Source organism: Typopeltis vanoorti, chromosome 17 (genome assembly GCF_054136105.1).
Source record: "Typopeltis vanoorti isolate ZY-2024b chromosome 17, IOZ_Tvanoo_1.0, whole genome shotgun sequence".
NCBI lineage: Eukaryota > Metazoa > Arthropoda > Arachnida > Uropygi > Thelyphonidae > Typopeltis > Typopeltis vanoorti.
In genome coordinates, this window is record NC_143565.1 from 93,917,768 (window position 1) to 94,057,311 (window position 139,544).

General features: G+C 36.0%; 1 protein-coding gene across 1 annotated transcript; it reads right to left on the reverse strand.

The window, feature by feature from the left end:
- Positions 1-13,589: 13,589 nt before the first annotated feature.
- Positions 13,590-84,289, reverse strand: Naa30A (N(alpha)-acetyltransferase 30 A). Its single transcript, XM_090406844.1, has 4 exons — positions 83,269-84,289; positions 50,651-50,774; positions 44,706-44,761; positions 13,590-16,273 (listed from the first exon to the last, which is right to left on the reverse strand). Exons 1-4 carry the CDS (start codon positions 84,088-84,090, stop codon positions 16,136-16,138), a joined length of 1,140 nt encoding a protein of 379 aa, XP_090262970.1. The 5' UTR covers positions 84,091-84,289; the 3' UTR covers positions 13,590-16,135.
- Between the last annotated feature and the right edge of the window lie 55,255 nt (positions 84,290-139,544).

Here is a 139,544-nt window from a genome sequence, read left to right on the forward strand (position 1 = left end):
CCATAGTATTCAACACAAAATACGAGGCTAATCTTCTTGAATGACAGGCAGTCTCAAGTAGAGTAATGTGAGCAAATATGAGAATTGGGAACTGGACAATGGGCCTTATTTGTGCCTATGGTCCCACAGAAGGTTCTACTAAGGTAGAAGTGGAGGAATTTTTTGAGGCTTTAGAAAAAGCAACTGACACAATGAAAAAGGAAAAGTTGGTGCTGGTGATCTAAATAGCAGAGTAGGAAATGATTGTCAGACATACAAAAATATTTTGGAAAAATTTGAAGAAAAGAGCAAAGCTAATAATAATGGCAAATATCTCTTGGATTTCTGCTCAGGACATGGACTGGCTATTACTAACACCATATTCCAACATAAAAATGTGCACAAATTCACATGGAGAGAATAGGCAAGGAATAAGAAAAGTCTCATTGACTATGTTAATTGTTGATAGTGATGTTTCCTCCCTGGTGCAGGACACCAGAGTGTGCAGAGGAAATGAAATTGGAAGTGATCACTATTTAGTCTTGAGCAGGATAAAAGTGAATTTCATATTGAAAAGAAGAACATGTAAGAAAGTTTTAAAGCGAATAAAAGTTGAGCAGCTCTCAGATGTGAACTGTAGACTAAAATACACAGATTATTGAAGGAAAATGAAAGAGTTTGAGAATAGGAACCAAACCTTGGAGATTCAGTGGCAAGCGTTGAAGAAAAACCTGATTGATTCAGCTAGAGAGGCATGTGATGAAGTTATCTTCAAGGATAGAAAAATTAGAACTCCACGTGGACACATGAAGTTAAAGAGGCAGTGAAGGAAAAGAAGAAAGCATATCAAAAGTTCAAATCAATCAAATAAATCAGCTTTTGCTCTAAGAGAATATAGAGACAAATGTAGGAAAGCTAAACATTGTGTAAAACTAGCTAAACAAAAGTCATGGGAGGACTTTGGCAAGAACATAGAAAATAAATATCAAGAAGGTGGCAAAATATTCTGGAGGTCATTGAAGAAGCTTAGGAATGGAGGAAAGAGTGCAGTAAAAGGAGTTAGAGATGATAAAGGTGACATAAAAACGGGAGAAAAAGATATCCTTGAAATATGAGGGGAAAGCGTGGTGGTGGGGTACTGCTTATGATAAGTGATGACCTATGTCCTCTAAGAGTTGAGAATTTGGATGGAAGTGAGACAAATGATTTTGAGAGCATATCGTGTGAGGTAGAGGTAGGCAAGACAGGATATTTAGTGGGGTGTTGCTACAGACCCAGGAGCACAGAGGATGGGGACCAGGAGATGTTTAGACAGCTAAGTTTGGCAAGATAAAAAGAAGAATGATTGTTATGGGAGATTTTAACTTCAGTAGTATAAATTGGAGAGAGGAAGATGCATGTAGCAATAGGGGAATGGAATTTCTAGAATTCTTGAGGGACAAATGTCTTAGGCAACATGTAACAGAGGGAACAAGAGGTTCAAAAGTTTTGAATTTGGTTATAGCATCAGAAGAGTTGATAATAACTGGGTTGATGTCTCTCCCACCAGTTGGAGAGAGTGACCATATGGTGTTGACTTGGAAAATGAATAGACATGCAGGAGTATCAAAGAGACGAGAACTTTTGTGGAATTATAAGGCAGGTGATTATAATAGTCTTAGACGTCAACTTCGGGAAGTTTCATGGAGGCAGGAATTGGAAGGCCGGAATATCACTAGTGCGTGGGAAATTGTGAAAGAATATTTGTTATCAGCAATGGTAAGTTGTATACCACGAGTGAAGAAGAGGACGAAATTTGGAGTAAAGTGGATGACAAACAATATTAAACAGGAATTGCATGCGAAAAAGACGCTATGGAAGAGATATAAGGAAACAGGTGAAGAGATGCATGAGGAATATAAGACACAGGCCAGAAGAGTGACTAGTGTGGTAAGGAAAGCGAAACTGGAATATGATAGGAGATTGGCCCTAAGATCCAAAGAAAATCCTAGGGAATTTTTTAGCTATGTGGCCAGTAGGAGGAAAAATTACTGTGGAAGAATGATATTGTGGGATAAAAACGGGAATAGAGTGACTGATGCAGAGGACGTAGTGGAATTGTTCAATGAACACTTTATTGGAGTATTTCATCCTAGAGGAGTCAGTTTTAATGCTAGAGGGATAGGACTGGTTCGAGGTCTGGAGGTACAGGAGGAGAGTGTGTTTCAGATACTGAGTACTCTGGATGTCAGTAAAGCTGTGGGACTGGATGGTATTTCACCACGAGTTTTGAGAGAATGTGCTAGGGAATTGACAGTGCCTTTAACGTGGCTTTTCAATGAAAGTCTGGCTTTGGCAAAGGTGCCCAGGGAATGGAAGGAAGGTAAGATGGTATAATAATGGTAACAGACTGGAAGTGTCTAATTATAGGCCAGTCTGTTTGTCATCAGTAGTTGTTAAGATCTTGGAGAAAGTAGTGAAGGGATCGTATACAGCATTGGGCAAATGAGGGTAATGTTATCTGTGAGAATCAACATGGATTTGTGAAAGGATGCTCTTGTTTTAGCAATATGCTAGCCTTTTATAATAAAGTTTCAAGAACATTAGATGAGGGAAAGGCATATACTGCAATTTTCTTAGACTTGGCGAAGGCATTTGACAGGGTGCCACATGATAAGCTGATATTTAAGCTGCAGCACATGGGTCTGAATGTCAGATTGGTCAACTGGATTCAGGATTGGCTGTCTGATAGGTATCAGAGAGTGGTATATGGTGGAGCAGTTTCCAGGAGGCAGAGGGTTACAAGTGGGGTCCCACAGGGCTCAGTACTAGGACCTGTATTGTTTAACCTTTATATCAATGACATAGCCAGTGGATTGCAGGGGGATATTCAGTTGTTTGCGGATGATGCTAAGCTGGGAAGGATTATTAGTAATAGTGCAGATGTGGTAGCCCTGCAAGAAGATTTAAATAAGCTAGATAGATGGGCAAATGAATGGGGGTGTCAGTTTAATGCAGCAAAATGAAAGGTCTTGAAGTTTGGGAAACAGCGATGGGATGCTGCATACTCTATGGGAGGAGTTATACTGGAGGAAGTAGGGGAGACAAGAGATCTGGGGTTGATGATTGATAGAAACCTGAAGTTTAGGGGACATATTGCAAAGGTGGTGAAGGTAACACAGAGGATTGCTGCTATTATGAGAAGGACACTGACCTGCAGAGATAAAAGGGTCATTCCGTTGTATAAGTCTCTGATCAGACCACACTTGGACTAATGTTCTCAGATTTGGTCCCCAGGATTTGAAGGGGATAAATTAACTGTGGAAAGGATACAAAAAACGGATCACAAAGATGGTTTCAGGACTGTACAAGGATAGTTATGAGGATCGGCTGAGAGAATGTGGACTGCAGAGTTTGGTGGATAGAAGAAGGAGAGGTGATATGATTGAGACTTTTAAACTGTTGGGAGGTGGTTACAGGGTTGACACTGGGGAGTTCTTTCGCTTGGTTGAACAGCGGAAAGGAGTGATGACAAGAGGCCATCCCTGGAAGTTACGAAAGGAAACTGTGAGCAAGAGGGTAAGGAGTGGTTTCTTTGTGTGGAGGGTGGTTGAGCCATGGAATGCATTGCCTGATGGAATGGTGGGAGCAAGAACGCTCAGTGAGTTTAAAGAGTGGTATGATAGACTTTGTGTTTCTCAGGGGGGGGGACCTACCCTTGATGAGTCTTGACAGACTTTATGTCTTAGGAAGGACCTCCCTCGATGAGTCTTTTGACTCCTTGGAGGCCTGAATAATAATAATAATAATAATATGGAGTAATTACTCTGAACAACTGCTAAATGAAACAATCAGTGATGACAGCACAGTGGTAAAAAACACTGACCAGGCATGCAGTCAGGAATACATATTCATACTTGAGGTAGAAAAAGCCATCAAAGGCTTGAAATGTGGAAAGGCAGCAGGAGTAGATCATATTCGACCAGAAATGCTGAAGTATAGTGGAATAAAAATCTTACAGTGGCTGCACTGCATAGTACAGAATGCCTGGAAAGAGGGATGAATTCCCGATGATTGGAGTAGAGCTCTCATAGTACCCATATATAAAAAGGGAAATATAACTGAATGTGAGAATTACAGAGGTATTTCCCTACTGAGTGTTCCTGGCAAGATCTATGCAAGTATACTTGAGAAACGGTTGAGAAAAATTGTGGAAGAAAAGCTTGGTGAAGAACAAGCTGGATTCAGGTCAAATAGAGGCTGTCGGGATCAGATCTTCACTTTACGACAAATAGTGGAGAAATCATGGGAATATAACAAAGAATTGTATTTAAGTTTTGTCTATTTGGAAAAGGCATATGACAAGGTGTTGAGAGAGAGAAGCTATTCAATACGCGACAGTTATATGGTGTCAATGGGGCATTATATCAAGCAATACTTAGTCTTTATTTGAGTTGTAAGTCAGCAGTTAGAATTGAAGGAAGTACAGGAAGATGGTTTAATGTTAAATCTGGTGTGAGACAAGGATGTACATTATCCCCTCTGTTATTCATTATTTATATGGATCACATTATGAAGGAAAGTAGTATTAAACATGATATCAAAATTGGAGATGTTAATGTTCAGCTTTTTGCTTTATGCGGATGATGTTATACTTGTAAATAAATCTGCTACAAGCCTGCAAGATTCCCTGACTAAATTGAATAACTGTTGTGATAGATATGGTATGAAGGTCAGCAATAAAAAGACAAAGACAATGAAAACAGGCAGAATCATTGAAAATGTCAATTGTGTTATGAACGGAACAATTGAACCTGTGGAACAAATAAAACGTTTCTGCTACTTAGGCATGATTTTTAGTGAAGATGTTAAATTAAATATAGAAATAGACAACAGAATCAACAAAGCTGGTATGGTAGGAAGTCAATTGAATAAATTCATATGGAATAAGAGAGAAATTAGTCAGAACACTAAATTAGCTGAATACAAGACAGCGTTCAAACCAGTTTTAACTTATGGATCCGAGAGCTGGGTCAGAAGTAAAACACTTGACCAAAGACTAGAGACCACAGATATGAGAGTCCTGAGAAAGATTAGATGCATCAATGGCAATATCATATTAAAAACGAGAATATTAGGAAAGAACTTGGCATTGTCAGCATCCAGGAATGCGTTAGCAGAACTAATCTCAGGTGGTATCGTAAACAGAATGGGCGAGGAAAGATTAGCAAAACAAGTGTTCTCTGCAGGTTGGCAGGAAAACGACCCAGAGGAAGACCAAGATATAGGTTGATTGATATGGCACAAAGTGCCTTAGACGATAGAAATATAAGATCTGATTATGTTGGAGTCTTGACAAGTAACAGACTAATTTGGAGGAAAATTGTAGATAGGAAGTTAGTAATGATGTAAATTTTTCATGTAGTACTATTATATCCTGTACACACACACACACACACCCTTGAGGGTACATGGCAGGAATTTGATGATGATGAGAAACTGAGTTATAAATTTTGTACAAATTAAATTGCAATACATTTTTGACAAAAGTTACAAATTTCCTAAAGACATAGTTAAGGAATTAATGCACAGTGCTTACATAAAACTATGTGGAGAAACATTTCAGTATGGAATATGTCAGCCACAAACTGCAATGCAGCTCTCACAATATTGTACCACGCTCAGCACCAAGTGATTCAGGAATTCCTGAAGCAAACTAGCCCACTCCTCCTTCAGAGCAAGGTAAGGTCTTTTATGTTTTCTGGAGGGAATTTTGAGCAGTAATGTGTCTCCCTATTGCATCCTGAATGTGTTCTATGAGGTTGAATTCTGGGAAGCATGCTGGCCACTCAATTCGATTAATATCCTTGGTCTCCTATCTCCACTTCTCATGTACGACATGGTGTAGCACTGTCATCCATAAAAATGAATTCTTTGTCTGCAGCACCATGAAACAATTGAACACGACATTTAAGAACTTCATTTCAATATCATCCACCAGTCATAGTCCCTTTATCCAGGACTTGTAGCTCTGTGCGTCCATTAAACTTAATGCCTGCCCACACTATCACCCCAGCACTGCGGTATCTATCCCTTTCAAGAACATTCTCACGATGATAAGCAGTACCATTTTGACACCAGATCAAGTGTTGTCTAGAATCGGAAGAAAGACTATTATGACTCTCATCTGTAAAGAGTACATTAGCCTTGTCCAATTTTATGGATACAACACCACTGAAAACATGCTGTACAATGAGATGTGGATAAAGGGATGCAGACTATAGGCTTTCGGACATATAGATCTACTTGTCGCAGACATCTTGCCACAGTTTGTTGAGATATCTCCATACCTGTGCTTGAATGGAGCCAACTAGCAAGCTGAACTGCCATAGTATATTGATTATGTTTTTTGTTATAACCAAAAATCTGTCTTCATGCTCTATGGAAGTGAGCACATCCTCTCAGCAAATGTCTGGAGCACACATTCCACTGGTTTGAAATGCTGTCCAGAGCCTGGATACAACGCTATATGAGATTCCTAACTTTCTAACAATATCGGTAATTTTGCAGTCTTCTTCATACTTTCCAATAATTCTTCCCCATGTGAAATCATCTAGATAATGTCTTCGAGATAATACAAGACATTGAAGTTTGCAACTTTATTCCTTCACGAAAAGAGCTTCGTTCAAACACAATCACTTAGTGCAGCCTTTTGCCATTTATCCATATTAGTGCTACCACATGACCCCTTCGCATGCAATTTGAAAATATGAATGCGTACTTGCTTTCTACTCGAAATTGTCAGTTATACAAATTGCCATAAGCTGATTTGTCTGAATTTGTTGTAATCTTCAGAAATAGTGTTCATCTTTAAGTTATGGACACCAGTATACTATAGGTTTACAATCTGTTGTGGGTGGAGTTCACATAAAAAATAAATAAATAATAATAAATGAGACTGAGAAAATTGCATTTATTAATGATAGTAGTTTGTAGTTGTGAATTAGCTGAATTATGATACTATTACCTGCTGGTGATTGCTCAATTATTTTCACGCACAATATATATATATATGAAGAATCAAAACTTGCTAGAGGTTTATTTGATTAGACAGCTATGTTGACTATGAGATCAACAGAAACCGCTATTTTTCATCTTCTATGCTTTATGTGAATTTACAAATTTATTTAAATCTGCTAACATGTTTATGGGGAAAGCAGTAGCGAAAAAATTGGTTTAGATTTTTTTTTCTTAGCAACCACACAAATTAGGTCACACACACACACACACGTGCGCACATGTGTGTGTGTGTTAGTGGGAATGGTCATTTACCATTACCACTAACTCTGTCAGTGATGAAGCAAGCTGAAAGCTAAGCTGTATTTCATCGTAGCAGTCGAATATAGATGGTATGGCAACATGATATGAACTCAGTGACTTCAAGAGAGGCGTCATTGTGGGCTATCACATTGGTGGCATCCACACATGCAACTGCCACTCAGCTGGAGCATCCAAAATCAATGAGGCGGCCACTGAAAACGGCTGACAGGGACAGGAGAATCTTAAAACAGGTGGCATGCAAAAATTGGCTACAATCAGCACAGACCATCCATGATAAGTTCCAGAATGACAGCAATACCATGGTGAGCACTAATACTGTACGAAAAGAAATCCATTTACTGGGTTTCCAGAGTACTATCAAGACAACAATACCCCATGCCACAAAGCTGCAGCTATTATGGAATGGTATGAAGAGATGGGTGCTAAATTTCAGGACTATGTGCCCTGGCCTGCACAGAGTCCTGAACTCAATCCCATCAAACACCTGTGAGACAAATTGGAGTGCCGATTGAGAGCCAGAGCAGCACATCCTCGAACTGATATCAGCGGTACATTGGTGGAAAGCTCACTCAAAGGGTGCAGGAGATGATCAAAGCCAAAGGTGGACATACCCAATATTAGGGTTTGCCTGCTGGTATCAATTGTAAATTGTTAAAGTCTCCAGACAATTATCGGTAGATACTGTATTTATCATCTTGGACCTTAAACTCTAACACTTCAACATTCACAAATGCATTCTGGTAATGTGTTTCATTCATCTATAACTCCATGTAAAAAAAAAAAAATCTACTCCTCACACCCTTTTACCTAATCACTTTCAGCTCGTTTTATAATCTCTACTGTATTAATCTGATAAGATCCCATCACTAACTTAGATCTCTATCATATCATTTCTTTTCCATCTTTCCACCAAACTCTGTAATTTACATTTCTTTAATCTCCCTTCATAACCAACATTCCAGAGTTCATGATCACTTATTTCTGGACCTCAAATATTTCCACATCAAAATGAAAACTAGGTGGACTTCTTGCAATGAGTTTTGTGACTCCATGGAAGTCTGAAATAACAACAATACTGTAGTCCTCCCTATATATGGGTTTGCTATCCATGGTTTTAGTTATCCGCAGTCAACCCCGGTCCAAAAATATTAAATGGAAAATTCCAGATATAAACAATTCATAATTACATAGGCAAAGTGGATATCACATCCAACATTATTTCAAAGCCGAACGTTTGTAGAAACTATAAATATTTCATCAGTTGACCTGAGAGCTTATGAGAATACAATCTTCGGTATCACTGAGTTGCCTTGGCTACTTAAATCAAGAAGGAAGTGAAAGTAAGGCAACTTGCACTCCCTTCTTGCAAGAATATAAGCTTTCAAGAATATAATCCATGGATTATATTCTTGTATGCTCTCAGGTCAACTTAAGAAACATTTATAATTTCTACATACGTTGGGCTTTGAAATAATGTTGGATCTAATATCCACTTTGCTTATGTAATTTTACATCACTGAAATGAAGCCGCATTGCTCTTTCTTTTAGTAATAGACAATTTGGCTGATCCCAGAGTCAGTCCAACACCAGGCTCATTGCAAAGGTGAAGAAAGCTACATGCACCTTGCAGCCTTTCAGAAATCAGGAACCGCGCACCATTCTTAGTTTTCAGATCAAATGTTGCAGACCGCAGTGCTTGTGTTCAAGTAACCCTTATTTTACTTTATAATGGTCCCAAAGCACAAGAATAGTGATGCTGGCAATTCAGATATGCTAAAGAGAAGGCTTTATGAAGTCAAGAAAGTTCTTGACTTCATAAAATAATAAATAAATAAATAATAATAATAATAAAATGTATGCTGAGGTTGCTGAGATTCCATTCACATTCAGATAACTTTTATTACAGTATGTTGTTATAATTGTTCTACTTTATTATTAGTTATTGTTGTTCACCTCTTATTATGCCTAATGTATAAAATGATCATAGGTATGTATGTATAGGAAAAAAACACAATATATTTAGGATTATTACTATTCATTGTTTCAGGTATCCACGGGGTGTATTGGAATGTATCTCATGTGGATATGGGGGGGGGGGGACTACTGTAATAATAAAAATCTAAACAGATCATCCATATGTGGTCTGAACAATGCTTGATACAGTGGCACAACTATCTTGTTATCCCTAATTGTCAATAAACTTTATCATAGCAACAACGTGAGGAGCAGTTTTGCAACACTTGCAATGTATCCTCTAAATATCACTCTGCTACTAATCATCAGCCCTCACAGATCTTAAATGTCATTCACTTCCTGATGCACAATTCCACTAATACATTACTCAGCCTTATTTTAACCATCTGCACTTAATAAAACTATAACTCTACTCATTTCTCCATGCTAAAAGTCAATTCAAATCTTCCTGAAAGGAATTAACATCAGCATTGTTGCTTATAAATTCTTCCCAACTTTGAATCACCAGTAAACAAGTCCCCACCCCCAGTCAGTCCACGTGAAATATTCATTGATCGGCTAAATGGTTAGTGTATCGGCTCAGCCAAAAGGCAGCAGGTTCAAATCCCGCAACGGGCATGGATGTCTGTGAAAAAATACTAGTGGTGGTGGGCAGTAGATGAAATTGGTGTAGATCAGGGATTGGCAAACATTTTAGACCACTGACCCTTTCATGGAACCCTTGATCTCTAATCAAACCCTCATCATGTTAAATAAATGAATAAATGTTATCAATAATAAATTTCTCAATTTAAAAATAATAATTCCTCCATCCTCTTACTTCATTACTGCTTCTCGATAAGATATATTTAAAGAAATTTAGAGAAAATACTTTAAGAAATTTATAAAGAACATTAAAAATTTACTTACATTTTATTGATTTACTTCGAGTGGGTAATGAGAAGAATGTATTTGATGAATAGTAGCCATTGCATCAATATTTGGTTGGATATTGGCAAGTTTTAGCCTTAAGTCACCATGCTCTTCCAGGTTCATTCTGTTCTTCTCCTTTGTTAAAAGTGAATTTGCATGGCTAAAAAAACCTGCTTCAACAATGTATGAACTTGGAAATGCAAGTAAAAAGGGTTCAAATACTGCATTAAGCTTAGGGTATTTATTATTAGTATAGTATTATTACTAGGGTATTTATTATTAGTACAGTACAGAAATTAGTGAGGGACCGTATACAGCATTGGGCAGATGAGGGTAATGTTATCTGTGAAAGTCAACATGGATTTGTGAAGGGGCGCTCTTGTTTTAGTAATACGCTAGCCTTTTATAATAAAGTTACAAGAGCAGTAGATGAGGGAAAGGCATATACTGCCATTTTCTTGGATTTAGCGAAGGCATTTGACAGGGTGCCACATGATAAGCTGATATTTAAGTTGCAGCACATGGGTCTGGATGTCAGGTTGGTCAACTGGATTCAGGATTGGCTCTCAGGATAGGTATCAGAGAGTTGTGTATGGTGGGGCAGTTTCAAGGAGGCAGAGGATTACAAGTGGGGACCCACAGGGCTCAGTACTGGGACCTATATTGTTTAACCTTTATATCAATGGCACTGTCAGTGGATTGCAAGGGGATAGTCAGTTGTTTGCGGATGATGTGAAGCTGGGAAGGGTTATTAGTAATAGTGCAGATGTGGCAGCCCTGCAAGAGGATTTGAATAAGTCAGACAGATGGGCAAATGAATGGGAGTGTCAGTTTAATGCAGCAAAATGGAAGGTCTCCCCCCCCCCCCCCCACCCCCCCCCCCCCCCACCCCCCCCCCCCCCCACCCCCCCCCCCCCCCACCCCCCCCCCCCCCCACCCCCCCCCCCCCCCACCCCCCCCCCCCCCCACCCCCCCCCCCCCCCACCCCCCCCCCCCCCCACCCCCCCCCCCCCCCACCCCCCCCCCCCCCCACCCCCCCCCCCCCCCACCCCCCCCCCCCCCCACCCCCCCCCCCCCCCACCCCCCCCCCCCCCCACCCCCCCCCCCCCCCACCCCCCCCCCCCCCCACCCCCCCCCCCCCCCACCCCCCCCCCCCCCCACCCCCCCCCCCCCCCACCCCCCCCCCCCCCCACCCCCCCCCCCCCCCACCCCCCCCCCCCCCCACCCCCCCCCCCCCCCACCCCCCCCCCCCCCCACCCCCCCCCCCCCCCACCCCCCCCCCCCCCCACCCCCCCCCCCCCCCACCCCCCCCCCCCCCCACCCCCCCCCCCCCCCACCCCCCCCCCCCCCCACCCAATAAGTATTCCTTGATATAAAGATGGGTATTTAAAACCATGCCCTATTCATTTTCACATGATTGATACATACCTTGATTCAATGCTACAAAAGGGAAATTAAGCAACAATAATTGAAATTGTTAATATTATTATATTAAAAGTTTAATGTTAATACAGTAATATTAACGGTTAATACTATTGAATAATTAATGTTAATACAAGTGTTCCTCATGTCAAAGTTTCTGAAACAGAAATGAAACATGTTAATACAAGCATGTCCTGTCAAATGACATGTTAGGTTCCAGACCACCACGGAATAACGAATTACTGCCTTTCTCTCCCACTTATAGATGCATGTAATGGTTTAATAATGCTTTTAAGTGTCACATATGTGTAAATGACGTGAATAAAGCATTTACTTACGTCAGATACACAAAAAATTTAGAATAAGTTTTGCAAATGAAAAATTTATTCTTAAAAACCTAGTTTAAGGAAACATGCCAAGCCAACCAGATAAATTATCAGTCTATACCATTAAAAGTTTTTAAATTTCACCAATATTGTCACTTTTTAAATTTAGTTTAATCCTTTATCCAAGTATAAGCAAAACAAAGTTTGCACCTGAAGTATCTTCAGGACTGAGGAAAATCGTGGTAAAGGTGGACCAAGCTCTCATCACTCCTTGTCTTAGTATCTCCCATAATGCAAAGCACATCTTCCTGCAGATATGTATAATGCTATGCATTAAGTGTAAAATTCTTTATCCAAGTGTAAGCAAACAAAGTTTGCACCTGAAGTATCTTCAGGTGCAAACTTTGTTTGCTTACACTTGGATAAAGAATTAAACTAAATTTAATATAGCCTAACCAAGTGGAAAAAAACTTTCAAATTGTCACTTTTACAGATAACTGTAGTATTAGCTAGTGTAGCACTTTTCTTCACTTAGAACTTTGTTTTTAACAGCAGTAATGCAAGGTAAGTATAGCCTGGGCCTATCTCAGTGTTCAATACACTATCATCAGTATATTTAATAATTTTAATCTTAGCACATAATGTAATAGCACCCTTACTTTGAATTTTATCTGGCATTATTAACAACAATAAAATAATAGCAGGCATAGACTTCTGTGGTTAATTGGTTCAAAAGACATATTTCGGTGATTACACATTTTTTTTAATATTCAGTTATACAATATACTGAAATAGTAGTTCCCGACAAGTTTCGTAAATCGTAGGATTTACATCTTCAGGGGTAAATAGTATAACTTAGTTTAAACAAGAGAAATTAATAAATACAAATCATAACCGTCTGGCTATTCATAAACTCAATAATGTTTTATATCTGCATTCTGTTATGTGAGTTTATGAATAGCCAGACGGTTATGATTTGTATTTATTAATTTCTCTTGTTTAAACTTTAAATTATACTATTTATCCCTGAAGATGTAAATCCTACGATTTACGAAACTTGTCGGGAACTACTATTTCAGTATATTGTATAACTGAATAATAAAAAATGCGGTAATCACCGAAATATGTCTTTTGAATAAAATAATAGTTATAAACAATTTATAATTCACCACATAACACCAAAAACACAGATGTAGCAAGCAACAACTTCATAAGTAAATTTAGTTCACAAATGCTGCACATCAGTTGATTCATGGCAGCGACATGTTGCTAAAACCATTATATGAACAAATGTGGCATCATTTAAATGGGCATTCATCATATGAGTGGATTGTTGTAAAGTGAAGTATTACTGTACTACCGACTAATTCATGAGAAAATACTACAAAAACCTCTAATAAATGCATACTGCTGTGTAAAACAAAACATGTTTTTTTTTTTTTTTTTTTTTTTTTTTTTAAGATTGCAGGTTTGGATTTACCTCCTCACAAGACTTTAGGGTTACTTACATTGTTACAAACGAGTTACTTTATTAACCAGTTGTTAACTGATAAATGTTAATCTGCATAAGGAATCTTTGTAATAACAAAATTATTATATTTAAAAAAACAAAAAAAAATTGAGGGTGATATAAGGGGAAAATTAAAATGGCCCAAATAACATGGCTCCATAAATTTTATTCAGATATCAGGGCAAATACAGCATTATTTAAATGTGTAGGCTATTTAAATGGTGAAGAGAAAAGGCCACCCTTGAAATGTCCTCAAGATAACTGTGTCACTATAATAATAATAATAATAAAAAGAAATAACAAACTAAGCTTTTTCTTCTTTAACATTTTTATAAGATTATGCAATTTTTGGTAATACAGTATAACCTTGATTATCTGATCTCAATGAACTCTGAATATGCTTATATAGAAAAATAAAACTATTAGCCACAGGCTTTTCTTTTTCAGACATTTGTTAAACTGAAGAGAATACAACTGAAATTTTGAGAAAGATTTAAATAGTTCATGGAACAGAAAATTTACATACAGACCGACTGATATAACATTTGAAGTTTCTCTTCAATTTTTGATGACAAAATGGGTAGATATTGAAGCTAGATGAAAAGGAAATGGGCTATGCTGACAATGATGGAAAATAATTGAAAAGCTGCAAAAAGATGAAAGCTTAAATAAACCTGCTACTGAGTCCAATAATGGGATAAAGCATGTTGTGAAGTTTTCATAATGACATTTGTTGTCATATGCTTAGGAACACAAGGTTCAACTTTGTAATACATTTCCTCTGAAATCAATGAATCCAGTTAGCCTCACATCGTAAAATTATTACATTATTATTAATAAAGTTGAACATTATTACAATGTTCAACTTTTTAAAGTTGAACATTGAAATCTCATGGATTTTCTAAAAAGTAAGTGTTAATTGATTTGCACCTCAGTGACAGCATGGCAAAAATTCCATAGCACATCCTTCAACAAACTGACACTTTTGCACACTATGGATTAACAGTAGCTAGTGTAAGTGAAATGCAAGTAAATGCTCTATTCAAATTTTATAAGAATATCAGAAACTGAAGTTCTTATAAATGAAGGTGGTATCTCTTTTCTGAAATCAGCTTCGATCAATTGAAAAAAAAAACTGTAATATGAGAAAAGTAATGAATTTACTGGTTTTAAGGGGTGGGAGGGTTTGCCAATAAAGAAGATGATGACTTTTGCCAATAAAGAAGATGAATGATGACTTGCATTTCATCAAAACCAAACAATATCAGGCAAAAAGTTTATTCTTTTTCAGCTACAGACTGACAATATGGCTCAAAAAAAAAAAAAAAAAAGCCACAATTGGTGTTGCTTTTAGAAGAGAATAAAATTCATGCAGGAAATGAGCAAGGGAAAAATCTCACTTGAAGATTTAAATAGCACAGAAACATTGCTGATATTTTTAGAACAAGATGCCAAATTTCAGGAACAGTTAATGTTATTCCCTTGGCAATACCAAGTTCTAGTAGTTTATCACAGGTATTTAAAACTCTCCAGGGACAGAGTTTACAAAAAAAGTTCCTTTACTGTAAATATATATGTATGCATGAGTAGAACTTGATCTTCAGAAGCTAAATGTGTTTTTTTATAAACATATTTCTGTCTTTTAATTATGCTTGATGACACAGTAATTGTATGGTACACATGTAAGTACTTTCCTGATTATCTATGAATTACAGTTCACAGGTAATCAGAGGGAGAATGCCAGTTCTCCCTAACATCAGAACAGATAATTGAGGTTCTACCATTGTTTTAATAAAACAAGATTAATTCATTTCTATAGATGCTTCATTATGCTGATAATGTTTATTTTTTTTTAATATAATTAAAAATGTGCAAAATCTTCTGTCCAGTTTTATCGATGTATTTTAAATGCTAAATAATTTTGTAATTGTGTAATTAACAATCACAAATGTTAGGTTGTGACAAGATGTTAATTATCATATTACAAAGCAATTTTGGTAAAAATTAAAAATAGAGGCCACCCCCTCCCAACTCAAAGGATTCAGAATTAAAATTATTTTTTCTTATGCAGACTAGTGCCGAACTTTCAGTTCGAATTGGAAAAAAAATCAGTATTTGATGCTTTTGAAAGCACAACAAAATAGCATATGTTATATACATCAGATTATATATCTATATATATTAAATTGTCTGCAGCAATTTCAATTTTTTTCTTTTCTTTCTTTCTTTTCTTTTTTTTTTTAATTTTATTTATGTTTTGAAGGTGATAGCATAATGTCACAACAAACATTCTTGTACAATATTTTACAAGTTTTTGATTTTCACACAAACTGTACATTAAAATTTCTTCTCTCTCACCAAATGAGAGGGGACAAAAAAAATAATAAAAAAAATAATAATCACAAAAAATTATATTATCTGCAATTTTCAAAATAACATAACTATATCAATTCATCCACTTTGCTTGAAGCTTGTTGTTTTTCGGTCTTGCAGCATTCAATTTACAGCTTGGCTTGAGGCATCATGATGAAAAGGCTGTACAGTTCCCTAAATGACAACATGTTTTAAGTATCACTAATCTTTTTAAACACACATTCAACAGTCCCATGTAATGCACAGGATATTTTTTTTTCTATTTAATATGAAAGTTCAGAAATAAAAGGGAGTGCAATGAGGACATAAGCCAATCCTTTCATCTTAACCACAACTTTAGTCGAAGTGCATCTACACCATTCAAATAATATCGGAAAAGACGTTTATCTCGAACAAAACCTAGATTTTCATACAGTCTTAATGCTGGTTTATTTGTTATTTCGGTCTCCAGAACCACCTGCAGGTCAAAAATAAAATATATATATAACATTCATTCATCTATAATGCTAGCATGATTAATATATAGTTGGTTCTCACTATAGTAAACTAAAGGAATAGTTTGTTATAGAAGAAGATTCTGTCATAGTCAATTTTCTCTAACACAGCACTGATGCTATAGGATTTTAGTTGGGAGCACTGCATTTGTTATAGCAAAAATTCAATCTAATTGTGTTTGCTATAGTGAGAGGTGACTGTAATACAAATAAAACATTTTAAAAACATTTCATATTTATCTTTTGGTTCTGAAAAGTAGAGTGCTTCAGTTTTCAGGCTACTTTGAAGTCATCTGCTATAACTATATAAGGAAGATAAGCAAGGGAAAGGAACTTCGCACTGTGGTGATGCACAATGTGAAGTGTGAAGTGTGCAGAAACAGGGTACAGTATTTATATTGTGTCAAATATTCAAGACCTCCTGAATCTCTTCGGAGGTTGAATACTGTAGCTATAATGTGTGTCAATAGAAACACAGTTAACTGTTTCTGCTCATCTTCCTTTCTAATTATTTCAGATCTTTTGTAAATATCAATATACATATAAATCACTGTGTGGTGCAAAAAAAAAAAGGAATTTTCTTTAATATTGACAAATTTGACTGCTTAGTACTAATACTAAGGCTACAAAACAAGAGCTTTGTCACATGCATGAGAACTCATGACAGTTTACAGAGAAAAATAAAATTTCTCAGGAGAATATGTGCATCCAAAGAGCATGCTGCTCTTTCAAATATACAAAAGAGATAACTTTCTTGTAGTAAGAAGATTAACTTACTATATCCTCCCTAGATAGGATGGAGATGATACTTTATGGAATCATATGCTACATTTAACATTTCAGCTAGAGAGTTAGTTATGGCTATGAAACATATTCTTATCTAGTTGGTGGACATGAATTAATTATTTAAATTGAGTTTTTAATTTAAGGATTGAATTAATTCAATATAAGAGCTTAAGGATTATTAATTTATGTGTGGGGGGAAGGAAGAAGGAGAAGGAAGGCAAGAGTTATCTAAACAAAGTATCCAAATAAAAAGAATGTCATTTGCACATAGGAGCTAATTTCTATGCGGAACAGTTTAAATAATCCAACAGTTCTGCATAGAAATTAGCTAATGGAAGAGAAATGGGAAAGGGAAATTATGACTAGACCTTTAATTTGTTATACAACTTATTCAAGTATTTCAAATTGGGTAGCAAGTTGAACTTCTCCTAGACAGGCTTATACGTTGGTTATGCATTACTAAATCATTAATATTAAGGAATTGACAACGTAGATACAAATATAAATTAAATTACACTTTAATAAATATTTCTGATATTTCGGCAATGTCACGTTGCCATCTTCAAAAGGAACTTATAAAAAAAGGCACATGCATGTGGGCACTACAACACAATAACTGAGAATGAAGTGATGAAGCTATTGTTCTCCTAAAAGTCCTGATGGTGCCCTCTAGTGGGATAAGTAGGTGTTCTTGGCTGTTGGGCTGAAGGTCTGCTGATGTAAGCCTCCCAAATCTGGGGCAGTCTCATACAACCAAATCTGTTGAGGTTTGGAGAGTTTCTTAGGGCTGAGGCTGATTCCATAAATAGTCTTTCGAATTTGTATTTGCTACAGTGTATTACTGTAGCGTTCTTCCACCGTATTCTGTGGCGTGTATCCAGAGCAAGACCAGAATGGCTGTACTTGTGAAAACGGATGTAGTCCTTGTGTTCCGAAATTCTGATATTCGCTGTCCTGCCTGTTTGGCCAAAGTAAGACAGTTTACAGCTGCAAGGGACCTGGTATACACCAGGTAGGTCTAGGGAAAGTGGTTGGTCTTTAGTGGAGCAGATAAGGGATGCCAATTTTCTGTATGGTCTGTAACAGAAGGTCAAGTCATGTTTTTTTAAGATTCTGATAATTTTTTCCAAAGGGGCCTTGGATGTAGGGAATGGTGATGGATTTAGAGTAATCCTTATTGTGGAGGGGAGTTGTGGTTTGTAGGTTTCAATATTTTTTGGATTTTTTTGGGTGGGTAGCCATTGGCTGAGAAAGTGTTGAGGATGATTTAGTTCAGTGTTTAGGGCCATGTCGTTAGAACAGATTAGTTTAGCCCTTGTATAGTGTTTTCACCACTCCATATTGTTGTGGGGGGGGGGGGGGTTGGTGAATGTACCTGCCTGTATGGGTGGGTTTTCTATAAACTGAGAAAACCAAGGTTCCATCAGGCTGGCAGGTGACTAGTGTGTCTAGGAAAGGGAGGCTGTTGTTTTCCTCTTTTTCTAGGGAGAACTTGATTCTGGGGTGTTGGTTGTTTAAGTGTGTTAAGGAGAGGAGTGTATCAGTCATGTGGCTAAATAGCGAACACATCATCAATGTAGCGAAGCCGTATGGTTGGTTTTTGTGGGGCAGAGGCTAAGGCTAAGGCTTTTTCTTCAAAGGTCTCCATAAAGAAATTGGCCAAGGGTGGGGAGAGTGGTGAATCCATGGCTGTTCCCTCTACTTGTTTGTAGAATTTTTCCTGCCAAACGAAATAGTCTGAGTTCATTGTGAACTGAAAGGGCTGAGATATCGGGAGAAAATTTAGCTTGGATTAGCTCTAAATTTCCTTGAGTGGGACATTTGTGAATAAGGAGGAGACGTCAAAGCTGACCATTATGTCAGTATGTTGTAGTGTAAGGTTTTCTATGCTGGCTTTGAAGTGGGCTGAGTTTTTTTGTGTGTGTGATGGTGTGTAGCCAGTATAGTGTGTGAGCGCTTTGGCCAAATGTTTAGCTAATTTGTATGTGGGGGAATCGATGCCATCCACTATTGGACGTAATGGCACATTTTCTTTATGTATTTTTGGGAGTCTATAAATACAGGAGCGGGGGGGGGGGGGGGTATAGAGTTAAAGCTTTAATCTGTTGGTAACTTATACAGGCCAAGAAGTGACTTTCTTAAGGAGCCTGTGAAGTTTTCTGATTTGCGAGTTGGTGGGATTGTATTCGATAGGGAGGTAAGTAGCCTGATCTAATAGAACAGCATTAAACTTACCTGTGTAGCCCTTTTGGTTAAGTACTACAGTTGCATTTCCCTTATCCACTTTGGTGATAACTATTTCTTTATTATTCTTCTTTCCTGCAGAGCTTTATATTCCTTGTTGGATATGTTGGATTTGGTGGTCTTGCTTTGGAGAGGACACAAGTTACATCTAGTCTTACACTGTTGGCGATTTGATTTGGAAGGTGGCGGATTCCGCCTTCGATCTGGATCATAATATCCTCACTAGGTATTTTTCTGGGAGCAAAGGCGAAGTTGTGGCCATGTGATAGTGCGTTGAGTGCTTCAGGGTTCAGGGTGACTGAAGAAAGGTTGATTACGGTGCTGGTAGGAAGTTTTTGATTGATGGTAGAGTTCGTTTTAATTTTTCGAATTTTTTCATCTGTCGACCTCATATTTTTTCCAATTCTTTGTCTGCAGCGGTACATGAAACGTCATGTAAAATTGACCAAAGCTCGTGATTTAAAGTGCACGAAAGCTCTTCTTCAAAAGCACAAATAGCTTTGTTAATATTCGCTAAGAAAAACCACATAGCGGCGATTTGTTCCCGCAGCAAAGCATAGCTGGCGTGGTTACATATAAGGACAGTTTTTTGCAAAACAAAGCGGTGCTTGAATTTTACACAATTCGGGATTACCTGATTATCCCAGCAGCGTTTTAGGAAAGTTAGATGATTTAATTGTCTAGACAACTTCAGCTTCATTTTACCGTATTGCCAGGCTTCCATGCGATCGCATCTCCGTGGATGATGGTAATTCTCGTAGACAGACTTATATGTTGGTTATGCATTACTAAATCACTTAAGGAATTGACAACATAGATACAAATATAAATTAAATTACAATTTAATAAATATTTCCGATATTTCGGCAACGTCATGTTGCCATCTTCAAAAGGAACTTATAAAAAAAGGCACTACAACACAGTAACTGAGAATGAAGTGATGAAGCTATTGTTCTCCTAAAAGACCTGATGGTGCCCTCTAGCAGGTTAAGTAGGTGTTCTTGGCTGTTGGGCTGAAGGTCTGCTGTGTTAAGCCTCCCAAATCTGGGGCAGTCTTTTGTGAAAACGGATGTAGTCCTTGTGTTCTGAAATTCTGATATTCGCTGTCCTGCCTGTTTGGCCAAAGTAAGACAGTTTACAGCTGCAATATACTGCATACCAGGTTCCTTGCAGCTGTAAACTGTCTTACTTTGGCCAAACAGGCAGGACAGCGAATATCAGAATTTCGGAACACAAGGACTACATCCGTTTTTACAAGTACAGCCGTTCTGGTCTTGCAGACCATGCTCTGGATACACGCCACAGAATACGGTGGAAGAAAGCTACAGTAATACACTGTAGCAAATACAAATTCGAAAGACTATTTATGGAATCAGCCTCAGCCCTAAGAAACTTTCCAAACCTCAACAAATTTGGTTGTATGAGACTGCCCCAGATTTAGGAGGCTTACATCAGCAGACCTTCAGCCCAACGGCCAAGAACACCTACTTAGCCAGCTAGAGGGCACCATCAGGACTTTTAGGAGAACAATACCTTCATCACTTCATTCTCAGTTACTGTGTTGTAGTGCGTACGTGCATGTGCCTTTTTTTATAAGTTCCTTTTGAAGATGGCAATGTGAAGTTGCCGAAATATCAGAAATATTTATTAAAGTGTAGTTTAACTTATATTCGTAATCAAGTTGAACTGTTTCTCATATAATATTCACAGGAAAGGAAAGGGGGGGGGGAGTAATGAACATGGACTTTCAAACAGTGGAGTACCTTTCAGAATTTTCAATATTGTGTTAAAAGAAAAAAAAATGCTCAGTGTTCTCCAGATTCAGAGAAGCTCAATGCATTTGAATTGGCTTTAGAATTACTGATGAGGTATGTATTATGTAAGAAACTATGTGTGTGTAATCTCAAGCTAGCTTTTCAGGAACCCTCTACCCTCCTCAACGTACCTTGATCTTTATACACTTTATAAACTAAGTGCTGGGACTTTTATTCAATATTTATTTATTTTAATGATCCCACACATGAAAAGTCACAAGACCTATAACACAACAGTGCCATAATGTGTGGGGAAATTATTAAGGAGAAAGAAGTAGTGTATGTTTCTGAATACACAAAGAATTGTATTCAATTCAATTGGGGGAAAAAACAATATGGAGGAGGCTGTTCCAAAGAACAGAAGTTGACAGAATGAAGGAGGATGGAATTTGTATGGGTGTTGACCAGTGAATGCTCTAGTTTTATATGATTGGAAGAAAGTGGGAGAATGGTAGTGGCTATGCTAATGAAAACCTATAGAAAAGGGTATAATGCAAAAACAGAGCACCTATGACATAGTGACTGAAGAGAGCGTGATGTGAGAGAGGGATCAACTATTAAGTGGCTCACTCTCTTTTGTACATTATCAAGAATTCTTAGGGAGGTTTTGAAAACATCACCCAAAATATAAGAACAATATTTCAATGCCGGTCAGATCTGAGACTTATAATAAAGTGTTAGGAGAGTAATTCCTATTAAACTCTAGTTAAACACAACTTCAACATTTGCTGCTGAAAATGTTGGCATGTTAAACTGTCAAAAGGTATTTCAAGCTCTGAAACTTTTTTTTGGACTGAGGATAGCTTTTGAGCATTTCTTTGAGATTATAACATGAAAGAGGACATCAGTGGGGAGATTTCATTTCCTGGTTAGAAAGGAGGAGAGGAAGAAAAAGGGGTGAGAGAATATTATTATTATCACTTAGGAATTACATCTAAATGGCAGATGTAATTCCTAAGAATTACATCTGCCATCTAGATTTCTAGATATCGGGTTTTTAAGCAAGAAAGGTAAGGAATTAATTGTTAGATGCATAGTAGAATACCAATGAAATCCTTTCTAACATTTAATGCACCTATTGATTATTAACAATTAAAGGCAACACAAATACAATAAAGATAAAAGATTAGTTTTAAACTAATTTGTAGTATATATGGATGCACTCTCTCTATGTGCACTCGTGGATGCATGGGAAAGAAGCTCAGTTCTGACAGATTGCTTTTCCTTTAAAATACAGCACAAGTGCTGCAGTAAATTACTTTCTAAAGTTTGTTTCTACAGTTGTTGTCAGGTTCCTATCCAGGAAATTCTGAATTTGTTTTAATATACATACAGTAATCTAATATTTATCTGTCTTTCAAAACAGCAACCCTTCAATTAACCAACCCATGAATGGCTGACTTCTGGTATAGCACCATGTATTATGCTTCCATTATCAGAACAAACTGCCTTCCCAAGCCAGATATACTGGATGCACCTCAATGGAATATACAATATATACCAAAAAAAAAAAAAAGTGTAAATTATTCTTTTTGTGGGAATAAATATTATTATCTGAGACCTCCAAGGACTCATCAAGGGTAGCTATACATCACTCACACAAGCTGTCATATTGTCTCTTAAACTCATTCACATTAGATACACTCACCACTTCAACAGGCAAACTGTTCCACTCGCTGACTTCCTGTGAGGAAAAAAAACTAGCTCTTACACATGCCTCCAAGCTCTCTCTCCTCCCCACCTTCCATATAACAATAAATTTCACCCAATGATATCTATAAGACCCTTTCAGAAGTTCACACACCTCTATGATAGAACCCCCCCCTTCCCTCTTTCTTCTGTTTACCAGGGTCTGCAGTCCACATGAGGATAGATATTCCATAATCTTGATATAGCTTCTTTATCCCAGGAGACCAATCCATGCACAGTCTAGGTGTGTTCTTATCAAGGCCTTGTAAAGAATCAAACCAACTTCCTTATCCTTACATGCCAATGTTCATTTCTGCACTGCAATTATCCTCTGAGTTGTACCTGCAATTTTTGCTGTGTGATGTTTGAATTTCAAATTCCTATCCATCACAACACTAAGATCCCTAACTTCATCAGTTTCTTGAAGCATCATCCCTGCCAATATAATATGCCATTGGAAATCTCATCACATCAAAGTGCATAACTTTATACTTACTAACAATGACAACCATTATCATTGTTCCACATTTCCAGCCTATTCTAATCATTCTGAAAGTGCTAGACAGCAGAATCCCTGATTGCCCTGCATATCTTTGCATCATCAAACAATGGAATATCCCCTGTCAGATCCTTCCAATATCATGAATGCATAGTTTGAACAACAATGGTCAAAGAACTGTTTTCTTGATTATTTTCATAGTTTTGATATTTATAATGTTGATTTTCATTACTTAATTTGTCAAAGTAGTTATATAATTTCACTAAAGATCCCGTTTGCAAATAGCAAATGTGAGACTGAGTCCAAAACTTATGAATGGGTGTTACTGGTTGTTAAGCTTAAGAGCATCCCAGATTTAAAGTAGTTTTATTAATCCAAATTCGTTGCAATTTTGAAAGTTTTTAAGGCAGATTCAGAACAGTTTCATATTTATATTTGATATGGTGAAGTAGGGAGACTTTTTTCCTGCATATTTTGTAGTAGGTATCCAAAGCATGATGTCTAAAAGTGATAAGTAGCCATAGTGTTAATACCAGTAGTCTTTATGCTCAGAGATTCTGATGTTGGCTGTCCAGATTATTTGGCCATAATATGATAGTTTACAACTGCATGCCAATTGGCATGCAGTTGTAAACTATCATATTATGGCCAAATAATCGGGCCAGCCAACATCAGAATCTCTGAGCATAAAGACTACTGGTATTAACACCACCAAGCTGTGCCACAGATATATGGGATGGCAATAGATTTACTGTAATCTATGCTTGGATTATTTGATATTTTAGTCAGGACTGCAGCCAATGTCTAAAATGGAATACAGTGATCACTCAATTATCTGACCTTCAATTAACCAATTCTTAAATGAGTTAGTTCAAGTGACTTCTGGCACAGCACCAAGTAACTGTACCTTCAGTCATTCAACCAGCAACCTGTCTTCTCACTGTAGTTAGAATTAAGGGATTAGGGTATTGAATGTGTGGTTATGATCATGCTTAAAAAAAAAAAAAAAAAAAAATTGTTCTGTTGACCAAAATTTTTAATGATACCATACTGTTTGGAGAGGGTGGGCAAAATGTGATTGTTGGTGAATGTATCCATCACTGTGTGTGTGTGTGTGTGTGTGTGTTGGTTGGTTGGTTGACTGACTGATTGATTTAAATTTTACTGGAGCAAGGCAAAAAAAAAAAGGTTGCAGTAGTACATTGGTGTTAATAAACAGTCAGAGGGATAAATCAGTAAATAATATGTATGTACAAAAAATTAAGCAATGCAGTATCTACATAAACAGAATTTATAATCAAATATATTTATATAAATTAATTATTTTCTAAAAAGTTAAGAACATCATGCAGTTTGACACAGTTGGGGATCACTTTGGCCTACTTTGGCCAAACAGGCAGAACAACAAATATCAGGATTTCAGAACACCAAGACTACATCCGGTTTCACCAGTACAGCCGCTCTGGGCTGGCAGACCATGCCTTAGATACCCACCATAAAATTCGTTGGAAGAAAACAAAAATAATCCATCGCAGCAAGTTTAAATACGAAAGATTATTCAAAGAATCTTCAGCAGCTCTAAAAAATGTTCCTAACCTCAACAAATTTGGGTGCATGAAACTGCCCCAAATTTGGGAGACTTTCATTATGAGAACTTTAGCCCAACTGCCAAGACTACCAAATTAGCCCGCAAGAGGGCACCATTAGGACTTTAGGAACAAAATTAGTTTCTTACTTTCTTCCTCATTTGCTTTGTTAGTTCCTTAGTGCACATACCATATCTTTATGTTCCTGAAGATGGCAATGTGACATTGCCGAAATATAGAAGTGATTCATTAAAGTAATCTTTAATTAATATACTTTATATGCGTTGTTAATTCCGTAAATTAATTACCAGTTATGTCTAACCAACGTATAAGTCTTACTACTAGAATCATGATCATCCACGGAGATGCAATCGCACGAAAGGCCCGTCAATACGGCAAATTGAGGTTGAAGATATCGAGGCAAATAAATCGTCTGACGTTCCTAATCATGCAGTTTGTCCAAGCCTGATAACATGTGTCAGATTATATATGGCTCAGACAGATAAGTAAAATTTCATTCCTCTCTCATGTGAAGTGCTGACATCACAAAAACATGACAAATGGTAAGATGAGTGTAGTCTAACATGAACAACTTCCTCTCTTCTGTTTCTAGGTTGACTAGACTTCTTCTTCTTCTGCAGCTTCTCCCACTTAAGTGGGGTCACTGTTGATGATGAGTCTCCTCCACACCTTCCTGTCTTGGGCTGTCACCACATCCAAGTTCTTCATCTTCAAGTCCTCTTCTACCAGCTCCCTCCATCTCTTCTTTGGCTGCCCACGCTTCCGCCTTCCTTGCACATCCATCTGCATGACCCTTCTTCCCACATAATCGTCCTCCCTCCTCATCACATGACCAAACCATCTCAACCTTGCCTCCTGTATTTTCTCTCCTAAGTTTGTAACTTTCACTGTTCCCCTGACATAGTCATTTCTCAGATGATCCTTTCTGGTCACACCGCACATCCACCTAAGCATTCTCATCTCTGCTACTTCCATCCTGCTAATGTTATTTTTCCTCAGGGCCACAGTTTCTATAGCATATGTCATAGCTGGCCTCACTACTGTCCTATAAATTTTGCCTTTCAGATTGATCGGTACCCTCTTATCACATAACACTCCAGCCATCTCCCTCCAGTTCCTCCAACCTGCTTGTATCCTGCATCCCACTTCCTTCTCACCTCCTCCATCTTCTTCCACTGTCGAACCTAAGTATCTAAAGTCTCTCACCTTCCTGATGACATTTCCTTCCAGCTCCAGGTCTGTCTCCTGGCCACCGCCCACTGCGCAACACATATACTCTGTTTTACTTCTGCTCAGTCTCATACCTCTCTAGGTTGACTAGACTGCCAATGCTTAATATCATGCAATTTATTTATCAGCGCTTCCTTCCATGATGAGTGCCACTGGGCACTAATTAGCTTTGATCTTATAAAATAACTGTAGTCTGTACAGGAAAATATCAAACAGTACTTGGAAAAAGTACAAGCTGATCTAGCAGATGCAGCCGCAGTCTTGTTTCCTTAATTCCAATGTGGCTGGGAATTCAGCACAACCAAACATCAAAATTAAGGGTCTTTATTTTGTACAACGGTTGTGACACCTTACAAAGCACCGGATGTGGGTTATACATAGGAGAGGATATAGCCTGCAAAGAATCAAAGAATCTGTATAAATTTCACACTATTGCAAGTGGTTCTCTTTTGTATGCAGAAGTGCAAGCTGAATGGCATGCAACTCAGTTGCTGTATAATCACTGCAACTGAATGGGATCTGGTTAAAGATGGTAAATTCAGGAAATACAGCAGCACAGCCAACAGAGATTAAAACATCAGTATAAATCAGTGGTTCTTAACCTTTTCGAAGTCACGGAACACTTTTGATTATAAGAAAAATTTGGAGAACACCAAAAGCATTAGGGTCATAAAACTAACAATAAAAATATGCATGGACTTGCCTTTTATAAAAATGGAACTTATTTTAATGCGATACTTGAGCTTGTCGGCTTTTGCAGATTTCAGCAATATCAGGTCTAATATATGATATAGCTACCCTCATCTCTTTGTTTATATACATAAGTCTTTCATGCTTTTTAGTTTTTATATTGATTAATATTGAGAAACCAAGCTCACACAAATATGATGTTGAAAACTGTAACAAAATTTTCAGGGTCCTTGTGGAAAAAGCTGGGTATTCAGCCTGGACAAAAATCCCAAATTCCTCAAGAGTTATTTCAGAGAATTTCATTTTTAGAGTATGAACCATTAGCAAGGTAACTAATTGTTCTTCTTCTTGTAACAAAAATTCACAACTTGATGTATTAACTGAGCTAAATGGTTTTCGTATCCAGTCATAATTATGTGTATTTAAGGAAGGAAAGTAACTTAATGTTTTCTTCCAATGTTAAATGTTCTGTTATAACTGAAATAATTCCCTCGACATTTTTATTATGGAGCGAAAGAAACATATCTACTGTATTTTTTTTCTAATATGTGATTTTTCCAAAGAGATACTTTTTTTCTGAAAAGCTGACAATTTGTCAGTGGATATCAAAATATTTTCATTTTCCCCTTGGATACATGTAAGTAATTTAAAATATCGGCTAAATATGCCATTTTAGCACACCAAATATCATTCTGAAGACATTTTACAAAAGCATATGTACTTTCATTTTGAAAAAAGGCCAATAATTCATTCTTCAGTTCTAAAATTTGGAATAGCATTTTATATGGATAACCATCTTATTTCAATGTGCAAAAGCAAAGATTCATACTTAGCTTCCATAGATATGCAAAGTTTTTTTTTAAAAAAAGGCATGCTTTTAAAGATCTTGCCTTGATGTAATTTACCATATTTACAACTTGGTATAGTACAATTTTTAATATTGCTAGTAAAGTTTTTGAAACTAGAGATTCTCTGTGCAAAAAAACAATGCGTAGATATAATATTTGGGTTTATTTTCTTTGCAAGGGTAACAAATCCTTTAATAGAGCCTACCATTGATGGAGCAGCATCTGTACAAATTCCTACACACAGCTCCCATGAAATTTTAAAATTTTCTAAATATGATGTAATAGAGTCAAAAAACTTCACTAGCAGAACACTTGTAACCAGTTCGCAGAACACAAGTGTTCCGGGGAACACTGGTTAAGAATCACTGGTATAGATGGATAAGAAATTAGACTGAGTTGCTCTGTGTGCATTAAACAATTGAAGGTAGACAAATGGTGTATAAGACTTTTGTACTTGACAAAGCAGTAGGTTGCAAGATGGAGTGCAAGCCTGCCATAGAGGAATGCAGTTATGTTTAGTGCAGGTAATGTCAACATTCATGCCAATAGATTCCATAATCTCTTTAACATGCATACCAAAAAGATGTGTGGCAGTCTGACGTGTATGATATTGAGCCTCCCAACATAGAGAAAAGAGACTAGTTCATGTAGGATGCTCTGGGAAAGACTATTTTTAGGGCTTAGTAAAAAGACAATGGTTTCTGTCTAAGCGATAGAGCTGGTTCATTTGTTTCAACATAAAGGCTCTGAGTGAGCAATGTGTGAAAGGCAGCAGCAGCTATCTGTATACTCTGATGATGGATCTAACTATCACAGGTTACTCTACCTTGCTGACCCATAGACTTGAGACTCATAATGAGACATATAAGTGCACAATAAGGATGAAGCAATGAAGATCGATCAGCACCTCATTCAGTAGAGGATAGTGTACGAAAACTCTCTTGCCCTTCGATGACAAATGTGTGCAAAGGGTGACAGTAAACTGTGAATTCATTAACATAGATCATTGCATACAGTGGAAGGAAACTGTTTAATGATCCTAAATGTGACACTTTTGCTTTAATAGCAAAAGTGTCACATTTAGGACAGAACTTTGAGGAACACTCTGTTCCTGATGATATGGTCGAGATAGCATACTACCAACTCTGACTTGAAAAACAGCTAGATAGTTTTTAATAAATTATTATTATTATTACTTGATACCTCCAGGGAGTCCAAAGACTTGTCGAGGGAGGACATCTGCTCTACAACTCTCTATCTACGCCATCCACAATCCACCAACTACAATGAACCACAACTACACCAACGCTATCTACCACCCACCACTACTACCAGTTTTTTCACAGACATATCTGCTCTCCAGCCAAAAGGCTGCGGGTTCGAATCCCGCCATGGGCTTGGATGTTTGTGATTCGAACCCGCAGCCTTTTGGCTGGAAAGTGGATATGCTAACCATTCGAAAAACCAGGCCAGCAATATATTAGAAAATAAATACAGGAAGATGTCCTCTGAGACCTAGATTATAGAGGTCTTTTAATGTGCATTATCTCTAAGGCTGTGTCATAAGCTTTTTCCATTTCGAAGAATGCTGAAACCAGATGGTCTTGTTTTAGGAATAAGTCTCTTATACAAGTTCCTAAACATTGTATTAACTTTGTTAATGCAATGTTTGTCTGACTTTGGACCGAATGGTCCAAAGTCAAATGATGTCTCTACAAAAGCCACATTGTGTATCAGAGAGAAGATTGTTGCTTTGTAAATATAAGAGAAGTCTGGCATTAACCATTTTCTCTAATATCTTATAAAAGCAGCTGGTCAGAGCAAGCAAGCAACAGGTCAATAATTGCTTGCTTGTGTTGAATCCTTTCCTGGTTTTGATTTAGTGATGACAACCAACTTATACCAAGAATCCAGAAACCCTTCCTCTGTAAGTATTCTGTTATATATTACGAGAAGTAGATCCATAGAAGATGTTTTATCATTTTATATTGGATGTCATTAGGACCTACTGTGCTGGGACGAGACAAAAAAAGAATTCTTTTTAGTTCTTCCTTAACCTCCCTTCCGGCCAAGGTGGATGAAATAGTGAGATTAAATTGCACTTCTTATCCATGTTATTCAACGGGTGTTATGGAATCATATCCAGATTTAGCTGGACATCTATAGACGTCATGGCTGGTTGGGGGTTAACAAATGGCTCAAACACATTGGTAGAAAAATTTTGCTACTGTTTCTCTTGTTGCTGAGATGCTGACAAAATTTTCTTCCAAAGGCTTCTTCCTTTTTGCAATAGCTTTGAGATCAGCAACAACACAGCCATTATGGTCTAGGATAGACAGTGGGTTCTGTATCTACTTTTCATTTTCTGGGATTTTTTTCATACATTTTTGCACTCGTTATTTCAGTAATCAATGAGGTAAAATGGATCCAAGATAGTTTTTGACTCTGACGTCTCACATAACATGCTTTGGATTGAGCACATGCACAAGCTATTAAGTTGGATGTGGTGGGATATCTATGAAATATACCTATGCCTGTCTTGAGCTTTTTTTTTTTGGCTGCCTGGCACTGCGAGTTCCACCAAGGCTTTGGACAGAGTGGGAATCGAAATAATGCTTTTGAAATTGAGGTTGATGCTGCCTAGAAAATACAATCTGTTACATACCTTACTGCTTCACTGATTGTATCAGCATTAAATTTGGCAAGATAGTAAAAGACATTCCAGTCAGCCTAGTCCATTTTCCACATGGGGATCTACATGTAGGAGAACATAGTTCCTGTTAAGGCATTGTACAAAGAACAAGAAAATGATCACTTCCATATATGTTCTCTTCAACATCCATCTGAACAGCAAAAAAATAGCAGGGAAGCAGATTATAAGATCTGTTGCAGAATATGAGTAGGTAAGTACATGGAAGAAGAAGGTATTGAATTCATTATTCAAAAGAGAGAGATCATTATTGTCAAAGACTCACTCGATACAACTTTGTCCATTTGTGTTAGCACTACTTCACTACTTTGGAAGCAGTATTAAGCTGGACATGATGGAAAAGAGTATAATTGCCCACTAGGATAGCTACTTCACCAAGAGCAGGACTATCTCCAGTTCTGTGCTTGCATACAATAGTGAAATTTCTTAAGGTAGTGTCCTCACTAAATTTTAAATGTTTCCTGCAGGCAGAAACAGAAAAGCTTGTGTTTCTATAGCAAAATCTTAAAATCATCAATATTCTGCCAAAACCCATGACAGTTCCATTGAAAAAATTTTCATGTTGTTTTGGCTTCATAGACTTGTCTAATTTCTGGGAGGTTGAGGGCTACCTTTATTATATTTATATCTATCAACTGATTTTGGAAAGATGAATGGCCAGTGTTCATCTCTTTCTCTAGAAAAAAATTCAATACATCATCCGACATGTGTCAGATCAGGTTGGTTTTAATTTACTTTCAATGGATATCAAAGTATCCACTGATATCCACCTTCAGTGGGTGCTTTGATATCCAAAGTATCCATTTTTTAAGTGTAGGTATCTGGTCGTTTATCTTTAAGTCATATCCTTTCCATAATTTTTAATCTTTTGTATATATATTTTTTCATCTTTCCACTTCTGACATGCACAGGAATAAGTAGGATGATCTCCCTGACAGTTGACACATTTAGCTTTCTTTGCAGAGCAAGACTTATCATGTTCTTTACTATCACACTGGGAACTGGTGGTACATCCACAACCAGCAGTTTGGGCATGTCCATATTTTTGACATTCGAAGAATCTTAGTGGATTAGAGATGATATACAGTCTAACAGGACAGTTGAGATACCCAGCTTTTATAGATGATGAATTCTTAGACATATCAAAAGGATGACGTTCCTGGTTGGAACACTCTTCATCAGGAACATCAATGAGATCCCATTCTGAGATCACTCCTCTAGAACAGTTGAGTATTTTATGAGATGTTACTGTAAACTGGTATTCCACCCATTTATGTTGCTATGAGCAGTTTTTCAGATTTTCAGAATGTTGTTGACATGATGTTTCTACAAAGATATCACCAGAATGCAGTTTCTTAACAGTTTTGGGAGATCTCACTAGTCCTAAACTCTTTTGAATAAAGAAGGGTGACATTTTCCCTATTATCTTTTCACCCATTGCATGGATGATCAGAAAAACTGGTACATTTAAATTGGTATTATCACATCTTTTGTTTCTTACTTCTGTTATCAAATAATGTATCCTCAGTATCAGTACTTGGTTGAGAGCTTGTTAGGGCCCCTGAAACATTTGAGGATGAAGGATTCATGCTTAAGGATTTTTTTTGTTCAGCACTAGAGCTTAGAACTCCCATCTACCACAAAGCCACGCATGGATGCTCACTGACAGGTAAGCAATGACTGTGCTTGGGAGTGGAACATTGGGGCTACTCTGGACACTATACCAACAACATAGCAAGTTTAGGGTCCTGACCCCATATCATGGGATGAAAGATTTACAGCAACACCATTGCAGGCAAGCCCACTAGCCAACTGATCCTGGCTGGGCCATTCAGGACTGCTTGTCTTGCTGAAGCACAGGACAAAGTAGTGTAAGACTACCAGAGTACCCCCTTTCTTCACATGGCAAACACTGCGGCAGGGCATAGGATCCCAGACTGGAAGAAAGGATAGTAAAAGACTCAGGAGAAGTAGAGTGAAAAATACAGGAAGAAAAAGAGGAAGAATGAAAAGGGCAAGTACCATCATTGAGAGGTCCCCTCCACCACAAACAGGTGCCCACAAGGTAGAGAGAGAGAGAGAGTTGAGGGATTTCTGTAAAAAGAGAGAACACCTAAGATCCATTTGATGTATGAACATGATAACTAAGGAAAAGTTATTTCTCCCCCCCACACACACACCAAGTGAAATGGATCCTGGAATGTTGGTTATTATATGTATTAAAAGGTGTTGGGAGCTTCTGAACTGTGGCCAAATGAAAAACACATCTCATAATATAGCCATGTATCTCTATATCAGGCATAGTTTAAAGCTTTCTCTTCAAAGGTCTCCATAAAATAGTTAAGGAATAAAGTGGAGAGTCCCTCCCCATACTTGTTTGCATTTCCTTACCAAATAAAACAGCCAGAGTTCATGGCAAACTGAAACAATGCTGAGATAATAGGAGAAAATCCAGCTTAGATCAGGTCCAATGTGTCTTTCTTAAGTAAAATGTTGGCAAACAAGGAGCCATCAAAACACTCTGATGGTCAATGCCATACTGTTATGTCAGTGCATCATCCTCTGTTACACTGTTATGTCAGTGCAACAGAGGATGATGTTGTATACGGTTGTAAATTAAAACCATATAATTCCTTTGCATGGAATTATATGGTTTTAATTATGGTTTTGGTAACTTCTAGACCAAGAAGTGATATTTGTGAGGAGCCTGTGAAGAGTTTTGATCTGCATTTGCTATTATCAAAGATGGAAGGTAGGTCAATCCTAAAGCAGCGGTTGTAAGGATAATGTTGCTGTGAGTGATTTAGGACTACAGCAACATTATCTACTTTCATAACTTTTATTGCAAATAAAGGGGATGAAAGCATGCCATTCAACTACCAACCAATTGCCATCACCTCGATCCTCTCCAAAGTAATGGAAAGTTGTCAACAGTCAACTTTTCTACAAAGAGGCCCACCAGTATTGATTTCTGCCAATCTATATCTATGGTTGATGTCAGCCTACATCATCCACTGGACACATGCCATGGAAAGTTCAGAGAAACATGTATTGTCACTCTTGATACATTCAGAGCATTTGATCGTATCTGGAATTGAGGCCTACTTAGCAAATTGCCTTCCTGTGGTCTACCTGCCACCTTCTGTCACTGGATAGCCAGCTTTTGCTCTGGTTGTTTATTACATGTCATGATAGATGGCACCCTCTCTTCAAGTTTTGCCACCAATGCAGGAGTGCCTCAGAGCTCCATTCTATCACCTACCTTTCTCCTATACATAAATGACCTACTCTCAATCATCACTAATCCTATCCAGGTCTCTGCTGACAACAGCACACTCCATTCATCCTACTCCTTCAACAAACCTACTTGGTATCTCTTTTGGATCTGGCGACTACTGATGAAACCTCAATAAAAGTGAAAACTGGTCTGGATATGGACCCTTCCCATAATGCATGTCCAAAAGGAATTGTACTTTCCATTATGGGATACATAAATAAACTTTATATGGGGTGTACAGGATATGATAGTACTATATGAAAAACTTACATCATTACTAACTTTCTATCTACAATTTTCCTCCAAATCAATCTGTTACCTGTCAAGACTCCAACATTACCAGATCTTATATTTCTAAAGGATTAAACAATATAATTTCTTGGCAAGTTTAATTTAATGCAATTAATATTACTTCTTTTTTGGATGTGTTCTTTCAACTTGAGATTAAGCATGTTATATTGACTCATTAATGACAGATTTTTTTTCTGAATTTCTATACAAGTAACAATTAGCCCTTTTCTACAACTTTTCTCAAACATTTCTACATGTTTTGGATTAATTTCCTATTCCTGCTATTTAGATCTCCAACAGGAACAGAACCATTGCTGTCTTTGTCAGTTGTCCTTTTCAATGACTCAAAAAATTCCTCTACTTCTTCCCTACCATAATCTTTAGTGGGATTATATCCACAAATAAATCAATCTATTTTTGTCATTTTGAAAGTGCCTAATCATTCAGGAAGTTTATTTTGATGTTTATGGTTAATTACAATTGCTACTCTAGCCTTTTCCTCATCCCAGTGCCAGAATAAATTATATTGTACTTGTTCTTCACAAGCATCTCACCTAGTTTAATCTCAGTAACATCACATTTATGGTGGCATGGTTTTCTGCAATTCTTGTGTTGGCTCCATTTCTTTTTTTACTGATGCTCCTTACACTGATGGTACCAATCTTATTTCTTATGAAGCAACATTAAACCTGATATTAGAATCAGAGATATCAAACTTAGCTCTCTGATTTATATAGTTGATGTACTCCTAAACACATCCTGTGCAAGTCTCTCTAACTAAAACGAATAACAACAGTAACAAATTTTTGCATAAAAATTAGCAATAAAAAAAACCAAAACTAAGAAAATAGACAGAAACATAGAAAACTTCAGCTGTATTCTCAATGGTGAACCTATAGAACAAGTAAAATATTTCGGCTTTCAAGTTATGGATTTGAGAGTAGAATTAAAAATAAAGCTCTTGATCAAAGATATGAGAGTTCTGAGAAAGATTAGAAAAGTCAACAGATGCCATCAATGACAGAATCACATTGAAAATGAAGATATTAGGAAGGAACTTGACATTGTTAGCATTCAGGAATACATGAGCAGGGCTAATTTTAGGTGGTATGAGCATTTAAAAAGAATGGAAGAGAAAAGTTTAGCAAAACAGATGTTTGATGCAAAGATGCCAGGTAAAAGAACCAGAGGAACATCAAGATTTAGATGGATTGATTCAATCACAAATACCTTAGAAGATTGAAATGTTATAAACAACAATATTGGAGTGCTGACAAGAAATTGACTAATTTAGAGAAAACTGTTGATAGAAGATTAGTAATGATGTAAACTTATTATGGAGCTTACTGGAATAAATACACCAAAAATAAATAATTAATCACTCCTATATTTCACCTCGGTCAATGAGACATTGTCAGGAAAACAATATTAAAACTGCCAAAACACACACAAATTTGCACAAACACTAAGTGGAAAAGATTAGCCTGATGTATTTTTTCTGAAGTGCTCTGGATATAAGGAACAATGATAGCACTACTATAGTCAATATGCTGGGAGGGATGCAAGGAATAATTTGCTGACCTTTTTTGGCATTGTAGCCAATGGATAGGAAAGCCTGTAATTAAAGGTTCCTTATATCTAGGACACCTCAGAAAAAATAGCCAGAACTCTAAAAATGTACAATCTCTGCACAACATTCAAACCTTATCTAAAGCTGGCTACCCTCATCCACTCTCCTAAGGATCCTCTACCTCCTCTATCTGTTCCAGATGTTTACAAAGTTCCTTGTTCCTGCAATTTATCTTATTATGGTCAAACTGGGAGATCTGCTAACATCTGCCTAGAAGAACATAAAAAAATACATCTGTTGCCATAAGTATGGTCAATCAGGGCTTTCTGACCATGCCTTGGATACTTTGCACAGAATCAAATGGAAAAAAACTATTATGCTTCACCAAAAAAAAAAAAAAAAGTTGAAAGACTTTTTTTTTGAATCAGCAGCAGCAAAATTAAAAAGCTGACCTAATCTTAATAAATATGGTCGTATTAAACTTACCAAAATGTGGAAAACTTTAATTCTTAGGCTTCCCACCCAACACAGCTAAGGCCAACAGCACCAATAGAGGGCACCCCTCATAAGACATTATGCTTTCAGTCATCTTTTCCACTTAGTGTTTGTGCAAATTTGTATTTTTGCAATTCTAATGTTGCTCCCATTATTCCATTAAACTCCATAATGAGTTCAAACCGGGGCACGTAAATCTAAATAGTCAAATGTAAATTTAATCATGTAGTACTCTCATAGTAGTCTATACACCCCCCTTGATGGCACATCAGGAAATTGATGATGATTTATTAATGATAAATGATTTTTCAAGTTTTTGGTTTCACCTTTTATATTATTCCTCACTTTTATGGGAAAAAAGTCAAGGTCTTCTTTGACATTATAAATAAATAATGATGGGAAATAAATATAAAATTATAAAACCTCTGAATAAAATAAAACCCTTATGTCTACACATAACCAGTTGGCTCTGACATATTTGATGAACAGAGGGAATGATTGTTCTAAAAACTAAAACGTAAGAAGAAGAAGAATTCATCACAACATATTAATAACAATATCACATTAATTTAAATGTCTTTATTTGTAAAATTTTTAGTTAAGTTTCATTGCCATTGCCAATTGTCAATGTCAATAGGAAAAAAAAAAAAAAAAAAAAAAGAACAATTCAACTGAAAGTGCATGATGTTATGTGCACTATTGGCTGCAGGAGAATAGTTCCATCTGCATTAATATATATCCAAAATAAATTACAATAAAATAATTTAATTAATAAATTATTTTTAAATATAAAAATAAATTAATTACAATTTAAAGGACACATGAATGAAGAGTACTGGTCAGTAACACTTCATAAAAGTCAGAAAGTTTTAGGCAATTGTTTTTGTTCAGGTATGGTAAGGAAGATGGAGCTATTCTGCAGCATGCATATAATATCACATGCTTTCAACTAAATTGCTTTCTTTTTTTTGTGGGCTTTCCTATAATTGTACTGACAATGGCTATGAAACTTAGCCAAAAATTTTACCAACTGATTCTATTATTAATATGCTATGATGGAGGGTGAATGATGTCATACGATAGAGTGGCAACTAAGATAAATGAAAAACATTCTGGTTGTTTTTGGAATCAATATAAAGAAAGTTTATATTATTATTATTATTATGTGACACCTCCAGGGAGTTCAAAGACTCATCAAGGGAGAGTGTGCCAACAGCATCGAACAACCAACTCCTCCCAACTACTAACTGCGCTCAAACTTGCTTAACTTTTTGCGAGCCATTAGTAGCGGAGGCTCTACCAATCGATCAACCTTTGCCGGATTTTAGACATATAAACAAAACTCTGCAAGACTTCTTTCTCAATTTTCAATATCCACTATTAATGATTCACATTCTGCATATTATATCAAAGGGTACAAAATAAGCTAATTACCATTGTCTGCAGCAAATCCATATTAGGTTACTATGTCACAATAAGTTGGTTACTTTGCAATGCTTGAGTGCTCTCTAAAGATAAAATTATTGCAGACATATTATCTTCTTACTGGTCATATCCCATTACAATAAACTCAGTGATAATTGACAAAACAAGTGTCTGTAATGATTGGTATGATCTGACAGAAGCAATAAGTAAGGTAAAAATAGAAAACTATTCAAGATATAATACATGACACAGAATCAGTATTATAGCATGTGAATAAAACTGATAACTGAAAGTCTTGATTTTTTTTTTTTTACTTGTCAACTAAAAATTCTCACTCATCAGAGGCAAACAGATAAGTGCTTTTTTTTTCAAGCTGTTTATGATGATTCCCAAAACCGAACTGAAATATCAGAAGTAATTACAATAAAACTATGTTTGAATTTCCAAGTATATTATTAACCATCAGATGTTCATTCATACATTCCACATTCATACATTCCACTTAAATAAAGAATTAAATTATGCATCAGCTATGACTAATAATATACTCATGTTCATAGAAACTGCATCACCTATACAAAACTGCAAAACCATAAATATAGTTTTTAGTAGTTAAATGGTCATTTTCATTAGTTTATCATTAGATATTTCATTGTATTGCATCATCTGTCATTCCCATAGGTTTCTGTATAATGTAATAGTTGCTGCTATTGCATCAGAATTTTTTATGCTATAAATAGACAGCCAAAGCTAGTTTTTGCATTTTCATGCTGAGATCACTATGGCTAGTTACATGCAGTTAACACCTCACAGAAAAAGTGCCACTCAAGCTTTGAATAGAGAAGGCTATTCTTTTCATAAAATGGCTAAAAGGGTGTCCTGTAGTCAAACCGACTGTGGTACAGCTGCTGTTGAAAGTGAAGGAAACTGGATCACAGTCTACATCATGCCAAGATCTAAAGTGCCTCCACCTCAAAAATCAGTGTGTTGTCCAGAGAAATGAACAGGACTGGGAAGAGCATATGGTTATGGCAAGCTCTGTAACTGTCAGGAGAAGATTCATTCAAAAGGGACTGATAACAGGAGCCCTAAAAAAAAGCCCTTGTTAACCAAAAAAATGAGATTGGCTCAGTTAAATCGGTGCAAACAGCATACCAAATGGACTCCTGATCAGCAAAAAAAAAAAAAAAAAAAAGTAATTTTTTTCTGATGAGAAAAAGTTTAATCTGCAGGGTGTGAATGGCAGACAGACAGTTCGAAGATGATCAGGAAAAAAATTGAACCACGACTGTTTGGTGGCAACAGTCAAATGATCTGGGGCTGCATGACATATGTTGTTGGTCACATTTGGCAAATGGTTCAGTGAATGCACAAGTGTACCAGAAAATTTTAGATGAATTGCTGCCTACTATCAGAGACTACTTTATTGTAATGACAAACTGCATCTTTTAGGATGACTCTGCCCCTAGGGCAAGAAGTGTAAGCAATGCTATTATAACCCTAAAATGTACCATGCGAATTGAGTTTAGTAATTAAAAAAGGTTTAGTTTTTGTTGGAGGCTAATAAGTGGCTAAATGAGCACTCGATTCATTTGGAAACAGCCCAGATGTTAACCCCACTGACAATTTTTGCTACCAAATGGAGAGTAAAATACACGAGAAGAAGCAGAAAACACTTTGTGGAACTCCAAGAAGCCATTATAAGGGTATGGAACCATAAATCGACAGTTACATTCATAAGAAAATTGATTTTGTCAATGCCTGCCGATGCCAAGCTGTAATAAAGGAAAGAGGAGGACCCATGAAGTACTAAACAGCAAAAAGGGAATTTTTAGCTTTGAATGTTACTGAAACTGTGTAGTTGAACTAAATTTTGATATCAGTATTTGTTTTTCCAGTGAAAATATCACTGTCCATTCCATTTTGAAATATTTGCCAAGTTTTTTGTCATTTCCTAATTATGTCACATCTTGTACTAAAAAGAGCCAAATATTGATCAAAAATAAAGATGTTATATTACCTTCTTCATAATTTGTGACAATTATTATGTTACTATCCCTTTTTAAATAGGCATTCAAATTACCAAAAAACATGGTTACAGCAGGTGATGCAGTTTCTATACACATGAATGTATAATTTTATACATTAATAAGGTTTTGGGTTCAAGGTTATGGTCAGTGTAATTTAGCACTCGTAAAATTGGTGATTTTTTTATTTGTTTTATTGCGTTTTTTCATAGAAAATTAGAGTTTTATAGTATATTAGAGAATTAGAACATATCTCGGAATGGAAATATATATCAAGAGGAGTACAACAAGGATGTACCCTCTCACTTCTGCTCTTCCATATCTATATAAATAAAATTATAACAGTCTGGAAATAGTATAACCCATTTGGTATATAAATAACCTACAAATGAAGATAGATACACTACTATTTGCAGATGATCAAATATTATTAGCTATATCAGAAGATGATTTACAAAGATCATTAAAATAATTAAATGATATCTCAAAACAAAATAATATGACAATATCTAAAGAAAAAATAAAAATAATGGCATTCAAAGGAGAAAACCCAATAAGAATTAAAATAGTGATAGATAATAAAATATTAGAACACGTAAATACTTTCAGATACTTGGGATTTGATTTATCATATGAAGAAGAAAAAGACATAGACACCAAAATATCAAACTTTGTCAAAGTAAATAGCATAAGAAATAATATATTTAAGCCATCCCCTAGTACAAAAACACACTAGAATCAGAACTATATAATGTCTTGTCAAAACCAACTCTACTATATGGAAGCGAAACATGGACCATAAAAAGGAAATATGTAAAATGAATTCAAACAGCAGAAAATTTCTCAGAAAAACAACTTGGATATACCAAGTGGGACCATAAAACAAATGAAGAAATTTTACAATCCCTGAATATAAAACCAATTAATTACTGCATAAGACAGTATAAACAAAAATGGATAGAACATTTAAACCAAATGGACAACAGTAGACTATCGAAAATATTATACAAATATAAAATAAGTGGTACAAGAAGAATCGGAAGACCAAGAAAGAGATGGCATGAGACCGGAACAGGCCACCTGGTCTAAAATCCATGTTAGGAAGAAGAAGATGATAGTATATTAGAGTAGATTTGTGTTTTTAGAGTACTTAGTGTCTTTATAACATATTTTTATTGCAATATTTTAATATTAAATACAAGTGTAAAATGATGCCAAAAACGCAGAAGAAACGAAACACTAAAAAGAACAGCGAAAAGTAGTGAACAAGAAGGTTTTCTCCACTAAGGACAATATTAAAGAGGATATTGAAAATAAATTAAGCTCCTAAATTGCTAGGCTTAAGCCAATTCTTAGACAGACAAGGGAACTACAGAAAGTCCAGCAGCGTTTAAAGGAATACAGTGAGAATAAAAAAGTACCGCAGCAGCAAAATGGAAAACAAAGCACAGAATCAGGCAAGTTAGTGTGTAATAACAAAAATCTGGTAAGTAAAACTGATTATAAAAAGGATGTCATTGGGTATGGTAACTATCATAAAACATGGCACTGATGAGTGGGTCATAGCGTCAAGTTTTCCCAGTGCAAAAATTAAAAATATAACACAAGCAATTCAAAAACAGAATAGAAAATGGGATTGTAATTGTAGTAGAACACTAACAACTGAACTAGTGAAAAGTTCAGCGAAAGAAAAGTGAAAAAAGTAAGTATTTTACCTTGATATGATAAAAATGAATGACTAAGATGGCAAATGATTCAATGAATATGCTATGTAGAAGGAATGGATGCAAGTGTTTGGATGTATGGAGTCTGAGGGAAGATTGGATGGATGGCAACACTTAAATGCTTTGGCATCAGGAGTCTTGAAAAATTATTAATTGATATAAGACATAACACAGAGTCAGGGAAACTGAATTCTGATGAGAGGAATTGTGATAATATGTGTGCAAGAGCAACAATGTTAGGTAATTGATTTATTGATGGCAATGGTTATTATTATGGAAACGATTACGAAGAGAGAGAGAGAATGATTCTGTGTTCATCCGGTTTGGACCTATCAAGCATGTGTAATGATGTCTGCATAAGTAAGGAACTAGATAAGAACAGAGATCTGCAAGTTGTCGAACTGTGTTATGCAGACCACAGACAAGTGTATGCAAAAGAGCATGCAGGTAATTTATTACATCTGTACATGAATGCTAGGAGTATCAAAAACAAAAGAGTAGAGTTTGTTGCCTTGGTTAATATATTGCAACCTCATGTTGTAGGCATTAGTGAGACTTGGCTATAAGAAGTAGACATGCTAACTAGTATTGAAAGCAAAGAGTACACTATTTTTAAAAAAGATAGACAGGATAGGAGGGAAGGGGGGTGGTATGCTGCTAATGATATCAAATGTCTTGAATCCAGTTAGAGCTGAGACCTATTACTGCAATACTAGTAACAATTTTTCATGTGGCAGTGAGTTTCAAGCCATCTTGTGTGAAGTGGAGTCTAAACAAGATTAAATACACAGTAGGGTGTTGTTACAAACCTGGTGGATCCATTGCTAGTGACGAAGAAATGCATCAATAAATAAATACGATGGGTGCAAAAAGAGTTATCATAATGGGGGACTTTAACTTGACAGTGACTGGGTAGCTAAAATCACATGAGAAGAATGAAACTGAATTTATTGAGCTGTTGCAAGATAACTTCTTCAAGCAGCATGTGATAGAAGGAACTCAAGGTCAAAGACTGTTAGATCTGATTATAGTATCAGATTGGGGGGGGGGGGTAGCTAAAGATGTAACTATTCTGTCTCCCTTGGGAATGGCTAAGTTTATGGTTGTTCCATTCAGAAAAGATTACATGCTGAACTACAATGCAGGAAATTATGACCAAGTGAGGGGTATGCTGGGTTCTGTGCCTTGGTATCACTTAATGGATGGGAAGGATATCGACAGTGCATGGGACGTGTTTAAAAAAATACTTAAATAATGCAATATCAGAGTGTGTCCCTAGAGTTCAAAAAATAGAGTAGGGGTGAAATGGATGTGCAATCTAATTAAGCAAGAGATTCATAAGAAAAATATGATGTGAAAGGAATATCACATGCACAAGGATGATGTCAGTTATGATAAATATAAGCAGCAAGCCAGGAGAGTCACAAGTGTTGTACAGAAAGCTAAGTCCAAGTATGAAAAAGAAACAAAACTGGCTCTGTAAGTTAAAGACAACCCAAAAGAATTCTATTGTTATGCTGCAAGTAAAAGAAAGAATGAATATGAAAGAATAACTCTACAGAATGCAGATGACTGATGCAAAAGTGATTGTTCAACTAATGAACACACATTTCAATGTTTTTTCAATGTTGCATATACCAGGTTGATAGCATTTAGAACTCACTGCTACTTCTTCACTGTCTGAGGAAACTCATGTAGATGAGGAAGAAGTACTAGAGCTGTTGCACAAACTGAATAACAATTTTGCAACAGGGACTGATGGGATATCAGCACAGATGATAAAGAGGTTCAGCTGAACTGGCAATATAAATTTGAGTCTCAGAACATGGAAGATTCATCAGATTGGAAATAATGTATGGTAATCCCATTGCACAAGGGTGGTGCAAAGACCAATGTATTCAACTATCCACCAATCAGTATCTCAGGAGTGGCGGTGAAGATTTTAGAAAAGTTGGTTAGAGCTCGCATTCAGAAATGGATTGACAGTGAATCTCTACTTTGCAATGAAGAGCATGGGAGTAAACCCATGCTGTAGTAAACCAAGGGAAGGTCATGTTTTAGCAACTTGCTCACATTCTATAATAATGTTATCACTGAGTTAGACAAATGGAATGGATACACCATGATACTTTAGGATTCTACAGAATGCAACATGGAATACTGTTGCACAGATTGGAGAATATGGGATTGGATTATAAAGTACTGGCATGGATAAGAGGATGGCTGAATGACAGATAAAAAGTGGAATATTTGGAGGGGGGGATGAAACTGCAAGTTTCACAGTAACCATTGGTGTACCTCAATGATCAGTCCTTAGTCCATTGTTATTGAAGCAGCACATTAATGAGAAGGATTTGACATGTGATATACAGCTATTTGCTGATGATGCAAAGATAGGCTGTGTAATCAGGAGTGCTTACAGAATGATTTGAATAGACTGGAATTGTGGGCATGTTATTTATTTATTAGCATTGAAATGAAAATGGCTATCATTTCAATGCTAATAAATATAAAGTCATGCACTTTGGTGTGATTAGATATCCAATCGTATTATATTGGTGGGATTACTCTTGAAGAAATTGATGAGACTAGGGATCTTGGGAGTTTCAGTAGACAGAAAGTTGAAGTTCAAGGGTCATATAGCAAAAATTGTAAATACAACTCACAGAATAATGGCAATGATGAAATGAACCTTGACATGTAAAGATAAGGAAGTCATTTTGTCTCTTTACAAGGCCTTGATAAGACCTCACTTGGACTATTGCATGCTGGTCTGGTCTCTTGGTTTCCATGGTGATTCTGATACAGTGGAGAGTGAAAAGGAGAGTGTCAAAAATGATATCAGGATTGCAGAATATACATTATGAAGACAGATTGAGAATTTGTAGGTTGCAGACACTAGCAAACAGGAGAAAGAGGGTGATATGATTGAGACTTACAAACTTCTGAAAATGAAACATTCCATCTTCTTATACAGAATTTCAGAAGATGGAATGTTTCATTTTATGGAGAGTGGGGGAAAGGATGCAAGGGCATCCATGGAAGTTGAGAATGTCAAGAAGGGGGTTAGGGATAGATTTTTCTCTCAGAGTGGTGCATGATTGGAATGGATTGCTGTTGGATGTGTGTGTAAGTAGCATGGCCTCTCCTTCCTGACTCCCTGGAGGTCTCTCTAATAATAATAATAATAAAATACTCTCAAGTGCAATCAAGACATGGCATACTGTATATTTTGTATTTTCTTTTGGTCTCATAAAAAAAATCAATGGTATTATCAGCAACATGGATGTATATTTCTTAAATTACACAATCAGATACAACAGTTAAGCATTATACCAAGAAGAAACATCAAAAATAACGATAACAGAAGATGCTGCTATGCAAATATAGCAATTCCATAATTTTGTTTACAAAAAATTTAGATTAAAAAAAAAAACTGTTTAAACTGAGAAATAATTAAAAGAATTACCTCATCTGCATTATCGGCAACCATTGCTTGAATAGCCTTTAATACCAAATTTGAACCTGTAATTAAATTCATGAATAATATTAATTTACAATTCTAAAGAATCAAAAGAGCTAGCTGAAACCTGTGAAATACTTTCAGTTAAAATAGCATTATATTGCAAGAGTGCTGGACTTCAGGTAAATTATATTCTCCTATATATTATCAAGTATTTATTTGCTATTGCAAAATTCTAAGTGACCACTTATGTGTTCACCACTGAAATCTTCAGTGATGCACACATAAGTGGACACTTACTGACAGTAATGTTGTTGAAGTTCTTGTACTAATATATATTATTCATTTACTTGTTTTTTTTTGAGTGTTGGGTGGCTGGGCTATATGTGTATTATTGAAATGCATCAACTGTTGTCCAGAAATACTTGTGCAACAGTACTTAACTATACTTCTGTAAATTATATATAATTCATTTAATAAATACAATTAATTGCATTTTGATAATATATATATCAAAATGCAAGCTTCTTTATGCCATAATTCAGAGAATATTCAGAAAATTTTTGGTGAGAGGAAATTGCAAGTAAAAGAATGTATAGTAAAAGACTATACACATTTCAATAAGTCTGGTAGTAATGTTGGCTATTCATAACTACAGCCAACTGTATATGGCTATAGCAGACAAACATTAACTAAAAGAAGTTTAATTAACACTTCAAATATTTCGGCAAAGTCAAATTGCCATCATCAGGAACACAATATAATATGTGCATGCAAATACTACACTAAGTAATGAGGCTGAAGCATGCCAACTGAGAATAAGCCTAAAGTGTTAAATAGTGCCCCTTAGTGGACTAAAATGGAAATCTTTTTTGGAAAAATTTTTATGGAAAATTTTATATTTGTTAAAATGGAGTAGAGTAGCCTTCTTCCAGCATATCTGCAAACAGAGAATGATGTCGGGATCTATCAGGCTGGCATGTAATAAAAATATATAGACTTTATGAAATGGAAATACCACTATTAGTCAATGCCCTTCTCAATGCTACAGCATTACTCTAGCTACCACAACATCCTTTTGTTCTTGCACTTCCTCCAGTAAAGTCAAGCCAACAGAATGCACAGCCTTTCAGCTGCAGATCACACAAAGTTTAAACCCTCTTCTTCTTCTGCTTCACTTCATTGGGCATCTACAGATGCCTTATGGTCACTCTGCTGCTCGGTAATGTGCCACACCAGGCCTCGCCATGTAGATGTTTGGTTTTCTGGCGGCCTCAACTCTCTGAAGATCAGTCACTCTACACATGCCATTCATCCATCTCATTGATGGTCTACCCCTGCCTCTTTTTCCAGGAACTTTACCTTCTATTACTGTTCTGAGAAGTCCTCCTTTCATCCTTTCTATGTGTCCAAAATATTTTAACTTTCTTCTGTCAATATCCTTAAGAAGTCTTAAAGTTCTGCTGATCTTTTCTAACACCCATTCATCTGTAAGCCTTTCAGTATATGATATTCTCAACTAAAGAAACGGATATCTGCTTTTGAGATGTAACACTACATCTCAAAAGCAGATATCCGTTTCTTTAGGTTCCAAGTCTCACATCCATAAGTTGCTGTTGGGAAAAACAATTGCATTCAAAATCCTCAACTTTGTTTACACGGAGATAGATCCATGGAAACAAAGTTGAAAACATATTTAAACCCTCAACTAAATTAAATTGCTAATAACTCTCCTCAGTTTTGTACCATCCACAAACTGATATTTCCCTGTACTCCATCCCACCACTGATGACATACAGATGAAACAGTAATGGGTCAATATTGTTCAAGCAAGCTGATTAGTAATCTCTAATGTCAACTTTCCAATGTTCTAGCCAGTTATCTAAACCTCTTTAACTGCAACTCAATATTTTACTTGTCATGCAGCGATCTGAATGCTTTTGAAAAATTCTGGAAAAAATTGCTGTATGTGCATTTTTCTCAACTATTCTTGTTACTTTTAAAATTCAGCTGTTTTATTATATTAAAAAGATCACTGTTTAATAATTCTGTGGTGACTACACTCATTACTTGTCAATCTAGTATATGATCACTTCCTAATTTTTCCAAAATCTAAATTGCCACTGAAGAAATGCAGACTGGTATGCTATACAGTGTAATCATTGATTAACTTTGGTAAATGGAATAATCTTAGTCCCTTTCCATGCCTCATGGGCTCTTGCAAGACTTTCAGTGAACAACCCAGTAAACAACCAAATTCCAACCTAACTCTTGCTAGACTTCATTATACTAATGTATCCAATATAAATTATTTAAACAATAACAATGCAACAAATATTACTTCACAACTTGATGACAGATCTTTTTAAAAATTTTTCACATAAATGGCATAACTTTATTCATTTATTCTGCAGAAAGGACAGAAAGATGTTATATGATGTCTTCAAAATATGGTTGCATAGATAAGTTCAAACAATAATAAAGATGAATTAATTACACAAGTAATACAGTAATCTACTGTTCATCCAACCCTTCACTTATTAGAATGGCAAGTTCTGATAACTGAAGGGCCAAATAATTGAAGTATACAATTACATGGTGCTATAAGCTGTTAGTTAGTTGAGATGCAAAGGTTGGTTAATTAAGTTATTTGTGATTATAAATAGTATTAACTTTCTTGCCTGTTTTTTTTTCCTCATTGTTTACATGCACACAAACACACGAGTTTCAGAACTTGAAGCAAATTGATGTCGTGTGGGCAAGGACTAAGAGGGAGAGAGGGGGGGGGATTTGGCAATGTTCTTTTTGAAGGATAAGATGTTATAGTCTAGAATACTTCACAGGGAAAGCTGTTTCAGAGAACATGATACGGAATGAAATTTGTGTGTGTAATGGGTTGCAAGTTTGGTGGACCAGCATTTGAACTATAAATGAGTATTGGACTACTGCTCACATTATAGGCTTAACAGAAATGGATAAGAAGCATCTATAAAAAAAAAAGGCACGATGAGGAAACAGACTGTCTGTGAGATGGCTGGAGAGAGAGAGTTTGTTGTGAGTCAAAATGCTCTCTCCTTGACAGCATCAAGAATTTTAGTTTTTATGCACCAACCCAAATTGTGAGCAGTATTTAAATTAGGCAGATTCAGAATGTGTACAGAATTGCAGCTGGTGGCTAGTCAAATGAAAAGTAAAGTAATGTCTTAAGAAAAAAAAGGAAGCAAAGTTTTTGCAAACTGAAGATCCTTTCCTGGCACAAGCATGTCACCTTTATAGCATCTTCAGTTTCCAAAAACTCTGCTTCCTTTTTTTCTTGTCTGAAGATCTAGTCTGGACCAGTGAGCCAGGAGTTATCAAAAGCAGGAGGAGATGAACTAAAGTATTTTTGTGAGAAATAAAAAAGAAAGATGAAATTGTGTTTTGGAAGCAGTGGAGGTGGCCAGATTGTCACCATTATCATTGTTAATAGATGGTATGAAGTTCAGTGTTGGGGTACTGGCTATAGAAGTTCTTGAAGCCTGCCGTGTTTGAGCACTACCAGGTTTATTGTAAGGAGAAGGAATAGAGAGTGCTATCACCAGTAAAACTATGGAGAGGGTTTGAGATATAACAGAACCAAGAAGAATACCATCCACTGTTACATGCAACAAATAATCTGAGAGGAGATTGATTACCAAATTACAAAGGATGGAAGGCAGACCATAAGATAGCAATTGTCGAGAAGCCCTCTATGTCAGAATACCATGAAATGCCTTGGAAATATCAAGTATGACAGCAAGGTTTCTCCAAACCTTTTCATGGCAAGTGTTCAGATGTGGATGATACACACAAAAAGATCTGCTGTGTATCTCCAGTGACAGAATCCATTTATTGGTGGTCACTAGTGAAAGGTCAATACCGTGTTGGTTCTGACAGTTTTCCAAGCAGTAGAGAAGCTGACTATTGATTATCTTCTCCATTACTTTAGAGTACTGTGGTGCAGAGAAATATGTTAGTTCAAGAGCACACCTCATAAGTGCAACTGGAGGGAGGCTGAATATCATTAGGATTAGAAGTCTTTTTGTTAACTAGACTGTCAAAGATTTTTCTGGTGATGATGATTTATGGTTTTAATGGTGCAAGGATAGCAAAGGTCATACTCCACACCATATCAAAGGTTATAGCAATACACAAGGTAAGAGAAATATAAGCATCCATGTCCAAAACAGGGGGAAAAAAATTAAGCACAAATGAACAAATTTGTACCATCATGCATCAGAAGGAATCACTGTATGATTCCTTCTGCCACAAGAATGGCATTTGTTTTTGTGTAGCCAGGCATCCCTTTGCCAAAAGATGCCAAATCTTGAATCCTCTCTTTTTTGATCTTCTCTTGGCTTAAGGTTTTTTTTACTCCATGTATCATTTGTCTGCTAGCTCTGTCTCACCCCTAATTCTCAACAACACTGACTTCTTTTCCTTGAAGCTGTATTTCCTACAGTCCAACCACCCAAATAATGAAGTCATCTTCTTTGGTAACTTGCAATGTCCACAACTCCAGCTGGATCGTGACCTGTTGGTTGGAAATCAGATATGTAATGACTCGGCAAACCAGGCTGGCTTCTTTCTGGTGAAAGGCTAAGGGGGAAGATGACCTCAAGATAGGCAAATGGAAAGAATTGTCTGGTATTCTGGCTGGTAAATGAACAACTGGCTTCAGGCTGTTGCTTATAGTGAATACTTCAGCTTCTGGCTGGGTTAGTAGAATGTTAAAAGAGAGCCAGATGGAGTTGTGGACAACAAATGATACATGGAGTAAAGAAACCTTAAGCCAAGAGAAGATCAAAAAAGAGAGGATTCAAGATTTGGCATCTTTTGGCAAAGGGATGCTTGGCAAAAAAAAAAAAAAAAAAAATGCCATTCTTGTGTGGCAGAAGGAATCATACAGAGCATGATGGTATGAATTTGTTCGTTTGTGCTTCCCCCCCCCCTTGATAGTTGTATATTTTAGGTTAGGATTCACTGCACTTGAAAACAGACTGAGAAAATTTTAAAATGAAACAAAAACAAACATTTTTCTTTTCAATGTACACTTATTTTTATCTAGATATATCTGATGTATATTCTGTTAGCAAATAAATGTTTTTTTTCCAACCCAACTAGGCAATCCATGTCTTAAAACTGGTCTGAAAACTGTCTTGTATACTGCTAGCACATTTTAGCTAAGTGCTCTCATTTCATATAAACTTGCTCAACTGATTTCTTACCATATTATTCTATAATTCATATCCTGCACACAAAAAGCAGTTCATTCCTAGCATGCAACTTCTTTTTTCCGATATCTTTCTTGTAGAAAGATCAGTTTTAATTTTTTTTTCTTCCTCTAAATGAAAAGTGAGCATATCAGTGATGAAAAACAAAAGAAAACTAAATAAACAAGAAAACTATCATATGTCATCAACTGGAAAACAGTAATGTTACATACTATATTATTCTGATAAATGATATAATCATTATAAAAAAAATCAACTAAAAGCATGTTGTATTTCATTCCATTTCATAGATCAAGAGCTTAAAGAATATTTTAATGTAAAACTATTAGAGAGGAAGAGAGATAATTGGCTTTCTTCTTTAAAAAAAAAAAAAAAAAAAAGTGTTATCTTTGTGAAATTTCTTGAAATACAGGCAGTAATCAAATTACTAAAAAAAGTTACATGATTACAGAGACAAATACCAGTAATTATTTTTATGTTAATTATTAATTAAAATGGACTTTACTAGAAAACCTGTACTAAAAAAAGAATACTGCTGCAATAGAAATAGTATAATATTTTGCTGTTTTCAGAAACTATTTTTTTAAATATATATATATATATATTGCTTGCTACATTTTAGAAGTACAAAGATTACATGCAGCTCCAAAAAGGTGAAACCAAATCAGAATTAAAAAATTCCACCAATTAACTTCTTACCAATTCTTTTCTTTCTGTAGTTCTCATCAACGGCTAACATTGCAATATAACCTCGCCGACTATGCTTTTTATGTACATCCAGCTTGCAAACAATAGCACCTACACATTTTTCTCCATGTAAAGCCTGAAATAATATAATATTCTAGATTATCAAACTGCACACTCAAAATTTTATACATTTTAAATAATCAATCTGCATTTATCTTTTGAACAGCTGATATAATGCTTAAGTACATGTAGACAAAATGCAAACTTTAATTAATGAATACACACTAGAAGTATGTGTATATAAATGGCTTGTGGGCTTGGGACAGGATCTCTGCTCTCCAATCAACAAGGATGTGAGTTCAACTTTTACTGCAACATGAAGTCCTTTCATAATGTAATCCAGTATAAGCTTGCCTACAAAACCTGAAACTTTTCCATCCACTTTCTAAAGTGGACAGAAATGTTTAAGTTTGGTTTCTAAAAAAGTGAGTAAGTACTGATTATTTAATCCCCCAACAGTAAATATAACATAGGTCATGTGACTTTCATCAGCGGGATTAATATAATAATGAAAGGTACCCCACGTTCCTCAATCTATAAATTCATTAATTTTTGATGCTATGCAAATTAGATAATGCTGGATAAGTATTGCATAAAATTTCTTTGGAATCACATGGACTAATGAATACTTGGGAAATGCTTGATGTCCATTACATTAATGTAGGATTTCTCATTCATGTGAATGAGAAATCCTACATTAGAAGTCAGCACTAGTGAATTTTCATCATAACATCTGATTATTCCAAATGACTAACTCCTCCGGAAAGAAGGAAATCAGATATCATGCAACTCACTATTTCTTATCAGTGAATGAAGTCAAAACTTCAAACTAGGTTTATGATTTCATGTGCAGACATTCTTGATTTAAGAAATTTCAGTTTAATACAAATGTTTTTTAATTTTTTTTAAGCATATGATAATACAACAGTCATGATACCCAAACAGGCAGGCAACACGGCATCTTATGAAACCAAAATGCAACTGTTTTATGAATATATATACCAGTATTACTTTATGTCGTTTTAGTTCTCGCTTTAATTCCAACAAAAGTAGAAGGAAGACAGAACAGCTATATTGGTTATGAAGATAATAGATGTTACATATGCAAAAGCATATGGCAATGGTGCAGGCATGATTACGTATAGACCAGATTACTGGGCATGCTTTGTCCCAGTCCATTCTTGCTGCTATTTCTTTGCATAATCTCAATCTGCTCATTAAACTTTAAGCTGGCAAGCATATATTCTCTACTAATACCTAATTATGCTAAATTCAACAAAGGGTTGAAGCTATATGCCTTGGAGAAGACTTGCAAAGCACATAAAGGAATGCAGAAAACTGAATGTAGCTTCTGACACAATGATGACAATTATCCTAAACCTTCCTGTGGTGAGTTCCATTACGAAGTATCCACCAGGATGCTCAAAAATAAGAACATGCTTGCAAGTTGGAACTTAGTTACCAAACTGTATTCTATATTGGCTGAACCTATATATACATTAGGAGTGTATAATATAATCTGATATTATGCAACGTGGAGCATCATTTGGGTATACAAGATTCCCCCTGCTGTTTTCCTCAGAGAACTATGGCAAATAGTGAAAACTGAGCTAATAGAACAATTTCAACATAAATATAAATGAATATAGCCACCATCAGCATAAAAAAAGAACATCAATGAAAAAGTGGTGCAAAAAAAAGCAGAACTGGTCAAGAGACAAAAAAGATAAGCTTAAATAGTAACATAATTTATTCAAGTAGTTTGGGATCACAGAAAGGAAACAGTAGCTAGAATACTCATCATCATCAATGGCTCAACAAGAAATTTCTGCCAGCGTTCCTTATTCAATGCCAAACTCCTTCAATTTTTGACTCCTAAAACCTTAATATCCTGCATCACTACATCTTAATTTAGGTCTTCCAATTTTTCTTTTTCCTTCTGGCTTAGCAATAAACATCTTCTTAACTATTCTATTGCTATCCATGCATATAATGTGTCCAGCCCAACTTTATTTTTTATGTACTTAATGTCTGGCTCATTAAATAATCTGCATAGTTCACAGGTTATATCTTTTCCTCCACACACCATTCTCTTGTACTGCTCCAAAAATATATCTGAGAGCTCGTCTTTCAAACAGCCCTAAAAATCTTTGCCATTGATAATACCCAGTCTTCAGAGGCATAAATTAACAAGCTAGAATACTACTGAATACTAATTGCTGAAATAAACTTCTTGAATATAAAAAAAATTTTGTGCCATTTTAAAATGGGAAATAATGATTTATCATATTATCTAATTTTCCATTATCAAAACTTGACAAGAAGTTATACTTTTATTTTTATCCTTTACCCATGCATGAGCAAACAATAGTTTATACACAAAGTTATTTCATATGCAAATATGTTTTGTTCACAGTTGTATAAAGGATAAAAACAAGAATACAATTTCTTGTCAAATATAATTTGCTTTGTAACCAAGTTAAAAAAAAAAAAATTGCCAAATGCCATTATATTATATATAATATGTGATATTTAAAAAAAGCACAATTACTACAAGCATACATTAAAATCTAGTGTTGGGATACTTTTAAAGCATGAACTGATGAAGTCAGCAATTTTTAAGGTAGATCAAAAACTGAAACCTAATACATGGGATAATAATTTGTAAAAAATATTTACAAACTGAAATATCCTTCATTATACAATTTAAATATATGACACTAACATTACACAAGCAATAAAAAAATAAAATAATTTCACCTGTGAACTTCAGTTAGATTACCCATTAATACTGCCGAAATTAACAGGCATGCACAAAGGAGGGATGTGACAGAATCACCATTAAGCAATAGTTAACAGAATAAAATTGAAAAATTATATAAGAAAAATCAAAAAAGAAAAATAATATAGTAATCAAGTGGTTCCCAAACATTGTGGTGGTAGTTCTCCATCTTAAACATTTTCATTCTCTCTATATATATATTAACATTTTCATTGTATACCCTTTCATTAAATAATTTTTACAGTTATGAGTATTTCCTTTAACTTTTGAAAGTATTACTAGATTGCTTTTTAGTAATATAATGATACACAAAGAAGATTTATAAAAATTAATGCATTGTGTACTTCAAATAATATAATAACTGTATTATCATTACATGAGCATCTCTATAGCTGTGCAATAAACAGGCCCACTAGCAGTTGCAGCTGGTGAAAATTTGAAGTGGGAGTGCTGCATATACAAAATAAAAAAATTATTTTTTTCCTAATCAGTAACCAATTTATTAATAAATAAATTTGCATATTAAAAAATTGCTTTATTAAAAATATTTCACCCTCACCACGAACAAACACCAATAATAAACATTTCGTATCTCACAAAAATAATGTGCTTTGGCCCAAGCATGTTTAAATGCTATTAAGTTTTTACTAAAATAAAGAGCCAAAAGGCTTCAATTCGGCAATGCAAAATTATATAAATTAAGTGGATATTGAATACAACATAATTTCAGAGCCAAATACAGAAACTATAAAGTTTCATATTTGAAAGTTGACCAGAAAGCTTGCTGATCAACTTTCAAATATGAAACTTTTATAGTTTCTGTATTTGGCTCTGCTATTAAGTTTTTTGCAGTAGGATATCTACAAAATATATCCCATACTCTATCTTGATCTTTTTTAGCTGCTTGATATCTTGGTTCTAAGGCTGATAGAGTGGAAATTGGAATGATGTTCTTGGAATTGCTGTGATGGCTTCATGGAAAATACAGTCTGTGACATGCTTCATTAATAGGTGTTTAGCTGATAACTTCAGTATTAAATTAGCAAGATGGAAAAATGTATTCCAATCAGCCTGGTCCATTTTCTACATGTGCATCCATGTAGAAGGATATGTTTCCTGTGAAGACATAGTGCTGATAAGAAAATGATTGCTTCTATATATGTTTTCATCAACATCCCATGTGAGTAGTGGAAAATTGGTGGGGGTGCAGATTGTAAGATCAATTGCAGAATAAGAGTGAGTAGACATATTGAAGAAGGTATTTATGCTGTTATTAATAAGGGAGAGGTCATGGTTGTTTAAGTGAGCATTTGCTCAATAACATGATCTTGTCTATCATTGTTGGCATTACCACACAGATTATTATGCCCATTAAAGTCACCCATTAAGAGAATGGACTGAGGCAGTTGCATTATGAGATTATCATCAAGTTCCATTTCATTTAATTCAGAACCAAGTGATAAATATATCAAGCATAGTGTGATTAGAAACCTCCCCACAGATAGATGAATCGCTACTGCTTCAGATCAGTATTAAGCTAAACATGATGGAAAGGAGTATGGTTACCCATGAGAACAGCTACTCCACTGTGTGAAGGGCCATCTCCAGTTCTGTCCTTACATGCAAGAGTGATATTCCTTAAAGTAGGAATATCACTAACTGTGTTTTAAATAAGTTTCCTGCAAACAGAAACAAAAAGGTTTTTGTTTCTGCAACAAGTGCTTGATATCACTGATATTCTGGAAAAACCCATGACAGTTCCATTGTAAAAATTTACCTATTGTTTAGGCTTCATAGACCTGTCTGGTTTCCATGAGATAGAGGACTTGCCCTTATCAGGTTTGTATTTCTCATTAGATTTTGGAAAGTATGTGACAACTAGTGTCCATCTCTTCTTTGGGAAAAATATCTAATACATCTTCAGATGTATCAGGTAAGTTAAGTTGTTTTCAGTGAATAAAGTATTTACTTTTTCTGTGAAGGGCCTGATGGTTTTTGTCTTTAGAGGATAACCTTTCCATATTTTTTTTTACAAGTGAATTCTCATTGAATGGAACCATTTTCGGAGTAGGACTGTACATTGTGTGATTGATGCACTGAACAGAGAAACAGTCACGATCGTAAAGTTCAGATATGATGAAATAGACATGCGAGTTTGAGTTACTGTTGACATTTGCTTGCTACCTTCTTAGCATAAGAGGATCTCAGAGTAGATGTGGTGATCGCTAACTTCCTTTTTGCATCCTGATATGATATGTTTTGTTCAGTGTTTATTTTTTGTATTTCTTCATCTTTCTACTTCTGATATGCACAGGAGTATGCTGGATGATCTCCCTGACAGTTTATACATTTAGCTTTCTTTTCAGAGAAAGAACTGGTTATTATGCTCTTTACTACCATATCAGGCATATGTGGCAGAGCCACGACAGGCAGATTGGCTTTGTGTGCATATTTCTGGTATTATTTGAGGCATCTTAGTGGATTAGGGATATAGTCTAACAGGACAATTGAGATACCCTGCTTTTACATATGGCGAATTCTCAGGCATATGAAAAGTAAGGAACATCAAGCAGATCCCATTCTGAGATCAATCTTTTAATGTAACTGATATTAAACCCATCAATGTTGCTCTGAGTAGTTTTCCAGAATGTTGTTCTCCCAAACCTGTTTCGGAGAATCTTTCAGTTCTTCTAGACCCTTTTGAACGAAGGGTAACATTTGCTCTATTAACTTTTCACGTGCAGCATGGATGATTAGAAAAACTGGTACATTTGTACTGGTATCAAATGTCTTTTGTTTCTTATTTCTGTTAACAAAGGATGTATCAATGGTATCATTACTTGCTGGGACTTTATCTTAATTGAGGATGTAGGATTCATGCATTTTTTTGTCCAGCACCTGAGATCCCCACCCACTACGGAGCCACACATGGATGCCCAACTATTCGGAAAGCAAAGACTGTGCTCAGGAGTCTAACGCTACGGTTATCCCAGACACTATACGCGGACGACAGCAAACCTTGGACCCTGTTTCCATACTATGGAAACTCACTGCAACACCCTTGATCCCTGCAAGCAAGCCCACTAACCCCAGGCCATCAGGACTGCCCGTCTTACCACAAAGTAGTGGCCAGAGTAGTGCAAGACCACCAGGATTCCCATTTCCGGATGTCCACAGGTCACGATTGGCAAATATGGCAGCAAGGTGTTGGATCCCAGTGATGGTAGCATGGAAGATAGGATAGGATAGTGAAAAAGACTCAGGAGAAGTTGAGAAAAGAATACAAAGAGCAAATAAGGTTGAGTGAAGAAAAGCAAAGAAAGAGGAAGAATGAAATGGGCCAGTGCCATCACTGGGAGGTCCCCTCCAAAACAAACAGGTGCCTCACATGGTTAGAAAGTTAGCATATGGTCTTTAGGAATATAAAGAAAAATGTAACAAAATTATACACAAAAAGCAGTCAAGCAAAAGTCATGAGAAGAACTGGGAAATATGAAGAGGATGAAAATTATTAGATAAAGCGTGTGACAACTATCAAACAAACAAACATACAACAAAAAACTTAGAAATGGAGAAATAAGTTCCATAAAAGAAATTAAATTTTAATAAAGAGTTAAGAATAAAGAATTAATTTAAAAAAATTAATCTAATACAAAAACTGAAAGTAAGGATATTTGGAATGATTACTTTCAACATGAAAGAAGCTAAGCTATTTTTGGCAATGGAGCAGACCCCTCCTTTTTTATGACTAGGCTTAAACAGTTGGATTCAATAAGATTTAAAAACAAGGATATTAATTAAACATACCTGTGTCTTGAAGGATGGTGAAAACCTGATTGAAGACGAGATTGGAGCTGAGACAGTATGCGATTTAAAATGGTGAGTACAAGATAACAACTAGTGTAGATAATACACGAAGATAGACAAGAATTTTAAAATCAATAACAAAATGGTTAAAACCAAAAAGATGAATTTGTGAACTTTGGATTTTGAAAGAACTGAGAATTAAAAATCTATTATATACACAGCAAGCCAGCAACAAACTTGAAGAGTGCTAGCTGTTTCATTGCATTAAAACATCCTTAAATGAGTCAAGTAAAAAACTGTGGGCCAGTCACATGGCCTTTTTTGTACAAAGTTTCAGGAGGAGTTTGGCAGGAGGATTGGAATTGGAATCTGAATCAGGAATTGGGCTGGTTTGAGAGTACAGGGGAGTAATTTATTTCATTTAATTGCCATGAAGGGAATAGTAAATAGGGTCTATTGGTGTTTATGGCACATTGGGTGGTTTTAATTGCTAGTGATTCAGAACAACGTAATTTGGATTCATTTTCCTGGAAATCGATGATGCCTTTTCAATTTCGGGGGTAGATAGCAATTGCATGCAAGAATATTTCAGTAGCAAGATTTTGGTTTCTGGTATATATATATTTTTTTCCTTTGCAGTGGAAAGTAGATAATCAGGTATGAGAATATTACAATCACGATGACTTGATTGAACGAATGGTGGAACCAATATAACAGGTGTTGCATCCTGACTGGTAACTTGTAAACCATATTATGACATAGTAAATTTTGTAGTTTGTTTGTAATGAAGACAATTCTGTAATTTGAACATCACTTATATGGCTTTATATATATTTTGGACATATGAGAATTTTAAAACTCTATGTAGTTTTGGAAAGATGCGATTTTGGGTGGAGTGAATAGTGTAGCCCAGGGGTTGGCAACCTTTTTGGATTGAAGAGCCATTTTTAAAATTATATCTGTTAAAAAAAATAAATTTAGGAAGCCGCACACAGTGATGAACAACCAATGGTCCGTGGGTTGCATGCGGCCCTCTCAGGTTTTTTGTGTGGTCCATGGTGTTTGTTTTGTATATTAGTATATTTTAATTAAAAATCTATTTTATGAATGTTGATTTTTACACGTGGATTTATTTATTTGTGCAGGTTAAAAAATTAAAATATAGCTAAATAATGGAAAATAAATTAATACTTTTTCATCAAAGAAAAAGAAAATATTCTTTATGCAGATCAAACCGAGTATTTGATTTACTATTCAATTGCTCATCACTGCTTTAAATTTAGAAACTACATTGAAAAATATTATAATTAAATTAGGTATTCAGTTTTTTTTTTTACAGTAACACGTTATCATACTTGTAAAACACAGGGGTGGCATGTCACACGAAATTATATGATTTTTTAAATATTAAATAATAAAATAAAGATTTGCTCCTCCTCACAAAAACATATGTATAAAATCCAATAACATACCTATTTCTTTAATTTTTTTTTTTTTTAATTTAAAATATCTTCTTAGTGAGACTTTTGCTGTTGAACTTCTTGGGATAGTTTCTCAATATGCGGCGAATACGCCGTAATTTTCATTTTCAAACATGACGAAAGACTCATGTTGTTTAGTAGGTTTCTCAACTTACTTTTAATAAAATTCATATTAGAAAATATTTGCTCACAGAAATATGTTGATCTGAAAATATTCAGAAAACTAAGCACATAAGATAGGCATGAGAAGTCCAAATGCGTATATTTGAAATCACCGAATGTAAGTGTCCGGTAAACAATTCCACGTGTCAAATACAATCTGATCTTGGTTTTTAAGATCTTCTATTTCAGACCATTTGTGTTGTATTGCAAGGGTAGATTTTTGTCTTTCCAACTCCTCCAGGGCAGCTTTAAGATTTCTAAATTTTGAATTCCACAAATGATGAACAATTAAATAGTAAATCAAATACTCGGTTCGATCCACATAAAGAATATTTTCTTTTTCTTTGATAAGAAAGTATTAATTTATTTTCCATTATTTAGCTATATTTTAATTTTTTAACCTGGGTTTTCAGGTCCTCTACTCAAGTTGAAATGCAGCCTCATCAATTCCAACAAAAGGTGAAAAATTTAATTCGGCAGGATTAATTTCAAGTGGTCGTAATAAAAATGACATAGTTGCCTTGTTCTTTCTCAATTCCTCAAATTTCCAATTAAATGCAGATCCTATATTTACCACAATTTCTTTGAAAAAGGTTAAATTTATGGAATTATTATCAGCTTGTTATTGTTGATATTTCTTCAACGTAGAAAAATGTAATAATGTGCCATTCTCTAAGTCTGTTGCAAACAAATATAATTTTTGTTCAAACGAAATCACTTCTAAAAGCAAAACTGCTGTATTTCCCTTTTCCTGCAGTTTCTTATTTAGTGCGTTTAAATGGAAAGTCATGTCCACCATAAAGTAGAATTTTTGGAAAATGTAAATGTAAAGAAGGATTATCGTGTATGATTTCAAAGAGTTCAAACATGAAAGTATTAAATTTTTCAGCATCACATGTACTATTTTCAATTGTAAAATATCCTTGATTAAATGTAAAATGTCCTTAATTTATTGCAAATGCTAAATTTAGGGTTTTTAGTTTCTAATTTAATATATAACATTCATTTTGCATTATTCAAAAATAGATTGTTTAATAATGAAAAGAGCCGCAGGTTGCCGACCCCTGGTGTAACCTATAAGCTGCTTATAGGTCTGAAGATGAATATTTGTAAGTGTTAATGAAATGTCTTAAATGATAGATTTTTTTTGACACAGTAAGGGTGATAGGAGGCGAAATGCAAATTGCTTTCGATGTTTGTGGATTTGTGGTGTACTTTGGTACTAATTTGGTGATTTAATCTTATGTGGTTAAATTTAAGAAGTTTATATTTTCTTCATATTCAACTGAGAATTTTAATCTAGGGCTAAAATCCACTGGCTAAAGGTGTTGTCATGAATAGGCTAACTGTTGTATGGCATTCGTGTTACCGATGCATGGTACATCGTTAAAAAAAAATTGTCTGCTCCATTGCCAAAAATAGCTTAGTTTTTTCTTTCATACTGTAAAGATTTCAGGAGCATCATGATTTTTAGTAATATGAAATATATCTTTCAACATTATTAAATGAGGTAACAAATAATAAAACAATGGTAGAAAACATCCAAGAGGAACTGGAATTAGGAATAATATATTTCAGCAGTTGAAACAGAAAAGGGATCAGAAACTTGACATGTGGAAAGACAGCTGGGATGAATGATATTTAAACAGAAATGTTGAAATATAGTGGGTATAACAGTTGTGCAATGATTATACTGAATCGGGAAAATCTCAGGTAAAAAGTACAATTGTTGAGCACATTTATAAAAAAACTAATAATACAAGAAAAATCCTTGAAATTAAACAAAAAAAAAAAGAAAAAAAAAGAAAAAATCACTCACCTTCTAATTCATTACTGACAGAAGATTAGTCAAAACTTAGAGCCAGTGTGCACAGATGAAAGTAAAAAAAAAAAAAAAAGTATATGGAAGACAACTAATACTCCTAATTCTAGCTAGTATTAGTATGAATACTACGAAAACTCTATGGAAGATTTTTCTAATAATCATGGAATTAAGAACACCTGCTCCAAAGGGGTGCTTAAGGGTCAAAGCTGTATAACTGAGAAGAGATCTCCACGTAGCCTTTAAAGGAATGCGGAGAACCGACCAGGTCAGATGCCCTGGTCGGTTCTCTGCATGTCCAATCCTCACCTTCTCTTGGTGCACCCTGTTTGGTATCTACCTAGATACTGAACAAACGAGGATGGGCTGGCATTTGGAATTTAGACTTCCAAATTGTATTCTTATTATTATTCAAATTGTATTCTTAGAGTGTACAGGGGATTTGAAATTGGAAGTGATCACTATTTAGTCTTGAGCAGGATAAAATTGAATTTCATATTGAAAAGAATGACATGTAAGAAAGTCTTAAAGTGAATAAAAGATGAGCAGCTCTCAGATGTCAACTATATACTAAAATACACAAAAAAAATATCATACCAGTATACAAAACGATGGTACATCATGACAAAATTTCATGCTGGCAGGCATCGCCTGTTAAACAAGGTCCCCATTGTTTTTGCCAGGGCCAACAGCAAAAAGTCAGCTACTGGAACAAATCTGAAAACACACCCCAACTCAACATCATGAGAGTTAAAGATCGGTATTATCAACATAAGAAGCCTGAATGGCAAAGAAATGGAGCTAGCTGAGGAATTAGATAAGTATCAGATCGGCATAATAGGGGTGACTGAAACAAAAAAGACAAAAATTGGTGAGATCTTTCTGAGCAATAAATACAAAATGTTATATTCAAGCAAAGACAATCAAGGAAAAGAAGTAGGAGTAGCCATAGTATTCAACACTAAATACGAGGCTAATCTTCTTGAATGGCAGGCAGTCTCAAGAAGAGAGATGTGGGCAAATATGAGAATGGGGAACTGGACAATGAGATTTATTTGTGCCTATGGTCCCACAGAAAGTTCTAATAAGGTAGAAATGGAGGAATTTTTTGAGGCTCTAGAGAAAGCTACTGACACAATGAAAAATTGGTCCTTGTTGGGGATCTAAATAGCAGAGTAGGGAGCAATGGGAAACTGGACAATGAGACTTATTTATACCTATGGTCTTAAAGAAGGTTCTACTAAGGTAGAAGTGGAGGAATTTTTTGAGGCTCTAGAGAAAGCTACTGACACAATGAAAAAGGTAAAGATGGTCTTTGTTAGGGATCTAAATAGCAGAGTAGGGAGTGATTGTCAGACATACTAAAATATTTTGGGAAAAGAGCAAAGCTAACAATAATGGCAAATACCTGTTAGATTTCTGCTCAGGACATGGACTGGTTATTACTAACATCATGTTCCAACATAAAAATATGCACAAATTCACATGGAGAGAAGAGGCAAGAAATAAGAAAAGTCTCATTGACTATGTTATACTCGATAGTGATGTTTTCTCCCTGGTTCAAGACATCAGAGTGTACAGAGGATTTGAAATTGGAAGTGATCACTATTTAGTCTTGAGCAGGATAAAATTGAATTTCATATTGAAGAGAATGACATGTAAGAAAGTCTTAAAGCAAATAAAAGATGAGCAGCTCTCAGATGTGAGCTGTATACTAAAATACACAAAGATTATTGATCACAGCCAGAGAGGCATGTGGTGAGGTTATCTGCAAGGATAGAAAAATCAGAACTCCATTGTGGACACAGGAAGTTAAAGAGGCAGTGAACGAAAAGAAGAAAGCATATTAAAAGTTCCTGGCAAATAAGTCAGCTTGTGCTCTTAGACAATACAGAGACAAATTAAAAAAGCAAAATACTGCGTAAAACTAGCTAAACAAAAGTCATGGGAAGACTTTGGCAAGAACATAGAAAATAAATATCAAGAAGGTGGTAAGATATTCTGGAGATTGTTGAAGAAGCTTAGAAATGGAGGAAAGAGTGCAGTAAAAGAAGTTAGAGATGATAAAGGTGACATAAAAATGGGATAAAAAGATATCCTTGATGTATGGAGTAATTACTTTGAAAAATTGCTAAATGAAACAAGCACTGATATCACAGTAGTAAAAAAACACTCAACAGGCATACAGTCAGGAATGCATATCCATACTTGAATTAGAAAAAGCCATCAAAGGCTTGAAATGTGGAATTTGATGCTATTCTACCAGAAATGCTGAAATATGGTGGTATAAAAGTATTATAGTAGCTGCACTGCATACTTCAGAAGGCCTGGACAGAGGGATGAATTCCTGATGATTGGAGTAGAGCTCTAATAGTACCCATATATAAAAAGGGAAATAAAACAGAATGTGAAAATTACAGAGGTATTTCCCTACTGAGTGTTCCGGGCAAGATTTATGTCAGAAACTTGAGAACCAGTATACTTGAGAAACGGTTGAGAAAAATTGTGGAAGAAAAGCTTGGTGAAGAAAAAGCTGGATTCAGGCCAATTGAGGCTGTCAGGATCAGATCTTCACTTTATGACAAATACTTGAGAAAGCATGGGAATATAACAAAGATCTGTATTTAAGTTTTGTCTATCTGGAAAAGGCGTATGACAAGGTGCCAAGAGAGAAGCGATTCAATGCACTACAGTTATATGGTGTCAATGGGGCATTATATCAAGCAATACTTAGTCTTTATTTGAGTTGTAATTGAAGGAAATACAGAAAGATGGTTTAATGTTAAATCTGGTGTAAGACAAGGATGTACATTATCCCCTCTTTTATTCATTATCTATATGGATCACATTATGAAGGAAAGTGGTATTAAACATGATATCGAAATTGGAGATGTTAATGTCAGCTCTTTGCTTTATCCGGATGATGTTATACTTCTAAATAAATTTGCTACAAGTCTGCAAGATTCCCTGACTAAATTGAATAACTGTTGTAATAGATATGGTATAAAGGTCAGAAAGAAAAAGACAAAGACAATGAAAATAGGTAGAATCGTTGAAAATGTCAACTGTGTTTTGAACAGAGAACCTGTGGAACAAGTATAACATTTCAGCTACTTAGGCAAGATTTTTAGTGAAGATTATTATTATTATTACTACAGGCAACTCCAATGAGTCCATAGACTCATCGAGGGAGACCCTAACATCATGTCAAGAACAACTATTCGACATTCACACAGTATCTATCATACTTCGCCTTGAACTCATTTACAGTCATGGCACCCACAACAGATTCTGGCAGTTTATTCCCCTCATTCACCACTCTCCAAGTAAAAAACCTAGCTTGAACGGAGAACCTGTGGAACAAGTAAAATATTTCAGCTACTTAAGCACAATTTTTAGTGAAGATTATTATTATTATTATTACTATGGGCAACTCCAAGGAGTCCATAGACTCATCGAGGGAGGCAATAACATCATGTCAAGAACAATTATTTAACATTTACACAGTATCTATCATACTTCGTCTTGAACTCATTTACAGTCATGTCACCCACAACAGATTCTGGCAGCTTATGCCCCTCATTCACCACTCTCCAAGTAAAAAACCTAGCTCTAACACCTGTGCTAATCACACTCTTGCCTAGCTTCCATTTATGGCCCCTAGTCCTCCCAACACCAGTCCTATCCTCAAAAAATATCTTCTGAATTAATCTTATAGAAAACCTTCAGTAATTTTAATGTCTCAATCATATCACCCCTTTTCTGCAACCCACAAATCTTTAACCTGTTCTCATAAGGTTCATTCCATAGACCTGCTATCATCTTGGTCACTCGTCTCTGGATCCTCTCTATCAAGAAGAAACCCAGGTTAAATCTGGTGTGAGACAAGTGTTATCCCCTCTGTTATTCATTATCTATATGGATCACATTATGAAGGAAAGCGGTATAACAGAAACCCGTCTAGACTACTGTGCCCAGATATGGGCACAGTAGTCTAGATGGGTTCTTATCAAGGTTTGATACAAAGGAACAATAACCTGTTTGTCTCTGCTTGTTAAAGTATTTTTCAGCAACCAAGTGATTTGATGAGCTGATTTAGCCACTTTCGCAATGTGCCCCCTAAACTTTAACTCCCTATCCACCAAACTCCCAAATTCCTGGCCTTGTCAATCTCCTGGAGTACAGTTCCACCAATGTAATATACTGCTGCTAATCTTTGCACCACAAAATGCATAACCTTACATTTTGCCACATTAAATTAACATCCAATCTCCTTAGCCCACTCCTCCAAACTATCCAAATCATCCTACAAAATTTTGACATCCTGTGCATTCACTATTGCTCTACCAAACTCTGCATCATCAGCAAACAAATAAACAGTTCTTCTCAGATCCTTTCCTATATCGTTAATGAACAAATTAAACAGTAGTGGTCCAAGAACAGAACCCTGCAGCACACCACTAGTCACAGGCCGTCTTTTGGACTCTACTCCTGAATAAACCACTCTTTGATATCTCTCTCCATCAACCACCCTCCTATCCATCTCACCAACCCTATATCCATCGCCATATGCTGCAGTTTACTGATTAGAATTCCATGTGGTATCCTGTCAAAGGCCTTAGCAAGGTCCAGTAGAATCACTGTAAACCCATTACCCTTATCCAGTTCAGCCATCACTGTGTTATAAAATGTGAGCAAGTTACTGAGGCATGATCTACTCTTCACAAAACCATGCTGTCCCCCATACAGTAACCCATTTTCGTCTATCCAATCCTGTATTTTCCACTTGACTATTTTCTCCAAGACCTTGACAACGATTCCTGATATGCTGATCAGTCGGTAATTTACAACAGCAGTCTTGGAACCTCCTTTATGTAGTGGAATTATTTTCTCGCCTTTTTCCACCCCCTTGGGACTAATCCAGACTTCAAATTAAACAAAATGGTCAAGGGCACTGACAATTCTTTAGCAGCTTCACGTGCGACACAAGCAGGTATACTATCAAATCCCACAGATGTATTGACATTGAGGTTTTGTAATAGACTATTCAACTCCACTTCATTCACCACAATTCCCATATAAGCTGTTGGTTCTTTCATTCCTGCAATGTCACCACCTGGATGATATACTCTTGCAAAGTGCCCGCTCAGTAATTCCACTATATCAACTGATTCGATTACCTCCCTGCCATTGGCATTCTTTAAAATCATTCTGCCATATACATTTTTCTTTTACTTGCAACATATCAAAAAAACTGTTTGGAATTCTCTTTAGCCTGCATAGCTAATGTTCTTTCATAATCCGCTTTTGCTTTTCTTACCACACTCGTTACCCTTCTGGCCTGTGCTTTATACCATTCATGTGCCTGCTTTATACCGTTCATCTGCTGCCCACCACCACCACTAATATTTTTTGTTTGTAAATTGTGTGTGTCGTCAAGGCCGATTTGTCTGTATGTGGGACGAAAAACCCAAGTTGTCGGGAGGGGAAAAAAATCCTAGTTCCTCTGCATGAGATTGGTTAACTCACCTTCAATTGAAAAAAAAACACCCATACAAAGATCCCCCTCGTCATGACGAGAATTGAACTTATTTCTTTTCCAATCCGTACCGTCGTTCTTCCAACTGCAGCATGGAGGCACTTATATATTTAAGTCTTAACTCAAGTAAGATCCTACAGAAATTGAAAGAATGTATGACAGTTCCACTGTACAATGGTGGTACAAAAATTGACAAAAACTAACAAGGAACAGCATGAATTTACTAAAGGGAGGGAGGCCATGTCAGAGTGATTTTATGATTATAATTACTGCACACGGTACATCCATGGAGTCCAAAGACTAATCACAGGAGACCAAACTATGTGCACAATTTGCTCATATTTTATAACATTATGGCTGAGTTTTGTACAATTTAAATTGAAAGAAAGTGTGTGAGTGACAGTATTTTTATTTCCATTTCTTTTGAACCTTGTGCCCATCATGTGCATTTAATAAATAACATGCAAATACAAGATTAATTTTTAAAATGTCACACATCAAAATAATAGGAAATGCAATATTAGATTGCAACATTAAAATAATTACTTGGTGTTAGATATTAGGATTGGCTTCAAATCATCCAAAGCAAATGAAAATTTTATTAACAGTCCAGATCAGAATGATTGCTGAACTAAATCAACAAATATACAATTAAATAATTACTAGTCCAATCCTTCCTGTCATCCTTTTCCAAGATATACTCCTCAAAAATGTAAATATTATCTCCATAACCAGTCTCTTATTCTAATTACCAACCTGTTTTTCACTCTCCAATTCCCATAATTTAACTCCAAACTTATGTCAAGTTCTGGGGTTAAAATAGAGCTTAGTTAATATTAAAAAGAATAAATGTGTGCAACATTGATTAAATCATTTTGTGACATGACTGCCATCATTAAAGTACGATCAGCTGAAGATGACAGATTGACTAGAATAGAATGTATAAAATAGAAAGGATAGAACAGGAGGGAGTGTACAGTTAATGTAAGAATAAAAAAAGAAATGCAAGTAAAAAAAAAACAGGATACCACATGTCAAAGCACTCAAAATTTCAGAAAGATGTATTTCTTGTCTAATACAGCTTTCACCTTATTGTAAAATAATTAATGCCCTAATAAAAGTCACTAAGACCTTCACCAGTATAGAAACTAGTTGATCATCTGATGCTTCTCTACAAACTTCCTGAAAAATACAGCAATCCCTTGTGATAGTTACAGCAAAGCAACCAGAAAAGAGTTATATTTTAACTGTACTTGTGGTTTTACAGGAATACAACTACCTCTGAAAACTGGCTAACTCACCTTTTAGTTGACTTGCCTATAAATGTTCCCCATATCCTAAATGGGATTTAAACATAGCTCTTACCAAACCAAAATGTACTCAATGTCATTCTTCTAATTGCACTACCAAGGTTATTACTACCTCTCTCTCTCCATGATATCACATCATCCGGTTCCACTGCCTTATAAACATCAAGCTGATTCTACAGCCAGTATCTCTCTCTCTCGTTTGTATCTCTAAAAGTATACTTAATCCCACCTCATTTCTAGAACATGAAATGCCCAACAAAGTCTTTATTGAATATTTATGATATCTGCTACTGCTGAGATGCATACAGAAAAATACACATTCTTCTATACTTGCCCTTTCTAGATGGTAATATAATCAAAGAACTCCTCAATATTTACTTAACCTACTCCACATGCTTCTAATCTATGTTTCCAATTTTTCCTTCAACATTCTCAAGAAATTAAATATATTCTATTTTTATTCTTATAATGTTCACCTCACCTTTACACCAAATACCATAGCTTTTAGCTTCAAGGCTGTCATGTTTCTTGACTAAGAATTTTTTTTTTCTTACATTAACAATACACTCGCCTCCTGTTCTATCCTTTCTATTTTAGTCAATCTGTCATCTTCAACTGATCATACTTTAATGATTTACATTAAATCATTTGTGACATGATTGCCACAAATGATTTAATGGCAATCATGTCACAAAATTATTTAATGAATGTTGCACACATCTATTCTTTTTAATATTAACTCAGATCTATTTTAACCCTAGAATGGCAATGCCACATTTCAAACATTATTACTATATCGATACCCCCAACACAGGAAGCCCACTAATATTTATGAGTGGAGTCACTCATAATCTAAATAAAGTTTTTGTTAGTTATCTATTATCATATCTCAAGCAACAGAAAGTTTTGTCATGCTAAGTATCATTTGCATGAATTCATTTTGTTTCAAATTAAAAACAATCAGTGCAAATATTTTGATTAGAGAGCAGACGGGGGGTTGGTGGTGGAACGACGTATATGTGTTGCAGACGGCCAAAGAAGAGATGGTGGTGGAGGACTTGAGGATGAAGAACTTGGATGTGGCTATAGCCCAAGACAGGAAGTTGTGGAGGAGACTCACCACAAACAGTGACCCTACTTAAGTGGTAAAAGTTGTAGAAGAAGTGAAAATATTTGGATATGAAAGCTGAAAAACATAATAATTACCTGAAAAGGGATGCCACTTGAATTTATGAATATTAACATTTTGAGGGAGATGACCACTACTGGAAATGTCCTACTGTAAAAAGGCCTATTTAAATAAAGATTAAGACTAACTGGTACAGTTAGGAAAGCAACAGTAACAACAAATGAAGAGAATTGTGGTAAGGACTTAAGACAAAAGAGGGGATTCCAGAATGGATACTCACTGACAAGAGATATGGAATGCATGTGCAAATGACAGCTTGGTTGGCTAAGCAAGTCTCTGCTTTCCAACTTACAAGCCATGATAAGTGATTTTCATCAATGGTGTGAAAATGCCAGCCTGGTTGGCCAAGTGGTTAACGTACCCACTATCCAGTCAACAGGTCACAGGTTTGAATCCTGTTGCAGGCATGGATGTTTGTGATTGTCTTACCTTGTGTACTGTTATACCTTTGATATGGCACAGTATGACCTTTGCTGTCCTTGTGCCATTAAAACCATAAACCACCACCATCATCATAATCATTACCTACACTCTTCATTTGACAAATCATGTACTGAAAATTGCCAAAACTTCTACAATCCCAAATTCAGATCTCCAAGATATTCTTCAATTTAGTACCGATAACTTCATTAATTTCAATACTAGTAAAACTTATTCCTGATTTGTTTTATGCAAAACACCTTTTCAGGTCTTTTTCTAGACTATGAGTCTTCTCTTCCTGGGATTACTCTAAAGTCCAATCTCTTTTGACAAACATATTACAAATATTTCCTCCTCAGCACCCAAAAAATTAATTTTTCTCTTTCACTCAAGGTTACCTTTGAACAGCTATGAACTACAAATGACAAATTCATCGGAATATGGTTTGTACAGCTGGGTGGTGTTCCAAGGAAATATGAGAGAGAGCTACAGGTGTTGGAATTTAATATTAACAGGTTTCTTCTTTTTCATAATTCTGCTCATTCATAGTACTACAGGCTGAACAGCTTCACTTATATGGAGTTTCTATATGAAAATAAATAAATAAATGGAGGTCTGAAGTGACAATGCTGTACGATGACTGGTTTTTACAAAATGATTACATATAATCTACCTATCACCTTCCATCCAGCAATGTGATATATCTTTTGTGGGTGTGAAATGTAATAAAAAAGCAGTCTTTGAGATACCAGGAGTGAATAACTGGATAATATAAGAAATATGAAACCCTTGTCAAAGTTACAACTGAAAAATTATTATTTTTTCTTATTTTTATATTTTTTTATTTTATATTCCACATTTTTGACATAGACAGCATGGCTGTACTTGACTATATATATACAGAATGGCTGTATACAATGACCAAAAAACTTTTCAAAACACCATAATTATTGAGGATAAATGGAACATTATACAGAGTAATATAGCATTTCGTTGTTATCACCTAATCCCTTTTCATGAAGGATGCATGGAACATTTTCCCTTTAGAGTATAAGGTGACATCTAGAGATACACTTTGATTTCCTAGTGGAGTCTTTAAAAGTTCTTCAATTCTTAACTAATTGAATCTTTGAACATAAACTTCATGGTTTCAGAACACCATTGGCAAACACTGTTCAAAATTACTACTTTAAAGTATAAAATTTTTTTCTGTAATTCTCCATTTTATTATTTTTATTTTGGGTAAATGTTTATTATTATTAACGATTTAGATTTACACACACACACACACACACACACACACACATATATATTTTTAAATAGAAATTCACCTTATGTTCTGTTCACATAAGATGGTGAGACCACCACACTGAGTTCTAAGTCAATGAACTGTTTCCAAACATTAATCTGATCATTATTATGACTTTTTTCTTGACTACTAGTATTAATAAATTAAAGACTTACTTCTGTATGTTAGTCAAGTAAATATTAGTTTAATATCAAACGTTTCACTGACTAATATTTGTCAGCATTTTCAAAGGAATACACTGGTAAGCAATAGAAAGTAACAAAAACTAGGAAACTAACCGACAATTCTAAAAATTATATAAAGTTATCACTGTGCATGATACAGTGATATAATACGCGTGTTCAAGCAATGTTTGATCTGTTGAGATATTTAATGTAATTTTTATGAAAGTTCATTTCCTTTTGGTTAAATGATCTGATTCGAGTTTTCCATATATCTGGTAAGATTAGGCCTTGATTCTTATTTAAGTTACCTGTTGAAAGGGTGACCGTAGCAGCTTCTTTAAATGTTCTGGAATGGTAGTTGTCTTCTATGTAAAGCATATGACTCATATCCCATCCAAGAAAGAAACAAGAAATAAATATTGATACATGAAAGAAAGAACACGTAGGCTATGTTAGGAATAACAAACAGGATATATCAGGCCTTTCTTCACACTTTGCCTCTACCAACCATAATATTGAATGGGATATGAGTCATATGCCCTACATAGAAGACAACTACCATTCCAGAACATTTAAAGAAGCTGCTACAGTCACCCATTCAACAGGTAACTTAAATAAGAATCAAGGACTAATCTTACTAGATATATGGAAAACTCTAATCAGATCATTTAACCAAAAATAAATGAACTTTCATGAAAATTACATTAAATATCTCAACAAATCAAACGTTGCGGTTGCAACACGCGTATTATATCATAGTATCATGCACAGTGATAACTTTATATAATTTTTAGAATTGTCGGATAGTTTCCTAGTTTTTGTTACTTTCTACTGCTTACCAGTGTATTCCTTTGAAAATGCTGACAGATATCAGTCAGTGAAACGTTGGATATTAAACTAATATTTACTTGACTAACATACAGAATTAAGTCTTTAATTTATTAATTGATCTGATCATTTATCACCTGGTTAAATGCTAATAAATACATATTAATATGACTAATAGTCTAATGCAAATGATTAAAAAATACAGATGGGGTGCTTAAAGGTCAAAGCTGTATAACTGAGAGGAGACCCCTCCACATCGTCTTTAAAGGAATGCGAAACCCACCAGAGCTTCTGACCTAATATCCAATCCTCACCTTCTCGTGGTGCACCCTGTTAGGTATCTACATGGATACTGAACGAACGAGGATAGGCTGGCAATTTGGGATTTAGCTGACCAAACTGTATTGTTATTGGCTTAGGCTTAAACCAAAATATAAAATGATGGTACAACATGACAGAATTTCATGCCGAATGAGGCATTGCCCAGTTAAAAAAGGCCCCCGTTGTTTTCGTCAAGGAACAAACAGCAAAAAGTCAGCTACTGGAACAAATCCAAAAACACATTCCAACTCGTCACCAGAGTTAAAGATCGGTACTATCAACATAAGAAGCTTGAATGGCAAAGAAATGGAGATAGTCAAGGAACTGGATAAGTATCAGATCAACATAATAAGGGTGACTAAAACAAAAAAGACATAATCTGGTAATATTTTTCTGAAAAAAAATACAAATTGTTATATTCAGGCAATGACAATCAAGGAAAAGAAAGAGTAGCCATAGTATTCAACACTAAATATGAGGTTAATCTTCTTCATGGCAGGCAGTTACAAGTAGAGTGATATGGGAAAATATGAGAATGGGGAACTGGACAATGAGACTTATTTGTGCCTATGGTCTCACAGAAGGGTCTACTAAGGTAGAAGTGGAGGAATTTTTTTAGGCTTTAGAAAAAGCAACTAACACAACGAAAAATGAAAAGTTGGTCCTTGTTGGGGATCTAAATAACAGAGTAAGAAATGATTGTGAGACATACAAAAATATTTTGGGAAAATTTGGAGAAAAGAGCAAAGCTAATAATAATGGCAAATATCTGTTGGATTTCTGATCAGGACATAGACTGGTTATTACTAACACAATGTTCAAACATAAAAATGTGCACAAATTTACATGGAGAGAAGAGGCAAAAATAAGAAAAGTCTCATTGACTATGCTATTGTTGATAGTGACGTTTTCCCACTGGTGCAGGACACTAGAGTGTACAGAGGATCTGGATTCGGTCTTGAGCAGGATAAAACTGAATTTCATACTGAAAAATAGAACATGTAAGAATTTTAAAGCAATTAAAGTTGGGCAGCTCTCAGATGTAAACTGTAACTAAAACACACAAGCATTATTCAATTGCCTGAGAGTGTGGTGTCTGCAAGGAGTTTGAATGTGTTTAAGACCCGGTATGATGAGATGTGTGTGAGATAAAAGGACCTCCTAGATGAGTCTTTGACTCCATGAGGTCTTGTTTAATAATAATAATAATAATAATAATAAAAATGAAAGAGTTTGAGAACAGGAACCAAACCTCGGAGAGTCAGTGGCAAATCCTGAAGAAAACATTGATTAATTCAGCCAGAGAGAGAGAGAGGCATGTGGTGGTGAGGTTGTCTGCAATGATAGAAAAATCAGAACTCCATGGTGGACATAGGAAGTTAAAGAGGCAGTGAAGGAAAAAGAAGAAAGCACATCAAAAGTTCCTGGCAAATAAGTCAGCTTTTGCTTTTAGAGAATACAGAGACAAATGTAAGAAAACTAAACATTGTGCAAAACTAGCTAAAGAAAAGTCATGGGAAGACTTTGGTAAGAACATAGAAGATAAATATCAAGCAGGTGGCAAAATATTCTGGAGGCTTTTGAAAAAGCCCAGAAATGGAGGAAAGATTGCCGTAAAAGGAATTAGAGATGATAGATGTGACACAAAAACTGGTGAAAAAAATATCCTTGATGTATGGAGTAATTACTAAATGAAAATTGCTACATGAAACAAGCAGTGATGACAGTACAGTAGTAAAAAACACTCAACAGACATGCAATCAGGAATAAATATCCATACTTGAAGTAGAAAAAGCCACCAAAAGCCGGAAATGTGGAAAGGCAGCTGGAATAGATGATATTTGACCAGAAATGCTCAAGTAAGGAGTCTTACAGTGGCTGCACTGCATAGTTCAGAGGGACGAATTCCAAATGATTGGAGTATAGCTCTAATAGTATCCATATATAAAAAGGGAAATAAAACTGAATGCAAGAATTACAGAGGTATTTCTGTACCGAGTGTTCCTGGTAAGATTTATTAAAGTATACTTGAGAAATGGTTGAGAAGGACTGTGGAAGGGAAACTTGGTGAAAACAAGCTGGATTCAGGCCAAATAGAGGCTGTCAGGATCAAATTTTCAAGTTACGACAAATAGTTGAGAAATTGTGGGAATATAACAAAGATCTGTATTTTAGTTTTGTAGATCTGGAAAAGGAGTATGACAGGGTGCCAAGAGAGAAGCTGTTCAAAGTGCTACAGTTGTATGGTCTCAATGGAGTATTATATCAAGCAATACTTAGTCTTTATTTGAGTTGTAAGTCAGTAGTTAGAATTGAAGGAAATACAGGAAGATGGTTTTATGTTAAATCTGGTGTCAGACAAGGATGTACATTATTCCCTCTGTTATTATCTATATGGATCACATTATTAAACCTGATATCAAAATTGGAGATGTTAATCTCAGCTCTTTACTCTATGCAGATGATGTTATATTTCTAAATAAATCTGCTACAAGTCTGCAAGATTCCCTAACTAAATTGAATAACTCTTGTAACAGATTTGGTATGAAGGTCAGCAATAACAAGATAAAGACAATGAAAATAGGCAGAAGCACTGAAAATATCAATTGCATTGTGAATGGAGAACCTATAGAACAAGTGAAACATTTCAGCTACTTAAGGCACAATTTTTTAGTTAAGATAGTAAATTAAATATGGAAATATACAACAGAATCAATAAAGCTGGAATGGTAGGAAGTCAACTGAATAAATTTATATGGAATAAGAGAGAAATTAGTAAAAACACTAAATTAGCTGTATACAAGACAGTGGTCAAACCAATTTTAACTTATGGATCTGAGAGCTGAGTTAGAAATATAACACTTGACCACAGACTAGAGATATGAGTCCTGAGAAAGATTAAAGGGGTGAACAATTATTATTATTATTAACATTTGACCTCCATGGAGTCAGAGACTCATCGTGGGAGGTACTCACTATTTCATACAATGCTCATCCAACCACGTCTTAAATTGATTCAATGTGTCCACATCCACAACATTCAGGCAATGCATTCAACTCACCAACCACCCTCCATGAAAAGAACCTGCTTCTCACTCCTTTGCTCACACCCTCCTTATACAGTTTCCAGCAATGGCCTCTTGTTCTACTCCCCTCTCCCATTCTATGAAAAATCTCTTCCATGTCTACTTGACAACAACCCCTGATCAGCTTATATGTTCTTAACGATATCCCCCCCCCCTCCTATTCACAAGGCTCTGCAACTTACATTCTCTCAATCTGTTTTCGTACTCCACATTCCAAAGATCACTGACTACCTTTGTGAATCTTCTCTGTACCCTTTCCAACATATCCTCGTCACCATGAAAACCTGGTGACCAAATCTGTGCTCAATAATCCATATGAGGCCTTATACAATGGAATCATAACCTCTCTATTTCTGCATGTCAGGGTTCTCTGCATCATTGCCATTATTTGATGTGATGTCTTCACAACTTGTGCAATGTGGCCTCTGAATTTCAGGTCCTTGTCCACCATCACTCCTAGATCTCTCTTCTCCTCTAGTTCTGTCAAAGTTTCCAAACCACGTGTATACTTTGCATCCCATCGTTGCTTAGCAACATCGAACTGACAGTTACACTTATCTGCCCATTCATGAAATCTATTCAAGTCCTCTTGTAAGGCATTAACATCAGCCTGACTGTGCATTGCTCACCCCAGTTTTGCATCATCTGCAAACACTGGATATCACTAGTTAAACCTGAACCAATATCCTTAACATACAAATTGAATAACAATGGTCCCAAAACTGACCCCTGTGGCATGCCACTGGTGACCTTTCTCTTTCGAGATACTGCACCCCCATATACAACTTTCTGATACCTATCTGACATCCAGTCACTGATCCAACACAGAAGTCTGTTATCTAATCCCATTTGTTTAATTTATTTAAGAGCTTGTCATGTGGCAGTCTATCAAAAGCCTTTGCAAAATCCAAGTACACCACTGTATATGCATCTCCTCTGTCCAAGGAATTTGTCACTTTGTTATAGTACATAAGTTAGTGAAACATGATGCTGATAACCACAGAGAATACTGCTGTTATCAACCCATTCTGTATCCTACTTCTCACCAATCTCTCCAGGACCTTCACCACAACTCCAGATATACACCGGCCTATAATTTGAAGCTACAGCCTTATCACCACCTTTATGCAGTGGAACAATTTTACTCTCCTTCCACTCCTTGGAACCTGTGCTGTAACAAAACTCTTATTAAACAGGCATGCCAATGCTACTGCCAGTTCCCTGGAACATTCCCTTAAGATGTGTGGTGATATGTCATCAAATCCTATCACCTTATTAACATCAAGGTTATTTATTTCTTCAAACATCCTGCTCACTCAGAATTAAGCTATCATTCTCCTATGTCCTCTACACTTAAGTACCTCATGATTCCACCCTTATCAGGATGAAACACCCTTATAAATTGATCACTGAATACCTCAACAATGTCTTCTGCAGCATTTACCATTCTATCATTTCATCCCTTAACTTCATCTTTCCATGATCATTCTTCCTTCTACTTACCACTTATCTAAAAAACTCTTTAGGGGTTTTCTTAGCCTGATTTGCCAATTTCTACTTTTTTTTTCTTTACTAACTGAGTCACTCTCCGAGCATGTTCTTTATATTCTTCATGTGACTGATTACCATTATTCATCTTGTACTTCCTCCAAAGTACTTTATTTTTCCAGATTTCATGCTTAAGCTCCACATTCATCCATTTTACATCTACCTTATTCAGCCTTTTGGCCTTTGGGATACATTTGTACATTGATGCTGTTATGTATTTCTTTGTAAGTTCCCATGCAGCATTTATTTCCTTATCGCTCAACTCCTCGTTCCATGTTATAGCTCAAAGTTGTCTCCTAAGCTTGTCATAATCACCAGCCTTATAATTCCACATATATCCTTTCCTCGCAAAAGTCTGCATATAACTACCCACAACACAAGTGATTACTTCATGATCGCTTTCAACAAGATGGCATCAGTGGCAATATCATATTAAAAACGAGGATATTAGGAAAGAACTTAATATTGTTAGCATCCAAGAATGTGTTAGCAGAGGTAATCTCAGGTGGTATGGTCACTTAAACAGAATGGGAGAGGAAAGATTAGCAAAAATAAGTGTTCTTTGCAGTCGCGTAGCTAGAGCTGTGGCCGCCCGGGACAGTCCCTGAGTTTGTCACCCCTCTCAATACACACCAAAAATATTACAAAAAGTGAAAAAGTGAAAACACAAACATCATTTTCATAGTAATCTAGGTAATTCTTAATCAAATTTCATTTAGAAAAACTCCTCTCACAACTAGCAACAGTAATTGTGAGGAAATTCACAGTACTATTACAATATTTGGAACTGAGTTCTCGAGACTGTATTTTAGAATTAACTGCAAAAATTCAAAAACGTTCAAAGTGCCCCAGGGAAGGACCCCCCCCCCTTAGCTATGCCATTGGTTCATTGCCATGTTGGCAGGAAAAAGACTCAGAGGAAGACCAAGATATAGATGGATTGATGCAGTAAGAAGTGCCTTAAAAGATAGAAATATAAGATCTGATAATGTTAAAGTCTTGACAGGTAACAGATTGATTAAATCTGTTACCTGTCAGGAGTAAGATTGTAGATAGGAAGTTAGTAATGGTGCAAGTTTTTCATGCAGTACTATCATATTCTGTATACCCCTTGAGGGTACATATCAGGAATTTGATGATGATGATGATGAAAAAAAAAAAAATATATATATATATATATATATATATATGCACAGATGGTAATAATCATTCATAAATTTGATGATAGTATACCAAAAAAAAATTTTTTTTTCCCCAACCAAAAATTAAGAAATTAAAGATGAGTAGCTCTTACAGGTAAACTATAAACTCTACTATACAAATATCATTCAAAAAAATAAAAACACTGGAGTCTAAGTGGCAAACTGAAGAATACACTGATATAGCTAATGAGGTACGTGGTCAAGTTATTTGCAAGGATAGAAAAATAAGAACACCATGGGTTTTTTTTTTTTCAAGTCCTGGGACAGAAGAAAGTGTACCAAAAGTTCCTAGAAAACAAGTGAGCAGATGCTGTAAAAGAATATGGAGAAAAATGTAAGAGTTAAGCTATGTGTAAAAATAGCTAAACAAAAGTCATGGGAAGAATACAGAAGATAAATATCAGGAAGGTGGGAAAATGTTCTGGATACTATTTAAAAAAAAAAAGCTTAGAAATGGAGGAAAGAATACTGTGAATGGAATCAAAGATGATAAAGTGATAAAGGTTGAATGAAAACTGAAGATCATGGTATTCCAGATGCCAACAGTAATTACTTTGAAAGACTCAAACAAAACTAGTAATGAGAGAACAGAAAATATTCAAGAATGCAAAGATGAGTACATATCAATACTTGAGTTAGGAAAAAAAAACTATCAAAAGCCTGAAATGGGGAAAGGCAACTAGAGTAGATGAGATTTGACCAGAAATACTCAAATGTGAAGGTATAAATTTTTCTAGTGGCTACATTGCATAATTAACAGGGCCTGGTCAGAAGGACAAATTCCAAATGACTGGAGTAGAGCTTTCATACCCATCTATAAAAAGAGGAAGAAAGCTAAATGTGAGAATTGTAGAGGAATTGCTCTGAATATTCTGGATAAGATTTGTGCAAGCATACTTGAGAAGAGGCTGAGAAAAATTATGGAAAAGAAATGTGGAGAAAAAGAAGCTGGGTTCGGACCAAAAAGAGGTTGTCAAGATCAAATTTTCACTTTACGACAAACACTTAAGTCATGGAAACATAAAGATCTATACTTAAGTTTTGTAGATCTGGAAAAGACAAATGACAAAGCACTCGCAAAAAACTTTTCAAAACACTATAATTATATGGGATAAATGGAACATTATACAGAGTAATATACACTATATTTAAGATGTAAGTCAACTTAAAGTGAACTAAAGGAAATGCACAAAGATGGTTTGATGTAAAATCTGGTGTTACATAAGAGTGCACATTATCTCCACTATTATTCATTATCTATATGGTTCTCATTATGAAGAAAAGTGGCATTAAACCTGATATTAGAATCAGATATCAAACTCAATTTTGGCATGAAGATTAGCAATAAAAATTGAAATTAGGCAGGAACATAGAAAAAGAAAACTTCAGCTGCAATCTCAATAGAGAACATACAGAACAAGGAAAATATTTCAGCTACTTAGGCACAGTTTTTAGTGAAGATGGCAAATTAAATTCGAAAGTAGACAATAAAATAAGCAAAGCTGGTGTGAGTAGAGCCTGTTGGATGATTTATTTGGAATAAGAGAGAAATTAGCTAAAGCATTAAACTAGAGTACACAAGACAGCATTCAAACCAGTCTGAAGTTAGGATTTGAAAGTTGGGTTAAAAATAAAGCACTCAGAAGAGTGAATAGATACCATCAATGGCAGAATCATACTGAAAATGAAGATATTAGGAAGGAACTTAACATTATGGTATGGTCATTTAAAAAAAGAATTATTATTATTATTATGTGACACCTCCAGGGCGTGCAGACTCGTGGGACAGGAAAAGTTAGCAAAACAGATGTCTGATGCCAAGATAGTAGAAAATAGATCCAGAGGAAGACCAAGAGCTAGATGGATTGATTCAGTTGCAAGTGCCTTAGAAGACTGAAATGTTACATACAACAATAGTGGAGCAATGACAATGTTCTAGCATTAAGCGCATACTGGAATTTACATCACTGAAGATGTAACTGTGATTCTCTCTTTCACTCTCTATATATATACATATGAAGATTGATTTACTCAGTTGTTATACATTTTTATAAAAGGATTGAATGACTAGAACCGAGAGAAATGAAAACAAAGTTTATTAGTACTAACACAATTATGTATATTATTTCTGGGAAAACTTCCATGTTAATTAACACAATTAGTTTCAGCTTACATCAGCCTTCATCAGGTGCACATTAAAAAAGAAATAACCAGTAAACATAGAGGAAATAACTGTAAACAACACAGAAAGTATTTCAACGTTGAAGTCTGCGCATTCAAAACTGTTCCCTCATTGGCTTCATTGTTGGGCATATGTATGCGTATAGTATCTCGTGAACACCAGTATTTGACCATAGCACGACAGCCTGAAAGGTTGTAACTCAGGTTGTTGTTGTTGAGATGTAGGGGGTTGAGAATGATTTCCTTTGATTCTATTATCTTCCTTTCTAATTCATCATGGCAACGGAAAATATTATTAGACTTGTTCCATAGGACTGTTTGGCAGGGTTTTCTTCATTAGAATTGGCTGAGAACAGAACATGGCTAGACAAAGCACTGGCTCATGTTCGCTTGTAAGTGATGTCTCTCTTGTGCTCCTCAATGCACAACTCTATTTACTTCTCTGTTTGGCCAAAGTAAGGTACGGTATGTCACAGTTGCACCAGATCTGGTAAACACCAGGAAAATGATGTCTAGGTTTCAGATGTCTCACTAGGGAGGGGATTTTTGGAAGAGGAGTAAATAAAGATCTTATGTTGTATTTTCTAAGAACCTTGGCTAATTTGGGGGAGACAGAGCTTATGTATGGTACAAAAATATTACCTTTTACACTATTGGTCTCTTCATTATGGCCACCGGGAGGATTTAATAAGAATTTATCAGTAGTTTTTTGAGAATTACCATTTAGTTGAAAAGTAGACCTGAGAAAATTGAGTTCTTTATTAGGTTCTATCTCATCATCAAGAAGAGAGCGATAACTATATCCTAGAGTAGAAATGATTCCAAACTTTTGAGGAGGATAATGATGGGATTGACCGTGGAGATATCTGTTGGTATGGGAAGGTTCTGTAAATCGAGATTTTAAGTTTTTCTGAGGAACGGGTCAGTTTGATGTCCAAAAAAGGAACAGAACAATTAGCTTCAAACTCAGCCGTAAGTTTTATGTTTGGGTGTTGACTATTTTGATGTTTAAGGAAGTTCAGGAGAGATTCACAGCTATGGCTCCAAATCAGGAAAATGTCATCAATATATCTTCTCCAAATTCTTGGTTTTAAAGGATAGGAAGAGATGGCTTTAACTTCCAGATCTTCTAGATAGATGTTAGCAAGTAGAGTAGACAACAGATTACCCATTACAAGATCATGATTTTGTTTATAGATGGTATCCTGAGTTGATGCAATGAATAAGTAAGGCCATGATCTTTTTAGATAATTTATCCCTGAGTAGTACAAGAACTTCATCTGTAGGAACATTGGTGAATAAGGAAACTATGTCAAACCTTGCCATGATTTCATCTTCCTTAATAATGATATCTTTTATACATGATACAAAATCTGCGGAGTTTTTAATATAAGATGATGACTTACCGGAAAAACATTTGATAGATTTTGTCAGATATTTGGAAAGGTTATATGTTGGAGAGTCAATTACATATATATCTGCATATGAAAGGGTTTGAGAGATTTGAATTTCCTCCCTCCTCCTCAGGTAATTCATTTTTTGACATTTCATGGAAATTTCAGGTTAATGTTCAGAGGGAAATATGTGGTGATGAATGCATTTTTCAATATGCTAGGTACACAACACAAGTAACTACCAAATCATTACCTTGGCAGAACTCTGTTAACAGAACAGTGACAAAATTATTTATGGGTTGACCTGAAAACCTCCTTAAATTCAGATTGATGTGAATGTATCAGGATGGTAGAAATATATATCATCTACATATTTAAATAAAAGCTGCTTTTGTTCAGCATAATTTCACAGTATTACCATCATTAAACAGCTTTTGAAATTGAAGACACGAGATAAAATATTTGGGAATAGTGGTGGGGCAGGAGTGATGTATAACAGCTACATGATAAAGGTTATTAAAAAAAATCTCTCTATTATGGCTGCAATGTCTCATGGATGAAACTAGTGATCCACAATATATAAAGGGAAATTTGACAAGGCTCATCACAAAAAGGATGTATATCAGGATTACGGAATACCAAATAACATGAGCAGGTATAGAACTGTAGGATATGATTCACAGTTATGAAAAGGGTGATTTGAAGATGTATTGTAACACTTTTTTTTTTTTTTTGTTAGAACATGCTGCAAAGGGAAACAAGATAGAAGTGGTTGCTTGATTTTGTGGGGAATGAGAGATTAGGATACACTGCAGTGGGTAACAGGCTGAATCCCTTTTGAGTCTTTTAGAATATCACAATTTACAACTTTTTTTTTCTTTAAATATAGTTTTTTGCTTATTTTTTGTTGAATACAGTAAACAAAAATGGTTAATTTTTCTATACCATAAAGAATTAATTTGTTACTTGCATTGCTTAAAGGATGATGAAGTTAAATGCATTTTAAAGGGAAAAATATTTTTAAAAAATTCCCTTTCCTCCTAAAAAATAAAAAAAAATTAACATTATTTACATATAATTAGCATAATAAAGTATTTTGGTAAATCTGATGAACTAAGCTTTATTCTTCTTTTGGTTTGCATATATAGGATATAATACTGATTATTTTTCAGTTATCCAACTTTCAAATAACTGGAGCACCTGTTAAACAATCCTCAAGTGTGTCAGCATGTTAACTGATTTCTGGAACAGTATTAAATAACCACATATATTCAATTAACTGTACCATCAATCACCTGATCAGCAAATCAATTCAGCAATGTGAATAGATACAGAGATCAATATAATCAGGACTCAACAATTACTAAAAATTGATCATTAAAAAAATAATTACTTTGGAAGATTTAAATTAATAAGTGAACATGTTTTCTATTCCAAAATTATCATAATTTTTACATAAAATTTTCAGATATTGGCTAAGCTAATAAAATTTTCAGAAATATGAAGCAAACAAGTGGTATATCAGATTTTGGGTGGTGGGTGATTTTCATCTGGTGTAAGACTACTACCATGCTTATTAAAGGACAAAGTGGCTTAAGAAAAGTTCCATGTTTTGTTACTACAACAGGGTTTCTGGATTATGTAATCCTCAGACCACCTGCAATGCTAGTTTTATAAGTTTCAACCTTTCCCTTTTGGACTTAAGTGCAGAGCACACATGCATGCATAAAATTTCAACAGACACAAACACTACTAAACATTCTTAAAAAAAGTTTGAAAAAAATGTAAAACATTCAAAACCTGAAGGACACACACATGTATATAAATATATAAAAACTAAGTAGTACTTCCCAGTACTTGTTGCTAGACATCTTTGTTAAGCAACAGAAAGCTGATTTATTATCACACTCAAAGCAACTTTATTTATCATACATCAGGAATGGTTAAACTTCATAGTTGGTGCTATTCTAAATAAAGCAATTCATAATAGCATGATTTTTTTAATATGAAGTAACAGATACTTACCAAAAAACAGAGTTTAGGCCAGTTATGGATAAAGTACCTGTATGTATATATAGAATAGGGTTCTGATAGGTCTTTTTGTATAAGCCGCATTATGTCAGGCATCTGATTTTCAGATTCGTATCCTACATATTTGATGCACATAGCTTCAGTCAAATTACTACATGTTGATACACTGGCATCCGCTTTATCTTCACTGCTAGACGATTCATTATTGTATATGTCAACATTGTGTAACAATGAATATTCTTTAGCTTTATTTGATTCATTAAAATTTATTGGTCTGCTGTGTACTCCACACAAACTATCATGGCCTATATCAAGAACTTTTCCTTCACCGTCACTATCTGCTGATTTATCATTCCAAGTTAAATGTGAATCGTCATCCTTTTTACTTCTCAGACAAACCGATGAACCTGTCCTCTGTGCATCTTCTATCGATGGGGAAACATACTTGTAACACTTCGTCAACCCATTCACAGAAAGGTCAACACAATCCACACACTTTGCATCTGAATAAAAAGGGGTACTGCAGCCATTTAAAAGATTTGCACTACTGTCTTTGTAACCGATTCGAAGTTTGTCCTCTAAATCACTTGCAACATTTGTTACGTCGTTCGGACTGACAAGCGATCCATCTCCACTAACTGGAGATATCTGGATCTGATTCTCGGTGACATAACTCTGATTAGGATTTAAAGTCTGCAATGCGCAAGAAGTTAAGTTCCCAATAGAAGGAAAATTAGAATCTAAAGTACTTGCATCTGTAACCCTAACTTCAATACTGCGTAGGCCTACGTCTACGGGTAAACTATGTTCTTCCATAGCTGAAACAGTCAGCAATGCCAAATCATAATATTACTTAAAGAGCAAAAGCACCCCATAAGAATAAACGCCTAACATTTCCACTTAATCAATCAAATTAATCGGACATCGAATAAACGTGTTAAATGCTATCATGCTAATCTATACTACCAAGTGCAAAAACCACAACTCCTGTGGAACCGTGGTCGCCGCCACCTTCACCTTTCGACCACAAAGTACAATGTTTTAGAACGCATGCTCTTCCTGACGTAGCAACCAAAAGTGCTTTTGAGACTATACATAGGGTTTATAGTTTTCATAATAATAATAATAATAATAATAATAATAATAATAATTTAAAAGCATGTTCCTATTTAGTTTCATGAAATGAAATGAAAAATAACTGTAATATATTTTGTAATATGTAATGTTTGAATTCGGTTCTGTTTCGGTGTATTCTTTATATTTTAACATGCGGCTATTGATAATTATTGTGGTCGTCCCATTGAAATACGTAATATATATAAAAAAAATCAGCTAACGCCTTTTTATTCCCGTATATAGGGAGTAGGCGAGGCCGTTTTTTAGCCTTCCAAAAAAGTAATTTTTTTAATATTTTCTAGTCTCTTTTTTTATCTCAATTTTTGCTATGATAGTCACTATCTGCTGATAATATTTTCAATTTTTCTATTGCTTCCTTTCTCAAAATAGGTCTAAAGAATTTAATTTTTGTCTTGCTGATATCCATTTTTTTTTCCTTTTGGATGACATCATTGTAGTACCATTGATCCATGACATCTTTAACATATGCCTTAAAAATGTTCCTCTTTATAGTGTCTTGATAACAATACATGGATTACTGTGCTTAGGTCTGTTCACGCGGATTTCTTGGGGATGAGAAAGTGGCGGAAAGGATGCAGAGACAGTTCACCAAGATGGTGAGTGGAGTGTGGAATGCTCCCTATGAGAAGATGCTGAAGATTTGTGGATTGCAAAAGTTGGTTGATAGGCGAAAAAAGGTGGAAATATGATAGTTACCTATCATAAAAATATTTAAGTTACTTTAGGGATTTATGGGACTAATACAAAGAAAATATTTCAGGATTAGCCTAAAGAGAGCAGAACAAGAGGTCATCCAGTGAAACTTGGTCAGCAAAGATGTGAGGGCTAGATATTTCGATTGGACAGTAGGGAATAAATGGCATGGGTTATGTCTCCCATGATAAGCCTTAGGACTCTGTGGAGTGCCTGTAGAAACAGCAGCTACAATAACAAAATCATAGAGATATTATATCCGTTTTATACGTGCCCTTTTTCAAATCTCTATAATGCATACTGTCCATATCGAATTAAGCCACTTCTTTCTAGAGCTGCGATTGTATTTAAATACGCAAGTTCTTCCATTCTTAGATTTTTTAGATTAGACATTTTTCCCTTCTTTCCATGAAATGAATCTTCAGTATATTCAATGTTCTATCTATCATTTCAATTTCTGTTCATATTCCTCTTTCATGGTGATATTTATTCTTCCATTTCATTTTTCCTCAATTTCAATGAGAAGTTTAAAGATCACTAAAAATCTTCCTTCTAGTGGTAAGACTGTTGTCGGGTCAAAGGGCTATGGCAACCTACTATTGCTGATATAAGTATAACAACTGCAGGAGGAGGAAATGTCAACTGCTACTGTACAACCCATCTATGAAAATAGGTGTATCATGGAAAACATCATTTTGAATTTTCAATAAACATTTCCTTCTATACTATAGGGCTAAAAACTGCCACGCCTACTCCCTGTATATACGGGACTAAAAAGGCGTTTTTTAGTCCCGTATATACAGGGAGTAGGCGTGTTTTATACTAGTATACCCTGCTGAGAAGAACTCAGTTTCGAGGGATATGGATGTGAATTTATATAATTATAAGCACTGCCGTACTGATAGGCCTTTGTGAAAGAGAATCCAGCATCTTTTATAAGCTTGGGCTATCCGACATACACAGAATTATTACCTATATATATATAAATCTACTCTCTCTATATAAAAAGATAAGCTGAAATTTGAAACATTTTTATATCATGTCTTTTTGTCTTACCAGCTTACTAGCCCAGAACTCGGGGGTTCTCCATAGCCGCCAGGGGGGGGAGGATCCCGCTAGGATATATATATATATATATATATATATAAAATGAATGACTAGAAACCAAGAAAAATTAAAACAAAGTTTAAAACATTAAGTAGTTTCAGCTTGTATCAGCCTTCTTCAGGTGCTCATTAAAGAAAGAAATAACCAGTAAAACAGAGGAAATAATTGTAAACATCACGAAAAGTTAGTGTATATATATTCAACGTTGAAACGTTGAAGTCTGCGCATTCAAAACTGTTCTCTCTTTGGCTTCACAGTTGGGCTTATGCGTGCGTATAGCATCTCGGGAACGCCAGTATTTGACCACAGAACGATGACAGTCTGAAAGGTTGTAACTCAGGTTGATTTTGAGATGTAGGCGGTTGAGAATGATTTATTTTCATTCTATTATCTTTCTTTCTAATTTATCGTGGCAATGGAAAATATTATTAGACTTTTGTCCCATACGACTGTATTGCTAAGCTTTTCTTCATTAGAATCGGCCGAAAAGAGAACATGACTAGACAAAACACTGGGTCGCTTTCTCCCATAACTGACGTCTCTTATGTTCTTGAATGCGTAACTCGATCGATTTCCCTGTTTGGCCAAAGTATGATATATCACTATTGCACCAAATCTGGTAAATAAACACCGATATATTTAAGGTTGTGATGTCTAGGTTTGGACGGCTCACGGAGGAGCAGATTTTCGGAAGAGGAGTAAATAAAGTTCTTATGTTGTATTTCCAAAGAACCTTGGCCAATTGGGGTGAGACAGAGCTTGTGTATGGTATAGAAATATTACCTTTCACCCTATTGTGTCTTAATTATTGCTAGCGGGTGAATGTAGTAGGAATTTGTCGTTTGTTTTTTGAGAATAACCATTTCGTTGAAAAGTAGACCTGAGTTCTTTATTAAGTTAAATCCCATCATCAAGAAGAGAGCGAGCACGATGTCCTAGTGTAGAAATGATTCCAAACTTTTGAGGAGGATAATGATGGGATTGACCGTGGAGATATGTTGGTGTGGGTAGCTTTTCTGTAAATCGAGATTTTTAATTTCTCTGAGGAATGAGTCAGTTTGATGTCCAAAAAAGGAAGAGAACCATTACCTTCAAACTCAGCAGTAAATTTCATGTTCGGATATTGATTATTTAGATGTTCTAGGAAGTTCAAGAGTGATTCACGGCCATGGCTCCAAATTAGGAAAATGTCATCAATATATATTTTCCAAATTCTTGGTTTTAAAGGATAAGAAGAGATATCTTTAACTTAAAGAATCCAGATCTTCTAAATAGATGTTGGCAAGTATAGGTGACAACGGATTACCCATTACAAGGCCATAATTTTGTTTATAGATGGTGTCCTGAACTTAAGGTATCCTGAGTGGATGCAATGAGTAAGGCCATGATCTTTTAGAGAATTATTTTTATTACTCACAAAGATCGAATTGACAGACAATATATCTTCATCGGAACGACAGGCTATTAAGAAGTTTCAAAACAACAAAAATATAATTATTCTTCACGCGGATAAAGGCAACACCACAGTTGTTCTTAACATTGATGAATATCATAACATGATGATGGAATTGCTGCGGAGTGACACTTACTCGATTCTCGAGAGAGAGAGAGAGAGAGAGAGAGAGAGAGAGAGAGAGAGAGAGAGAGAGAGAGAGAGAGAGAGAGAGAGAGAGATCCCACCCGTGAACTCCACAACCGGACGAACAATCTACTGAGAACTATCTCTGAACTACCTAGAAAAATACGCCTTTCTCTTCATTCTCTCCATCCGCTTATTCCATGATTATATGGACTACCTAAAATTCATAAGGAAAATACCCCACTTCTATCATAGGAGGAATTGATTCTCCATCCTATAACTTTCAAAATATCTGGCTAAATCTCTCAAATGTTTTTCCGGTATATCATCGTCTTTTATTAAAAACTCCTCAGATTTCGTTTTATGCATAAAAGATGTTATTATTAAGGAAGATGAACTCATGGCTAGTTTTGATATAGTCTCCTTATTTACCGATGTCCCTACGGACTAAGCTCTTATACTACTTAAAGATAAATTATCTAAAAAGATCATGGTCTTACTTACTCATTGCATCCACTCAGCATACTTTAAGTTTCAGGACTCCATCTATAAACAAAATTATGGCCTTGCAATGGATATTCCGTTGTCACTTGTACTTGCGAACATCTATTTAGAAGATCTGGAAGTTAAAGCCATATCTTCTTATCCCGTAAAACCAAGAATTTGGAAAACATATATTGATGACATTTTCCTGATTTGGAGCGATGGCCGTGAATCTCTCCTGAACTTCCTAGAACATATAAATAATCAATATTCGAACATGAAATTTACTGCTGAGTTTGAAGGTAATGGTTCTCTTCCTTTTTTGGACATCAAACTGACACGTTCCTCAGAGAAATTAAAAATCTCGATTTACAGTAAAGCTACCCACACCAACAGATATCTCCACGGTCAATCCCATCATTATCCTCCTCAAAAGTTTGGAATCATTTCTACACTAGGACATCGTGCTCGCTCTCTTCTTGATGATGAGATTTAACTTAATAAAGAACTCAGGTCTACTTTTCAACTAAATGGTTATTCACAAAAAAACAATTGACAAATTCCTATTATATCCACCCGCTCGCAATAATTAAGACACCAATAGGGTGAAAGGTAATATTTCTGTACCATACATAAGCTCTGTCTCACCCCAATTGGCCAAGGTTCTTTGGAAATACAACATAAGAACTTTATTCACTCCTCTTCCGAAAATCTGCTCCTCCGTGAGCCGTCCAAACCTAGACATCACAACCTTAAATATCTCGGTGTTTATTTACCAGATTTGGTGCAATAGTGATATATCATACTTTGGCCAAACAGGGAAATCGATCGAGTTACGCATTCAAGAACATAAGAGAGACGTCAGTTATAGGAGAAAGCGACCCAGTGTTTTGTCTAGTCATGTTCTGTTTTCGGCCGATTCTAATGAAGAAAAGCTTAGCAATACAGTCGTATGGGACAAAAGTCTAATAATTTTCCATTGCCACGATGAATTAGAAAGAAAGATAATAGAATGAAAATAAATCATTCTCAACCCCCTACATCTCAAAATCAACTTGAGTTACAACCTTTCAGATTGTCAACGTTCTGTGGTCAAATACTGGCGTTCCCGAGATGCTTTACGCACGCATAAGCCCAACTGTGAAGCCAAAGAGAGAACAGTTTTGAATGCGCAGACTTCAACGTTTCAACGTTGAATATGTATATACACTAACTTTTCGTGATGTTTACAATTATTTCCTCTATGTTTTACTGGTAATTTCTTTTTTAATGAGCACCTGAAGAAGGCTGATACAAGTTGAAACTAGTTAATGTTTTAAACTTTTGTTTTCATTTTCTCGGTTTCTAGTCATTCAATTTAAATAAATAAAATCCGCCGACTCCTTTTATTCCTAATGGGTGTACGTGAGGCCATTTAGCCCTGATGTTTGAAGGCTAATGTGCAACGTGCCTTCCCCTTATATATGTTAAAGATACCAAGCAATTTTAAACCTGGTTTTACTTCATTTCCCAAGTAGGAAAACAAGTCAAGTTTGCGCCTGCAAGTGTTGCAAGTCTAGCTGACCCTGCACGTAGTGCAAGATCAAGGCAGTTCAGGGTAAAAGATTAGTGATCAGAGCTTACTCTACTTTTACCATGAGTTGCCTTGGTCTTGCACTACGTGCAGGGTCAGCTAGACTTGCAACACTTGCAGGCGTAAACTTGACTTGTTTGCCTACTTGGGAAATGGAGTAAAACCAGGTCTAAAATTGCTTGGTATCTTTAACATTTATTATTCCAAGGTAAATTACTTTGGATAAAATATATATATATATATATATATATATATATATATATATATTGAGATTTCGGAAAAAAAAAACGGAGTTTAGTTGTATCAGAGATCGAGGAACACTGGAACCGGTCCCTGACTAAAAACGCTAGTCAGCGACTAGAATAAAACTTACAGTGCCCTGTGTTGGGCGGCCAAGCGATTTTGCCAAAAACGTCATTTCTATAGGACTTCAAACATCTGGTATGTCTATATAAACTGCCGATAATTAGTAGCAAAGATATTCACACTTCGAATGATATGTTGTTGAAAACTGGTCACAGATAACTTTAAAAATATTAAAGAAAGATTAGTGTCCCATGCTCGGGTTTAGGTGGATGATTATACTGAAAAAACAAACAAACAAGCAAACAATTATTCTTCCACAGAACTGTTGAAATTTTTTCTTTCGATAGGGATCTGGAAGATAAGGCCACTGAACCAAGATTTTTGAATGATATCCTCACTGCAGGCTTTCATACGTGCAAGTTGGACATTTCCGTTAAATGTAATGGAAGATGGTCAGGAGGGTAATACTTTATTCATATACACAAAACATGAGGGTGAGAAACATCATCAAAGCGCAGAGCTATTATTATTACTTGATAGAACTTCGAGTACGATCTTCTTGGATATAACTGCATTAATGAAAGGTCCCTAACTGCAAAATTTAAGACTAAGATTAAGGCACACAATTTGTTTTCCTATTGTGAACTCAGAAGATACGAAAAAATAGAACTTTTGTAACCAGCTTCAAGAAATACTTGGCTAATTACCAAAAAAATATATATATAACAATTATTTTGATTGCTTTCGATAATGCTGGGTGGTTTGTATCATTACCAAGGTTGTCATTGATTCCAATTACTAAGCAGGAATAACTGAATCATTTGGCATTAGTACTTGCTGACAATGATGAGAAACTCTTCTGGTTATGCAGAGAACTAACCAAAACCCACTTGAAGTATAAAAATAATTAAAATTACATTTATGTCTCGACTAATACAGTCATCTACAGGGGTGATTATTCCTTAATAAACAAAAAGTAGGCAAATTCTGTGCGAAAAATTATGAGGTTCAGATATGCAAACATTGGTTATGATCGCTACCTTATTAAGGGAACATTGTAATCGAAGCTTAGAAAATGATAAGGCATTCCAATATCACTTTTCACACAACAGTAAGCAATGCTGACACCCCAAAAATTTACCAGGATAAATTTCTCAGATGTTATGCAAGAGTTAGTGTACATAAATCATAATGTATGAAGTAAGTGAACTTTTTCAAAAAGGCTGTACATGAATCAGTCAAAATGTTAGGGATTACAGTGAATCAAACAAATAAACAAACAAAAAAAAGCTGAGCAGTGAAGCAACACAGCTAAATACTGAAAGATGAGAACGAAAGAAGAGACATGACATCCTCCACAAAATATTAATGAATACACTAATTTACAGAGAAACTAATAAATCGGAAATAAATAGTTGAAAATAAATGGAACTTATTGGCTTACTAGCAGGGCAGCAAGAGCAGATGATAGCTAGTGAGAAATAAACACAGAAGAGGCTATATGAAGTTATTAATAAGTTATATAGGAAGAGAGAGAGAGAGAGAGAGATTGACTAACACATTTTAATGTTAAAAATAACAGAACATGAAGAACAGTATGCCATCATGGCAAGGTCGAAAGAACATTTCCATAATATTTTAAAGAAGGCCTGTGTAGCTCAAGGAAAGTAACACTTGCATCCTCTGCGCTAGGCAGCCTTCTTTAAAATATTAGTCGATCTCTGGCACGAACAAGCGGTTTTTTCCTCCCGGAAACTCGGGTTTTTTGTCTTGTAAATTCAAGAAAATCGATCGTAGAACCCACATTATTTCGAATAGTAACATGTCCTCTCAGGGTTAGCTACCAAGATATGGCAGCACATGTTTGCCAGTTTCTTCGTCGGTTGTTGCTTATAATTAGTGATACACTGGGGCCAGCCATCTGATTGGCTACCGGTGGAGATTGAACTGCCCACTACATCTCCCAAAAGCTAGATAAGGTTAAAAGCCTCATCTACTTCCATAAGGTAACAAAAAAACAACAAAAAAAAACGTTAGGTAAACGGTCCGCCTACTCTCTACACGGGAACAAATAGGCGTTAGCTGGGTTTTTTTATCTGTTAAAGAATATTCTGTCTTTTTAATCAACTATCGTTGCATATAGTTTACTCACCATAGATATACAGTCATATTATTGTTACATCCTGAATGAAGCACTTTATTAAAGAAACAATTCATTCAGGATTTAACAAGTCAGAAAAATCAGCTGAGAGAACAAAACGAGTATTCGAGCAGAAGAAATAAAGTACTAACTGTAAATAGAAATAGAATTACCTCCTTTTAGTAGAATTGTAATACCATGTAAAGAACTTCGTGTATAAATTAGTATTATATGAAATGCATCATGTATACAATGAATGGGTAAATTAGATGTAAACATTAGTCCAAAGGTCAAGGGCGGGCCTGAGGCACTGGCAATCTCGGAAACCGACGCACATTCGTTTCCCGGAAGACGCTGCCATGATCTCGCGATATGCCGAAGTTGCCGCGGGCGGGAAAAGATCGCAGAAAGTAGTAAGAGGGCGCTAGAAAGGGAGAAGTGAAGAGAGATAAAAAGGGTTTGCACCCCTTTCTCAAGGCTTTTTTCGCCTGTTTTGCTGGATGATGATTTGACTTCTCTCGTGGACCGGTGGTTCCTGATGGTGTTTCTTGGCGATAGTTCGATATCGGAGGGTGCGCCTTTCCCTTCAATATCTGAATTTCTGCTGGTACTGAAGTGTGAGATGTCTGCACATGCTGCCCTCGCTTAAAGTTCCGACAGAATACTATCGCGGACGTATATTATGAATCGGCAGCCAGAAACGAGGATGGCCCGAAACAGATCGAGAATAGACGAGGAAAAAAACGCCAGGTGTAGAGCATAGTTTAATCTGATGACCATAGTGACCCACCACTTGGACGCAGGCTTATGGAAGTATCGAAAGAGAATTCAAACAAAGGACAGTTCATACGGACCTGGAGACCCTGCCCCAAGAACTGGTAAAGTACAGATTTTGTTGTATAATTATCCAGTCGGAAAAAGTGAAAGATCATTGTAGTGTATTAATTGAGTATGGACAGTATTTGAGAACTTTAAGTGATTAATTAGCAGTGGCTGATATCCATAAGACAAATTGTTAGGAATGATCATAGATGATTGTGACTAGTTTATTATGCAAGACTAAAATAGTAGGTAGAAAATTTGGCAGAAGTGTATAATGGGTATATTATGTGTGTTAAGTCTCTAACTCAAAAGAAGGATTTACTGTTCATGTATTAGAGTATTAATCAGTTTGAAAAGTTTGATTTAGCATGTCATTAACTAATTGAAAGTGAGATTGGTCTAGGTGTATATTATGTCTTTAGATTCCAATAAATATGTTTTTTCTTTTATACCTGAGTTTTGCCTGAGATATGAACCAAAACTACCACTCGTTAATCTGAATCATAGCAGGGGGAGGATTGAAAGAAAGGTATATCATGTTGTTATAGGTTACTACTGCAAACCAGAATTTACTTAGCCAGAGTAAAGCGTTTGATTTATGGGTATAAACACTAAATTTGTTCACCTATGTGCACCATGGTCTGGAAAAGTCTCCCTGAATAAGTCCCCTCTATTCTAAGATATAAAAAATAAATTTGTCAATATCTGAAGAGGAGATGGCCCCAGAAAGAAATTAGAGGATTCCTTTCTTTTAGCAAGGAATAACCTTTAACAGTCAGGGTAAGCACGTGAGTAAAATTAGGAATTGGCCAGAGATATAGAATTTGCTTTCCTTATAGAATGAACGCGTAAGAAGTGATACAGATATTAGAGTAAAGGAAATTTTGTAAGTCTTGTAGTTAAAGGGAAGTAAAAATATTTTAGGAAGTCCAACGACATAAAATGGCACACACGGCAAATATTTAACAAATGGCACAGAAAAAAATATAACATTATATTTGTCTGAAATTAAATAAATGTGAAACTTCATAAATGAGCAGAATATGATAAAAATTACTGCAAAAATACTAAAAGACGAAAAAATAGTAACTTTGCTGTCTGCGATTTTGAACAATTTCTATCAAAGGAGTATGAAATATCATCATCATCATCATCATCAATTTCCTTATTGGTATCCTCCATGGATATATAGCTGTTATGACAGTTGATACAAGATTAATGATAATCTCTATCAACAGTTTTCCTCCAAAATTAATCTATTCCCTGTCAGCACTTAAATATTATCATAAAATTGTAACATTTTGGTTTTCTAAGGCATTTATGACTAATTCAGTCATCTACAGAAGTATAATAATGCCCATATTTAAGAAAGAATACACAGTGTTGGAAAATTATAGAGTACTTCGCTTATTTTGCACTCTAGGTGAGGGGATCTGCATTATTATACTCGAAAGGATAAAGGAAACTTGTTGACAAGTGACTTTAAAGGAAATTTTTGATCTATGAAATCCTGCAGAAGGGGGGACTTCATAGATCAAAAATTTCTCTTCTTGAGGCTGATCCACAAGAAATGTATATAATTTACGAAAACTGTTATCATATGTTTTATTGACTTCAGTTTGAATTTTTGATTAGCTGATAGGCAAAATTTAAAATAAAGATTGGAGGAAAATAGGGGTTTGCCCTTTTACCTTTTTTATTTAGTCTTCTAATTAAGACTCTGAAGCACTTTAAAATTCAATAAGAAGAGATAATATTGTCGTAATATCCTAAAGTATCTATCTGATCTGGATTATAATGATGATTTTGGCCTTATTTTCTAATTATGCATGAGAAATGAACTTTTATTGCTATGATTAATGATCAAGTACCCAGATAACCAAAGTTGAGAAAATGAAGGTAATTAAGACAGGTAATAAAATGAGTTTTCTGCCCATCTTAAAAGACAAGCTATAGAGTACGTCTCTCAGTTCAATCATCTTGATAGTTGTGCTACTGATATTGTTGAGGTGAGGAGCGGAAGTGAATATTAGAAAGGCTACCATAGTATTCAATTAAGAAGGAAAATTTAGATATAAAAAAATTTAGACTTCTGTTTTTCTCTCTTTCTTCTATGCATTATGAAGCTGAGACTTAAATATTGTGTAAGCGTAAAAACTGAAGGCGATGCGTTTAATCGATGGTGTTTAAGGAGTATAGCATCGCATCATGACAGCGAAATTACTTGGCTGTGAACAATGATCAGACACGGTAACGGTTTGTCTGCCAGCGGCCGTAAGGTGATTTCTTATCTGAAACGAGAGCCTTCTTTACAAAAACCTTCCAGCGAAACGCTGGAAACTGAGTAAGAGTGTGGTTAGCAAAGGTATTAGAACTAGGTTCTTTGCTTGGTTCTTTGTTTTAGGGCCTCCCTCGATGAGTCTAAGAACTCCTTGGAGTTGCTTCTCAAATAAAAATATCAAAGGCCTCGCCTACTCCCTATAAAGGGAATAAAAGACATTAGCTGATTTTTTTATACTGCCTCCAGAACTTTAATTTCTGTTTACAAGGGCAAGCTAGATGATTGCTCATGGCAAGCCCGCCAAACTCTCTGCCTACCGTCGGTACAGAACAAGGTGTATACCGTGACTCGTTGCACCACGATTTTTTTCCAGTCTTCCAATGTCTAGTTACGGTGCTCCTGACAACGAACTTTTCGGTTCTTCACAGAAATAATCAGTTTCCTACAGGCATTATCTTCCAATACCGATCTCATCAATTCCCTGTGCATAGTCCAGTGAGAACTATGCTTTGGTCAATTGCTGCTAGTTTTGTTGGTCTATACAAGCCTTCTGAGTCGACTCATTCCTGATTAACTGTGTTGGGACTACTATCTACTTATCTTAGAGAAGCAATGGGGCTATTTTTCCACTGGTTAAACACCAGGATATCTCGCATTTTGAGAAACCAATCAACTCTACTGTTTTTAAAAGCGTGGCTCCAACCAGATAGGCATTCGCAATGAGCTCTTTATCGAGCTCCGAAGGATTCTTTGGTTTTCCCATTGTGATCAACACTGTTCACGATTACTAACTAGTAATTCTTAAGTAGCTGTCCAGAACATATGATGGATCACGTGACCAAGCATTTCGCATATACGAAGCTTAAGTGGCCTTCACGCACATCTATATAAATATTTCTTATGCAGTGGTCGGTATGTGTATAAGTACTTTGCATTATTTTTAATTAAAATGAATTAGAAATTATTTCATGCTAATACTAAATATGAAATTTAAGTTATATGTTTTAGTGATTTTTATGTTATAAAAGTTAGGGCTATATTGTTTCGCCCACTTTACAATATAACCTCATCTCATAAATTCACATCTACTTATCAACTGTTTTGCCTGTATTAATTTACTTAAACAACGAAGTTTTAGTGTAATATGTTGATACATCTGGTTTATCTGTCTCAAGTTTAAGTGATCATCAAGACTTCACAGTTAGGTGCCATCAGTCTCATAGGAACCATGCCTTTTTTCAAAAAAAATCAGTTGCCTTTTTATTCCCGTATAGGCGAGGCCGTTTAGCCCTATCTAACTTTTTAGAGACTGAGTGGGTATTCAATCTCCACTGGCAGCCAATCAGAGATAGCTGGCCCAAGGCTATCAATAATTAAGCTGCACACAGTGAAAGAGAGACGGCTCGACAAGTGCCCCCATTTCGTACTCCCTAACCCTAACACAATATATTTAATGTCTGAAATAATGTGGGTTCTACAGTCGATTTTCTTGAGTTTATGGGACGAAAAACCCGCTTTCCCGTGCCAGAAATGAACTAACTCGGAAACCGGTCGAAAAAAGACTTAGAAAAGTTTCCTCTAGTCGGCGACTGGATTCGAAACAAAGTCGTCCTTTGTGCGGTCAAGCGCCGTGGTGTGCAAACGCCAAGCCATATCCCAATGTAACTGATAGAATCATGTGGAGTAAATTGTGTTGTGAAAGTTCTCCTAAGACAAAGGAACTGACATTTTTAAATGACTGTAAGATATTTTATAATTTTGATCTGACCAAATTGTATAGTCTATCTTGCAGCATTCCAGCATGTTCTAATGTTTTTTATGGAATACAAAGTATGGGGGATTAAGAATGACAAGGAATGAGAATGACAGATTATTTAGTAAAGGATTAAGTGAGTGTATGCATAGAATAAATAGTGCAGAAATACATACACAGAGATTGCTGAGCGATATACAAAAGAATGTGAGAGAAGAGCAGGGACAAAAACAAGCATCAGTGAGGTAAAGGATGTCAAATTAAAAAGGAGCAATATTGTTCTGTGTGGGAATTCTATAATTAAGGGTGTGAAGAATGGTAGAATAATTAAAGCGCGTTATCCAGGGTCAAAGATTAAGGATATAACCGAGGCTGTGAAATTGCAGAAAGATAGAGCGAGTGAGATTATTGCAGTTATAGGGACGAATGATTGGCAGAGAAGGTTCTCTGTGAGATAGGATTTGAAGGATTTAATGAGAGCAATGAACAAAGAGCGAGAGTGGAAAGATCAGGAGTGTGCTACCTAGTTTTCATAGTGATGAATTAAAAATGGACTGATGTCAAGATTGCGTAAAAGCTTTTGCAAAGACATGAAACTGAATATTCATTTTATAAATGTCTGGGATGAGTTTGATAAAAGGAAGGAGTATTTTAAGAGAGTTGGTTTGCACTTAAATTGATTGGGAGCTTGACATTTAGAACATTTATTGATAAAGAATAGAGTAAATGATCAAAAACAGGGAAATGGGATTTGCTAGGGAGGCAAGTGATAGATTCAGCTGTTAGTAGTACTAAGGTCATTAATCGGTGTGAATTTGGGATTAATTTTTTGCAGAAAATTAAAAGTATACAGAGTGGGCTAATTCGCACACAGGGAGATTATGAGAGGAAGGGAGTTATTGCACTTTGTGTGTACTAATGCTCGAAGTATTCGGAAAAAGTGAATATTTGTCATTTTTGTCATTACATTGTACAACTTGTCCAAAAATTATAGGAATTATTCAGACTTGGTTAACTAAGAATGATATAGTTATGGGGATTGAATGTAAGGGTACAGTATTTTCTGACAGGACAGAGATGACAGAATGGAGGAAGGGGTTTTACTAATGATAGACGAAGCGTTAAAACCAAAAAAGGTACAAGTGTCTCAAGGTGACAGGTATGTAGAGGGCAGTTCATTCGAGGCTGTTTGGTGTGTCATAGAGATCAATAGGGTGAAATATGCAATCGGTTGTTGTTATAATTCAAGGAGTATAAGGGAGAATATAGATAGTATGTATTGGCAAATTAGCAGGATGAGTGAAGGTCGAGTAATCATTATGGGGGATTTTAACTTCGGGGAGGGACATAGATTAGGAGAAGGAATGGTTATAAGGAACAAAGGAAACGGAGTTTATACAGTTGTTAAGAGATAACTACCTGAGATAACATGTAATGGAAGGGACAAGAGATTCGAGAGTGTTAGATCTGGTCATAACATCGGAGAACATATCAATAGTGGTGGGTTGCGAACAGCTCGTGCGAGCGGTTGTTAAAATTTTTCAAATTTAGCGAGCCAGTTGTTAATGTTTTTAAGCTACTGGCTTCACACTGAGCTACACAGGCTCTTATTATTATTATTATTATCAAAAATAAATGAATAGAGCCTGTGTAGCTCAGTGGATGTGGCGTTTGCAAACCACGGCGTTTGGCCGCACGAAGGAAGACTTGGTTTCGAGGCTAGTCGGCTACTAGAGGAAATTTTTCTAAGCCTTTTTTCGACCGGTTCCCGAGTTAGTCGATCTCCGGCACGGGCAAGCAGGTTTTTCCTCCCGGAAACTCGGGTTTTTCGTCCTGTAAACTCAAGAAAATCGACCGCAGAACCCACATTATTTTCAGACATTAAATATATTGTGTTAAGATTAGGGACCAGGAGATGGCGGCACATTTGAGCCGTCTCTCTTCACTGAGTACCGCTTAATTATTGATAGCCTTGGGCCATCTATCTCTGATTGGTACCAGTGGAGATTGAACTGCCCACTCAGTCTCCAAAAGTTAGATAGGGCTAAATGGCCTCGCCTACTCCCCGCATACGGGAATAAAAAGGCGTTAGCTGATTTTTTTTTTTTTTTCAAAAATAAATGCATAAAGGAGAATTCACAAAACACAAACTCAATTTACGAACGGGAATTTGGAAACGATTTTATTTACTAAACAATGTCTGTATTCATTAAAACACAAACTCGTTATCAAAACTCCCGAACTGGGTATTTGAATAAACAATAATGCCTAATTTTTCGGCGAATTTCCAACAACTTGCAACATTAAGTTCTTGGAAATGCAACATTGCTGCACTATCGATAAATACAAAAATTCGTCGCGACGGCTACGGTCTCTGGTCGTTTGATCGACTACGCGTGATAATATTAGTGTTACATTTTTTTTGTTCAGGATTTCATTTGATAATAGGTAAGTTGTAGGTAATATAGGAAAATTTTTTTTAATATATATTTTTATTTCGGTTTTTTCTTTTTTTTTAATAATTAAAATAATTTTAATCAGGGTTAGAGTTTTGCGGTCGAAAAAGCGGATAGCCGTTAGTTGAAAAAATGAAATAGAACGAAACTTCTTAAACATTAAAAGGACAAAATTTGAAGAAGCAGAAAAAGACATCTGAAGATACAATAGAATTTTGTGAAGAATCAAATTTTTCATAAAGCGAGCCGGTTGTTAAAAATTTACCAACACACTACTGCATATCAATAAGTAATTTAGTTACACGGTCTCCACTTGGGGAAAGCGATCATGTGGTATTAACCTGGGATATTGTAAGATGTGCTGAATATTCTGTTAAAAATGGGTATATGTGGAATTGCAAGGCTGGTGATTATGACAAGCTGAGAAGTCAGCTTTCAGCAGTGCTATGCCATGAGAATTTGAAGGGGAAAAGATGTTAATGGTTCTTGGAAGATTGTCAAGGAGTATTTAAAGAAAGCTGTATCAGACTGTATTCCTAGAGACAGAAGGAGAAATCGAGTAGGAGTAAGACGGATGAATAATATTATTAAGCAGGAGTTGCAGATAAAGAAAAGGTTGTGCATGAAGTATAAAGAAAAAAGAGTTCTGCGTTCCCATGAGCAGTACAAGGTACAGACAAAGAGAGTATCTGTATGGTAAGGAAAGCCAAAGCTAATTATGAGAGGAAGCTAGCTGATGAATCCAAAAGAAACCCAAAGGAGTTCTTTCGCTATGTGGCAAGTAAAAATAACCATGGAAAGATTACTTTGAAAAGTGTTGATGGTAGTAAAATGACAGAAGCAAATCAAACAGTTGAGTTGCTTAGTGATAATTTTGCAAAACTCTACCATCTTGGTTATGATATGGCAGTGTCGAATGTGTCACTGACTGACGAGTCTAGAGATAGACGAAATAGAGGTGCATAATATATATTACAGAACCTTAATGCTAACACTGCCATTGGGTTATATGGCATATCGGCCCATGTGTTACGAGAATATGCAAGAGAATTAGCACTTCCTTTAACCAGGCTGTTTAATTTAAGCCTCTGTTCTGGTAAAGCACCAAAAGAGTGGAAAGAGGGGAAAATAATTCCAATGCACAAGGGAGGCTCTAAGACTGATGTTGCAAATTATAGACCAATCAATATATCTAGAGTGGTGGTTAAGATTTTGGAGAAATTAGTTAAAATTAGAATTCAGGACTGGGTGGACAGCAATATGATACTTTATAAGGGGCAACATGGTTTTGTGAAGGGTAGGTCTTGCCTCAGTAACTTGCTTACGTTCTATAATAAAGTAACAGTGGAGTTGGATAAAGGAAATCCTTACTCAGTGATACTGTTGGACTTTGCAAAGGCATTTGACAGGATTCCACACGAAACTCTGTTGCATAAATTAGAGCAATTGGGTATGGACCCGAAGCTGGTAATTTGGATTAGAGGGTGGCTGGTGGATAGATATCAAAGAGTGGCTTATGAAGGAGCTGAGTCCATGAGAAGACAGGTGACTGAGAAGACAGGTGACTAGTGGTGCAGCTCAGGGCTCAGTGCTTGGTCCTCTATTGTTTAATGTGTATATCAATGATATTGGGAATACTTTGAAAGGAAATATCTACTTGTTTGCTGATGATGCAATATTAGGAATAGCGATAGTCAATTCAGATGATGTAGATATCTTGCAGGATGACTTAAATAGGCTGACGGTATTGACTAAGGTAAATAGCTGTCAGTTTAACGCGGCTAAGTGTAAGGTGATGCACTTTGGGAGGGTGAAATCACATGCTGTTTACTATATTAATGGAAGTGAACCGCAAGTTGGTGAGGCAAGGCACTTGGGAGTTATTGTGGACAGAGAACTTAAGTTTAAAGAGCATATTGCAAAGATTGCCAAAACATTACATCAAATTACATGGTTGTTGAAGAACATACTAACAAGCAGGGATAAGGAAGTTATTGGTCCACTTTATAAGGCATTAATAAGACCGCATTTGGACTATTGCGTACAAATCTGGTCACCTGGACTTCTTGATGATGAAGAAATGTGGAGAGGATTCAAAGGCAAGTTACAAAGATTGTTGCAGGTGTGTGGATGTTCCCTATGAGGATAGATTGAAGATCTGTGGGCACCAAAAACTAGCTAATAGACGTAGGAGAGAAGTTTGATAGAGGCATATAAATTATTAAAGGGATTTTATAGGATTGATACTGATGACATTTTTAAGATCAGTGCAGGAAAGGAGAGAATGAGGGGCCATCCCTGGAGATTGTGTAAGAGAGTGGTACAAAGGTGTTAGGACTAGATTTTTTGCTTGGAGGGTTGTGAATGGGTAGATCTGTGAATGAATTTAAGAAGTATGATAGGTATTGTGTAAATAATGGTTAGAGTATCAATGTAGGGTCTCCCGCAATGAGTCTTTTGACTCCATGGAGACACTGTTATATTAATAATAAAAAAAAATCAGCTAATGCCTTTTTATTCCCGTATAGGGAGTAGGTGAGGTCGTTTAGCCCTATCTAACTTTTGGAGACTGAGTAGGCAGTTCAATCTCCACTGGCAGCCAATCAGAGATAGCTGGCCTAAGGCTATCACTGATTAAGTGGCACACAGTGAACAGACGGCTCAACAAGTGCTGCATCTCGCAGTGCCTAACCCTAACACAATATATTTAATGTCTGAAATAATGTGGGTTCTACGGTCGATTTTCTTGAGTTTACGGGACGAAAAATCCAAGTTTCCGGGAGAAAAAACCCGCTTGCCCATGCCAGATATCGACCAACTCGGGAACCGGTCGAGAAAAAAGGCTTGGATAAATTTCCTCTAGTCGACGATTAGATTCGAAACAGCCTTCACTCATGCGGTCAAGCGCCGTGGTGTGCAAATGCCACATCCACTGAGCTACAAAGGCTGTTTAATAATAATAACCTTAAAAGAGGTACATGACTATTTACTTACAGTTCAGACGGTTTCACCGACTAATTAACGAGTGTCTTGTATATATTCTTATAATATAAAATTCTATCATCACAATCGACCAGTAAATTCTACAGGGTGGTTCAAGATTCTACGTACAAACTTTGAGGGGAGGTAGAGAACATCAAATTCAACCATATTCACATAGGAAAGCATGACCAGAAACGCCACTGGAAAATGATAGGTGACGCTTTCGCCAGGTCAGCAATTGGGGCCTCATTCAAGCTTTCGACGTCGTACAAAGAACATGCGTAGTTTCACGAATGCTTAAATGGCAGACATGCACCTCGTTTATGGGTTAGCTGACGGTAACAGAAGAGCCACTGTACAAATGTACCGCATCACCATGTAAAATTCGATGTAGTAAAAATTTTTTTTCTTAACTTTGCATCGACTTTTACAGAGGTCACAAACATTGTATGTAAGAGATTGTAATTGTGATTTGAAAAACCATACAAGTATGTATTGAAATGTTAGGAATGTTAAGTTTTGTATTTCAAGACCAATGCCTTAGAAAGCAGCCTATCATTTTAGTGGTTTCAATTTGAAAGAAAGAGCTCAGAAGCCTTATTTGGAAATTGTAGAGTGCCTTCAATTGTTCCAAGCTTAACCTAATGCATGTCCCAAGGACAGTGCAACAACAGGCAGCAAACAACTAAAGGATCTCTAGTGAATAGGATTGTTTTTGTGTTCTGGGGGAAACAAAAGTAAACAACTCAAAGGTCACATCCCCCTTTTTGTGCAGAATGCTTGGGGTTCTCAACCCTTATTCCAGGGACCACAAGAGGGAGCATAAGAAAGGACCCAGAAGTATCCAGCGAGACTCTTTATCCAGTCAGGAGATAAGAGTATGTAGCCGGCATGCATAGATAGAAACAGTGAAGCAAGCAAGTATGCAGAAACGCAGAAGGAAAAGCAGTCTCCTCTTGTCATGTCTCAGAATCCAGTATCGCGGGTCCGTTCAACATCCAAAGAGAAATAGGGAATTGTCTAGGAAGAAGCCGAACCGTAATGCTTCATTTACCCGTGAAGGGGTCTTCAATCACCACAATGCTCATGTGTGGGCCCATGAGAACCCAAACACTGTACAATCATATGCTGCACAACAATGCTTGGCCATTGATGTATGAGAAGGTATCATCGTTGAATGTTTAGTTGGCCCATACCTGTTACCACCCCAACTGGACTCCCAGAAGTATCAAACCTTTCTGGAAGTTCTGCCGCATTTACTGAACAATGTTCCAATGACTGTGCATCTGCAGATGTAGTTCCAACGTGACAGGGTTCCAGCCCATTTTGTCATTTCTGTGCATCAGTATTTGGACAGGTCCTTTGTGGCTCGATGGATTGGGTGTGGTGGACCCATCGCATGGCCCTCATGCTCACCTCATTTATCGAGCATTGATTTCTTTCTGTGAGGGACACTTAAAGCCATGGTGTACGAAACGCCTGTTACTTCTGACATGGACCTCATCGCCGCTGCTATCTGTGAAACTCCGGGTATTTTCGAAAACGTACACGTGTTGGCGGTGTCAGGCATGCATCACTGCTAATGGTCGTAACTTTGAGCACCTGATGTGAAACCATATTATGTATCCAACTACTATTGAACTGTTCAGTTATGCCTAATAAAGTTTTTAACTACTTACTGCCTTGTGTTATTTCTGTATCTTTGTGTCCCAGTTAGTACCTTCTGGTGACGTTTCCGGTCATGCTTTCCTATGTGAATATGGTTAATTTTGATGTTCTCTACTTCTCCTCAAAATTTGTACATGGAATTTTGAACCACCTTGTATAACAATAACTAGTTATATGCTCTGTATGGAAGGTTTTTGGTCTATTTTATGTGGCATCTTTCTTTGAAAAATCAGCATTCACTGGAGTGCTAATGACACGAGATCAGGAAATAACTCCAAAATATGTTATCAAAATTATCAGTTAATGAGTAACATAATCTCTTTGCCCAATGGGACTCAACGAACATCTTAGGAGTACATGGACCCCATTTTGGGAATTCCTACTGTAATTCCATTCGTTTGCTAAGATTTTGGCAGAAATCTTTTTAACCTAAATTTGAGAAATCAGCAGAGCTAATCTCAACAATTATTACGCCTAATGGCTCAGCTCATAGCTTTGAAGACTTCAGACTGTGTGTATAGCAGAAAATTGCCATTTCTTTAAACTGTGACATTATCATCAGCAACTTGAATCAAACTTTTTACTGCCTCTCTTCTGGCATAAATAGGAATTTTAGACCATTTCTCCCTTAGGGATGCAATGAGGTCCTGAACTGTTGTGAGGCAGACATCCCTTGGCCTCACCCAATGCTCCAGTTCATCCCACAGAGGTTCAATAGGATTGAGATCAGGGCTCTGTGGCAGTCAAGTGTGGTGACGTCCATGTCCACAAACCACACAGTTACAGTAGCAGCCTTATGACATGGTGCAGTCTTGCTAAAAGAGATGCCAGTTGCATAGAAATTCCACAGAGTAGGAAGCATTGCATTTTCCAAAATGTTCAGATACCTCTTGTTCAATGTACATGTCAGCACGAGGACTGAGGCCAAACCAGGAAAAACAGGACCATACCATCAGACCGCCACCACCGAATTTCATAGTTGGAGTTACACTCTAATAGATGTTCACCAGGCATCTGCTCGACTGCTTGGTAGAGGATGTAGCGTGATTCGTCCATAACAGCTTTCCAAGCTTCCACATCCTTTGCACTACTGAAGACGACTGAATGCTGGTTCAGATAATGTGGATTGGAACTGTACATCTTTCAACCTTTCATATGTGTATGCACTATATATTAATGTCAGTAATTTTACACCTGGTAATGTGAAGAGTGGTGACCATGAAATGTATAAGTAAATAGGAAGTAGTGATCATTATGGGTCATTTTAATTATGACAATATAGACTGGGATAATGGCATAGCAACCAGAAATAAAACGAATTTCACAAGTTTTTGAGAGCCAACTGCCTGAGGCAGTTGGCTCTCAAAAACTGAGAATTGAGGCTCTTGTATTTGATCATCTCATCTGAGGATGTCATTATAAATGAGGTGTCAAATCTCCTTCCAGTTAGTGAGAGTAACCATGAAGTGGTTATCAGCTATGTGAGGAAAAGATATATGTGGAACTACAAAGCAACATTATGAAAAAGTTCAGAAGACAGCTTGCTGCTATAGCATGGAATGAGTTGGTTGAAAAGATCAATGCTGCTTGTGTACTATTCAAGAACTGTCCAGCAGAAACAATGTCTAAGCATATTCCAAGGGTCAGAAGGTTAAAAGGTAAATGTGAAATGGATAAATGAACAGATTGAGCATGCAAAAAAAGGAAAGCATCATGGAGGCAATGTAAGATGAATGGTAATAATCATTTCTGAGGAGTACAAAAAACAAGCAAGGAGGGTGTGACTCAGTTGGTAAGGGTAGAAAATGTGTGGTATTAACAATAGTTAGCTAAGTACTACTTAAAAAAAAAAAACAAAAAAACTTGGGAGTTCTTCCGACATGTAGCCAGCAGAAAAAATGATTATGGTAAGATGACAATGACTAGAGAAAATGGCATAACTGCTATGCATAAATTAGCAGTTCATAAAGGTCTTTGTCTTTCGTCCATGTGAATGTGACAGCATGCTGAGTTTGTTTGATAGCAGTGGAGGAGACTGACTGTACCGTGAGTGAGCAAGAGGTATATGTAGAATTAAGTAAACTTGATATATTCGCTATGCATTTTGAAGGAATGTACCAGACAATTGACATCTGCCTTGGCAACTTATTTAATGTCTTACATTGGGACAAGTTCCAAAGCAGTGGAAGGCAAGATTACACCACTTCATAAGGGAGGTGACAGATTTCAAGCATAAAATTATAGACCAATCTGTGTCAGATTTTGTGGTTAAAGCGTCGGAGGGGCTGGTGAGGATCCAGAATTGGGTTGACAACAGTGATATCATTGATGGACAGCACAGATTTGCTGGGAGGTCATGTTTTGGTAATCTACTTGTTACAATAAAGTGACAGCTGCACTGGATGAGGAAGATGGATACACAGTAGTATACTTTGATTTTGCAAAAGCTTTTGATAGATTACTACATAAGTTGATAGTCAAACGAGAGCAGATGGGGTGGATATTAGATTAGTGTACTGGATTAGAAATTGGCTAGCTGTTAGATATCAGCAAGTTGTGTTTGGGGAAGAAATATTCCAGAAGAGGAGTCACTAGTGGTATACCTCAGCAGTCTGCATGTTAAATGATATTGGGGAAGATTTGAATAGGGATATTCAGTTTGCAGATGATGCAGAGTTGGGAAGAGCTGTGAGTAGAGCAGATGTGGCTATACAAGAGGACTTGAATAGACAGACTGACTGGGTACATGAGTGATGATACCAGTTCAATGTTGCAAAGTGTAAGGTTTTAAAATTTGGAAAACAAAGATGGGATGTAGCGTTTACACTTGGTGGGGATATATTGTTGGAGCTGGAGGAAATAGACCTTGGCATGATGATGAATAGGGATCTAAAATTTAGAGGATATACATTGCCAGAATTGTGAGGACAACACAAATAATGGCAACGATGCAGAGGACACTGATGATATTGTAGTATAAGGCTTTGATTAGGACATATATGGACTACTGTGCACAGATTGGGTCACCTGGTTTTCAAAAGGATGAAGAGATATTGGAAAGGGTCCAGAGGTGTTTAGATGAGGAAGTTTATGATGTTTGGAATGTTAAAATATGAAGAAAAATTGAGATGCTATTTACAGTCTAGTGGATAGGCAGAAGAGGAGTAACATGATAGACATATAGGTTGGTAATGAGTCATTATAGGATTAGAATTACAGGTTTTCCATAAATGGTGGAAGAACAAGAGGTCATCCCTAGAAGCTGTATAAGGAGTGTGAACACAAGAGTGACAAGCAGATTTTTTGCATAGAGTAGTGAATGATTGGAATGCATTGCCTGAGACTGGTATCTGCAGAGAATTTGAACATATTTAAGGCACGGTATGATGAGCTGTGTGTATGACAAAGGGACTTCCCACAAGGAGTCTGGAGATAATCATATACTGACGACTGTAGATTAATGATCAAATCAGAACAGGACAAGGTAGATGTTGACATTTCTTCCTGGATGGGGTGAAGCATCTTTCTAAACTGTGAGTGCTGTGGCACCTCTCCCTTCCACACACACACACACACACACACACACACCATCAGATGTGTGTAAATGCACCAGCATGCATCCATTGTCACCTTATGCTGTTAACTGGTTACATAACTTTAATCCTTTTCTTATCATTTTTCTTCAGCGAATGTCTGCTTATTATGATCCATGCTGCCGTGATTTTTTTTTTGGACCTATCAAAAAAATTCAGATCAGTTTGACCATTATTTTCTGAGGTACGCAATTTATTTTATTTTTTTCAATTCAAGTGATTAAAATTTGTAATGTATGTACTTTGAACCTTGAGTTTTAAGCTGTTTTGAACTGCAGCCAAACTAACTAAGATTATGAAGCCAGTGCATTATGTCAGTTAACTGCATCTTTTATTCTGATCAGTTTGTTTTGAGAGATGCCAAACTTGAGTACCTGAGAAGGAAAATTCTTTCACTTCTGTACGAAACCAGCTAACTCACGTTCAGTTGAATACCACAAAGGCTCTTTGCATCCTAGATGGGGTCTGAACCCAGGTCTTTCCAACCAAATGGCACTGCTAATATTTAAGGCTGATACTGATGGTGCCCTTGGTTATAGAGGCTCCTAGAAGTAAAATACTGAACATACAGGAATAACATTGAAGAGAACAGATCAAATTGAAGTTGCATTAAAATGTATTTTTTATGGTTCACCAAACTTTTCCTTTTTTTTCTCATCTTATATAAGATAATCCATGTTGCACTTTAATGTAATAATTTACAGCACAAACATAAATAGTTAAACAACAGGTTTAATTGATTTCAATATTTCATCTCAATTAAAGAGACATCAGGAATACAATGTTAAAATTCTAGTCACAGTAAGTAGAAAAAATGAGGTAGAATGAATAGACTAAAGTCCTATGAGGGGTGCCCCTCTATGGCTGCTGTTGGCTAGCCTTAGATGTTGGGCAGGAGGCTTAACAGTTAAAGTTTCCCAAATTTTTGGAAATTTAGTGCAACCATATTGATTAAGATTAGGCTTGTTTTTTAAGTCTTCTGCAGATTCTAAAGTCTTTCAAAGTTTGTATTTGCTGCAATGAAGCATCGTGGTTTTTGTCCATCTGATGTCAGCAGATCTCCCAGTCTGACCGTAATGTGATAATTTGCAAGAACAAGGAGCCCAAATACCTGGAATAGAGGGGAGGAAGAAATATAATCTCTGCACTGCTGTCAAACCTCGTTTGAAAATGAAGTTTCTGAAGAAATATAAAAAAGATTATATTTCTTCAAAGTTCTGGCTAATTTTTCTGAAGTGCCCCAGATATAGGAAATTGTAAACTTCCCAAAATTTGGGAAACATTAATTCTTAGGCCTCTCGCCCAACATCTAAGGCCAGAACAGCACCCATAGTGGGCAATCCCCTAATAGGACTTTAGTAGTCCTTATTTATTCTACCTCATTCTTCCACTTATTGTGACTGTAGAATTTTAACATTGCATTCCTGATGACTTTGAGTGAGAGGAAATATTGAAATTGATTAAACCTGTTGTTTAGTTATTTCCTTTTGTGCTGTAAATTATTCCATTAAAGTGCAACATGAATGTAAACTATCACCTAAGCCTAAATACTCATTTATGTAAGATAATATTGTGCAGAAAGCATATGCATAAGCATATTACATTCAAAACATAAACTTACTGTTTATTTGAAAAAACAATTATTTGAAAAAAACAGAAATCATTACTGTGGCTTTAGACTTTTAAGCAAGTATTTGACTCAATTAAGCAGAATAAAGAATAAATTGTTTGAAATTTTTTCAAAAAAATGAGAAAGGAAAAAAATTATTATTATTATTATTATTATTATTCAGGCCTCCAAGGAGTCAAAAGACTCATCGTGGGAGGTCCTTCCTAAGAACATAAAGTCTGTGAAGACTCATTGAGGGGGGAAGTCCCCCCCCCAAGAAACACAAAGTCTATCATACCACTCCTTAAACTCATTGACCATTCTCGCTCCCACCACTCCATCAGGCAATGCATTCCACGGTTCAACCACCCTCCACACAAAGAAACCACTCCTTACCCTCTTACTCACAGCTTTCTTTCGTAACTTCCATGGATGGCCTCTTGTCATCACTCCTTCCCGCTGTTCAACCAAGCGAAAGAACTCCCCAGTGTCAACCCTGTAACCACCTCTCAACAGTTTAAAAGTCTCAATCATATCACTTCTCCTTCTTCTATCCACCAAACTCTGCAGTCCACATTCCCTCAGCCGATCCTCATAACTATGATTGTACAGTCCTGAAACCATCTTTGTCATCCGTCTTTGTATCCTTTCCACAGATCTTGGGGACCAAATCTGAGAACAATAGTCCAAGCGTGGTCTGATCAGAGACTTATACAACGGAATGATAACCCTCTTATCTCTGCAGGTCAGTGTCCTTCTCATAATGCAGCAATTTATGCAGCAATCCTCTGTGTTACTTTCACCACCTTTGCAATATGTCCCCTAAACTTCAGGTTTCTATCGATCAACAATCCCAGATATCTTATCTCCCCTACTTCCTCCAGTATAACTCCTCCCATAGAGTATGCAGCATCCCAATGATGTTTCCCAAACCTCAAGACCTTACATTTTGCTGCATTAAACTGATATCCCCATTCATTTGCCCATCTATCCAGCTTCGTATCATCTGCAAACAACTGAATATCCCTTTGCAATCCACTGGCAATGTCATTGATATAAAGGTTAAACAATATAGGTCCTAGTACTGAGCCCTGTGAGACCCAACTTGTAACCCTCTGCCTCCTGGAAACTGCTCCACCATACACAACTCTCTGCTACCTATCAGACAGCCAATCCTGAATCCAGTTGACCAATCTGACATCCAGACCCATGTGCTGCAACTTAAATATCAGCTTATCATGTGGAACCCTGTCAAATGCCTTCACTAAGTCTAAGAAAATTGCAGTATATCCTTTCCCTCATCTAATGTTCTTGTAACTTTATTATAAAAGGCTAGCACATTGCTAAAACAAGAGCGCCCTTTCACAAATCCATGTTGACTCTCACAGATAACATTAACTGCCCAATGCTGTATACGGTCCCTCACTACTTTCTCCAAGATCTTAACAACTACTGATGACACACAGACTGGCCTATAATTAGACACTTCCAGTCTGTTACCACCCTTATGCAATGACACTATCTTACCTTCCTTCCATTCCCTGGGCACCTTTGCCGAATCCAGACTTTCATTGAAAAGCCAGGTTAAAGGCACTGTCAGTTCTCTAGCACATTCTCTCAAAATTCGTGGTGAAATACCATCCAGTCCCACAGCTTTACTGACATCCAGAGTACTCAGTATCTGAAACACACTCTCCTACTGTACCTCTAAACCTTGAACCAGCCCTATCCCTCTAGCATTAAAACTGACTTAGGATGAAATACTCCAATAAAGTGTTCATTGAACAATTCCACTATGTCCTCTGCATCAGTCACTCTATTCCCATTTTTATCCCACAATATCATTTTTCCACAGTCATTTCTCCTCCTACTGAATACTTTGATAACAAAACATGATAACAAAACAAAATTTGAAAGTTGAAATCTTTGAAATACCATGACAACAATAAAATTTGGAGTAGTTGAAATCTTTGAAATACTCGGGAAAAGAGATCTGCAAGAATGTCCATTTTCACTATATTTAATCTATGCCTGGAAGAAATGGTAAGTCTATCCCACAAAACATGGGAATACCTGTCAATGGATGAAATTTACATTACATAAAATGTGCAGATGATATAGTATTATTTACAGATGGGGGAGGTGAAGTATATGATTAAAAATTTACATAAAAAAAGCAAGGACTACGCAATTTGGAAAAATAATAGTAAAGCCAAAATGGCAACTAGGTAGAAACAGAGAACTTATACTGAAGCAAGTTAAAAAAATTCCAAATATAAGGAAAAATACACTTCTCTCCAAAGAACTTTAAAACCAGAGACATAATTCAGTGGTGCTTCCCAATGGAATGTGTTCCAGATGTCTGGAATACATTCCATTAAAGTCACCTAAGGGTGACCTTAGCAGATGTCAGCAGACCTAAGCATGAAGACAGACTTTTGGTTATAACAGCAAAAAGCAACTGATGCACCACAGAGGGCCAGCTTGCAAGTCGGCTCCCATTCAAGCACAGGTAGGTAAATATCTCAACAAACTGTAGCAAGATGTCTGCGTTAAGTAGACCTATATATCCGAAAATCTATAGCTGCACCACTTTTTCCACAGCTCACTGTAGAGCACATTTTCAGTGGGTGTTGCATCCATAAAAATTGGCCAAGACACCAATAGGCTAATGCACTCTCTATAAATGAGAGGCATTTATTCTTTCCTCCGATTCTAGATGACACTTGATCTGATGTGAAGGTGGTAATGCTTACCATTGCGTGAATGTTCTTGAAAGGGATCAGGGGCATATATTTTGGGTGTGCTAGGTATGTAATGCACACCCACAGAATAGCAATATCACTGATATATTTTTGCATTTATTACTGTTAAAGACTCCCGTAATTGTTTGCTGGCTTAGCATGCTTCCTAAAATTAAATACAATATACTAATGCTTTGTGAAGAGAGGACACTTTTCGATGCGTAAACATTGTATCACATATGTGATGTGGATGATAATGCAAGATCACATCATACACAAGAAGTGAAGATACATCTCGAGACTGAGGATATTAATCAAATCGAGTGGCCAGCATGCTTCCCAGCTCTCAACCCCACAGAACACATTTGGGACACAATAGGGAGAGATATTACTGCTTGAAATTCCCCTCAAGCAAATGAACAAGACCTTATCCTTGCTCTGAAGGAGGATTGGCAAGTTTGCCTCAAGAACTTCTGAATCATTTGGTGCTAAGTATGGTACAATGTTGTGAGAGCTGCATTGAAGTTCAGGGTGGACATATTCTACTGAAATGTCTCTCCACATAGTTCTCTGAAAGCACTGTACATTAATTCCTTAACTATGTCCTTAGGATATTTGTAACTTTCGCCAAAAATGTTTTGCAATTTAACTTGTATGAAATTTATAACACATTTTTTGTGTAATATAATTTATTAGTATGCTGGCAATACATTTATGTCCATGTTTGGCTGTAGTCATGAAAAGTTTTCATATACAGGTAAAAACGTAGTTCATACTTAGCTTCTGGACACCAATGTATATGCGTGGACACACACACACACACACACACACACACAGAGAAAGAGAGAGTATATCAAAGTATTTTCGTTTTTAAATGGCAAATGGACTACAAAGTACATATATTTAGATGATAGGTTTTCCTCTATGGTTGGACTGAGGATTAAATAATCAAGATAACTTGCAAACATGGTATTTATTTAAGACATATCAGACCTTTAATAAGTTAGGTAATGGTCTCACATCAAGTGACAAAAATCTACAACCTGAAGACATTCATGAAAATCCATGTCAGTGAGATATGAATCCACAACTCATTGGCTAGAAAGCAGAATTACTATTTGTCCAGGGTGCATAAGGCTACACACTATGCAGCATGATTCAAATGGTGCTGAACATATTCTTCCTGAGTAACAGCATGGATTCTTCATCAGTCAAAGAAGAAAATTTTTACACATGTATAAAATTCTACAATTATATCAGTGTAAACAGCCACATTATGGATATCATATAATTCACTTCACCCTTAGTAACTATGGCATAGGATCATACACCTCCAAATCAAAAAATTAGAATAATCAAAGAAAATGTGTTGATTGAATGATTTGCAATTCCAATTTATTGCATAGAAAATAATTATTACCAAATATGAATTAGTATCATCTAAATATATGTACTTTGTAGATTATATAATTATGTAAACATATAAATATGTAATATAAATCATAAGAAAACTGTTATTTAAAAACATTCACAAAATTAGAATAATTTTTAATGTGGTTCAAAATATTAGAATAATGCAAACATAAATGCATAAAAATTGCAGTCAAAGGGAAATATGATAATTAGTACTTTGTTGCATTCCCCTTAGCTTTTATGATCATTCATAAATGGTTGGGCATATTATTTACTGGCGGGCACAGTCTTTTATCAAAACATGCCCATATGGTCTGCAAGAAAGAAGAAAGAAAGAAAGAAGTTAATTTTGTTTCTTAGGGCAACTTCTTGAAGAAGTTTCTTCATAATTCCCCTCCAATTCTCAATGGGGTTTAAATTTGTTTGGGATGTCCCATGGTCATCATGGAATACATGTTGACCATGGGACACCCAAAACATACTTTCATCACTAAAAAGTACCTTTGTCCAGTCCTCTGGACCCCACAACAGTCTTTGCTTACACCAATGCACTCTAGCTGCCTTTTGCTTGGAAGTCATAAGCGGCTTCGTCTTAAGCCCAAGTGATTTAAAACCCAATTTGTGAAGTTGCCTCAATGTCACAGATTTAGACACATTCACATCTAGTTCTTTCCATCTCCTGCAAAAATACCTTACACTTCAGAAGTGGTTTTTCTTCACAATATTCTTCAATCTCCTCTTATCTCTCGATGTAGTTATTACTTTTGACTGCCATTGCAGCAATTATTTTGAAAACTCCGGTTATTAGAATATGGTCTCAATACTCTACTCACATTTGCTTGAGAACATTTCAATTCCTTAGCTATAAACTGTTGAGTTTGGCCTTCTTTGTGTTAAGCCATATGAAACTTCTCAGTTTCCAATATGTCACTTGTTCAACCCATGTTTAGCAAATGACTAACTGAAATCCACAAGTAAATGATTCCTCACACATGAGTCCATCCCACAGCTACTGAAATATATGCTAATTCTATGCTCTACTCAAAACTAATCAGAAAAATTTGGAATATTCTAATATTTTTAACCACATTAAAATTATTCCAATTTTGTGAACATTTTCAAATAACAGTTTTCTTATAATTTATGTTACATTTTTATGAGTTTACATGGTTATAATCTACAAAAGTATGTAGTTGGAGTTTTTTTTTGGTCCACCTTTACCACGAGTTGCCTCAGTCCTGAAGATACTTCAGGTGCAAACTTTGTTTGCTTACACTTGGATAAAGGATTAAACTAAATTTATGAAGAAAAGTATGTAGATTTAGATTATGCTAATTCATATCTGTAATAATTATTTTCTATGTAATAAATCAGAATTGCAAATCATTCAACACGTTTTCTTTGATTATTCTAATTTTTTGATTCGGAGATGTATATCATGTATGAATGAATGATATGCTTTAAGGTTGAAAGTTATAAAGAGGAAGATTCACTACAGAAAAATAAAAGCAAAACAAAATAAAGCAATTTGTTAAACAGATCTAGCAATGGGTTAAGAGTAATATAATTTGATTCCTCTGTTCTAGAGACCAATCACGAAACTTTTTCAAGTCATTCTTGGCTTTGAATAAATAAGGGAATGGTCCCATATTGGTAACAAAAATTGTCTTTCACCTCAAGATTTTCACAAAATGTTCCTGTTATAGTAGAACTGAAATCCACAGCCAACCAAGCTAGTTTTTAATATAAATCATTTCCACACATGTGAGGCCACAAAGCCTATAGCAAATCAATACTGTGTGTGGAGGGGTCAAGAAAAAAATATTCTGTTGATATTCTTGAAGAGCTGGAAGTTATAGTCTTTGGAGAATCTATCATGGGGAGGCTTTTCCCAATGCTCCTCACTCCCATTCATGAAATATGAATGAGAGTGGCAGGTGTGATAAGTCAGCAATTCAACTATAAAAGGATATCGCAGAGCTATTTCTCATGTTATTGTAGATTTAATAGAAATGGTGGTGGTGGTGTAGGAAGAAATGATGGATGCCAGTTCTGCTGAACAATGCCCATGGGAATATCTGTATGAGAAACACAATGTGGAAACCAACTTTCTGTTGGGGGGGGGGGTTAGTGGTTGAAGAGAGAGAGAGAGAGAGAGAGCGAGAGAGAGAGAGAGGAGGATCGTTGAACAGATAAGTAACATCTTGAGCAAAAAAGAAAATCCAAAGATAGAAGTTATGTGTTTGTGCTGGGAAAGGTCAGAGGTAAGTGTCAGTCTGAGAAAAAAAAAAAAAAAAATTTGGACTGTATTTAAGGTAAAGGGGAAAAGAACCAAGGTCTCGTTTTTTTTTTGAGAGGGAAAAAAAGCATTGAAAACGACTAGAATGTTGTCATGACATTGATATCAGAGTTTAGAGCACTAATTGTAGATTATCAAGAAGCTTGAGATGATTAAACACTGCAGGATTTAGCACATGAGTAGGAGGAACAGAAAATGCTATCAGCAGCAAAACTGCAGAGAGGTTTGAAGTCAGTGAGGGAAGCTTGTCTATGCTTGGAAATGGGGAGGTGAAATAACAGAGCTGTGGGAAACATCTGCATTAACACTCTCCACCATTACAAACAGTAACAGCCCAAGAGAAAAGTAGCAATCCAATTACAAAGGATGCAGGCAGATCATAAGATGGCAATTTGCTGAGAAGTGCTCAATACCAAACACAGTCTTGGAAATGTTGAGTGTACTATCAAATATTTCTTTAAGCTTCTCTATGGATATGTCCAGAGGTGGATAATCTAGCAAGAAGACCTACTTTGGATCTTGATTGGTAGAATCCATATTGGTGTTCACAGATTGACAGTTCTGATGTCAAGAAAGTTGAATGTTGATGACCTTCTCCATTACCTTAGTCAACAAGAATGACAGCAATAGGTTACTAGTTTGATGGTAAACAAAATAATTGATTTGAAAAAAAAAAACTACCTTAATATTATATACCTACACATTTTCCCCCTTTATAAACATTCAATTAAAAAACTAAAATCTGTCTTAAATACATATTGAGTCTATCTGGATTCAATGTTATATATTTTAATTTTATGTGTGTTAATTTGTTTTTTAATGAATTCTATTCTGCAATAATCTTATATTTTTAATCGGATGTGTATATATTCTTAAACAGCTTCAAGAAACAGATTTTTTTTTTTTTTTTTTTAAGTTGACAATATGTAAAACAGGGACATGCAAATCTTGATCTATGAGATCAAGATTTGCATATCCCTGTTTTACTAGAGTTGCCCTTAGTTCTATTATTCATAGACGTTGGGGAAGAGCAGGCTTATAATATGAAGGTGTGGATTAAACACGATTTTGTTTTCTTTCATATTGCTAAGGTAGCCCATAAGGTTACTTAGCTATTTAAGAACACATTAGCAAGTAGAGATAAGGAAGTTAATCCTCTTTATAAGGCCTTGATATGTCCACATCTGGATTAACGTTTTTCCTGGATTTTCGTGGTGTATGAGGAAGCAGTGGAGAAGATCAGAGGCAAGTGACCAAGATAGTGAGTAGGTCTGTGGAATGTTCCCTATGAGGATAGATTGAGGGTGTGTGGATTGCAGAAGTTGGTTGATAGGAGAAAAAGAGGAAATATGATAGAAACCTTTTGCTTAGAGTTTTTATAGGATTGATGCAAGGGAAATGTTTCAACACTTGGCTAGAGGGGACAGAACAAGGGGTCATCCCTGGAAGTTGAATAAAGGTGTGGTTATTAGGGGTGCAAGGACTAGATTTTTTGCTTGGAGAGTTGTGAATGAATCAGTTAATGGGTTCAAGGAGAGGTATGATAGATTGTGTGGATAGTTTGGGTCTCCTGCGATGGGTCTTCAAATTCCACAGAGGTGCCTGCACAATAATATGTTTAATATTCCAATATTCAATTCAGTGAGCAATTATACTTCATAGCAGTGTTTCTTAAACTTTGAGACTGTGGAACTCTATTTTATTTTTTTGGTGGAAACTCTCCCCCACCTCCATAAATATTTTAATTAAAAAAATATCAGAAAGGAAATTATGACATGAATGGTTACATGCAAAATATTTTAATCAAAAAAACATATGATACATAAGATCAAAAAAAAGTCCAGTAATTATTCTAGAAAGTCAATTTAATAAAAATATTCGCTCACTAAATGCATAAATCTTAATGAGAAATGAACTTGCATGAAATGACAATTTCATGATTATCAATGTCAGGTATAATGTTTTTTGGTAGGCATCAAATTCAATGATTTCAATGTCTCACCAGTGGAAAATGGAGCAGGATCTTAAATGCTATTTCATTTAAATATGAATTTTTACTCAAATCAAATCAAATGATAAATTGTTCTTCAAAATTTCAATGTTGTGTCTTTCCTCAGACTCAGCATTGAAAATTTTGAAACTGAAAGTGCTCTATGAATGAAGAAGATATATATCAATATATATTCTTCATTCATAGATTTGATGTACTGCTGAAATCGCATTCATCCAAAACACATACACACACACAATTCTTTTGGATCCTGACTTAAATGAAAATAGTCAACAATCAATTTTAGTTGGTTCAAATTATAATCTTCGTTCCTCTTTTTCTGCCTAATTTTTTTGGTTCATTAAAGCAGTTATTTTAAATTCTTTGGCTCCAGTTTCATTTTTTTTTATCTTGTCTTTCTATTTTATTATAACTGTAGGATATCATTTTCTGTGTTCCCTGAAAAGATAAGTTTTCAACTTATTCAAAAGTTGAAATATATCTGCATGATAACATAATTTCATGTTCCAACCAGTTTTTATTTTAGCTGGACTTCATAGAATTTATTGTTTACAACTGCTGTTAATACCTGATTCAACTCAGCATTTAAACTTCGACTTGTTAACATTCTTTGTTTATCTTGCAATGTGCATGTTTTCTATATTTGACCTACTTGTTTCATTTTTCTGACCAATCCTGTATATTTACCATTCATATTTGATAGTGTACCATAAGGATAAAGTGAAATGTAGGTTATTTTAAAGCAGCATGGCTGTTGAATCACTGTATACTGGTATCCTGAACCAGTGGGGGAAACTTCACTATCAACAATAACATAATCACAAGACTTTTCTTATTTCTTGCATCTTCTCTCCATAAGAATTTGTCCACATTTTTATGTTGGAACATTGTGTTAGTAATAACTAGTCCATGTTAGCTGAATAGAGATCCAGCTCTTTTGTCTGAATTTTCCCAAAGCATTTCTATATGTCTGTAATAATTTCCTACTCTGCTGTTGATCTTCAACAAGGACTCACTTTTCCTTCTTCATTGTCAGTGTTGCTGCTAATGCCTCAAAAAAATTCTTCCCTTAATAAATTAAAGAATTAATTCTGTATGATAGTCAAGTAAATATTAGTTTAATATCCAACATTTCACTGACTGATATCTCAGCATTTTCAAAGGAATACACTGGTAAGCAATAGAAAGTAACAAAAACTAGGAAACTAACCGACAATTCTAAAAATTATATAAAGTTATCACTATGCGTGATACAATGATATAATATGCGTGTCGCAAGCGCAACATTTTATTTCTTGAGATATTTAATGTAATTTTCATGAAAGTTCATTTCTTTTTGGTTAAATGATCTGATTAGAGTTTTCCATATATCTGGTAAGATTAGGCCTTGATTCTTATTTAAGTTACCTGTTGAAAGGGCAACTGTAGCAGCTTCTTTAAATGTTCTGGAATGGTAGTTGTCTTCTATGTAGGGCATATCCCATTCAATATTATGGTTGGTAGAGGCAAAGTGTGAAGAAAGGCCTGATATATCTTGTCTGTTATTCCTTACATAGCCTATGTGTTCTTTCTTTCTTGTATTAAAACTTCTAGATGTCTGTCCGATGTAATTAATACCGCAAGAACAAGGTATGCTTGTTCTTGCGGTATTAATATAAACTCTAGAGTATTTGTAGAAAGGATGGCTATCTTTTGGTGATCTTATAAAAATGCTTCCCTTCTTCCTTAGTAGAATCTTCTGTGGGACCATAAGCACAAATAAGTCTCATTATCCAGTTCCTCATTCAGATATTGTCCATGTCATTCCCTGATACTGCCTGCCATTCAAGAAGCGCCTGAGATATCATTGATTTAAAGGTTCAACTGTGACTGTCCTAATATCGAATCCTGGGGAAACCAACTGTAACTTCTACCTGATGTTGCTCTCCCATACACAACCCTTTAATATCTATTAGACAGCCAATCTACTTCATCTAAATGCACATGTTGCAGATTAACTATCAGCTTATGTAGCAACTTGTCAAATGCTTTTGATACACAAAATCATCCAGAAAAATTAGTGCATGCATTTCCCTCATGAATCACTCTTTTTGCTTACCTAAAAAGATCTCACCTGTTTTTGTCTTCTTTGTTTCAGTCATACCTATTATGCAGTACTTATCCAATTCTTTTGCTAGTTCTCTCTAATATATCAGATAAATAGGCCTGTAAAGAATTTCTAAAAATAAAGGAGAAACATAGTAAGAAAAACAACAATCTGCAGGGTCAGCTTTTTCAAGTTGTCATAAACCTTTTGTCTAAAAGGCTTGACAAAACAGCTGTTAGCATCCTTAGCCTCAGTCACAACTTTAGAGTTGTGCCACATAGTTACACTTTAGATTTTATGCTGCATATAGAATGCAGTATTTGCAACTTGTCTCCTACCATTGCCAAGAATATCAGGCTTGATGTAGCTAACATTCGCTCTTAAGTTTCGTCACTTAGAAGACTAACAGCCATTCTCTTCTTTCTCTGTAAATTACACAAAGATAGTAGCATAGTAATCACTAGAGCCAATAAAGGTAACTCCACTGTGGTCTTTAATGAATATAACTGGAAAATGAATGAATGTGCTGCTCAGAGACTGCACTATTAATAAGCCACTGGATCATGATCTTACAAACTCTCAAAAAACATCAAAAAGATTTCTTAAAAATGTCACTTTTTGGCCTCATGAAATGGTTAAAAAACTCAAACCATTTAAGTCCCCCTTTTCCAAGATATACAGATTACCAAAAATTCATAAACTCAATAACCTCTCCATCCCATAATAGATGTTACTGATTCCCCATCTTTTAAGTTAGCTAAATCCTTAACCTCACTTAAAGGTCATTCTTCATCTTATATTAAAAATGTCACTAATTTCAAATTTTTAATCCAAAATTTAGTTTTAGATAATAACAATATCATGGTAAGCGTTGACGTCACCTCTCTTTTTACCACTATCTCTTTCTGACAGTTTAAATTTACTAAAAAAATGTTTTCCTTCTGTAATTTCATTGATCTTTTAATTTTACCATTCATTCTGGCTACTTCACTTGGAAAGATACCATTTATAAACAGACTGAGGGCAACAGCCATCGACTGTCCTCCCTCTAGCCAGTTATATGGAACATTTTGAAAAGCATGCTATTGATACTGCTATTCTCAAGCCTTCTAATCTGGCTAAGGTACACTGATGATGTGTTCTCTATATGTCACATGGCTCAGACACATTAGACTCCTTCCTCCTTCATCTCAATAGAAAGCATCCAAGAATCCAGTTAACTATAGAAAAAAAAAATAATAGCCTGCCTTTTCTAGATACTTTAATCACATCTTCCCAATATGGAGACCCTTTCGTTCTCTTTCATAGTTACACACTATGATCAGCATTCCTTATTAAAAAAAATTATGGAAACAACAACAGTGTTATAGTTCTTTTCTTCTCTGTTTCAGAAAACCCGCACGCACGCACACGCACACACACACACAGGTAGGTAGATAGATAGACAAACTTTCCCATCATTCTCACTCTCCATAATATGGTGCTATCAAAACCCTTGTTAATAGACTCCAATCTCTGTTCTACCCAGACTATACTTACTGCCGAACTCTCCTTTATTTTTGCCAGACCCTTCTTGTCCAATAGTTACATTCCATTACATTAGCCAGGCGCTATCAGCCCAGGGGAGGGGGGGGGGGACTTTTCGCCTCAAGCACCACACATCGCCACTGGGCACGGTCCTCTGTGACTGTCCGCCACGTTCTGGCCTCCAGCCTGCAGGTCTTTCTTCCCCTGATCTGCCCACCTCCTTCTCAGTCTCCCTGGTGGCCTCCCTGATAAGGGCCAGGCCTCCCACACTCGTCTCACAGTCCTTTCGGGGCCCATACAGTACAGATGCCCCAGCCACTGAAGACGCCTGCCGAGTTGTATAAAGCGTGTATGGCAGCATTGGACCACCTCCTCCAGACTCCATCTGCCATGACCCCTCCATAGATACGTCGTAGCATCTTGTTCTCGAATACTCTCAGGTGATCAGCTTGTCTCGCCGTGAGAGTCCATGCTTCAGCACTGTAGAGGAGAACAGGCCTGATCAGTCTTGTATAGTCCCACCTTTGTAGTCCAAGACAGCAAGCACGAGGTGAATAAAGGATGAACCTGATAACACGCCACATTTGCAGCATTTATCTGACTCTAGACATCAGCCTCAACTTTGTTGTCTTCAGTCACAAAAGAACACAACTACCTAAATACCTTCACCCTCTCAAATTGTGCAGCTCCCTCTGGATCTTGAGCAGCATGGTGACTCATAAAAAGGTATTTGTCTTCTCGGCGCTTATATTCAGGCCAACTTCTTCTGCAGCTTCTTCAACAGTAGTAACCAATGCCACTGTGTCATCCCATTGATGTGCCATGACGTTCAGGTCGTACGCATAGCCAAGAATCCTCACTTGCACCCTCATGTCGACTCCACCTGCCACTTGTTATGTGTTTCTAATTACTTTTTCCAACACCAGATTGAAGAGAATCGGAGAAAGCCCATCACCCTGCTTCACACCGGTCTGTACTTGAAACGGGTCTGACAGGTCACTCTTGCTCTCGAACCATCTACGCACACTGCACCATTTTTCGGAGTTTTTGAGGTATTCCCAGCTCTTCTAACGCCTGCCATATTTTTGGGCGTATTATTGAGTCATAGGTTTTAGAAAAGTCTATGAAAATATTATGAACTTCCCGGTTATATTCCCAGCACTTTTCAAAAATTTGGTGCAGCGTGAAGAGTTGGTCTATTGTAGAACGGTTCCTCCTGAAGTCCGTCTGGTAGTCACCAAGGCACTCTTCTGTATATGGTGTGAGGCGCATTAGCATGATGTTAGACAGCACCTTGTAGCCAGTCAACAGCAGTGAGATGCCCCTATAGTTGCCGCATTGAGCCTTATTTCCTTTTTTATATACTGGGGTGATCAGCGATTCCTTCCACTCGTCCGGCAGCCGTTCTTCTCGCCAGATCATCAAGATGAGCCGGTGCAGCTGCTCCAGCAAGACGTCCCCACCATTCTTCAGGAGCTCCGCCGGTATGCAGTCCACTCCTGGAGCCTTATTATTTTTCATGCTGAAAAATAATAAGGCTCCAGGATAGCATGAGTAACCTCACTAAATGTCGGCTCTTCAATAAATAGTTCAGCAGTTGATAAGGAGTATAATTTTTCGCTATTGACATTCAGCAAGTTCGCGAAATATCTATGCCACCAAGTCAGAGCATCTTTTGAGATTGTTAATAGATTTCCACTCTCATCTCTTATGGTTGCTGCTTTTGTCTGAGCACCTCGCATGGCTTTGATCGTCCGGTACATCTCCTGTCCATTATTCGTCACCCTATTTCTCTCTATACTAGCCACTTTCCTCATTAAGATATTTCCGCTTTTCTCTGAGTAGACATGTATTCACTACTCTTCTCACCCTCTCCGTGTGTAGAGGCTTAAGTGCTGTGAGGATCATATTGGAGGCTTAATGGATTGTATACAGCACTCAGAAAGGATTAAAACAGAATTTAATACTTCCTATATATTTCATCTCAGTAAATGAGACATCTTCAGGGATTACAAAAAAACTAATGTAACATCAAACAAATAACACACAATACTAAGCCCAACCACGTGGGTGACACTAAAGTTCTATCCAGGTGGAGCGCCCTCTAGGGCGGTTGTAGGTGGCCTGGAATGTAAAGTGGGATCTCTGGTGATAAGCATTTCCCAAATCTTAGGAAGCTTAATGCAATCATATTTGTTGAGATTTGGTTGATTCCTGAGAGCTGCTGCTGATTCTAAGAATAGTCTCGCTTTTTTGAATTTATTGTGGTGGAGCATGGTGGTTTTTTTCCATGAGATCCTGTGGGTTGTATCCAAGACATGGTCAGCCAAGCCTGACTGACCATAGTTATGTTTTTGGATGTATGACTTATGTTCCTCCAGACGGATGGTGGCTGATCTGCCTGTCTATCCAAAGTACACCAGTTTACATGAACAGGGTACTTTATAGACTCCAGGTACTGAGAGAGGAGGGAGCTGATCTTTTGCAGAGCGAATAAGGGTAGCAAGTTTGCGGTGGGGCTTAAATGCTGTGCATAGGTTGTACTTTTTTAAAATCTTGGCTATTTTTTCGGATGTGCCACAGATGTGGGGTATGGTGATGGCATTTCTAAACTCTTTCTGAAGAGAAGACTGAGGAGAGGGTGAGGACCTGATTATTTTTTTAATACTGTGATCACTGTAGCCATTTGAGAGGAAAGTGTGTTGTGTATGTGGTCAAGCTCAGTTGTAAGGGCAGTTCCACTGGAACAAAGCTTGTGGGCTCTCTTGGTAAGAGTTTTAATAATGCCATATTGTTGAGTGGGGTGGTGGTGGGAGAGTTCGTGAATGTATCTGCCTGTGTATGTGGGTTTTCTATATACATTGAAGGAAAGCATACCGTTCGGAAGGAGTGTAACTAAGGTGTCTAGGAAGGGTAAACAATTGTTCTTTTCCATTGTAAACTTGATTCTTGAATGTAGGCTGTTGAGGTGACTGAGGAAAGAGTCTAATGTGTCTGGGCCATGAGGCCAAATAGAGAACACATAATCTACATATCTTAGCCAGATAGAAGGTTTGAGAGGGGCTGAGTCTATGGCTCGTTTTTCAAATTCTTCCATATAAAAATTGGTATTAAATTCTGTTTTAATCCTTTCTGAGCGCTGCATACAATCCATTAAGCCTCCAATATGAGATTCTCACCCTCTCATATGCAGCTTTCTTTCTGCTATCCACTAGGTAGTTCAATAGTGTTTCCTTTCATTTTGCTACAGCTTCTTCACACTCTCTATTAAACCATGCTTTTCTCCTCTTCTTTCTCTTTCCCATAGTTCTTGAAGCAGCTAATGTGACCATATTTTTGATGGTGTCCCACATCCCATCCAGATCATCCTCTTCCTCCTGTAACTCCCCAAAACGATTCTGCGACTCTAACTGGAAAGCCCACTTGCCTTCCATTGTTTTCAACCTGTCCAGGTCCCATGCTGATCGTATGGTAGGACATGCGACCTTCTGAACTGCAATTCTATGCCTGAAATCGTAGGCTACCAGATAGTGGTCACTATCACCATCTGCTTCTCTGAAACTTCTCACATCCGAGATGGAGCTGTGGTGATGTCGAACACTAGTACACGGTCTATTTGGCTAGCTGTTCTACCATCCGGCGATCTCCAGGTCTGCTTGTGGACCTCTTTATGCGCAAACATAGTGCTCTGCTCTTTACAAAGCATCCCGTAGCAGCGGCAAAACTCATAAGTCGGATCTCGTTATCATTGCACTCCTCAAGTAGGCTCTCACTACCCACGAAAGGGTGCCTCTCTCCCCAGCTTCGTGTTGAAATCTCCTACTACTACTAGCTTGATGTCATAGGACGGTAGACCAGCACAAGTATGCTCAAGCACTTCGTAGAAACAATCTTTAGCTTCCTCCGAGCTCTCTTCCATAGGCGCATGACAGTTCACAACGGACACATTTTGAAAACGTCCCTTAACTCTAATAGTGCACAGCTGATTGTTCACAGGTTTAAAATCTAAAATATTACACAAAAATTTATCACTAACTAAAAACGCAGTTCTGAGTACCTTTCCTCACCACTATAGTATAGCATGTACCACTGATTGCGGGTCGAGCCATGTCCCGGCCATTGCACCTCTTGTACAGCACAAAGTCAAATTTTATACTGTCGTAAGACATTCGTCACATTAAAAAGAGCTCCTTCTTTCACCAAACTATGTATATTCTAGGTCCCAAAACGATTAATAATCATCGTCACAAAGGTGTCTGAATTCTGAGGCTTCTGTGGTGCTTGTTTCGTAACCAATAGGGTTTTTACAGGCGGGATGGTTGGTCCCTCACTAACCCTCCCCTTATATTAGGATTCCTTAACTAAATTGAGCAGCATAGTACCAGTGACAGAAATCCTTAAGCAGTTGCATACAACAAAGTACTGTAATAAGCTTCTACTCAAATTAGGCTTAGCTGCTCGCACATTCTTTACCACTACAGTTTCATAAAGTATACTCACTAAAAACCATATAGACAATTTACACAAACTATGCAACGTGCTCAACCTAAACATCATAATTTTAAAAGAAATACTCCTCAACAAAAATATTTCACTAAAACGCGTAAACAACTTTATAATTGCTTAAGCGTTTTAGTAAACATGACATGACACACATGGCACTGTCATGTGTGGCCACCAGCCACACGACAGTGCCACCTCATTGATTTTCCAATGGTTACAATGCCAAAAAGATCAACAAATTACTTGTTCCTCCTATCTCCTTCACATCACTCTCATTGTGCTTACTACAGTAATGTTATCATTGTTCCTCATATCGGGAGCATCTTGAAGAAAATAGCCAGATTTGTAAAAAAGTACAATCTCTGCACTACATTCAAACCTCATCTACTCTCCCAAGAGGAAGTAGATCCTCTACTTCCTCTCTGTTCCAAGTGTTTACAGGGTTCTTTGTTCTTGTAACTTATATTATCGTCAAACTGGGAGATCTGCAAACATACACCTAGAAAAACTTAAAAATACATTGCCTACCATAAGTATGATCAGTCAGGTAGCCGACCATGCCTTGGATACCTTGCACAGAATCAAATATGAAAAAACTATGCTTCACCAAAATAAATAAAAATTTTATTTATTTTGGTGAAGTTATTTATTTTATTTCTTTATTTATTAAAATCAGCAGCAGATTTAAAAAAACCAACCTAATCTTAAACTCCCCAAGATTTATGAAACTTTAATTCTTAGGCAGCATGAGGAGATCAGACTGAAAGCTTCAGGTCCTACGAGGAGCACCCTCTATAGGTGACTCCTCATAGGACTTCAAGGCTTTCAGTCTAATCTATTCCATTTATTTTGTGTGTTTTTACAATTTTAATATTGTTTCCCTGATGATGCCTCAGTGAATGAGATGAAATAGGATTAAACATGTGTTTATTTATCTGTGCTGCTTTTATTCCATTTTAAATCTTATAATGAGCTATATTCAAGCTTAGATCACTTTATGGTGTATATTCTACTGCAGTGTGAATAGTAGTTCTATTAATTTCTGCAAATTTTTTTTTAATCTAACTTATACCTTCACTCATATGTAAATAAAAATAATTAAGTAAAGACATCCTTCCTAACAGAAGTAATCCTCCCCACCCCCCACGTTTTTTTCTTTTGACATTTAGATTTTATCAAAATCTATGTCTAATACAAATTATTAGTATCTGTATGATCTGAGGAATCCCTATATGCTTTTGCAAAACCTCAAGGTTCTGTGAACACAGTTTAAGAAACACTGCTTTAGAGGGTGAAAGAAAACAATATTTCTTTGACACTACAAAACTTAGTGTCAAAGAAAAAATGTCACCAACTTTGCTCTTATCCATGTGAGCACCTGTTTTCAAAAATGACCATAAAAGAAGTTTTGTTGCTCCTTTTAGTGATAACAATTTGCAAAGCACCAACATTAACATTGTACTGACATTATGCTCCATATAATAATATTGCTAAGTTGGATTGGGTGGAATTAGATCAATTCCACCTAATTATGTTTGTTTTGTGTATTCTCTTGCTAGTTTGTATTTTGTAAGATGAAAAAACCTTTCCACCTCTGTTTTAGCCTGGGTAACTCACTTTCTGCTGAAAGGCCTTTATAAAGCTCTCTCATGTCACAGACAAGATTGAAATCCGGATCTTTCCTAAAGGACAAATATGTTGTGATGTGATATGGAGACACTGGTAGTACTGCAATACAAACAAAAAGGTATTCATACAAGCAAAACAAAATTACCTGAGTAAACTTCAGGATAAAATTAATTATGCACTAAATATTCTACTAAATTATGTATTAAATATTCTGATAATTATACTGACCTCTTGATTCTCCTAATCACCCAGACAGTGAGATAACTTTCCCTGGAGATTAAAGGGAATGCCCAATTGTTTACTGTCATTAATGATCTAACACAACTTGTTAACCTATCTACCTATCTACCAGAATTCCAGAAAATCCTTATCATTCTCCCAACATCCTGGACTTTTCTCACCCAGCTCTCCCTCCAAATAGACAGTTTACAATAGTTCTTTTCTTGACAACTCTGCCCACTTTATCCATGTTTCTTTTTCTACAGATTGTCTTTCTCTCAGCCAATCTCTGCCTCATATCCTATGGCACTACAACAGTGCCAACCAGAATAATCCTTAGGATTTTCATGCTTCTGCTCTTCTGATCCTAGCACTTGCTCTGATCTAATAACAAAAATTATTCTCATTAGGGTGAGTACCTTTATTCTCCCACTCAAAATTCCCAACATTTATTTAAACTTTAGTTTAATAGCAAAGGTTCTTTAAGCAGAAAAAGTAACATACATTCAATGGCAAAAGCTAAAGACTCCAACCTCTCATTCAGTTTATATGACAACCCATAACAATTACAAAATAATCATAAGCAAATCTAAAGACCTCACAAGGGTCAAATACAGTAAGCTTGCCTCCTAATCAAATGGCAAATGAACCTTCTTGTCCCTTGCAAAGACTGATGGTCCAAACTTCTGCCTCACTCATCTTGATGCAACAATGACAACATACCCTAAAGATAAGAGAGCTCATCACCATCAGTTTTCTCCTTCAACTTGTTTTGATGACCAAGACAAATCTTCCCCTACTATTCCACTAAGCACCCTCAATAGTCCTCCTCTGATCTTTCAACAGAAGGATATCAGAAAAATATACAACACTTAAGTCCTCTGGCCCAGATGATATCCCTCCAGTTGTATTAAGTCTGTGCTCCAGAATTAAACACCATCCTGTATCTCCTTTACAAGCTGTCCTACTCATCTGACATTTATCCAACAGCACGAAAGCAAACTTTTATCCAGCCAGTTCTTTAAAAAAAAAAAAAAACAGGAAATAAGTCATTAAACTATCATCCTATTGGCTCTCACCTCAATACTTTTAAAGTTATGGCAGTCATTAACAACCAGCTTCTTCACTACCCTTCAGTTAATTAATGATCATCAATAAGGAGTATGTCATTCTTGTTCTATAGAGGACCTTCTCACTAAGCTTAACAGTCTTTAGACAGAGGACATGGAAATCACAAGCATGTCAAGTGATCATATATATATATATATATATATATATATATATATATATATTGATATATACAAGGCATGCTCAACTCTGGCACTGTAACCTCCTTTCCAAGCTACCATCTTATGGTCCTCTTCCTACCTTTTGTAGGTGGATTGCTAGCTTCTTCTCTCGGGTCATTCATCAATGCCAGAGCCCCAAGGCTTTGTGTTTTCAGCTATACTTTTCTTCTATATGTTAATAATCTTCTCTCGCTAATGACCAATCCTATTTTTATAGGTTTGCTGATGACAGTACACTCCATTTCTCTCATTTGCAAAACCTTATAGTATTCAGATGATTCAAGCTTCAGCCTCTAAAAAAACTTGGTATCCTTTTTTATTCTAAACATCACTTCCTTTTTACCTAACTCCTAACACTTTATAAATCACAAATCTGCCTAATCTTAGAATGTTGCTCTTAACACCTATGTGATGTCCCCAAAACTATCCTCAGAATGCTAGAATGTATCCAGAAATGTATTGAAACATAGGTAGCTGCTGCTGGTCAACATTCAGTTCCAGACTCATAAACCTACTTATCAGTTTCTAGATGTTTAATAGAGACATGCATGTTAGACACAGTATAATAATTATACTAATTAGTATATTATACTAATTATACTCTTTTTTTTTAAACAATAATACAGCATTTATTCATTTAACAATGAATTATACATATATTTACAATTTTTTAAATATTTTTTTTAGTATATTTAAGCGCTGTATTTACAGCATTGAAATGTGATATATGGGTTTGGATTTTTTTTTTTTTTTTTTTTTTAAATCTTGGATGAGATGTGTTTATAAGCTTATCTGAGGATGACAACAGTTAGTTATTATTTATTGGTTTGTTTGCTGTGTTGGGAAGTTACGGAATCAAACCAATGTTTAATAGGTTTGATTTCAACTGCAGCCATTGATTGAGAAATTCGCGCATGCCATGCACACATGCATATGATAACTTGGAATGTCTTGATGCATCGCTAAACTGGAAGCTTGAATGAATATATTGTGTTTTATTAAGTTTGTATGGTATTTTGGGTGCATGTTTTTTGTTCATAGTATGTCCTTAGAGCTCTTTTCAGGCTATTGTAGTTTGTAAGGTTTCTGTATTCAAAAGGTAATTTGTTTATCATGTCTGGGATGTAGAAGTTTCGTGTGGCCTTTCCAAAGTGATTATTGTATTTATATATGATATAATTAGTTGTCTGAGGTCTTGTTATATGGTATGTATTTCTGAGTGTCCTGTAGTTGGCATCGAAATAATGTTTTAGCAAAGCTGAATAGTGACAAGTGTTTTTCTGTCAGTATTTTGTGTTCTGACATTGCAGTGTATATAAAGTCGTTATTGTCTTTTTGTTCCCAAAAGATCAGTTTTATCATTTTATACAGTAACGACATTAATCTATTTAGTTTGTAGGGTGCACAGAAAGCATATGTTGTTATAGTGTATCTTAGTATATTTTGGCATAGTGCTTTGTATATTAGTGTTTTTAGGCATGTGGGAACTATGACTTTTAACCTGCAGAGTTTGCCAGTTATTGTTCGAAGTTTGTTGTGTAGATGGTTTAAATGCTATTCCAGTTCATATCTGCATCAAAGTAAATTCCAAGGTATCACATTGTTTCAATCTGAGTGATTGTAGTGGTTTTACTGTTCTGTGTTTTTTATGTTGGATGGTTATATATTTGCTATCAACTGGTCGAGTCAGTGGATTTCTGAATATCATTAATTTTGTCTTATCTGAGTTTAGGTGTATGGAGTTTTTGGTGAGCCAGCCTATGAGCAGATTTATGTCATGTTGCACATTTGTTTGGGCTATGCTTGCGTTATTATGGATAGATATTATAGCTGTATCATTTGCATATTGGAAGATTTTACCTTTGAGAGGTAGTTGATTAATATCATACGTGTAAATGTTGAATAGAGTTGGGGAGAGTACAGCTGCCTGTGGCACTCTACAGGTAGCTCTCTACTTCAGTTTGACCAGATATGTGTGATATGCTTTCTATTTTGAAGGTAGTTTGTAAACCACTTGTGCAAAAGACCATGTATGTCAACATGCCTCAGCCTTTCTAACAAGGTTTGATGTGTGAGTGTATCAAATGCTTTAGTTAGATCAATAAAGACGATCATGGCAATTTTGTTTTTGTCTAGGGCAGTTTTAATTGTCTGTAAAGTCTTCCAAGAGAGAGATGTTGTTCCCTTATTTTCCTGAAAACCATATTGTGTTTTGGGTATAATATGAAAGTTCTCTGTATATGCTGTAAGTTTCTTTAGTACGATCCACTCTATAATTTGATTGATAATTGGTATGTTGCTATGGGTCTGTAATTGCTGATTAAATTTCTTTTTCCATGTTTGTATATGGGTGTGATTATGGCAGTCTTGAGCAAAACAGGACAGATACTTAGTATCTGTCCTGCTTTAAATATTTTATTTATTAATTTTAGTAGGATAGGGCCTAAGCTAGTTGCATGTTGCTTGATATCCTTAGGTTTTATACAATCAATTCCTGGGCCTTTTTTTTTGGTTTGATTTGATGTATTACAGAGAGAAGTTCTGCTTCTTTTATGGTTGGAAACCATAATGTCTGTTTTGATTGTGGTCCAAGTGGAGGATCACGTTTTGTGATTTGGGGAATATTTCTGTGCAGTTCTTAGATGGAGTCTACAAAGTATTGGTTAAAGTCATTTGCTAGTTGTTGGATAGGTTTTGCATCTTTCATGAAGCTGTGTTTTATGGTTTCAGAGGCGGTGGTGTTGGGAGAACAATCTAGCATCTGAAACCATAAAACACAGCTTCATGATGCCATGTGTTCCTAGTCGGCTTTTCTTATTTCGTGGTTGACTATTTCTTCATCTATTATTGTTTTGTGTTGCTTTTCATCTGTGAGGCACTGCATGGATATTGTCTTTGTGTGCAGGTTTAAAGCTGTGAAGTAATGATCTGCTGCTTTGCACTTTATGACTGATGCAGTGTAACTGTCTGGTGGTGCTCGGATGTTTATACGATCTAGGCAGGAAGCAGTGATAGTATTTATTTCTTCTCTAGTACATGATGTTATTGTTGGTATTAGGTTATACATGGATAGTGTGTCTAGGTATCATTCAGTGTTGTTCTGGTTTTCGTTTGCAATATTTATGTTTCAAAGGGTTTCAGCATGCTCAAACTGATAGACAGTTTCTTTTGATATTAATTTATGTTCGATAAATATTAATATTCCACCCCCTCTTTTTTTTTGGCAGCATGATCTATGTTGTTAGAAGCCTGGGATTTGGAAAGCAGTTGCTTCATCATTAGTAATGGATACTTCTGTTAGGACCAATATATCAATAATACCGGTGTAATTCCTCAATAATAATTCATAATTCCTTAATAATATTTCAATAATGGCTTTTCAAACATGTAAGAGAAAACTAATATATTGTGCTCAATATATCATAAGCGTCATTCAGGGAGAAGGTAGAATAACTGGCTACAATATTTCAATTATGAACACAAGAATGAGTCATACAACATGTGTATACTTCCATAATCATACAACATGTGTAAGCATCTTGGTTGCAGTACCAGCAGGAGGGAACACTATTAGAGTTCCAGAGATGAAAGAATAGGTGTGTGTGTGCATGTGTAATAAAAAAATTACAAGTAATTAATAGCGACTACTTCCCAAAACTTAAAGAGAGACATATAATCTGTTTGATTAAGGTTAGGACAGTGGTGTAGGGCTTCACATGATTTAAGAAACAGACTATCAAATTTGAACCTACTGTATTATAGCATCTTGTTTCAGTTCCAGTGAACTCTATATATAGTGTCAATGGCATGACAAGGCAAGGATTGAACCTTCTGATTCATTTGAGAAATCTCATATAATCTTGATGTTGTTTGGAATTCTAATTCACAGCAGAATGACCAGTCTGTCCAAAGTAGCAAAGATGACAAGAACAGGATATTTGATAAACACCAAGCAAGGAGAGAGATGATAGGCAGTAAAAAAAATGCAACTTCCAGGCTGGTTTGAAAGTGGTTTGGTTTATTTGGATTTACAGTCAAAGTAACCCAGGCTATGAGGCCGGTGTTATCATACCTGTTAATTGTGTGTGTGTGTGTGTGTGATTTGCCTGCTTTGCAGAATGAGAAACCAGAGTTTCTGGGAGGAAAAACCCTGCTACCTCCATGTGAGACTGGCTAACTCACCTTCAGCTGAAAAGCATACAGATTATATACAGATGGTATACAGTTTATATCTGCAGAGAATCCTTACTATTTGTTCAGAATTTCCTTTAAGGTAGGCTATGTAGATCCTTTTAACATCATATTGCAATCTGGGAGAGGGATGATAATTACCAATTCTTTTCTATATCAAAGTTTTGCTGTATCCATTAAGTAATCAAATGAGTTCTATATTAGTTAATTCTTTTAACAGAAGAAACTCAGAGGAACAAATTATGCGCATTCGGTGCACAAGGCTTTTGATAATACCATAATTCTATTTTTTAGAATTATGATAATTTTGATAATTCTATTTTTTTTGTGAAGAATGATGTCTGTGTGAAGATATATCCATTCGAAGATGCATGGATATATCTACCTGTAAAGGATGGATTCCTGTAAACAAAATTCAATATTTGAGGGCAAAGAACAGCCCTTTATCACCTGCTTTAGACGATTACTTTATGGAGCAATTAGAGGAACACCATTTCTCCTTGATCTCATGTCTAGCTGCGTTTTGTGGATATCTTTTGCAATCTGGTATCACTCTGAAATAGGACTACTTCAATTTCTGTACAAAATTAACTCCTTATACACTAGCATTAAGTACACTATTGAACACGAATATAACAAGTCTTCCCTTTTTGGATACTCCAATACATCACAACCCTGCTGGTAATATTGAACAGATTGCAATCTGATGTTAAAAGGAACTGAAACTCTACTTTACAGGAACTTCTGAACAAATAGCAAGGCTTTTCTCAGCTATACTCTGTATAAAACCTTAAAACCAACCCAGAAGTTGTCTTCTTTCTTACCACCTATTAAAGATATATTATCATTCTTGCTCCTAATGTTTATCAAATATCCTGTTTTTGTGATCTTTGCTACTTTTAACAGACTGGCCATTCTGCTACAATTAGAATCCAAGAACATCAAGATTACATAAGATTTCTGGAATTAGATGTTCCAGGCATTGCTTCTCATGCCATCGACACACCATATATGGAGTTCACTGGAACCAAACCAAGATGCTACACTACAGTAGATTCAAATCGTATTTGTTTCTATTGTGTGAAGATCTATGCCACCATCCTAACCTGCATCTCTAAGGTTTGGTAAGTCATCATCATCATGAACCATGGGCTCACAGCCCATTGATGTCTGATGCCTGTTTCACTATCTTCCTCCACTTTTCTTTGTCCAGTGCACAGTGTCGCAGTTTTTGTACACCTATTCCACACCAGTCTTTTATATCGTCTATCCATTCTCTGTATGGTCTACCTCTTCTGTTTAAACCATCCAAAATATCAAACATAAATGTCTTTATCTTCCAGTCCTCACTCATTCTACAGATGTGTCCAAATAATTGTAGCTTCCGTTTTATAATCTTATGCATTAGATTCTGTTTTGGTTGTATCTTCTGATAGAGCTCTTCTTGGTGATTTTCTATACCCATCCTATTCTTAGAATCTTTCTGTAACAAGTTCTTTCAAATGCCAAAATTCTTTTTCTTGATTCTTTATTTATTACCCATGTTTCAGATCCATACAGTACACTGCTGAAGATGCATGTTTCCAGTACTCTTAGTTTTGTTTGCAGACTGATCACTTTTCCAGATATTATCCATGGCCTTCAGATTTGTTCTTCCCTTTGCAATCCTGATCTTTATTTCTTTTTTACAGTCCAAGTCATATGTCAGTTCACTTCCCAAATATGTGAATTGTTCTACATTTTCTATATCAGTTCCATCCATTTGTATCTTTTGTTTCATGTTCTTCTCACTAAATACCATTGTCTTTGTTTTTTCCAAGTTCATAACAAGTCCAAATCTCTTCCCTTCCTCATTTAACAGTTTCAGTGTTTTTTGTAGTTCTCTTTCGTCTTCTTCAATAATAACAATGTCATCTCCAAATCTCAGATTGTTAATTCTCATTCCGTGTACAGATATTCCTTTGGCATCTTCCTTCAATTTGTCCATTGCTCTTTCTAAATGTGCAATGAAAATGCTTGGTGATATTGGGTCTCCCTGTCTAGTACTGCTGCTTGTTTTAAACCATTTCCCCAAATCATCACCTATTCTAACTGCTGCAACTGCATTCTGATAAACATCTTTTAATATAGCTATTAGTTTTTTTTTTTATCAATTCCATAGGATTCCAGAACTGCTAATGTCACTTTCTGGTTAAATGCTTTCTGAAAATCAACAAAGCAAGTATATATGTTTTTGTTTTTTCTCCTAGCTTTCTCTGCTATTAATCTCATTGTCAAAATCTGTTGAATTGTAGTTCTATCCTTCCTAAATCCTGCTTGCTCGTCTGCACTCTCATTTGGTAAGTGATTGCTATTAATTATTGATAATTTTAATATATATACAACTATACTTTTGCCACTATACAAAGCCTTGATATACAAGGCCAAGACCTCACTTGGACTATTTTCTGCTGTGATTCTGATATAGTGGAAAGGGTGTAAAGGAGAGTGTTAAAATGATATCAGGATTGTGGCCTACTGATTATGAAGACAGATTGAAAATCTGTAGAATCTCCTGTTCAGATACAAGCAAACAGGAGAAACAGGGATGATATAATTGAAACTTACAAACTTCTGAAAGGGTCATACAGGATCTCAGTTGATGGACTTTTTCAATTTAGGGTGGGGAAAGGACAAGAGGGAATTCTTGGAAGCTAAGAATGAATACTGCTAAGAAGGAGGTGAGGACTAGATTATTCCCTCATAGGGTGGTACACAATTGGAATGGATTGCCATTGGATGTTGTGAGTGCAAGCAGTGTGAATGAATTCAAGAACAATTATGATAACTTGTGCATGTAGTATGTGGCATCCCTTGATGAGTCTCCGACTCCCTGGAGATCTCTCTTAATAATACTTACATCTCTGGAACTCGTTTCCTACTACTTGTACAGCACTAACAAGACATATGGAAATATACACATGTCGTATGTCTCATTCTTGTGTTCATAATTTAAATGTTGTAGCCAGTTCTTTTGCCTTCTCCATGAATGAAACTAATGACATATTGATCAAAATATATAGAGGTAATAAATTCTATTTAGTTTTCTCTTACATGTATGAAGCCATTATTTAAATAGCATCCTAAACCAACTTATCATCCTCTTCCTTCATTTCATATACTTCTGTCCTTTGGAAGCCTTCTCTATATCATTTGCTTCAATGCATACACAATCTCTAACTCCTGCAGAAATTCATTAAGAGATTACTTTTTACCTCTCTGATCACTTGCTCATGCACATGCATTGTGCTATAGGTCTCAAGATCCTGTGTGTGTGGTTGATATGTAAATTTTTTTTTGTCTCGAAAATGATTAAACATTTATACAAGAACAAATTCTCTCATTTCTGCAAGAATAAATGACCAAGCAATAAAAAGACATGCCATGTCTATGTTGTTAAAAAACTGGATGTGCATTTATAGTGCACATATTATTTTAATAAAATTTCTGTGATAATACACATGCATGTAAATAAAATATTTTCATTCTAATGTTGCATTAACTTTAGAAAAAAGTCAATCAAATTTTCTGAAAGTAATAACATCGATATTTAGGAATGGTGGAACACTAAACCATATTTCAGGAGATGATGCTAGATAGCTGTCAAAATGGATCAGAATTATTAGAAATTAATGTCAAGCCTACAATAAAGAGTCAAGAGGCTATTTTTCCGGCAGCGTAAATTAAGTTAAGGGGATAATAAATCCCTCATTATTTTAAAGCCGGATACAAAACTCGGAGATCAAAATCTAAGAGTTTCATGCCGAAGAACTATTGGCGAGTCCAAGCGTAAGTCAACACCTGAGTAGTACAACACTAGGGCAACTCGGAGCAAAAGGTGGAGCAAGATCCATCACTATCCTTAATATTTGAGGCCTCAATAAAGGTCGAAATTGGTCTGGGTAGTGACCTCTCCTCATAATGTAAAACAGTAATACATCTCCTAGGAGCTGCATTTTACATTATGAGAAAATATTAAGGATAATGAAGAAGCTTGCTCCACCTTTGCTCCGAGTTGCCCTAGTGTTGTACTACCCAGGTGTTGACTTATGCTTGGACTCGCCGATAGTTCTTTGGCATGAAACTCTTAGATTTCAATCTCCGAGTTTCGTATCCGGCTTTAAAATAATGAGGGATTTATTATCCGCTTAACTTAATGTCAAGCCTGTTTAATAAGCTCAGTGTTAACTTCAAAGGTAGTCATGAGCAGGACAGAAATAGAAATTTAAAAAAAAGGTATGAGATCTGTATTACATAGATATTGTTATAAGTGTTTTTTTTTTAAATGTTATGAAGAAAAAAGTAATACATTATTTTAATTCTTACTACACATTACATGTAATTATACAGAAATATCCTTTCCTTTCACTATGGGTTTAAAATGTTCACCACTAAACTTACTGTTCATTTATGTAAGGACTTCGTATATATTCTAGTGTGTCTTTTCTTGAATAAATTCCAGCAGACAGGGCATTCATATGCATCATCAATAAATCATTCAGGGTGGAGTGATTCACTGATGACCTCACTTTCCCTTTTATTAGATTCATTTGGCTAAAACCTCATTCACATAACGATATAATTGTTGGTATGATTAAAATTTCAACCATTTTTTGAGATTTTGAAATAAAAACCTGTTCTCATTACTCATTATGCATTCGAAAAGGTCTTATATGTTTGAATGTTTTTCCAAAATTTAAGCTGATTACTTGTTTGCTAAATTTACCCAAACAATTCCTTCACGATCATCAATATTTGCTGAAATATTTACTGAAAATCTTAATTTCCTCTTTCCCAAAATCTTCAGGATGAGACAGTTTTAATAATTTTTGATTCATTTTCACTAATCTTTTTTATCAAATAGACTATTCTTTCATGTACTGGAATTTTTTGGTGATATTCAAATAGCTGTCTTCATGTATTATCTGAATATCACTTTGCATCATCATTTTCTTTAACAAGCCTTTTAATGTAGCATCATTCCCTTTTCCATTGCCTATTTCCTGCAAAACATTACTGCTGCAGAACAAAACAAGTGTAGTCAGTGCTCCACATTATTTGACACCTACCTTACTAAATGCAAATACTTGAACTTCAGGATTTCTGTTTGTTTTTGCAATTTTTTTTCATGCTTTTTGGTGAATTCTAATAAAATGTAAATAATTTTTTATTACTGTTTCAACTTCAGCAACAAAGAATAAAATTCAAAACAGTCAGATTCAAATTACGTTCGATATAACGTACTGATATAAGATGTAGCATGTCTCTAATTTTGCCACTAGCCCATTATTTTTAAGCCTGCTCCATCTGTTCCAATGCCTATTAACTAATAACAAGTTCTTCCATAACAAGAATAACTTATTCATTTTGTTCTCTAATATATTCAAAGTACCCTGCAATTGTTGAGTTTGCAGAGGAATTATGGTAATAAATGCCTCTTAGTTTCTGATTTTTATCTACATAACTCATATAATGGATACATTCTTTCTCATTTGAAGGATCTGTAAAAGCATCAAGAAGATGACTCTAGAGTCTTCAATTTCCTTAATTAATTCTTGTTTAATAACATCAGCAATAACTGACACTTTATTTTGATACTGCCTAATAAATAAATTCTTTAAGAAATTTACTGACAACCATCTCTAACAATTAAGTGCCTCTGTAGTACAACTGGACATAGCATTGCACCCTTCGATTGGAAAAGACCTAAATTCAATTCTCATCGTGATGAGAGGAATCTTTATATGAGCTTTTTTTTTTTTTCGATTGAAGGTGAGTTAGTCAATCTCATACAATGACAGCAGGGGTTTTTTTCATTCTGAGAAACACGTGCAATTTACAGACAACAAAATGTAGTTGGTTGTATGTGGAGATGGCATTGTGTTGATAATAATGATAATAATAATAGCAACAGTGAATGAGATGTTTTAAGATGCAGGGAAAAAAAAGTGTAAATTATATGAAAAAAAATAATATATTTTGAATGCATTTAGAACTGGGCTGAAAATTCACTTGCTGCTTGTCTCTGATAACTCACCCATGGTGAGTGGATTTTTGTAGCCCTCGTCATGAAATAAGTTGATATCTATCAACTGTGAGCAGTCAGTAAATCAGTTTATTTTTCAGGGAGAAACACCT

Excerpts from the sequence above, each read along its gene's own strand:
- Naa30A (XM_090406844.1), bottom strand. The coding sequence starts at position 84,090 with ATGGAAGAACATAGTTTACCCGTAGACGTAGGCCTACGCAGTATTGAA. Across the intron at positions 50,775-83,268 it reads GGCCTAAACTCTGTTTTTTG|GCTTTACATGGAGAAAAATG; the intron begins GTAAGTATCTGT and ends ATATTATTTCAG. Across the intron at positions 16,274-44,705 it reads TTGCCGATAATGCAGATGAG|GTGGTTCTGGAGACCGAAAT; the intron begins GTAATTCTTTTA and ends TTTGACCTGCAG.